The sequence below is a fragment of the Styela clava genome, chromosome 3 (assembly GCF_964204865.1).
Source record: "Styela clava chromosome 3, kaStyClav1.hap1.2, whole genome shotgun sequence".
NCBI lineage: Eukaryota > Metazoa > Chordata > Ascidiacea > Stolidobranchia > Styelidae > Styela > Styela clava.
In genome coordinates this window covers 24,366,793-24,474,822 of record NC_135252.1, presented here as the reverse complement: position 1 = coordinate 24,474,822, position 108,030 = coordinate 24,366,793, and the positions used below count along the sequence as shown (strand labels likewise).

Here is a 108,030-nt window from a genome sequence, read left to right as displayed (position 1 = left end):
GTACCCAATTTTTGGACCTCCTGAAGTATGCGCACCAAGATGGCGCACAACCTGAACTCATTATTTTATAAGAATTTTCTAAATAATTACGATCCGTTGTACTGACAACAAAAACGTGACGTCAATGAGTTTCACAAGCAATCAAAACCGGCTTGACCTTGATTGTGAGGTTAGGCAAAGTTTGAAGATAATTCGAAAATTTACAAAAACATTTTTTTTTAAATGTCCTCGTTTTGACTAGAAATTGTTTATGAGTAAGAGAGCTGACTGTTTGTTGTGTAGTTCAAGTTAAGATAGGATGGGATTTACATATTTATCCCGGTGGAGAAGAAAAGTCGATAGGCGGCTTAACTATATTGCGTACCACGCCTCTCGTCCGGTTACCATTCCATGTCGGGTATCGGATTAGTTAGTTATTTGGGTACTCCTGAAGTATGCGCACCAAGATGTCACACAACCTGAACCCTAACCTGGAACACAGCCTGAGGTAAGGTTGTGCGCCATCTTGGTGCGCATACTTCAGGAGGTCCGTAATTTGTTTTAGAAAACATGGACTTGATAAAAAATTTGATTAAAATTTTTTATCGGAGATTTTGTCAATTGGGAGTTAGAAGTCGTAAGTTTGTCAATTTGGCGCTCCCGAAGTAAGTGCACCAAGATGGCGCACCAGGTAAACATAATATGTTCAGTTTGTGCGACATCTTGGTGCATATACTTCTGGAGCTACGTCTATTTTTATAAAGAATCAACGGCGGATGATTCGTGGCAAACTTTTCGTTTTGCAGACTTTTTATTGCAAAACTTTACACAAATATTTGAACATTTATCATTTGCAGACACAAAGACAATAAATGAACAAGTGCTTACGCGGACAGTTGATTGGCAATACAGATCGTGTACAGTTGTTGTCAAATGGCTTCCCAATATGCTCTCTGCGGGAGAGGTTGATCAAATGCCGATATGGCAAATATGAATTTGACTTTGTACTTTTTGGCTATGAATCATAATTAAAGTGTTACAATTTTACCGCTACTTAGCTTTACAATGGATCATTAGGTTCTCAAGTAGAGTGCAGTTCTCTGTAATCGCAAGATGACGCTCACACGTCACTCAATCTCTGTACTCGACACACACACTAATATTCAAATCAATTGTTCACGTAACAATTCTTCTTTTTTGCTAGATCATCTTAAAAAGATCTTAAATTTCTTCACCACGAGCTGGCGCTAGAACACCATTGGACTGTGCTGCATTTCCCCTCGCGTTTGATGTATTGTTAGCTGGAGTAATTCTACACCACAAACTATGACGTAATTTCCGTTCCTGTGGTTGATCGACATGCTGGTGCAAGGGAAGCTGTTCTACGTCCTGTTATTTAGCGCGCTGTTTGGTGAAGGCGGTAGAAGCTGAACGGTTAGTTGCCTTGGCGAGTTTGGAATCATTTAGGAAGGATTTATATTTCGGTACTCCGGTAGTATGCGAACCAAGATGGCGGACACCGGAACGCAGTATGTGTACCAGATTAGGGTCAGCCATAATTTTCATTCCAATTTTCCTTATTTTAGTTCTATTTTGAGTTTAGGGACTAGCCAATTGACGCCCGTAGTATTTGTACCTGAAAATATGGCCTAACCCTAACCTGGTACACATACTACGTTCAGGTGTCCGCCATCTTTGTTCACATACTTCGGAAGTACCGATTCATATTCCTATATACCAGGGGTGGGGAATTACTTTGCACTGGATGGGCCAGTTACAAATAATAGACTTAGTTACCAGGCTTAAGACTCAGTAAGAAATTAGGAATAAATACTAAGTACTGAAATTGATGTACCGGACAGATGGAAAGAACATGTGTTGCCACATTCGCGGCCGCACGAAAGAATTCTTGGAGGGTAGCTTTCTGAAAATCGTGATTTGCATGCCTAAACGCTGATATCATGCGATAGTCTTGGCAAAGAGCCAGAGACGCTTGAGTTTTAGAATTTACACAAATGAAAGGACCTCCTGAAGTATGTGCAACAAGATGGCGCACAACCTGAACTCGGGCTGTGTACAAGGTCAGGGTTCAGGTTGTGCGCATCTTGATGCGCATAATTCAGGAGTACCCAAAATAATACTGATGAGAAAGTTTGAGGTATATGTGGCTCGTTCTGCACATTATTATAGTCGAATGCGGATAATAAATGGGGAATTGCGTTTTATTAGCTAACAATTCGTTGCTATATATACTTACGTAGTTGTTACTATGTGATTGCTTCATCACTATATTGCGTTGGATTGCTACCGGCTATTCTCTAAGATAACTCGGATTATTAAACTAGGGTCTATATGTTTTTATTACATCCATGTCCATCCATGTTGATCGTTAAGCTTAGGGGGGGGGGGGCATATAACCAACTTCAAACATCTAGATTAGAGTCGGATTAGAGTTTTATGGTTGATGGAGAAAAATCCCGAGTGTTGACAAGGGCGCACTAAATGGCTTGGTGGCTCGGGTTGTGTCTAACCTAAATCAAGGATGTTGCTATTTCAATACTGTACGTACGTTTAATGGGTAGCATCTGGCTGTTATTTTCGATAAATTATTATTTTTGGTCGGCGTATGGTTTACTTCGCATTGGAGAAGCCGAACATAGTCAGGTCTGACATAGTTACTATAACTGAGTGGTCGGCAAACACGGAGTAAGTCAACGATTAGGAGAGTTAATTTCAGCCCTACATATGCTGTGTGCGTTTTTGGTCCACTTCCGCAGCTCGGCCCAAATTTTTGTAATGTAAAAAAATGTGAGAAGCTTGAAACGCATTTTAGAGCCGTAAGACTTCGAAATGCCACGAACCCGTTAGTTGTTACTGTCCAACTTGGCAATTAGAAATTTCAGAAACCCATTTTTCAAAAATTTATGGCTGCGCCTCTGACGAGGTTGTGAAATTTATATAATAGAAGTTCTCAGCCAGTCACTTTATATCGTTAACCCATGCATGTTCTTATATAACCTGATTCAAATATAGCTTCGACGAAAACAACAGCCGATGACACTAATCGGCGCCGACTCGGAAACTGGTATAATTAGAATTATTATTAGTTTGCAAATTATGTTTTATACTTCCGCACTTTCAGTCTCAAATAGCGTGGATTCATGAACATATTAAGAGCAGTAGTTCTCAAACTTTTTAAACCGCAGCTCCCTTCTTATAACTCGCTTCCCATCTCAAAAATAACTAGCTAACAAAGAGCTACAAATAACGGATAGTAAGGCGAAAGGGTACTCCTGAAGTATGCGCACCAAGATGTCGCATAACCTGAACCCTAACCTGGTACACAACCTGAGTTCAGGTTGTGCGCCATCTTGTTGCGCATACTTCAGGAGGTCCGCGAAAGTATATTTTATTCAAAAAAACTTGTTAAAAATACGTTTACATAATAAAAAATAAATGTATCTAATATAGAAATGTAAATATTCAAATATTTAGGGGGGGGGGGGGGGGGGTCCGAATCTAACAAATATTTTTATTTTTCATTAGCTTTATGCCCCCTCAAAATTTGTCAACGCCCCCAATCCCGGTTAAATCCGGTTTCAAAGAGTTGACTCCAAATCCGGTTCGCGATTCTGAGACCCCGCGATTTTTTTTTTTTGGTCTCTGCTGAAAATTTGAAATACGCCCCCTGAGTTTTTGAAGGCTGGAATTCACAATTCAGCATTTTTAGCTAAGAAGGTCGCATTGGCGTATTTAAGGTATAGATAAGACGTGTAGGGAGCATATGCGTAGCAGAGGAAATGTTCTAAGAAGCCATTGCTAGGAAAATTTTTAACCATTTTTCGGCATTTGCGGTAAGACCTAAACTCATACACCTCATCCAACACTATTTTGCTCTATTCCTAAACGATTTACTGAAAATCGAACGTTTCCTGCAAATGAACCAACCAAGATAGATAAAAATGAGCGCAGATATGCCTTGGATAACTTTGACAGCAAAGTAAATCTGTAGAGCGATTCTTTAGGATATTCGGAGCAAAAGGCACGAGTAAGCGTCGTAATAATCCATTATCCAAATAAAAATTAGGCTGGCTACGCTATTGGTGAGCGGACCGACATTTAATAAAGATTTCGACGATTTTTCGGTTAAAATAAATCGACTTCAAATCTGGTTCACGGGTATGAGACCAGATGACGTTTTTTGTTATTGTTGAAAACTCCTGGTCTTCGTGGTCGTGGTCGTCGTTAATACTTACAATACATGTTTATGGTTGCGGCGTTATCGGCGTATTTGGCTCATTGAGGGAGAGTGTAAAGCTTTTCATATATTTATTAATACACTGTAATCAGAAAGAATTTTCATTTTCACGAACTAAGCATGTGTACTGTATCTAGTGTTGATACACATACTATTCTATACTTACTGTACTTATCTAGAATTGTAATGTTCAGTGTGACTCAATATCAGCGTATCATTTTTTTTATTCTTAAGGATTTAGCTTCGACTCCGGAATCCAAAAATATTGCGAGAAAGAAAATTATTTCCATTCAGGTTAAAAATTTGACTTTAGTATGCAAGTTAGAAGCGTTAAAAATATGGACTGCGTTTTGGTCGCATATTTTTATTCATTTATTTCGATTGAAAATATCATATTAGCAGATTGCTCCTATCTACAGTCTCAACATAAAAAGTAATTAGCTTCGAATTTGATTGGTTGCGTAAAAGCGGGAACCGGAAGCGGAGGGTCATGAAGGTACGTCTTGAGATTATGGGACTTCCCGCTTTGCTTTGATATGCCTTTCAGATATTCGTTTTCGCTCAGAGCAGGACTCCGGACAAACAGTTAGAAAAAGACCTAATATGAGCGCCCAAAGTGTCCCAAAGCTCCTAAAATAGTATTTCCCTACGTTTCAGTGTCTGCTAGTCTAGAGCAGGACTTCCTAAACTTTCAAAGGGAAAAATATAAAATTGGCGATCCAAAAGTGTGTGTATCAATATGGAGGTAACTAATGATGTTCGCCTACTTTACATCAAGTTGTGTGAAAGAACTGAAACCTATGGGCAGGTGGTATATTCACTTGGCTAACACAGACAGTCCCGAACTCGAAATAGAACTAAAATAAGGAAAACCGAAATAAAATTATGACCTACCGCTAACCTGGTACACACACAACGGGAGTACCTTGAAATTTTCCACGACCTGTTCAGTTTCCCTGTTAAGTCGGCATTGTTATGCACGCGCGTCGCTTCTCTGATCCTATGCACTCTTTCTAAATCGTGAGATTTATGTTTTGCACTAGATTTAATAATTGTGTTTCAAACCAAAAGTCTAATAAAGTTCAATAGATAAAATACTTTGTGTGAAATTGATGTACTCTCTGCAACCCCTAACATTTGTTGCGCGGCCCCTTGTGGGGTCACGACCCCCAGTTCAGGAATCCCTGGTATAGAACATTGTTTGGTATAAAGATGTGATAAGGCTTCATAAAGATAGTAGTTTAGAACAGTGGTTCCCAAAGTAGATTGACGGAGGGTTAAAACAAGAAACGGAAGGATATTCGTGGACCGGAAGAGTGGGCGCGCGCAAGGGGTGTCGATACCGGTACCCGTACGTATAGTTAAGATACCGGTGTGACTGAATATACACGTGCTTAAACTGTAATAATGACCTAACAATTGGCAGTATCTAAAACGCAAAAAAAGTAAAAACATTAAACTAGTTCACTTAAGTTCGGCGGGCCATATTAAATCGTTACGTGGGACCTAATTGGCCCGCGGGACTTGGTTTGAAAACCACTGGTTAGAACCGCCCAAATAAGACTGACAATTGTAACTTCGATTCACAGGAAATGCATTTTCCGTGTAGGCGATGTTGCAAAGATGCGTATTGTGATTGCTGTGCAGTGAAGTTTGAACTTTGCAGTATAGGTATTTACTGGTTGCCTAGCCACTTACTGTAGATGTCCTAGAACTAGGACTAGGCACATATAGATTAATATTTTGAGTCGAATTAGTTCATATTTAGGTTTTCAAATTGCTGCAGATAGACAGTCGCGTTTTGTCTGAAGAGGTCAGGGCAAGGGTGGGCAGTTACTTTTCGAGTGGGCCAGTTACATATGATAGACTTGGCTACTGGGATGAAGATTCAAATCTCAATATGGAGAACCATGAATAAAAATAGTTCATTTACATCAGCAACACTTGGGGCCGACGTGTATATAATATATATGGTTCCATTACATTTGAACCCACGTACATTTGAACCCATGACAATTGCACCTGTATGCTATTGCACCTATGGAATTTTTTTTGTTTCACGGATAGTTAAACCCATACTAACCCTAACCCATGGGTTTTAGCACCCGCATATAGATTGAACCCGTGGATATACACATGGGTTCAAATGTACGTGGGTTCAAATGTACGGTCATCAATATATATTATAAAGTATATTCGTAATTTCAGCAGACAGAAGTGGGCCGGATAAAACACTTTTGTGGGCTGGATCCGGCCCACGGGCCGTAATTTATTCCCCACCCCTGGGTTAGGAAAACGTTGCCAACTGAAGAGGAACTTCACCACGGAGGAATTTTAGGGCAGTGAAGGTTGATTTGTATTTGCGCGTAGTTTTTACTCATTCAGTATTATTGTAATGCATATATATGCATACGTTATAAAATAGCCCCCAAAAAAAAAAAAAACCAGAATACAAGTTGCACTAATCGCAAACAAATGTTTTGGTAAAGCTGAAATTTTCATTGTCTATTGCCTTCATTGTTCCGCATTGCCTATTCCGGCCAATTACATCCAAGGGGGAGATACTTAAAATACAGATTGAACCATATGGATATTTAACTTGCGACACCATGATTTCTTACGCTATATCCACTAGTTCAGTGGTTCTTAAATATTTTATGATTCATGGCCTCTCCAAAGTCTCTCAAAATCGCTCTTCTTTAAAAAATAATACCAAATTTAGCATTCAACGCGATTCCATCAGGTATTTTTAGTTTAATAATAAAAAACCTGAAAACAAAGGCAAAAGAAGGAATGCTTTAAGGCTGACATTGGCAAACTACTACCCGCGGACCAAATCCAGCCCGTTTGGAAATTCAAGCTGACCCGCCTGATGCTGCCACAACCAAACTAAAACCAAATTTTTGATTTTTTAGCTAAAAAAAAACTCAAGGAATTTGTTAAAATTGCTATTAAATTTAGTTTCGCGCGAGACTTAAAGGTTCCACCTTTGCTTTTCAGTCTTTTGCTTTTGTAACACTGTAAATATTGGGTGCTCCCGAAGTATGCAAACCAAGATGGCGGACATCGGAACGTAACATGGGTAACAGGTTAGGGTTAGGCGATAATTTTTTTCCAATTTTCCTTATTTTAGTCCTATTATCAGTTCGAAGACTAGCCAAGATCCTCCCGTAGTATTTATACCTAAAATTATGGCCTAACCCTAACTCATTACACATATTACATTCCGATGTCCGCCATCTTGGTTCGCATACTTCGGGAGCCCCAAATATTGTTCATAAAATGTAACTTTTACGTCACACTTACTTGCCCACCCCTGCTTCAAGGTGAAGCAATAAAACAAATGACAGTCTAATTACCTAATGAATATAGTCATTTAAAATGATACCTAGTAAGAGCATAATTGCTCCATATGAACCGAATATCCAATTACAGAAACTGTGCAATAGGCTCATTAACAATCCATTCTAATGATACAAAAATTGTTTTTATACTTACTCTATATTTTTTACAGTATATTTCAAAAGCGTGCTCGAGTTACAGGATGTAGCATGCCTATAGAAATCCCATCAAACCATATGGCACATCATATTGTGTCGATGTCGGTTATTCTTAGGCGGTATTTCATATTAAGACATTGCTGTTTATTGAGTCTTGCTGTTGCGTTTTTTTATTAGCGGCGTGTTTAGTTTACTGAGTGACTCAGGACCGCTGGGTAGGACTGGGCATTTCGAATCGAATCGGATAGTAAATTATTCGAATCGGTTCAGTGCAAAATTTCGAATTGCCGCCATCTTGTTTTTCTTCCTTCCGCCAATAGTCGAGGTGAATTCCTTAATTTTGTTTCATAAAAGCCGTATCTTTTCAACGCAATTCTGACATATGATTATTTTCTGTAGTGAGTTATTGATAAAACGTGTTTGTTATTGTGTGTGAACGCTCAGCAATCTGTCTGAGTGATGTATTCTATGATTTACTAATTCATTTCTTGACAGGACAAATTACAATAAAAAAGTCGCATAATTATATATCCCCCAAGTATTCGAGATTCGATTCGAAAAAAATATTCGATTCGATTCTGAAATCATCAGGTATTCGAAAATGCTCAGCCCTACTTCTGGGTCACTGGGTCGCTACGAGAAACAAATGTCCGACCGACCCGCGATTTTTTTTTAAAGTTCAAAGTTAGCGAGACTCTGAGTTCTTACTTGAAGTAGAAAGAGTAGAGATAGGCCAAACTTCTTAGGCGCTGTGAAGCGTTTATCGAGGGTTATTAAGCGTTTTTTGCGTTAGCACTGTGATTGCCATTTTCAATATGGCGACAAATATTGTGTTGATAGCTGTTATTGATATTTTACTGAACAGTGAATCTGTCTGTATATGCTTAAAAAGCCCTATTACAAGACTTAATTGGAGTTACCATATTTTTGTGGCCTCAAAGCGAGACGCCTCCGAAGGCCATATCTGTGCTTTTATCGACTTTAAATTTACCGATTTCACATTAGGGGCCTACATTTAAACCATCCCGGCTGTCTTCATTGTCTATATTGTCATTGAGAGTCCATGCGTATAATTCATGCCAAAATATCGGTTTCAGTTTCGAAAAATGTAAATGAATGTACAATAACGTTAAGCACCCTTTTGGCATGCGGGGCTTATATGTAACAAATTGTAGCAATTATTCGAACGAACTTAGACGATATTCCTCATTAGGGCATTGTATAGGCCAGGCGGTGCATTGAGTCTTGTTGTAAAGTTTTCTATTATCAGCACGAGAGAATTTTCAAAATATAGTTTACTAAGTGTCCCAAGATTTCTGTCTGTGTGACTGACTGGGTCACTGGGTCAGTATAGTGATTTTTTCATAAGGTGGGGGGAGGGGGGGGTGACATTTTTAATTGTCAAATTAGAACGTACCAGCTCGCGAGTCTGGCGAGGTCGGAAAACGTGGTTTTTCGAGTGTCTTGGGGGTCTATAAAGCATTTCAAGCTACGAGAAACGAATGTCCGACCGACCCTCGATTTTTTTTGTACGTTCGAAGAAAGGGAGCCCTCGAAAAGCATTTTCATGTATAATACATAGAAATATTTCGTAGCTGAAAACGCTTTTATACCATCAAGACTCCTGATAACCCACGTTTTTCGGCCACATAGCCGACCTTATTGGCAGCTGTCGATTTGTTGTATGCGTATATGCAGTTATTACTTATCGATTTTAATCGGTAAGTATGTTGATAGGTATTTGTCTGTCTGTTTGTCTGTATGTCTGTCTGTTAGATGCACGCGATAGCTCACGAAAGCGAGGTTGAATCTGCTCCAGATTTTGCATGTGCATTCGTCATATGTCGGACCAGAAGCCTATTGATTTTGGATGAATTATGTCGTATAATTAGCGAGGTATTAAATAATTAGTGGTAGGACACAAGGTGTCACTATAGAGTAAGAACGCTGTTTTGGGGGATCCCCTAACTTTCGATCGATAAGTCTTCGGTCTCTGACCAATATTCTCGTCTGCATACTCATTCGTTTTTGTGTATGAACTTATTACCGATCAGTCGATCGCGGTGAAAATCGCCACCCCTGTACTAAATCATCTATATTACTGGTTCTCAACTAATGGACCATGGCCCACGGCTGGACGCAAAAATATTTTCAGATGGGCCACAAACATATTAAAAATTAAACGAGTTATTGATAAATTAGTTGAACTTTGATTGTAGTAGCAATGAATGAATGATAATACTGTACTAAACTACTAAATGGTAATTTTTATATTAATTATGGAAATGGAAGGGCCTTATTTTGTACGACGAATTTTATTAATGGGCCACAGAATTTTTTGTGCAACAGAAGTGGGCCACAAAAAAAAGATTGAAAACCACTCATATATATAAAGTGAATATCGGTCAGAGACCGAAGACTTATCGATCGAAAGTTAGGGGATCTCCCAAAACAGCGCTCTTACTCCATAGTGACACCTTGTGATCCATCACTAATTAATTAATAACTCGCTAATTATACGACATAATTCATCCAAAATCAATAGGCTTCTGGTCCGAGATATGATGAATGGACATGCAAAACATGGAGCAGATTCAATCTCGCTTTCGTGAGATATCGCGTTCATCTAACAGACAAATACCTGTCAACATACTTACCGATCTTAAGATCGATAAGTAATGACTTGACAGATAGGGCGTAGCCAGTATCTTCTCTATGATCCTAATGAAACAAGTTTTTGAAATTGCCAAACTGTCTTGAATTTTATTCTGTAAATTCCTGCAAACCCCGAATTCGAGAATCCCACGTAATCTCTAATAATAGCGGAAACTAGAAATTTTGACTTAAAATTCAATGAAATTTGAAGCGTACATTGCTTTACTAACGAATTACGCCAACAAAGTTTGACGTTCGGGCTGAGTAGGGGAGTAGCCAGCGGGATTGAGGGTATGGCTAGGCATTTTCGAATACCTGATGATTTCAGAATCGAATCGAATATTTCTTTCGAATCGAGTCTCGAATAATTGTGAGTCAATGGAAGATAGATATGTAATTATATGCTACTTTTTTACTGTAATAGTCCTGTCAATAAAAGTAATACTGAAAACATGAATAAACCACTAAGACAGATTGCGGAGCGTTCTCACACAATGAAAAACACTTATTTATCAATAACTCACTACAGAAAATAGCCATATGTCAGAATTGTATTGAAAATGGCTTGTATGGCTTCAAAAAAATTGGGTAATTCACCTCAACCATTGGCGGAAAGAAAAACACAAGATGGCGGCAATTCGAAATTTTGCTCTGAACCGATTCGAATAATTTACCATTCGAATCGATTCGAATATTCGATTCGGAGTGCCCAGCCCTAATTGAGGGTCGAAACTCCGAGCTCCCTTTTAAAAAGGTAAAATAAGAATTTTTCTGTATCATACAAAGACATTTTCTTAGCTTGGAACGCTTTTTGGTTCTCAAAATTCTTGAAACCCCACGTTTTTCGGACTCGTAACTTAGCTCTTAACTTTCGGACTTAGCAATTAAAAATTTCAGATCCTCCCTTTGAAAATTTCTGGCTCCCCCCTGGCGGGAAGAGTGCTGATAGGAGAGGTGCAACAGATTATGAATATACTATTAGTAAGGAGGATTTACAGATGAAAAATAGCCTCGTTGAAGTATCTTTGTAATATTATATTGATCCACTCGTATATTGACAGCTAATCCTAATACTATATAGATAAGGAAAACGACTGTTTATATCCCTTTACCGGAGGACAACGGTTAACGCTAATAAAAAATCCAACATTTAACCGGTATTTATAAGTAATTTGTTCAATAGTGAGCAAGTATGATCGGATGATAAATCACGCCTTAACGGTCTACCATGCTTGGCACGTACTCGATTTTATTCCATTTCAAATTGCAAAAATTACATATAAAGTATAGGTAAATTGCTGATTTTTCTAATGTTTTATTTCCTTATGTAGATTGATTTGATGATTAACGAGTAGGTACGTTCTGAATGTGGCAGTTGTACATGCAAGTTTGCTCAAAGTAACGTCAGTAGCCCTAACCTAAAACAAGGACTTATATGAGGAGAAGGACCATTGATACACTAAAACAGTGGTTCTGTCCAGGGATGTGTAGACATTTTTGATGGGGTGTGAAGCTAATGCAAATAAAAATATTCGTTAGATTTGATCTTGCCCGCCTTATTTTGGATATTTACGTTCCATTCACGTATTTTCAATGTGTTTTTTGAATAAAACATACCCTCGCTTTAGTTTCTGTTATTTGTAGCTTATTGCTAGCTAGATATTCAAGAGTCTTGCTGCACACTTGCACAAATATATTTCTGTAACGTTTCGTCTAACCGAGGTCAGACTTCCGCAGATAAAACGTCAGACGTCAGACAAAACGTTACAGAAATATATTTGTGTTAGTGTGCAGCAAGACTCTTGAATCAAATAGAATAGTCATTTTCACTCTTGTTACAGCATCTTTGTGTTATACGCATACGGATCCGCCTGCGCAAAGGCATAGAGCAAGGAAAGGTAGGTAGTTTCACGTAACCCCAACTGTTAAAAATCTAAAAAATACTAATTTCATTTTCTAGTAATTTTTACTGTTTATTTGGTATTGAAGTGTTGCTCAATAGTAATTGTATGTGGGAGAAGTATTACAGCGTTAAAACTTGGCAGAACTCATTTTGCTTTAGTAAAGTCACGCGACGATTTCAACATCTCGCTGATGGCATACACGCGCAGTTTTCTTACCTTAAAGTAATTTATTGGGAAACAAATGTAATGTAAAATTCATGATTTTATAATATTCATTTAATTTTAGTCCTAAAAGTACTACACACCTAGTATTTGAGCATATCCTCAAGTTGCAAGATTTTACAAAATCAATTTTTTTATAAATTTGAGGCGCAGGAAAAAAAAGGTTGAGAACCACTTATCCACGCAACTCTAACTTCTTTACAACGTTTTTGAAGCATGGTGATGTCATACTATGTGTATTACGAATTTCTCCCAAAACGTTTATTTTCATTGTTTTACTTTTTTCACGTTAAAAAAACATGACAAAAAATGATCAAATATTGACGTCATCTCTTACGTCATTCACGTCTCAGAACGTAAAGTTATTTATCTAAATTAGCATGTTGTTTATAGGTAGATTGATTTGAACAAAACGATACGTATGAAGTAGTGCAGAGAAAGTCACAAAGTTTTAGCAAACCTGACTCAGCCTAGCCTTGTGGTTAGGGCAGGGGTGAGCCTTGTAAGTGTGACGTAAAAAGTTACATATTATAAACAATATTTACAGTGTTACAAACGCAAAATTGGGAAACAATAAGCCTCGTGTCAAAACTAAATTTAATTGCATTCTCATCAAATTTAGCTATGGATTATACAGCAAAGTGCCCTTTTTACATTAAAAAAAAAGGGGGAGGGGGTTCCGAAATGCCCATCCCTAAATCTTATACCCCATCTCGACACGTTGCGACAACGAAGAGCATTTAAAGTTTAATTTATCTATCTAATGTTACTTCCGGTTTCATTTCCGGCATTATGTCAATTTGGGGTCAACGCGGTTCCTTCCGCGATCGAACTTCATTCATAAGACATCTAAGCCACCTCACACCTGGACCGGTGCAGGCCGAAAGTCGTGGGCATAAAGTCGGTTACTAGTCACAAATTACACCTCACAGCAGGTATAAGTCGAGAGCTGTGAAAGTAGACTGCATTAAGGTGATTCAAATATGTCAAAACAAACTTTTCTTTTCATTTTTCAAGTTGTTTTCATTTTGTCGTAAACTGATTTATTGCATTAGTCGTAATTTATTTGGATTTTTTTTAATAAGAACCAAATTATTGCATCATAAGTGGTTTTCCGAAGAATTTTAATAGCCACTAACATTAGAGTAGATGTTGCGGCTCTAATTAGGTTTGAGTTTGATTGAAAGTATGCTAAATGGCTCTCTCAATGGTAAAGATTGCCGACCAGTGTGATAAGAGGATATTCAGGCAACTGCTGGCGCGCAATATACAGGCTATCTCAAAGCAAAGTTTCTGTGCCTTGACTTAATGTGGAAAGTGAACTAATGGAAGAAATATAAATGTCAGTTGGGACTGGATATTTTGAATCAAATAGTAAATTATTCGAATTGGCTCAGATGGGAATTTCGAATCGCAGTCATCTTGTTTTTTATTTAGCCATTGGAGGTCGGGTGGTTTCCCCTTTTTTCCCATTGCAACCATATTTTAAATGCGATTCTGACATATGACTATTTTTTCTATTGAGTTATCGATAGAACATGTTTCTTACCGTGTGTGAACGCCTAGCACACTGAGTGAGTGATGGATTTCGTTTTATTTGACGAGCGACATGACACAAGACAATTCAAGGCAAGATTAGTGCACGCGTTTATGTAAATCATGATGAAAAAATGTGATCATGAAAAGGAAATGTCGCGCCGTTAGGGAACCGGATTATTATTTTGAAATATGTGCAGAGTGCAGACGTGTAAGGATTGCGTATGTGTAATATGTGAAGATGCTTCTAGATACAATTACGGCCCGCGCAACGATTTAATACGGCCCGCCGAATTTAAGTGAAGTAGTTTAATACTTCTGTATATCTATTTATGAGGCTATAAAACGTTATGCCTCAATTAAAAAGCAATGCAATTCTATTATTAAGAACGAAATGTGCATATGGATCGGTTTGTTATTGTCGTGATTCGTGAGGTTTTCAGAAAGTAATCGCTTTTTATCGGAAACCAATAGACGAAACGAAATTCCAAAAATTTTAACAGCTGAATTCCCGCTTCAGAATTAGCAATTTTTAATCAGTTACTCAAAAATAAGCTCATGATCAACCCGGCAAGAGAAACGACCAATACGATATGCATCAATCTATCAATTAATGTCAGAGTGATGAATTAGTCAAATTGCAATGAGAGTTATGCATTAATCAAACAGAGCTCCAGAAGTGTATGTACCAATATGGAAGTGACTAATTTTGTTCGCCTATTTTACATCAAGTTGTGTAAAGGCACTGAAACCTATGGGAAGGGGGCATATTCACTTGGTTAACACAGACAGTTCCCGAACTACTACGGCAGTCACTTGACTAGTCCCCGAACTTGTAATAGAACTAAAATAAGGAAAATCGGAATAAAATTATGGCCTAACCCTAACCTGGTACCCATACTACGGGTGTACCCAATCAAACAGCAATTGAGTTACTAACGCTTTATTAGTATAAGACACTAAGTGGATCTATGGATAGAAGTTTCAAGCTGAATAAATTATTCGAATGGGCTCAGACTATAATTTCAAAACGCCGCCATCTTGTTTTTTCGAAGGTCGGTATGAATTCCTCAGTTTTATTTGAAGCCATATTTTTATAGTGGAATTCTAACATATGAGTCTTTTTCCCCCAGTGAGTTATTGATGGAACATGTTTATTATTAGGTGTGACCACTCAGCGAACTGTCTGAGTGATGGATGTTTTCTTTACTTTAAGTTTCTGGAATACCCATTATAATCAAAAATCACATATGATTACGTCGTTGCGTCGATTTAAATACCTCCATCGAATATAGAAAAAAATATTCGATTCGATTCTGAAATCATCAGGTATTCGAATATGCTATGTCATATTTTTACCATTATTACGTTATGTTATGACTTCATCATTTGTGCATTGTGACGTAATATATTTATGACGTCACTATTTGTAGTTAATTATGTAATTGAAGCCTATAGATCACTCGTATGTAAGCTGTCAGTATTTTGCAAAAATCGAAATCTTATGGTTCCGCACCGCCTACCAAATTTATTGCATGCTTAGTGAGGTGGGAGTTAGACCGAATAACTTTTCTTCTATAGGGCGTTTTCACACCTCACTCCAGCGGTTCTCAACCGGAAGCCCGTGGCCACCCAAAGGAGCCACAGGACAATCCGATAAGGGCCACAGTGCTCGGCGCAGAACTGATTTTACTTTTCCCTTTTCAAGAATAGTCCCCGCTCCCCCTGGTATCATTGCTTGATAAGGTTATTTCACTAGGTGTTTTCACTTTGTTGAGCATGGATTGTCTGAACATAATGGGATTTGGAATCAACCAATCAAAATATATAACACTATAAATACCGAAAACAGTGATTTAACCTTATAAAATTGATTCCAGATGATTATTAACAAATAAGGATAAATAACTAAGATAATGCGTTAATAGGCAATAAATAAATATTTGGCGTGGAGTCAAAGGTCGCTAAACCGCTACAAGAATGGCTTTAGGACCAGGAATCATTGCTGGGATTGTCATAGCAGCCATTATTGCGACACTATTGGTTGCTGTGATTCTTTATTACCTCATGAAGAAATCGAAAGAGGATGAGGATGACAGTTGTACGAAGCTTATGCAGAAATATGGAACGACAAAGCATAACACTGGACAGAGGTTGGTGAATATTGGCTGATTTTTCACTGTTTTTCTAGCTATTTTTTACTTGGTTTTTCGAGATCATGATCTAACTGAAAAAATTACTTTACTATCAATGATATGACATTATCTATTAGGAGATATATATAGATAATGTCATATTTTAATTGCCGCTTTAATATCACTGTTTGCTGCGTCCGAATATATGCCTGTCCATAAATAAATGACAAATAACCGTTATTAGACTTATAATTCAGAGTTAAAGGAAATGAATACGCGCGTATCTAATGCTTGCTTTTGTTCGCGGCCTTATAGTTTTGCAGAACTGTCGTTTCTACTGAATATCACATTTTGACGTTACCGTTGCCTATAGTTCAGAATTAAATAATTCAATGGTAATTTTGTCCTCCCGGGAGCGTTATTTTGAAAGCCTACCTGGCGCGATTATATCCTTCTCTCTATATATGTAGGTTTACCCAAATTTATTCAAGAGCCTTGATGCACACTAGAAAACCAGGAAATTCGTCAAACAGTTATTTATTTTTACAGAGAATAACTTTTTGTTTTTTTAAGGCATATGTTATACTGCACTCATAGATATCGCTCCAATACAACCTATACGCATTTATTCGTGATCCGGTCTTCAAATTTTTAGCTTTTCTAGCGTCCAGCCCGTATAATTCTATATTTCTGTAACGTTTCGTCTGACCAAAGTCGGACTTTCTCAAACAATATTTGTATTAGTGTGCAGCAAGACTCTTTGAATCAAAAATGATAGTTGTTTTCACTCTTGCTACAGCATCTTTGCATTATATGCATACGAATCCATAGCGCAAAAGCGAAGAAGAAGGATAAGTAGTTAGTCTCGAAACCAAATTTCAGTAATTTCTCTCTTTCACAGATTTCCTCTTCTTTTTTTGCCTGTTCGTGGCGTCTTTACAAAAATTGAATTCAACTCACAACTGACTAACGTTAATCTAAGTTGGAGCTGTTACAGAAGCAGCTGGGCGAATATAAATTCCACAGAGCGAAGGTTCTTGGAAAAAGTGGGCCAGATGAAACACTCCGGCGGGTCGGATCAGGCCCGCGGGCCGTAATTTCCCCACCCCTGTATTAGAGATACTGGGAAGAAATTCAATTTTTCCGATTATGACTGGTGTTACCAGGATTCGAACCCAAGTCTTTTACAAACTTGAGACATTGTTTCTCATTCATCTTTAGGTCCGAGATGGTCGCCAACTACCCAGAAGTGACGACAACATTCACGAAATCACATGTCGCCGGTCAACAATTTACCGCGAGAGAACTGCAAGGAACGGACGACACGGGATTTGTTATCCCCATGAAAGAAGGTAATTGGTTTTCAAACTTCATTATGTTTTAATTTGAAGGATTTTAAAATTGGAAGGATAATAAACGTCAAATTTTAGATATACCAAGGGTTTTTAACAGTCTTCGCCTATATTGAAGTTTTTTTTTGTATCAAAATATAATTTAATTTCTCGGAAAATTTTGATTTGAGGTCGATGAGGTCTTGGAACAGTATTTATTGAAGCGGTAGCTCTTCTTCATAAAACTTCGAAATTGCCGCGGCACGGTCAGTTTAAAAAAATATTATTATTTATAACCGCGCGAACAAAACTTCATATGCAAAATAAATAAAAGTTATTTGTTAATCATCAGTAGAATTTATTACACATTTGGTATCTGAAGCCCTGAACGCCGACTCAAGAGCCAAGCCGAATCACGGGTTAAGTCAAGCACCCAGTTTAGTCTCTTTGGCGGTTAGTTGTTACGCGTCCGAGTCATACCAATTAGGTGACTTGAACCAATGACTGTTTGGCAAATGGTAGCTTGAGACCAACCAGTGTCGAGTAATCACGCTACGCAATATGTAAAGACCGAAATGAAATAGGAATTAGTAGAAGCCCGACCCGACCCGAATTTCGGGTCGGGCCTGAAATGTCAATCATTACGTTTATAAAAATCATTATGTTTATAAAAATATATATTAAAACTATGTGTAGAATTCAAAGAAATCCTAAATAAAATATGAAATTTCGGGTTTGCTTCGGGCCTGCAAATCCAGTTAATTTAGTCGGGTTCGGGTCGGGTCGGGTTTAATCCCACGGGCCCGGGCCGGGCTGGAATTTTTGGGCCCGATTTTTCCTCTAGCCCAGTGACCCCGTACCGGTTTAGATTATGTTCGTCTTATGCTCGTCTTATGCTTCATCTCGCAAGTTGCCATTTCCTCAATGAAGCAAAGCTCTGTAGAACCCACTCGACGCAAACTCAAATCATGTCTGGATTTTTCTTCGGAAACTCAATAACAATTATCACGATCTGCGGCTTCCTATGTTTGAATTTAGGAAATCCGAACTCTCGTATTACATTACACATTAGGACTGAGATGCAGACGAGCAATTGATTGAATGAACTCGGTTTCAGAGGCGTAACCTCTGTGATTTTGGGAGTTCAATATCCTAGAACAGGGGATATGCAACATTTTTGTCGGTGGGCCATACAACCGACTTCAGACATCTTGTCGAGCAACACAAAAAATTCAGGTACTCCCGCATTGTGTGTACCAGGTTAACCCTGGGGCATAATTTTATTCCGATTTTCTTTATTTTAGTTATATTACGAGTTCGGGGGCTGTCCGTGTTAGCCAATTGAATATATCCCCTGCCCATAGACTTCAGTCCCTTTACGCAACTTGATGTAAAATAGGCGAACAAAATTAGTTACCGCCACATTGGTCACACACTGATGGAGCGCCCCATTTCAAAGACGTAACCCTTGTGATTTTCGATTTAATATCCTAGAGCAGTGTTCCCCAACCTATGGAAATTTGTTGAGATCGCCTTTTTCAACAAAAACCTAAAAGTTACTGCTTCTTTATTGTTCATTTTATTTTAAATAGTATTGGAGTGTTGCTCAATAGTAATCGTATGTGTTGGAAGTATCACAGCGCAGAAACTTAGCATCGGCTGTTATTAGTCAGTCACCCTTAAAGCATCAAATACCGCCTAATATTTGAGCATATCCTTGGATCGCAAGATTTTATAAAATTTAATTTGTTAAAATTTAGGTCGCTTGAAAAAAAGGTTGGCCGAATCCGGCCCGCGGAGTAACATAATCCGGCCAGCAACACGTCAATGAATTATAGTATCAAAACAGCTGTTGTAACGATTATATTTTTCACGTTGCAAAATTCATTGTGAGACGCGTGCAACCTAAATTCATTTATAATCTAGCAAGTATAAAATGCACAATTACTCGTTTAATGATCCTATAATTAGATGATAATTTGACAAATGGCAACAAAACGCGGAAAAGTTGATGCTAAGTGCAAAGGGTTCAATGGCGCCGAAAATGCAATGCAATGAGGAAATAAATATATATATTCTATTCGAGAGATATATCCCTTCTTCATTTTTATTATAAAAAGTATCATCCGTTTGGTTTTCAACTTTCTAAAAATATGTGCGGCCCGCCAATGACTTGCAACCCTTATTTTGGCCCGCGAGCGACAAAAGGTTGCCGACCCCTGATTTAGTGGGAAAGGCAAGAGGAGAGAATGCGCCTGACATTAAGCCTTACAGTAATAATGAATGCACCGGGCAAAACGGCGTAAGAATTAACACAGAGCCAAGATTGGGGAACATTGCGTTCCCGTTTGATACAAGAAGTGCTCAATGAACACCAAGACCATTTGACTGATATAGCCACTGCAACATTCGCGAAATTAAGGCGAATGTTAAAGGAATTGTAAAGAATGTAATAATAGAATTACTTTTGAATATATTTCGAACGATTAACTTCTTAGCAAGGTGCGCTTGCATAAAGAATTCTTCGCAGTTGAAATACCGTGTGGTTATCACGGTAACACTTCTTAGTTAAAACATCGCTTGCATAAGCAATTTTCCGCAGTCAGAATTAAAGTCACAATGCGAATATCACGTTAGCACTCATTCCTTTCTGCATCCGTCCGTAATTGTCTTTACTAACATGCTTCCATATAGCCTTTGTCGACGTGAATGCGGAAGATTCATAATACATATAGTTGATTTATGTCGCATATTCATGCTTCCACCTTGAACGAAACACCGAACAAGTAGATACTGATACATAGGAAGAATATTTTTGTATAATCGGGAATTTTTACTTTGTATTTGGTATTACTCACTCATGTGCTTTGATTGTATATTGATACTATAAAACAGATGTTTCCAATCGGGGGGTCGTGAACCCCAATAAACCGGTGTATTTCTTCTGGCCCACTCCTTTTTTTTCAAATGACGACTGTAGTTTTGTGGATATAAATTCACTTGAAAAAATATCGCTGAAAATAACGCCAAAATAACCCCGATTGTGCCTTTGTGCTTCTTATTATTACATAAACGTTAGCCCAGCTGTTGGACTACCCTTTTTCATATTGAGTTTTGAGGCTCCGGCCCAGTAACCAAGTCTAATATCTGTAACCGACCCACTCAAAACAGTAATTGCCCTTTTCTGAACTAGAGAATATATGGAAGATTATGAATTTACTGAATTTCATTTTCTTTTCTCACAGGCGACCCTACTTTGCAGCATTCAATGTACAGGCCGATTGATCCGGGAAACATTGATCCAAGGTTGTACGCAGTGAGTGGATCGGAAATAGAGGTAAAGTGAAATAACGCGGGAAAGTGAAGACTCTTTTTTGCTTAAGTCTAGCTTTTAGACTTACCGAGTTATGCATTTAAATACCATCAAAGTATGCTATTTTTAAGGTACTCCTGTAGTATGCGAACCAAGATGGCGGACACCGGAACGTAGTATGTGTACCAGGTTCGGGTTAGGCCATAATTTTATTCCAATTTTTCTTCTTTTAGTTCTATTACAAGTTCGGGGACTAGCCAAGTGACTCCCGTAGTATTTGTACCTGAAAATATAGCCTAACCCTAACCTGATACGCATACTACGTTCCGGTGTCCGCCATCTTGGTTCGCATACATCGGGAGTACCATTTTTAATGGGGGGGAGAACATCAGAATATGATCTATTCATACTTTTTATGAAGTCGCTGAATTTTATAATGAAGATTTAATATATATTATAATAACTGGAGATATGACGTCAACATAATGATGTCATAATTTAAAACACGACGTCAAGTAAGTGAGGTGGTGTAACACTCTGGGATTTTTCGTGGAAAGCCCGCGCCACCACAAAAATATAAAAAATTGACAATTATTCAGTTATGGTTAGAGTAAGAAGTACACGGGGAACTGCAGACTTTTTCTTGCTTAAGCCATGTGATCAGTAGTTTATTTTTCACCATATTTAAAAATACATGTTGTACATATAAAACAACAATTTACATGATGTAGCAATCTTGAAACCCTCCATTTGTCACGCGACTATTACCATCTTCAGATCGCCCGACAGTGGTACCACGTTGGCCACATTAGGTAGCGCTAATTCAATTTCACCACAAGGGTATATTGCTATAATCCGTTTTACCGTGTTTCCCCAAAAATAAGACTTAGTCTGAATGTTAAAAATGATTATAATATAACCCCCTCAAAATAAAACCTAGTCGATAGCAAGAAATCTTTCCTACACGTTTTAAATGATTAATAATCTATGCTTTGCAGTTGTTTTAAATAAAAACGTGTTATTCGTGAGTAAATAGATCTCGGAAATCACGTAATTCTCTACTTTTTAATTTTGTTTTTGATAAATGAATATATACGAAATTCCTTCAAGATAAGCCCTAGGGTTTATTTTCGAAAAAAAAAATGTAGTAAGACCCAGTTTTCAGGAAAACACGGTACTAATACTTATTTAACAATTTCATCTGTTACAGGGCTCCCAAACAAAAATGGGGAAGAGACCAGCGCAAGTAATTTTCACTGTCGAATACGATTCGAAATTCTCTATTCTAAAGATCTGTATACTTGAAGCAAGGCATCTAAGGCCTAGCTCAAGCTCGGGTGAGTCAAGTATTTTGTTGGGCTTAGTCGGTAACAGTGGTTCCCAAACTGAGGGTAATTGCCCTCAAAGGGAAATTTGGCAGTTTTCAGTGGGTAATTCCTACGTTCACTGGTTTAACAATTTTCGTAGTTTCGACTAGCTGGACATGCAATGCTCGCATCTACACGCGCTTCGTAGGAACGTAATAACAATACTTCGCCGTACAGATTGTTTGATTAAATGCTGAGCTTGCGTAAGTTCAGCATCTTAAAGTCTGATCGGCAATAGGTGTTGGTACTATCGCCCTTTTTAGTCAAAGAAAAAATGATAACGATACGACTACTTTATTTTTGAATGAAGTAATTGAGCTTTTGATATTTCGATTTATTCGATATTAAATCGTTGGAAAACCAATGGCTTGGTTGTTCGATCGTTTGGTCTTTAGCTATGTCCTTTCATATCATTAGATATCAACGGCTTTTTGTACAGGAACTTGTTCTGAGCAAAAGACGTGATTGAACGTCGCATGCAATAAAAGTAGTGTGTATTGCACAATGTGCATGTCCCTTCTAAATACTCGAGGAATTATGTGCATTGTGCTTTCTAACACGAGTACATGGCAAACATTGAAGTGACAAATCGAAAAATGACGTAGGACTTAGAAATATTGACCAAAAATAGTCATGGCGCATCGCTGCGCGGGAATAAATTTAAACTAGAATATGTTGTTTCATCGTGACGTATCGTAATCATCACAAACGGCAAACACGAATTTTTGTTTGGTAATATTAATTTACTAATTATTCGAGATTTGAAGACAAGTTGCATGAAAGCAATACTTGGTGATGCTAGAGCGCGTGCAAAAGAAACGAGATTCGCAGTTTTACGTATTTCGGAGTTTGAATAAAGTCCATGCAGGTTCGTGGGTTCGAAACCCGTAGGGATAATTCTGGGTGAGATCTGAGTAGTCAATCTTTTGGGTATCGGATGGTTATTCGGTGTCATATTCGACACATTTATTGCACCCATGGGCGGGTGGTAGTATTGATTAGGTTTTAGCAGGTGTCGCTAAATAATAATGACACTCTGTCGAGAAAATTATTTCAAAGATTTAAAATTCAGAAATCCGTGTCCTTCGATTTAGATTTTACCCGACATCACTGGCTATAACTGCTCCAAGTCCGAAAGAAGTCTCTGGATTAGTGAACACATGTAAACTCTGGCCGCGGTAAGGTTTATATGAGCACCGAGTTTGCTGTAAAGATCGGCGGCCGGGCGTTTCAGAGGCGGTCAAGTGTGGCGGAATATTAAGTGTGAAGTGTGTTCTGAGTGAGTTCCCGCAACTTTGCTCAGAGATGAGTCTCCGTTACTTCTGAGTGAGTGCCTGTAACTTTGCTCAGAAATGAGTCTCATTTACTTCTGGCTGAGTGGCCATTACTTTGCTCAGAGATGAGTCTTCTGTACTTCTGAGTGAGTGATCATCACTTTGCTCAGAGATAAGTTTTTTTTTATTTATTTCTGACTAAGCGCGCGTGACATTGCTTTGAGTAACGCCAAGTTCCAAATGGCGTCTTTGTTCGACATGCCGCCATCGGTTGCGACTTATTGTTCAGCACAGTATTCAAATTTCGATTTCCTTCTTCAATGAAAGAATGGAATTTTACAATCGGCTTGCGATGACACCATAGCTGTAAAAGTGATTCGTTTGAGCAAGGCTGTGAAGACGGTAAATAAAACCGACTCTTAAAAAACTTAGTGAACTCATTGCATTTTAGTTTCTGTAAAAATATGGGCGCTCCGGAAAGATTCGTGCCAAGATGACGCACAACCTGAACAACTCTAACCTGGTACATATACTATGTTCAGCCTGTGCGCCATCCTGGTACGAATACTCCGGGAACACCAAAATATGGATTTCAGTTATCACACTGGAAAGTCTGAAAGTACGTCTCCGAAATATTCCAAACTATGACTATTGTCTATTGACTATTGTCCTAACTTACTTAAGATAAACAGAAGCAGAAGCAAAACGGACATAATCTAAACCAGGGGTGTGCAACCTTCAATACAGGAGGGCCAGGGCCATAAATAACTGGGTGAAACCGCGGGCCGCACCTTAATTTAACACAGGGTTTCTAGTAGTTAAAAAAAATTGCGAATTTTGATCCCATGATATGCGTTGTCCGCTGTTAGGAAGTTGTAACGTCATAGGCATAGATGATAAATTGGACACAGGTATGGGGTTTTACAACGCAAAGGAAGCAATCGCGCGCACCCATTCAAAATAAATTTGAAACTGTTTCGCGGGCAACCCACAATTCGTAATTGACACTTCTCCGCGGGCCACACAATTTTCATTGTGGCCCGCGGGCCGCAGGTTGACACCTAAATACAATAGCATCAAAACCGTAATATTCTCCTCTCTTATACTTCCAGGGACAAGTGACCCATATTGCACGGTAGCTGTAAAGCCAGGCCACGCCGCTAAGAAAAGTCAAGTGTTTAAGAACACATCCGATCCGATCTTCAATGAAAATTTCAGTTTTGAAGTTCAGAAGAACGAACTAAATGATAAAACTATAGAGGTGAGATAGTATGACGTCATTAGTAGTGACGTCATGAAAGATGTGGAATATGATAAAACATATATTGCACTATCAATAGAATTAAACTACAGGGGTGCGAGACTATGACGTCATGATAGGTACTTATAATTTAATAAAACAATAGTGGTGTCAGACCATGACGTCGTTGGTAGTGAAGTTATGACAGGTTCGTATGTACAAAGTTATGAATGAACTTGTGACGTCATCAATGGTGTCTGATATATTCGTTAGCACATGGCGAAAGGCATAAATCTCACTAAGAATAAAAATAAGCTTAGATTGGAGAGACGATGACGCCATTTGTAGTGACGTCACCAAATGCAACCACTACAATAAGGGAAGTGAATTTTAACAAAAGTGAATCTTAATTTTTCATTTCAGTTGAATTTCTTCGATTTCGATCAGTATTCACGGGATGAATTAACCGGGTCTGTGAATCAGAAATTGAGTGAAATTGAATTAAAAGACGAGAAAATCGATCTCTGGAGAAGAATTACGCTCGCTAGACCGGATACCTCGGAGGTAAGTTGGTATTGTCTTTGCACTCTAGTCATCGTTTATCGAAAACTTTGTTGGCTATACCAGCGTTACTCATACCTTTTTTTTGTCCCGAAACACCTACCCTTCTTATCTCGCCTCGCAGGAGGCCACAAAATTAGAAGGTAAAATTATTGAATGGTTTCCAAAATATTTAGCCTATGGTAAAATTAAAAATTTGGCTTTAAACTTGACAATTAAAAAATTAGGCCGACCGTAAATGATATTGAACGGTGGCAAGAGTCGTTCAGATAGCATGGCCTATCCGCCTATTTCAGAGGATGCTCATCTTGATTCGGATGAACATTTATAACAAATAGAAAGCCTTTTCTTTCAGACACCCGAAGAATACGGGGACATCCTCCTACGACTCGGTTACTTACCAAGCGCAGAAAAACTAACCGTTGTTCTGCTGAAAGCGAGGAATTTGAAATGTTTTAGCGAAACGGGAGATGTCAAGCAACCTGGTAGGTTCTCTTTTATATTTTTACAAGGTAAGTTTTAAACCAGTGGTTCCCAAACAGGTAGGTCCCTCCCCACAAGGGGGTGCGGACAATTTTTTGAGGAGGCGTGGAGCCATATAACAATAAAAATATTTGTCAGAATTGAACTTGTCCGTATTTTTTGAATATTTACATGTCTTTATTGTTTAATGATTGCGATTTCATCTACGTATTTTTTGAATAAAACATACGTTTGCCTTACTATCTGTTATTTGTAGCTCTTTGTTACTTGACAAATTTTGAAAAGAAGGCGCAGCTTAAAAAGTTATGTTACCACTGTTATGAACTGTCAAAGAACTTCGATTACGAGGAACTGGCTACCGCATGACTGTCTCTTTAAAGTTATACAGCCTTGGTACTTTAGTTGTCACCCAGAGATCTCTTTTATTTGGAACTCTTTATTCTTCCCTCATTGTGCATAAAAAAGTAATTTATTAGTTGTTGAATCTTCAGTGGATCCTTAGCGCTAGTGTTTTGCGCAAGTTGCCATTTTAGTTTATTTTAACATACTGTATGAACAGAATGTATTACCAGCAAAATATGAAATACTGATCCTTGGTACACAAGTAATGGAACCTAAAGTAGTTGCCAATTTTAATAGTCCTCGGGACGGATAATTCGTCTTCACGACGGACAATTCGTCTTTATAGCTGGTGATTTTTTGACGGGACGGATGATTCGTCTCAACGAGACGAATGTTTCGGCTTGATGAGGTAAAAGATTCGTCTTGACGAGACGGGTGATTAGTTTTTATTGCGGATAATTCGACTTCATAGCTAGGTGATTCTGCTTGAGGGGCCGGATGATTCATCTTGGCCGACCCAACACCCATGCCCTAGTGGCGCAAGCATACTGATTTATTGACGGGACGGATGATTCGGCTTGATGAGGTAAAAGATTCGTCTTGACGAGACGGGTGATTAGTTTTTATTGCGGATAATTCGACTTCATAGCTAGGTGATTCTGCTTGAGGGGCCGGATGATTCATCTTGGCCGACCTAACACCCATGCCCTAGTGGCGCAAGCCAGTACTACTCAAACGCCTAAAAACCTTTTCCTTTTTTACAGATCCGTACATAAGAGTTGCCATCCTACATGACGGGCATTTGCTTAAGAAGAAAAAGACTTCGACCAAACGAAAGACGGCAAATCCGACTTATAATCAAGCAATCAATTTTGCGGTTCCGCTAGATGTCCTACCACGCGTGGAAATCCAATTTCATATTGTTAATGATACTGGGTGAGTATTAAGCTTTTATTCCTAATTCGCGGGCAGAGGAAAGACGGTAAAGTTGTTTTACCGTACGGCGAACCAACTACTCTTGTCCGGTTACCAGCCCATGTCGGTTATGGGATTAGTTGACCAGTCATTTGTTTCAGATGCGCGGTTGCGCATAACCACCAGACTATGTTGACGAGGAGTCAAGCAATCCTTTCGCACCTAATTATTTACAACATGAGATTCGAACCTGCAAACTCGCACAGTCGAACACTGGTGTTTCGAAATCGAAACGAAATTTTGCCTTCGAAACGAAACACACGTTTGTCACAGACAGTAAAACACGTAACCAATATTACCCAACGAATTTAATGGACAATGGCACATATTTTCCAGAATTAAAACCACAAAAAGGAAGCACTGGTGGCTAATTCGTGAGCATGAACCGATATTGATAATTCCACGAAGGTTTCTACTTAATGACAAAGCAGTGACCAAATGGCACCATAATAATACGAATTACGTCATTGTTAGAGATGGGGCTCACGAGCAGCATAGCATATGGGGCTCTCAACGTATCAATGCTCGTTTTCTACTTTATCCGACGCCGCAGATTTTCGTGACCCAGTGCATTGTAAAAAATATTTTCTAATCTGAATTCCGAATACATTTTAAACTCCATGAACATAGGAAATGGGCTTTCATGATATATCATTGAGTGAAATCAGTTATTTTTGCTCTAGGGAAATGGACTTAATAAACATTACAGTAGTTATGAATTGTGGCCTATCTTGACAAGCACAGAAAAAAGAACAACTAGGCGCCCGGAGAAATGTTTTAAATTATACAGTAAAATTAACTCATTGACTGTTTATCGTCAGCGTGACATCGACATCGTTCAACTAAATTCCGCCACAATTATCCCTTCCCGCAAATATTGACTGTTGTGCTACTGCGGGGGAATTGATTTTTATTTTGCTTATACCGCGATCATCGATGTAATCAAATGAGTGGACCCGATAAATTTCCATCGGCCAATGACGGAGAATTAAGACTGAAAATCGTGTTTTATTTTTCTTCAAGCCATCTCTGATTTAAATATTTCATGTCGACTGTTGTGGTTTTATTATTGTTTTTAAATTAATACCACAAACTTGAACTGAACGATATTATTATTAACGACGGCAGTCTAACAATAAAACCTGCGATAGATACTAAATAATATTTAAGAGCTATTTCATAAGAGGCAAATGCAAGAAATGCTCGCTCACTATCGAAACTAAGGATGAAAAAGGTTAATTACGACAAAATTTGATTTTATATTTATTGCCGCGATAACACAGATTATCTCCACAATGTTGAAATATACGATAATAATTGTAAAATATTTTCAATCAAAAACTTCCCCGATGCATTATACTGCAAGTCGGCGCTGACTTGAATCATTTCATGTCGGCAGTAATTTATTGCGCGTCGCAAAGAGTGTCTCCGATTACGATAAAACATAAAAAATGAAATAATTGTGATATGTTTTCAATCAAACCGCGGACGGCGGCGCTAGGACTTGTGCGCGATATTCAATATTGTTATAAACACTAAAAACGATATTTGAGAGTCGCAATATTCGAATGAATTCGGATATTAATTTCGAATTGGACATCGCTGAATAATACCTTGACTGATTTCTGGTTGCATTGGCTATGACGTCATAATATCCGCTTCGGAAGTCGAAACAGCGCCGTTTCGACATATCAGTGTTTCGAAACGCCCAGCCCTATTTGCATGATGAGCCAATTATCATTTATTAGTTTACTAATCATTCCCACTCTTTTACAGCGTAAAGCTTCAGCGGGGTTCCCGCAAAGAGACGATCGGTTACTTGGAAATCGGGCCCCATTCAACAGGAGACGAATACGACCACTGGGTCGATCTAATGAGTAAGAAACCACAGGCAAGGTGGCATAGGCTACGCGAGGCAACACATGATGTTGACGAACAGCCATCAACTGCGAGTGAGACAGCTACGACTTCAAAATGAACTTTTTAGAGACTTTCAAATTCGAGGGAGTCCGCCCTCCAGAACTTCGCGGGTCGTATTTTGAAGTCAATGGTAATTTAAATTCGAAGATATCCTCTCTTTAGAATTCTGTGGGTTACACTATACATTCAATCTAATTTATATTCGAAGGAGTCCGCCTTCACAAACATTTGCGCATTGACTACATAAGAATCAAATCAAATACAAATTCGTAGGAGTCCACCCCACAAAATTTTGCAGGTTGGCCTTAACAGTCAACTCGAATCTAAATTCGAGGGAGTCCGCCCTCTGAGATATTGCAGATTGAACTTTACGGTTAATATAAAGCAAATTCGAGGGAGTCCGCCCTCTAGGATATTGCAAATTAAATTTTACAGTCAACCAAATTCAAATTTGACGGAGTTCATCCTTCAAAATATTGCAGGTTGAACTATACAGTTCATCAAATCTCAATTCGATGGAGTCCGCCCTACTAGATTTTGTGTATTAAACTGTACAGTCAATCATAATTTCAATTCGCAGGAGTCCGCGATTAGGAACTTTACAGTAAATCGCAACTTAAATTCGATCGTGTCCGCCTTCAGAATGTTTGTACGTTGGACTATATACGTGCATCGGTCATACATAACGTTCAAATTTTGGACGATAGTCAAAATTTGATTTAAATACAAATTCGAAGGAGTCCGCTCTCCGTCATTATGGGGGTTGAACTTTACAGTCAATCGTAACTTAAATTCGAGGGAGTCCGCGCTAAATATTCGTGCATTCAACTATATATGCATCGAAAACACATAGCTTATACATTTCAGACGATAGTCGAAACTTGATTCAAATACAAATTTGAAGAAGTCCGCTCTCCGTTATTTTGCGGATTGAACTTCACAGTCAATCGTTATTTGAATTCGAGGGAGTCCGCCCTAAATATTTGAGCCTTCAACTATATATGCATCAAAAACAAATAACGTATAAATTTCTGACGATAGTCGAAACTTGGTTCAAATACAAATTCGAAGAGGTCCACTCTCCGTGATTTCGCGCGTTAAACTTTACAGTCAGTCGTAACTTAAATCGAAGGAGTCCGCTCTCCGGGATTTTGCTGTTTGAACTTCATAGTCAGTCAAGTTTGAATTCGATGGCGTCCGCCTTCCGAATATTTGTGCGTTGAACTATATATATATGCATCGGTCATATACGGAATTTACAATTTCCAGAATTAGAATCAAGTACGAAGTCCGGCTATATAAACATCACTAATCTGGAAATCTTCAATTTTATGCCAAGAATCTAAAATTGGAAGAAAACGCAAATTTGAAGGAACCCGCCCCTGTAATCTTGAATTATGTGCTTCTGTTAGTGCAATGTATATAATGTGCAATTCATACAGACTTATTTATTTCCTATTCTCCTAGCTTTATGGAAAGACAGAGAAGTTCGCTATATACTTTTAAAATGATTTAATCAGATTCGAAGGAGTCCACCCCTAGTAAATATTTTTGCGCTGAACTGTATGGAGCAGTCAGATACGAAGTGAACTGTTTGTCGAGAATTTTAATTTACGTCAAATACAATTTCGACGGAGTCCGCCCTTCCTTATTTAACTTTTCAATAGAAGTAGGGTCATGCAGTGGAACTTTCAAAGGGGGAGGGGGTTGAGTCTGAAAATACTAATTGCAAAGTTATACCGTATAAACTAGTAGGTACGGCCGAATGCCGGAAACGTCGATTTGTTTTGAGGGTCTAAAACCGTTTCAAGCTACGAAAAATTAAAATTGATCAGGTACAAATTCGAAGGAGTCCGCCCTGCAAACATTTGAAATATATAAGTACATTCAACTTCGGTTCGTGCTTACACAATGCAACAGGAAAAGTACAATTTATGCCAACTTGTTTATGAGATCGCCATAAGCTTTTAAAATTGAATCATCTACAAATTCGAGGGAGTCCGCCCTTGCAAACATTCGGAATATGTATGTTAAACTTCTGTTAATGCATACACGATGCAATATTAAAAGTGCAATTTTATTTTTATTATTCTTTTACCATTAAAGAGAATCTCGCTACGGGGCTTACAATTGCCTTGTCCTTTTATATCTGAAGTGAAGCCGTTTGCCCGAAGTCAAACCGAAAAAAATTTCGCTCTAAAAAAACTTTCTACTGTTCAATGGCTGTTTATCTAGAGCGGAGGTGTGCAACATTTTTGTAGGTGGGCAATATATATATATATATAACCAACTTCAGACATCTAGCTGGGCCACACAAAATATTTAGCGGAAAGGGAAAAAAGAGAATGCGGCTATTGCTTAGCCTTACAGTAATAGTTGCAACGGCGCAACGGCAGAAGATTTATCGCAGCGACAAGAACAAAAAAACATGTACTTTTAAAGACGTGAACAACTTTTTGTACATGAACTGTCGAATTTTATGTTTGATGGGAAAGAATCTCGAGTGTTGGAAAGGGCCACAATAAATGACTTGGTGAGCCGGGTTGTGGCCCGCGGGCCGCCCGTTGCACACCTCTGATTTAGAGCCCTGTTTAGATAGAATGCTCGGAAGCCCTTATAAAAAGTCGCAGAACTATTTATATTTACGGAAATTTTTGTTTTTTGTCATTATTTCTCGTTTGTTCTATTTTCATAACTTTTAATTTGTCATTATTAGGACATCATTTCTGTCTCTGAGTTCCATCGAACCCTCAATTTCAAGACACGAGGCCCTCGAAACTTTTGAAACCTCACGTTCTCCGGCCTGAACCGCTAGCTGTTACAGCCTAACTTGGAAATTAGAAATTTCAGCCCCTGACTAAATGATTCTGTCGAAAAATGAGTCTTTGGTCATCACCATTGAAAATTCAAAATTCCACTCTGGATAGTATAAAAAGAGGACAGGGGGGCTGGGGATTCCCCCTCCTCCAGGAGAACTTACTAGATGTTACGGTCTAACTTGGCGACTAGAAATTTCAGAACACCCACATCCCCCCCTTTGAAATTCATTGCTACGCCCTAGCCGACGGCTCCGACTTCAAACATCACCAAACCCTGACCTCATTGCCCTGATACAACGCGTCCATTTCACTTTGTATGATTTGAGCGAATCGCTTAAAATATTTTCTACTTTCAAATCACAATTCTTATTCATTTTCAGGAAATAATAAAATGCTATAAAACCATTTGTTGAGTGTTTTTGAAGAAATCTTCGAAAGTTTTAATTTCTCGCGGGGGCCCATTTTACCAATCCAGGACGACTTGGTTACGTTTGGCTTTTGAGTTAACATTGAGTTTCACCGTCGCTTCGCAACTTTGATTTTACCGCCGTTTGCACTGGATATTATTATACACATACTGGTTGTTAAAAAAAGTAAAGCAAAATTACCAGAAGTCGAGATGAAATGCCACTTAAAATATTTAATGACCGACACCTTTATACAGTATTGAATTATGGCGAAATGCCATTTGAACATTTCATGACTGATGCTTTTTAACAGTTACTTTTTTAAGGTTGTTATGACGAAAAATTTTTACTTAATTTTGCGCAACTTTTTTAACTCGCTGTATTGAACGAGGATTTTACTATTTTTGATCAAAGACCTCACATCGGATTTTCGAGGAAGTTTAATCTAGGCAGGTACCGGAGTCCTAGCGAAGCAATCTCGCATCCAATTCAATCAACGCAACAATTTAGAACCAATTTTTCTTATTTGTACTATTTTGCATAAAAAAAACTGCTAACAAAATATACAACAATACATAGAAAAAGGTTACAAAGGAGAATCACTTAGCATACTTTTAGAAACTTGCTAAAAGCAATGTTTTGAGACTTCGTTTCCAAGGAACAACGGGGGCAACATTACCTAGTTTACTGGTTTTCAAACAGTGGGCCATGGCCCTTTTGATCCACAAGAACAATTTCAGGTGGGACACAGACTTACTAAAAATTGCTCTAGAGTTGTTGATAAATTTAGTTAAATTTGATGGTAGTAGCAATCAATGATGCTGTTTTTTGTGGTGACCGTACATTTGAACCACGTTGACGCTGGTATTAGCAATTGCTAATATCATTTTCAAGGTGACCGTACATTTGAATCCACGTACACTTCAACCCATGCGAATATCCGCGGGTTCAATCTAATTTGTCGTGGGTTCCAATGTAATGGAACCGTTTTTGTTACAGGGTTGCCATTTTATCCTAATGATTATTAAAATGAAATTGTCGCATGACAATTTTCGCATAAGATACTGAAAAAGCCACTTTTTCCGGACTTCGACTGGGCCCACTGGTTGTTAGTCTTAACTTGGCAATTATAAATTTTAGAACACCCATTTCAAAATTTCTGGATACGCCTCTGGGAATCTTAATATCCGACCGATACACAAACTAATAGGCCATTACATGCAATCAAATTTGACTTGACATATATAAAACTAGATTGTCAGGAAATGAATATAGTAAAAATAAACAACATTAATACAGTATATAAAGTGCAGCTACGTTGGTGGCTACATACAGTGCATAAAATATATGTATGAACATAGATAACCAATGTATATGAATCTGGGCATCGGAGATAAGTGTGAAAAAGGGGGAAAATTTTATTTTTTTTACCCCCATGGATCAAAATTTGAAACTGAAACTTGAGTTCAAAATCAGGATTTTAAAATTATAAATGAAATAAATAACCTTGTCAAAAATGTATAAGTTTGAAACCTGTATCTTCTAATCAGGCTACAGTGTTTTCGCAACGTTTTACTGGTATAAAATATTGGAGTAAATGTTTAAGGTTTGTATCATAACATCAAACCCTTACCATATCATGCAATCTTGTAAGAGACTCTGATATTGGCAATAAATATCATGACAAGATAAAGATAAAGAGATAAAGACGGGCTACAAGCGATAAGGGCTGCGAAAATTGTCAAAGTTTCTGTAGCAAATTTTGACTCTTATCATCACCAATTTTATTCCTTTCATCACTCCCAGAAATTCAGAATTTCAATTTCGGGGCTAGAAACCATTATGAACGAACTTCGAGTCCAAGTACCTTATAACACTTCATAAAATTTCGAGTGGAATGGATAATGCAATAAATATAGGTAACGTGTTGCTAGTGCAGGTAAATAATATTTTCTAAATGTGAATGTTTGATGAAAAGTGTTGATCTCAGTCTGATGGTTCATATCTGTGGAAAAAATATTGGAAAAATTAACCAGGTTACAAATATGGGATTTTCATATTTATCCTAAGGGGGTGTCAATGACGAAGTTAAATGCTGAATGACGGCATCAGTTCGCTTACCAGATCGTGTCCAAGAATATTTCCAATAAAAATTTCGTCATTTATATCGCAATTTACATAATGAGTGCGGACGCTTTCCTAACTATATAAACATAGCAGATTAAAGATATTGAATTCAAACCCTGTTTTTGGAATGTCGCAATAATCTTGTAAAGAGGGGGGGGGTATGAAATTTCTAATTGCCAAGTTAAACTGTAACAGCTAGGGCAGGGGTCTCCAACTCAAAACATGTCGCGGGCCACTTATTGAAATTTATTGTCCACGCGGGCCGCAAACCAAGAAATTAGGTACAAAAATTGGTATCTGAATGTATTGTGTTAAAATTACACTTGAATCTTACAGCAAACGAGACATGAAACATATTCATTCACTCGTGCTGGATATTTGGTATCGGTGTTTGGCCTTATTTTGCGTTGGTGTGCTAGTCTCAAGACAACATGCAAATGCTCGTCCGTTAGTCGTGTGCGGAGGGCTGACTTGCTAACTTTCATAGTCGAAAAAAACTGCTCGCAAATATAAGAACTGCCAAAAATCACAGGTATGCAAAGTGAATGTGCAATTAGCTTCGCAAACCTTTTTCGGGCACAATGGACTGACCGAAACTCGTTAATTTCGTCACAATGAACATGCGAAATGAAATTATCGAATTTATAATTGCATTATAACAATATAATAAAACATGAACGTGGACAATAGGGGGGAATTTTGCTTCACTTTTTATAGTTTGTCGGACCGGACTCTTGATGATAAATGACACGATAAAACCTACTAAAAGTTGACATTGTATTATTTTAGTTTCTTGTGGGAAAATCCCAACCATGACGCAGGCTGCAAAAAATTGGCTGGCGGGCCGCGTGTTGGAGACCCCTGAGTTAGGGGAATCAGACAGGGGCCGGTAAACGTAGGTTTTCAAGAGTCTTGAGGGTCTAAAATGTGTTTAAGGCTACAAAAAATTGGGTGCTCCCGAAGTATGCGAACCAAGATGGCGGACATCGCAATGTAATATATGTACTAGGTTAGGGTTAGGCGATAATTTTTTTGCAATTTTCCTTATTTTAGTCCTATTATCAGTTCGAAGACTAGCCAAGAGCCTCCCGTAGTATTTATAGCTAAAATTATGGCCTAACCCTAACCTAGTACACATATTACATTCCGATGTCCGCCATCTTGGTTCGCATACTTCCGTAGCTCCAAAAATTGTTATGTATGATACCGAAAGGTGCTTTTTCTCACATTTCAAAAGAGGGGGAGGGTCGGACCCTCAAACGTCAGGCTACGCCCCTGGTCATGGAGGAACATATGAAGAAGGTTTCTTACTTTGCAACTGTCTTTCTCAAATCTTTAATCTGGTTATTTTTCTTCGTTAACATATCTTTCATATTCCGATATGCTGCAGTCTCGCGGAATTTTTTGTCCAACTCTTTTTCCGCTAATTCTAATTGCTCCTGAAACATAAAAAACAAATTTACTACCAAATAAGCAACAATATTGGGTAGAGAAAAGCAGACAAAATTGCTTAATTGCATTACAGACTTGATGGTGGAGGAAGCCGTAACCAACCAGCGGTTAAGTGAAACACCCTACAGCGGCGAGGAGTCAAGCAATCCTCTCGCACATGATCATCCCCGCATGGGATTCGTACTTGCGACCTCATGCAGGATAATCAGAGTCGCAGTGGCGAGCATATTCATAACACTTAGCCCGATGTGCTACACCGAAGAGCTCTCATATCTTTAGATAACAATAGCATTATATATAGGGCGTTATCCGAATCTATAGGAGTAAGCAACACATAGAAAAATACAACTTTATATTCACATCAAGACTGACCTTAACTCGCAGTAACTGGTGTTTAGATGTCGTCAGGTTAATTTCCAAAACTCTATTTTCCGATATTTTTTCGTTCAAATTTTCGTTGAATTCTGAACGTAATTTCTTCATGTCTGATTCAAGTTGAGAGACTGTCGCTGAGTCCTGTGAAAAAAAATGAATGGTGAGTGATTTAAGAGCCTTGCTGCACGCTAACACAAATAGATTTCTGTTAGTGTTCTGTATCTGGTGGATCTGTATGCATATAATGCAAGGATTCTAGCATAAATAAAGATAGCCATTCTGAGTGATTTAAGAGTCCTGCTGCACACTAACACATATATATTTCTGTAACGTGTTGTCTGACCTAAGTCAGACTTTTGCAGACTCATATAATGCAAGAATGGTCAGCTAGCTAAGATCGTCACACTTGCTGCTGGTGATCGAGTACATGTGTGCTATGTTTAACATCGTTTCTGAGCACATATACCCCTGATTATCACATATACACACTTGCACATGGCAACCATGTGAATGGCAAATATGCATTCTATTCCCTCTTATCTAGAAGGCTGTGAACTGTCAAGTACTAAGCAAGCAAAGAACCCAAGATAGCTTACCATTGTTGCAACAGGCTTTTCTCCCAACTGTTTGACTTGTTCTTGAAGTGCATTTTTCTCTCTCAAAACAGCGTTGACCTGTTCTTCCATTTTCTTACTCCTCTGTTGGAATCTTTCAAGCTCTCCATTCAGTCGCTCTATTTCCTGGTGAAGTTTTTTTTAATTTTTACGATAAAATTTTTAACGAAGAAAATATGCTTAAAGCAAGATCCTGCACACTCATAAATAAATGAGGCTGAATTCGAGGCAAAGTTGCATCCCCTGCAATCACTGAAAAACCGAGAGAGATTATGGCATCATGTAGATGGCAGTTCAGAGATGGCCAATTCGAATAAAGTATTGAATGTATTCGAATATCGGAAATGGCGTTCATAAGAATATCGGATATTTGTTTGAGGTCACACATTTGCGACGCTGCTTTCAAGAAGTTTCCGTTGAATGGAAACATTCTCGATAGAAACCTGCGCATCGTACACACCCTCAGCACATGCGCACCCTCGTCGGAAAAAACTAGGTCATATTCTCTATATCACATCACATATCACATTCTCTCGTTTTGCAAACATTTAGATCTCTTCTTTTTCTGTATCGATTTTGTTATCGTTCCTCGCATGCTTTTTCGTTCGCTCGCCACAACAATCTAGACCAGGGGTCACCAAACTTTTTTGATCGTGGGCCGGGTATGACTCAAACTGTGTTGAAACGGGCCGGCCAATATTTTTGTCAATGCAATACAATAAATTCACAAAAAGTCACATGAAATTTTGACAGGCCTATTATCACGTCACTTTTTTGCATATTGCTGATTGGCCAATTTTACGAAATAAACAAGGAAGACGATGCCTGGGAAAATTTCCTTTGGAAAAATATTTTGCCATTTTTGCGCGTTAACGCGGGACGGATAAAATGACGCCGCGGGCCGTAGTTTGGTGACCCCTGATCTAGGCCAAACTATATCATTTGTTTCTCCATTTCATTGCCGCCACCTGCGTACTTTTTACTCTGCAAAAACACAGCGGCGAAATTTCATGTTTTCATTGGATTAGCTCTTAGTTGTCAGCGGCCAATAAGAACATATTATTTGCGCATCGGTGAATTTAAGTTATTCCATGTACGAATGTTTTTTTGGTGATGGTCATCTATCGGCTAACTTATTGCTAATTTAAGGAATAACGATATGCTGATACATGATAAACTTAAATTAATATCTGGGCCTAAATATTGGAATATGTAAAGGCACAATGGATGTTGGATTGTTGTTGTTTACTTCAGTTGCCTGTTTGCTCATGAATTTTATTACTCTCAGAAAATATACAAAATTATCTGAATACAAATAGCCCTTTTGTCAATAGACTATTGTCATAATATCATGGTACAAACAACAGACACTGCGCCTCTATCTTGTTATTCCAACTACATAAGCTGCTATTATTTCTATTGATAGCTATAAACTATCAATTCCTTTGTGTACATATACTGTTGGTTTGTGGTTTTATTCTGATATTTATATTGAAGCTTATTTTTTTTTACTGGGTTTTAAAAACTAAATGTGTTATGTCTGATTTTAGAATGTATTCAGAATTCCAGATTCCAAAATATTATTTTAGAATGAATTTGGAATAGTTCAGTATTAAGTATGTGTACCAATATGGAGGTAACTAATTTTGTTCGCCTACTTTACATCAAGTTGTGTAAAGGGACTGAAACCAACACAGACAGCCCCGAACTCGTAATAGAACTGAAAAAAAAATCGGAATAAGATAATGGCTTAACCATAACCTGGTACTGTACATATACTACAGGAGTACCCTTATTACATAGAACTCTATTGTCAGAATTACAGAGGTCTATTATCTAAGTACAAATTTTTCAAAAAATACCCAAAAAGCATCGAAGTAATTAACCAAGCATTTTAAATAGCCAATCAGAGGAGAAGACTACAAGTTTTTGTTAGTAAGATTTAGTTGGAAAAGTGTTCAGATGTGGAATTAAAATTTTCTTCCAGACTGGAGTCGGGAGATAGAATTCGAAATATCTGTCGACCTGTTTTTCAAATATGCCACACAAAACCAAGAAAATCTATTTAAACATTGTCACATTGATTCGGATATCGATTCATTCCCGGTATTATTAAACTCACCATTTGTAAAAGTGCAGTCCCTCCAGTTTCATTTAACGGGGCGAGTTTAGGTTTTGGAGCTGATGAGGAGCCACCTAGTGTCAGTTCTCTTTCTTCAAATTCTGCAATCTGTTCAAGAAGTTCTCTGAAACGGAAAAATGAGATAAAATTTATAGCTGCTCTCATCATTAGCCTTGATCAAAAAGAAAATATAGTCTGACAAAAAAAAAGGGACCTCCTGAAGTATGCGCACCAAGATGGCGCACAACCTGAACTCAGGTTGCGTACTAGGTTAGGGTTCAGGTTATGCGACATCTCGGTGCGCATACTTCAATACCAAAAAAGCAATATTTAATTCAAATTAAGTTTGTTATGTTAAAGTGCTTATGCTTGGGGTCAACTTTCTATTATTGAAAAACCGACTGGTTGATATATAGCAGGTTGCCTTGATGTATCTATTGTTTTTTGAATAACATATTTTGTTCGTTATCACATTCTGTTAGACTTCCCCGAGGGTGCCTCCGCTCGATGACCAGTATTGGTTTTTGACGTTTATTTTGACCCTGAATGCGAATTTTTTTTATTTCTTTTACCATAATTTGTAAATGTATAGTTCGTATTTTCAGAATGGCGAAAGAATAAATTACTGATGACAGTTCGAATTGTGGGCGCTGGATTTATAGGAGTTAAAGAACTTTCGGTATTCCTGAAGTATGCGCACCAAGATGAGTTCAGGTTGTGCGCCATTTTGGGTGAGCATACTTCAGGAGGTCCAAACTTTCCCCATCAGATATCAGAATTGGACATTTTCAATTTTCGAAATTAGTACTCAGCCATTTTGGCAAAAAAATCATGAAAATGTAACTTTATTTGTGGGCACTGGAATAAAATGGAAGGTCTTTGCCGATCAGACAAATATCTTTAACAATATTCAGCATTTTCAATTTTCCCAACGCTGAGTACAAAGTCGTTTATTCTACATTTGTTCATGAAAATTTAATGAGAATGAATATTCGAGGGCGCTCCAGAAGTGTGTGTACGAATATGGAGGTAGCTAATTTTGTTCGCCTACTTTACATCAAGTTGTATAAAGGGACTGAAACACGTGGGATACACAGAGAGTCCCCGAAGTTGTAATAGAACTAAAATAAGAAAAATTGGAATAAAATTATAGCCTAACCCTAACCTGGTACACATACTGTTGGAGCACCTACGTTATTTGAGAACCAAGACATATAAGATAATGATAAAGCTAAGTACAAAGCATGTTATGTTATTCAAATCCTAAGACTTAACAAGGGCTGGGGACTCGAAGCCTGGAGCTGTGACATTTTGGTGAAACCAAAGCTACCAGAAATATCAGTGGCTCCAGCTCCCAACCATCTGATTATTTCTTCACATTTATAATTTTCTGATACCTGATACAAAAAAATCTATAATTTTAAACTTCAGTTCCTAATATTAATTAAAAAGTTCCAAGTTGAATTCATATAATTATAAGTTTAATTTCAAAATTAGCTTATATCACAGTTTATTCCCACTTCTGCAAAGCCGCAATTTTTTATGTTCGTGGCCAAGGTCAAAAAACCTAATGGCTATGGAGCCAAAGCCGAGACTGAAGCCCAGCTCTGACATAAGATGTCGCTCCAGAGCTCATGTCACGGTGTGGAGATCCGGAACTGTGTAGTTGGAGTCCTCGTGATTTCACTTAACCAATCCGAATACACTCTGAAGGTTTATTTTCGAATATGAACTAGGCCTATCCGATATTTTGAAAATTGGATCATGTTCATCAAAGAACACACACAGAATTCAATGCATATTTAATGAAAGGTAAAACGAGAATATCGGTCAGAGACCGAAGACTTATGGATCGAAAGTTAGGGGATCCTCCAAAACAGCGCTCTTACTCCATAGTGACACCTTGTGTCCCATCACTAAATAATTAATAACTCGCTAATTATACGACATAATTCGCCCAAAATCAATAGGCTTTTGGTCCGAGATAAGATGAATGCACATGCAAAATCTGGAGCAGATTCAATCACGCTTTCGTGAGATATCGCGTGCATCTAACAGACAAACAGACATATAAATACCTATCAACATACTTACCGATTAAAATCGATAAGTAATAAACACATAATAGGTGTGACATAATATCCACACCTAGTTACGAGGTGACACTTTCTGGCCCCACTCCAGTACGCTAGTGGTTACCAGTATGCAAAACTATTCGATCTTGGTCACCCATGTTATGTAAATCCAAAACCCAACCTGTTTTCAAGTTCTGAGATATCAGCCTCGATCTTCAGGTGCCATTTTTCTGCTTGAGTTAACATCTGTCGCATCAACAGCACACTCGTGTGGCTAGAATTGAGTAATTCCGATTCCATCTCGCTTCGACAAACTGTCAGAAGTCCATCAAGCATCTCTGTGACTTCGTCCACTGTGTAAGTATCCTCATATAGTCTGGAGAAAAAATAAATTTATTTCGACCTCTTCATGAAACACCAAGACATAAAAATGCAAGCAGTTAAGAAAATGGGAAGGTATATGTGATCCCTCAGTGGAACTGACTCTGAATATATGTGTGGGTTCGAATCCCAAGTAGGGATAATTATGTGCAATAGGATTGCTAAACTACTCGCTGCCGCAGGGTGGTTCACATAACCACATAATTCGTTTTCCTGATTTGTAATCAGTTTTATTTATTTGTTTTCATTTATTTTATCGTCTGTTATGCAGATTATGAAGTTGAAATAAATTTTTACTTGAATTTATATCATAACTTACATATCAGTGGACTATTGTTCGATATGATCTTATTATTATAACTTTGGAAATATTGGTAAAATATTAGCACTGGTACTTTTATACTAGGATGAGAAGATTCTGGCTAGTCACGCTCCAATGATTACCTGCTGTCTTTTAAATCTTGGAAACAATGATCAAGACCTTTTAACCGTTGAGAACGCTTGTAACGATTGAATCGAATGAAATTCAATGCTTGCTGTTGGTGATGCTCGTTTAATCCGAGGGCAGACTGAAAAAGACAATGTGGTGTAATACTTAGTAATGTTAGGGGTTAGGTTGGAATGTTTTAATTGCTTATGATTGGTGGGGTAAGTGGCAGAGTTGTATTTTCATTCGTTATATACTTTTTATCAGGGTGGTCCAAACCCTGGCATATTCCGTGGGCTCCACAGAATAATTTTGATGCATAGTAATATTAGTAAACCATTGGCAGATATTTGTATGTATTGGCAAAACAATTTTTACCTATTCTAGCTGAGGTTGGGATCCCAAGATTCCTACAAAAGTTATTTTCTCCACTTGACCTATAATCAGGGCTGCAATAACATCCTTATTTCTAAGATTTGTCCTGATTTTGAAGGCCTTTGTCTTAGAAAATATTTTTGTCCTTATTTTTAACAAACGTCCTTATTTTGACATGTGTCCTTATGAATGAATACACCCTCATCCTAATACATATGTAGAGAATGATATTTGTTAAGATATTTAAAGTGAGTAAACTCGCAGTATTCTGATCGCCTTTAGGTTTTCCCGACTGAGACATGCAAGGCATTCTCAGAATATTTTGCAGCCCTTCAGTTTCGCAATCCTGAACCACCCTGATTTACATAATATTAATTTCACCAAAAATAACCTCAATGTTGCCCTAATGCAGGGGTCTCCAACACAAAATATGTCGCGGGCCACTTTTTGAAATTTATTGACCACACGGGCCGCAAACCAAGAAATTAGGTACAAAAATAGGCATCTGAATATATTGCGTTGAAATTACACTTGAATCTCACAACAAACGAGACATGAAACATATTCATTTACTCGTGCTGGATATTTGGTCTCGATGTTTGGCCTTATTTTGCGTTGGTTTGCTAGTCTTAAGACAACATGCAAATGCTCGTCCGTTAGTCGTGTGCGAAGGGCTGACTGAAAAAAAAAAACTGCTCGCAAATATAAGAACTGCCAAACATTGCAGATATGCGAAGTGAATGTGCAATTAGCTTTGCAAACCTTTCTTCGGGCACAATGGATTGACCGAAACTCGTTTATTGCATTTATAATTGAATTATAACAATAGAGTAAAACATTAACGTGGATAACAGGGGGAATTTTTTGCTTCACTTTTTACAGTTTGTCGGACGGACTCTTGATGATAAATGACACAATAAAACTTACTAATAGTTGACATCGTACTATTTTAGTTCCTTGTGGAAAAATCCCAACCATGACACGGGCCACAAAAAAATGCCTGGCCGGCCGCATGCGTCAGGAAAACGAGAGAAATAGCTGTCCGATTTTGGGTGCTCATCTTGAATGACAGTTAGTATAGTTTGAAGAGCTCTATTACGTCACTGTGACGTCGTAATGACATAATTTTTGGATGGCGTAGTCAGGTGGGGGTTAGGATTGACACATAAAAATTTGTTATGCTACGCCAACTAGAAGTACCGGTATGTTAGGTACGAAACTACATGAGACCCCAGTTCAAATGAAAAAACAAAATAAACAATAGAATCCCCTAGAAATAAAAATCAATAATTATCATGTTTTTTTAAAAACAAGCAGACCTAACATCAGAACATTGTTTACAGATTTATGGAAATAAATCTCTCCTTCATGAAAAAAATTCTAATTGCTAATACAAAAAAAAATTGAAAAAGCATATTTTAAATTAGTGACTCACCATGACTAATTGTCAAAATCCAGAAGAATAATCCGACGCTGAAAACAAAGCCAATAGCCAATTCGGCAATTCTACAGACTGGCAGACGCAAGCAACAACACCACGGCTCCTATACAAAGCCAGAATATCCACGATATGCCAAGACCTGGCAGAATTTTATAAAGAGTTCGCACTAGAAAGTAAATAATGTGCCATTTTATAATTATTGTTGGTACTGTCAATGCAATTACCATTTTAAGGGAACACGAATATTTGCGCGTGGGAAACGGAAAGAGTAGAAAATATTTGTCAAGTCAGTGGGCAAGAGCGTTCCCGGTTACAGACATGCCTGATTGCACTTTTATATTCCCCGTTTCACAGAGAGAGATCTATTATTTTTTCAACAAAAAAATGCAGTCATTAATCCAATAAAAAAGTAACAGCAATAGAGCTGGGAGGTTGAAATATAAATTAAAAGTTTTTTTTTCATCAAGGCAAACAATCATTAGACGAGTGAAGCAATCAGAAAATTTAATCTGTATCCGAGACAAGTTTATTTTTTTTCAACCAGTAAAAAATCAACCATAAACAATATCAGAGAAAAATCGAATCACGCAGTTATACTAGGGAGGGGGAGCCGTGATGAACTAAAGCTGATTATCGAGCAGCGACAAACAAGGCTCTAGTGCAGTGGTTCTCGGCCTTTGTTTCTTTCGTGGCCCATTTTTGTCGCCAAAAATTCTTGTGGCTCATTAACTTTTTATTGTAAGGGAAAAACTACAGGAAAGTCAAGAACTTTCCGCGAAAGTGAATATTTAAACGTTTATAATTAGAATGGGAATTACATAGCAGTAAACAGCATCGTCATTGATTGCTGCTACAATCAAAATGAACTATTGTGACATAAATAAAACTATCAATTTCCAATAGTTCTTTGCCCCCCCCCCCCCCCAAAAAAAATCTTTCAGCGGACCATGGTCCACTGGTTGAGAATCAGTTCTCTAATATCTAAGGTTTTGCAAATCATCTAACTAGAAAAGCCACCAGACCACAAATGAAAGGGCTATTGCCGGCTACAACTGGGTTACCTGAAGCTTCTCCCGCGAAAAAAAGTTTCTAAGGATTTTGAAGGTCAACTAGCCACCCACTTAACTTGTAAATCTTGAATAAATTTTTGATATTGTGTGGAAAATCCTTTTTTCTTTTTGGACTTATGGATCTTATTTTTTCCACAACTAATGGACTGCACATTTCCAGTATTTGAAGTCGCGAGAACAGGAGGAGCCAACCCGCGGCTTGCGAGCCGCACGCTGCTCTTGCGCCGGTCTCATGCGGCTCTTTTCGCCTCTCAAACTTCTTGGTATTGTGACGCCCTTCAAAAAATAGGTTCAAGTTGCGACTCTCCTTGAAAAACGCCTTGATACCTTTCAATAAAAGACCTCTTTTACGATGAGTTTGATTTGAATTATGTCTGGAGGAAACTGACGTGATGTCAATATTGAATATCCGTTTGAGTCCAAGCGCAGAACGTTGCTCAACAACGCTCGATATGTCCTTGTTGGACACGTAATTGGACCTATGGATTGTTTTCATATTTTTGGTAATCTTGTTCTTGTTGGTCTTCTTCTTCTTCGTATCGTTTTAAAAAAATAACTTTTCCCCTTGATTACTGGACCAATTGCTTTGAAATTTTCAGTGAGTAAAGATTATATTTTTCGCTAGAAGGCTATTACTTTTATTTATCGTTTTTTGTGTGCTATGACGCCATCAGAATTTGTCACTATGAGCATAGCCCTCTTGTTCATAAATAGATTAGAAATGAATGACATGCATGACGCAAGCCTATCCAGTGTGTGTGATGTCATAATTGGAACAGTATTGGATGACCCGTGACATTAGTGAGGTCACATATAAATAAGGTTGGTCGTTACAATTTTCAAATTTATTTTCTTCTCCAGTTCTCAAGTTTGGTTCCAACGAGAATTAGACGCCCCAGATAAATTGAAAAGACGCGGCGACGCACACTTTGAAAACCACGGTTCTAAGGTAAAAACTACATATTGTGATTCATCGGGCATTCTTCTTTTACGTCAAAGATGCACGAACGCTTTATGCACGTCACGAATTTTTTGGTATCAGAAGCATCAACTAGGATAGGATTTACATATTTATCCAGGGGGAAGGGGTCGATATAACCGCTTAACCATATGGCACACCACGGCCTCTCGTCCGGTTACCATTACGTGTCGGGTATGGGATTAGTTAGATATTTTTGTTTTCGAGAGCATGGACTTGATAGAGGAAGCCGTAAGCGACCAGCGGTTACGTGAACCACCCTACAGCGGCGAGGAGTCAGCAATCCTCTCGCACGTAACCATCCCTGCATGGGATTCGAATCAGAGTAATCAGAGGTGCGGTAGCGAGCGTATTCCTAACGCTTAGCACGATGAGCCACACCAACTACAACGGTTGTCATGGTCATATCGAAAACGACGTTCGATGGCAAACACGCAGTTAATTGCATGATAAAAATAAAATATCCGAATCTGAATCTACCATTTGCGTGAAGTAAATGAAGTTCTGAAATCTAATCCTGAAACGGATTGTTTGAAATTCCGGTACTCCTGAAGTATGCGCACCAAGATGTCGTACAACCTGAACTCAAACTTGAGTTTAGGTTGTGCGCCATCTTGGGCGCATACTTCAGGAGGTCCGAAATTCTTTCTAGTCTCAGACAAGTAGGCAGATGAGTTGAAGAGGATTTACATACTTACCGGTTACCATTCCATGTCGGGTATGGGATTAGGGACTTCAAGATGTATATGCACCAAGATGGCGCACAATCTGAACATAGTATGTGTACCAGGTTAGGGTTCAGGTTGTGCACCATCTTGGTGCACATACTTCGAGAATGCCGGATTAGTTGGTTATTTGTTTTCAGAAGCATGGACTTGATGTTGGACGAAGCCGTAATCGACCAGCGGTTATGTTAACCACCCTATGGCGGCGAGGAGTCCAGCAATCACATAACCACCCCGCATGAAATACGAACCCACACAGGGTAATCAGAGATGCGATGGCGAGCGTATTCCTAACACTTAGCATGATGGCAACATAGGTGGTAATACTTATGCACCATGAATATCAAGCGCTTGGACATTGCTTACCATTCTTTCTTGCACACATGAATAGACCCAATCCGGGGTGCTGCTACTCCATAACTAAAATTGTTTTATCTGGTCTCATTTCACCCTGAAATGCTATTTTTATTTCATTCTACGCTGAATAAGTGCGTTACGTATTTTCAGCATTGAAGAAAAAAATAAATTACTGATATATTTATTTCTCACAAAAGAATTGCACGTATCCCAGCGAAAATTGCATAATTAATACAGAAAAAGGTAATTCATAAAATCAAATTGCGATTAAAAAATAGGAGAATTAATGCACTTAAGAGTTGAACACAAATCGCCACCAAACATGTACCATTCGGCATAAGCAGAAAGTGAAGAATCCATATATATATAGGCGTAACGCCACCAGCACCAGCAAAATTTGGGGCGCTCCTCCAGAGGTGTGTGTACCAATATGGAGGTAACTAATTTTGTTTGCCCACTTTACATCAAGTTGTGTAGAGGAAAATAAAACCTATGAGAGTCACTTGGACAGACCATGAGCTCGTAATAGAACTAAATAAGGAAAATAAGAATAAAATTATGACCTAACCCTAACCTGGTACACACACTACGGGAGTACCAAATTTGGAGCCTACAAAACCAAATCACAGAATATTTGAAAAGCTAATCCTAGAAGGCAATGCTATATTTTACCAAATAGCGATCATAGGCATAACTCAGCGAGCCAAGGTTAGAGTTAATCACTGCGCTAAGAGTCTTACTGGTGATAAGTCTCGTTCGACTCATTTTATTTCTAAAGGAATCGATCAATCTTGCATGTATCTCTCACAGAAAGCATAGGATTCGTATAAATCAAAAAAGGTACTCCTGAAGTATGCGCACCAAGATGTCGCATGAACCCTAAACTTGTGCGCCATCTTGGTGCGCGCGCATACTTCAGGAGGTCCAAAAAACTCACTAGTGGCATTTAGTGAATACAAATTGCATAATTGGTATAGAAAAAGCAATTAATAAAATTAAATTGAACTAATAAAAATATTAAAGCGATAGACAAATATTTGGTGGTAAACCAATGACAAACTACGATAAACATTTTTAAAAAGAAATCCAGCATTCCACCTAATAAGCCTTCCATAAATATCTATGACTTGCTCGTCTACTTGCGGCCACCTTTTGTTGCTTTTTTCTTTGAACAGAACTCCACTTTTGCATGAACTGCAAATGGCGCAGTCTGGTTGTTCCCTGAAAATAGATACAAAGAAAGTGTTCTCGTTGAAAGGGAGATAAGTAAAAGAGAAAATAAAATAAGTGTTTTGTGGGCGTGATAGATTGGCATTTCAAACGGGGTGATCGTTGCCATATCTTGGCAAGCTCTATTTCATGATTATGATGTAATTTTTGGATGCTGTAGTGCAGTGGTTCTTAAAGTATGGGTCGCGACCCAAACATGGGTCGCGGAAGGTATAAAATTGGGTCGCGACAAGGTCGTCGGCAATCTAAGAGGAGAAGGACGAATTTTCAGTTTTCCTAATGTTTCAATTTAGCTTCTAAACTCTGGTATTTAAAAATAATGTAATATAAAATTTCAATCACGGTAAGAACTGTCTTGAGCTCGTTGTTACATCACAATTCTGATATGCCAGTCACGTGTATTATTTTTATGGTATCGGTAACCATGCACGTCGCTTGTCGTTGTATTGACCGAGTGGAATGTCGTCTTAGTGGATTAAAATAACCAAAAATGGGTGTCTTTTTTGTAATGTAAATTGTAATAGACGACGCAATGAAAAAGCTCGCTTCTCGACATTAGATTATTCAATATCTAGAGAAAATGTGACTTCATCTCGAGGCACCATTTACCGTGAACGAAGCAGTGTGTGCACATTTGATGAGTGAAAAGTTGTATATTGCGAGAGATACCGAAGGTCAGCTAGGATGTCGTGTTTGCGACGGATAGCGGACGCCTTTTCTGCTACAATTCGCGACTTGTGCGAGCGAGGATATTTGGCTCTGACGGTTATCAAAACTAAGCTCGCAATCGCCTCGATACCCGTGACAACTTGCGTATTGCGTTAAGTAAAATAGAGCTGTGTATTGAAGATATAATGAAAAGGAAATTTTAGTTTCATCAATCTCACTGAGTCAATGGACTGTTTCTAATAAATAGTTGTCTGTATTTGAGTCAAACTGTATTAACATTAAAAACACATTTTGCGTTATTTAGGATTGGGTCGCGAGTATTCATAAAACTCAGATTTGGGTCGCGCTCGAAAAAGTTTAAGAACCACTGCAGTGTGTAGTCAGACAAGGATCGGGAACGACATATTCACAAGATGTTGAGTTAACATGTCAGTATTTATTTGATAGGTTTCTACAATAAAAGCAAAACGAAAAAATAGTAATTTAACAATGTGATAGACCTACAGGGATTCTAACCTCTGATCTATTACATGCAAGGACAAAAAGGGTCCGTTGATTTAACCATTTTGTAGCTAAAACCCACAAAAAAGGAAAACCTGATTGTTATTGCCTTGTTTAATTAAACACACCAGGTGGTATAGCCATTTCTTTATGGTTAATTAACATTACACTGCTTTTTTTATGATTCAAGCACAAATATGTAGAACAATGAATGCATTCACAAGTTAGCATAGGTCAAGGCTGGTAGAGATAAGATCTGGCCCATAAATCCCGACCAGACCTCGTGGGTATTAAACCCGACCCGAACTAATTAGCTGGATTTGCAGGCCCGAGCTTGAAGCAAACCCGAAATTTCATATATTATTTAGGAGTATAAGAAGAATATTTTCGGGGGTCAGAGGCAGGGTTGTCCAAAACGAATCGAATATTCGAAATTATTCGAATATCAAGGTATTCGAATACCTTTTCGGCTCATTTCCGAATAATTACGAATAGTAGTCACTTTTCGCCGTAAACACGGTGTTTCGTTTTACCGGAATCTTCAAACGACTTTTTACGCTTTCTCACGTATTGTAATGACGATGAAATAGAGTCGGCATTTTGATTGTTTATATTCAGCGCGAATGTACGTCGCATAGTGTTGCGACACATTTGCACGTTTGCGTTGGTGGACATTGCCGACATTCGTCTTTTAATTCACAAAATCATTTCCATTAGTCGAAAAATCGACAATCACCGTATTTCCCGGCTAATAAGTCGCTTTTCTTGACCCAATTTTGGCTTCATTTTTTGGGGGGAGGGGCGCCTTATTGAGAAAGCATGTTTATTTTATTTCTATGTGGCATGCTTATTTTTCGCATTAGTCTTCTCAAGCATAATTTGTGTTAAACCTTATATTTGGTTCTTATGGGTCTGCCAATCATGATATTTAATCGTAGGCCGGTTATCGTTACTTAAAAGAGAAAACACGGCCACCGCCACCGAGATAAAGTAAGTGATTTATGACCCTTTGGTTTTGCCGATTCAGCAGAACACGACAGGGACAGGAAAACACAGCTGTGAAATAACCCGTGGACGTACAGTGTGTTACTTATCACATTCCAAAATTATTTCAACATTCGGGTTAATAGGTTGTCCAAAATGATTGCCGTTTTACAACTTGAATTTACCGCTCAATTGTTAAAAATAGTTAATTCTGCAAGTATGATTCTACCAAACTAACATGATCTGGTTCTAAACATAATAAAATTATTAGCGCATATCAGCATAACTGAACAACAGGGACACAATTTTTCTACCCGTCTTATTGGAGGCCTGTATGGAAAAAAACCTTTTTTGAGTGCTAAAAATAGACATCCTCCTATTTGCCATGTGGACATATTAGCCCGGAAATACGGTATTTATAGCCGTCATTGTTACGATATCCAATAAATTGTCACAAGTTGGAAAAACAAGTCATTTATTAGAAAATAATTTCTGGCAAATATTTCTGATAACGATAGTTAAAAGTATCGATCCTTTAGCAGGATGATTTTTTGTTGCGCAAAATAATCCAATCCATGACTGGTACCAGCATTTAAAATGTCATGCGGTATTAATTTAATTCTGTTCAATGTAACTCATGGTTGTATCGACAATATGTGGACATAAAATGTGTGGTAAACTGACCGGTAATATTAAATATTGATTTCCATTTTTATATTGACAAAATATTGAAAGTATTAATACCAAATACCACGGGTATTTGTGGACATGAAATACGTGGTAAACTGCCCAATTATAATTAATTTCGGATTCGTATTTACAAAATTATAAAACTATTATAATTCTAAAATGCAACGGCGATCTGTGGCCTTAAAATGTGTGGTAAACTGCCCGATTTACCAACATTTGAGTTATGATAATAGAATTAAATTAACACGGTCAGGCATTTTTAAAATATAATTAGTTTTTGATTCTTATTTTACGAAAAATTGTCACAAGACGGAAAAAGAATTTATACTTTATCCCACTCTTGGGAACTAATTTGGATGATGTTTGCCATTGGTTTGTATTTAAGAGTATGGACTTTTTACTAGGATGATTTTGTGTTACGCAAATATTCAAATCCATCATCGATACCACTATTGCCGTATTAATTTAATTCTGTTAACATGACTCTGGTATATAAAATATATACTGCAATAATCTGCAAATATGAAATGCCTGGTAATATAGCTAGGTTGTAACTTGTAGATAGCAGTTATTCCATTGCTTATTATATGGAAATTCTTACATACATTTAGATAAGCTTCAATTAGTGAATTTTATTTTCGAAGTATTCGAAATTTCATATTCGAAAAAAATAATTTCGAATGTATTCGAAATAGTGAACTATTCGATATTGGCCATCCCTGGTCAGAGGTCAGGGAAAGGTCACCAGCTTCTTTGTTTTATTCAAACTATTTCTTTTATAACAAGTTTTCCATAGTTTAGTATCCACACATAGTTTTAGTATTTCTTTTAAGACATATATTTATTTAAAAAAAAGTCAGCGATAGAGAATTGTCGAGTTGGGCTTCAGATCTTAGCTCCAATTGCTGGTCATTGACTCGAGCCCCACGGAACCCACCTTGATTAACAACGGAACAGAGGCCGCCACATGGACAATATTACTGAGATATAGGTATCCAAACACAACACATAATATACTTGTTCCTTCTCCTGATTAATTATTTTATTGTCTGTTATGCTGAATATCGGTTCGAAACAAACATACTCATACATTAAACCGCCATTTCAATTTTGTTTTGAAGTTTTTAATATCTTAACCAGGTTCGTTTATTTTGATCAGCGTTTGTTGAAGCTCTTCATTTCATTTGACATACTTTCATATACCCAAAATCAGATACGCAAATTGCATCAAAGTTCTTTTACCCATTTTAATATAAAACTTCATAAATACCCGATACCTTTATTAGTAATTCCCACCTTTTTTAGTCTTTGCTGGCTGACATTTGACAGACAACTTAGCGGAAGTGGTGGCCGAAGTTGCCTGTCCTCTTTTAGCATTGCTTTGTTTGGTCTTGGTAGAACTGGATGCAGAAGTAGGAGTCTTTCGGCCCCAGTTCGCTTTCTTTTGTTTGTTTGTATTCGTCACAGACTTGTTCTGGTTCTTTTTGGCAGCAGATGCCGAGCTATTTTGACTACGAGATTTTGTAATACTTGAATTTACAGTGGCAATACCTAGAAAACAAGTTGTGCTTGTTTTTAGATGTGCCGCATCGTGCTGAGTGTTAGGAATATGCTCACCACCACACCAAGTACTCTGCGTGGGTTCGCAGGCTTGAATCCTGTAGACATCTAGGATTTACCTATTCATCCCGGGGGAGAGGGAAGCCAATAAGATGGCTTAACCACATGGCAAACCACGACCTCTTTTCAGGTAGTGGTAACCATTTCATGTCAGGTATGGGATTGGCTAGTTTCCAGAAGCATGGGCTTGATGATGGAGGGAGCTGCATCTGACCAGCGGTTACGTGAACCACCCTACGGCAACGAGGAGTCCAGCAAGCCTCTTGCACATAATCATCCCCGCATGGTATTCGTCTTGCGAACTCATGCAGTGTAATCAGAGGCGAGTGTATTCCTAACGTTTGACACGATTAGTCACATCGCCGAGCCAGGTTAGAATCTACAAGATGATATTGCCCACCACAATATTTTTGAACTGTTTCATAAATCAGTAAATAAATAAGTTCTTTTATTTTATTCTGAAATTGTTATCCAGTCTTGCTCTGCTTATCCTCAAAGCAAATGAGAATACTTCACATACCTCCATGTATATGGATGTTTATCAATGAAGCTCCACCAGCCTTACTCATATCCGAAGTGTAGTTATCAGTACCGGTATCGGTACTGCAGTATCAGTCAATTTTCAGATTTTTGTGCTAAATAGATCTGAAAATATTTGTATAACCTTTATAAATGAGTGGCTAGGAATCCTAGGATATGAAATTCATATATATCCTAAGGCCTTGTTGCGAGTGGTGCACAGGACTTACTGTTAGGCTTAGAAGTACCCTCGCCATCAAAGTTAGGATTGCTGGCATCCAGTTAGGGATCATTACAAGTATCAAATCTATAGTTGTTTTTCCATGATTTGTGTATTTTTGAAGATAATTTTTTTATCCTATATTGCCTTCTATTGATTCTTGCATGACGAAATAAAATATCTGAATCTGTGCAGAAAAATTGATGTACCGGTATTCGTCGTCGACACAAGGTGGTTGCAGCTACCAGTACGGTATCAGCACCGCTGGTTGGTTTTCGGTGTGACTTCCTCTACCATCAAGTGCATGCATTGCAATGCATTTCAAACAAATAACTATGTAATTCACCCCATACCCATAATGCAGTAATACGATACCGGTAGCCGGACGTCAGCCATATGTCGGGTCTAGTACCGGTTAACGTACCGTATAGTTTAGTACGGTACCACCGGTACCGGTACTTCCAGTGGGCGTAGCATAACGATTTTTGCATATGTTATTCCCAACCCTCACCTGACTATTCCATCCAAAAATTACGTCACTACAACGTCACCATCACGTCATAGGGATTGCCGAAGTATAATTACGATCGCCCGAAATGGCATCTGCGCCGCCGATAAGAACTTGCTAAAGCCCGCGATCTCTCTCCTATCGTGATCGTTGCGACGAGAAAACGAGAGAAATAGCTTGCTCGATTTCGGGTTATCGAGCCGTCTGCGCGTTTTGGACGACCATCCGCATACTTCGGTGGGCCTTATTACGCCACTGTGACGTAATTTTTCGGTGAGGTAGTCAGGTGGGGGTTAGGATTGACATATGCAAAAATTGGGTCCGGTATAGTTTAGTACCACATTCACTTCTAGTTGGCCTGGCTCAACAATTTTTGCATATGTCAATCCTGGGATGGTTATGTGCGAGAGGATTGCTGGACTCCTCGCCGTCGTTGGGTGGTTCACGTAACCGCTGGTCGGTTACGGCTTCCTCCACCACCAAGTCCATGCTTCCGTAAACAAACAATATAACTAATCCCATACCCGACTTGGAATGGTAACCGGACGAGAGGCCGTGGTTCGCCATACGGATAAGCCGTCTTATCGGCTTTCCTCTCCCCCGGGATAAATATGTAAATCCATCCAATCCTAACCCCCAACTGACTACGTCACCGAAAAATTACGTCATTCCGACGGTTTTGTTTGCTTTCCTGTTTCCACAACCAGTTTTTGTTTATATCAATCATTTTATTACTTGCTACGCTGATTATGAAGTCGAAATAAACTTATAAATGAAAAACAAAAATTACAACAAGCTAAAAGTGCATAGTTATTTTCATCGATTGCATACATTGAAAAAAATAATGGAAAGCAAATTGCATAATCGGTCTGTAAAAACTGAAATAGGGTAAATAATTGAAATCAAAGTTAATAGGAAGGAAGAAGAGATGATAGGAACCATTATAATGCACAAATCAGCCCAAGATCAGAAATTTGTAAAAAGGGGACGCTTAAGCTACTGAACAGCCATCTGGAACTGTCTGTTTCTTGCTTCTCTTTTTGCGGCCACCTTTCGTTGCCTTCTTCTTTGCATGATCTTAAAGAGCAAATGTTATTATTAAAGGAGATGCATTTTGTGGTCACATTGACCTATGACCTAACAGGTGGAGCGCGTTAGACCAGCAGTACCACTTCTTTTTGGCGATACCTTCCATCTTATATTATGTGCGTTTTAAACCTTATCTGAGGTTTTGTTTGCTCTCCTGATTTCATAATCAGTTTTTATTTATTTGTTTTTATCAATCATTTTATATTTATGCTGATTATGGAGCCGAAATAAACTTATACAGTCACAAATTTTATGCACTACCGAGTCAAATTAATTCCTATGAAGCATTGCCACATTAAACTTAATTTACAACACTTCTGTTTCTGTGATAACTACACTTAACGCCAGGCAGGCACGCTCGTAAGGTAAACGACAAACACCTGACATGTACTTCCTCATATGCTAATAACTACAAAATGAATGCTGTATAACAGGATAGGACAAGATTTACATATTTATCCCAGGGAGAGGAAAGTCGATAAGACGACTTAATCATATGGTGAACCACGGCCGCTCGTCCGGTTACCAGTAGGGCTGGGCATTTTCAAATCGGTTCGAAGCTAAATTTCGAATCGCCGCCGAATCTTGTTTTTTTGTTTCCGCCAATGGTCGAGGTGAATTCCTCAATTATTTTTTCATTGAAGTCATATTTTTTCAACGCAATTCTAACATATGACTATTTTCTGTAGTGAGTTATTGTTAAAGCGTGTTTGTTATTGTGTGTGAACGCTCACAATCTATCTGAGTGATATATTCTATGTCTTCAGTAATTTTATTTGTTAAGAAGACCAATTACTATAATAAAGTCGCTTACAATTATATATTTAAGTATTCGAGATTCGATTCTGAAATCAGAAGATATTCGAAAATGCCCAGCCCTAGTTACCAGTCCATGTCTGGTATTGGATTAGTTAGCGAGTTATTTTGTTTTTGGAAGGCATACATCCGCGAACACTGCATTAGACTGGCAGTGCAGGTTACACAGCTCTGGTTTAAATCCCACGCCCACCTTCTCTGAGTAGGCAATGCTGAAACGAGAGTCCAGTCTCTCAAAAATAGTAACTCTGTAGTATACATATTGATAGATATAAGTCAGCAGCTTCTTATACATCGCCTTGTTCAGCGCAAAAAGCCTGAATGAGTGTCGTACAAAATATTAAGAATGCCCAAATGACAAATTATTCATAGATTAAAATTAACTATCTCAGATTGATGATTTTAGAAATAATTTTGACATCTTTATTTAAAAAACCATCATTTTCAGTAATTAAATACTCAAATACTCCACACGGCAACCTGATGGTGTTAATTGTTAGGAATATGACTGTTATCGCCTGGTGAGTAGGGCTGGGCAATTTTTCAAATACCTGATGATTTCAGAATAGAATTAAATATTTTTTTCCGAATTGAATCTCGAATACTTGAGAGATAATTGTATGCTACTCTTTTATTAAATTGGTCCTGTCAATAAATGAATTACTGAAAACATAATAAAATTACATCTTTCATATAGATTGTTGAGCGTTTACACACACAAAAAAAACACATTGTATCAATAACTCACTACAGAAAATAGTCATAGGCCATGTCAGAATTGGGTTGAAAAAATATGGCTTCAATAAAAAAATTCACCCAGACCATTGGCAGAAAAAAAAAATATGATGAGGGCGATTCGAAAATTTGCTCTGAACCGATTCGAATAATATAGTACATGGCGGTCCAAGGTTGTCGGCTCCTCGGGCCACAAATTTATTTTTTCATTGTTTGCGGGCCACAATAGTGCCAAGAATAGGTAAACAGTGCAATACAAAAAAAACCTTGTATTGTGCAAACACATAGTTATCAGACATAGCCATCCCGGGCTAATAGAATCCGCATTCGATTTTTCTTTTTCTATGATGCCTATATTGTTAGCATATACTCCCGACCAAAAAGATAGAAAGCCAGATAAAAATTTAGACTGCCAAGCACATCATTCAACTTTGATATTTGCTTCAGCTAGCCATAACACTAGTCAAGTCAGTGACATTAGTGTCAAATATATATATATCAATAATATGTAACAATATGTTTTTTCAATTAATTGCGATTTATTGATTACTCTCAGAATGTGACGCGGGCCACAGATAATGAAGCAGCGGGCCACATGTGGCCTACCCTGATATACTATTTGATTAGAAATGCCCAACTCTAGCAGCCACCACAGCTTTACTACTGAGATATGGGAATTCTATCCTAAACACAACACATAATATACTCTCTTCAATAAACCTTATTTACGGTTTTTTTTTTCCTGGTTTTATATTCGGTATTTATTTATTTGTTTCTATCAATATCTTATCTATAGAGTCAAAATAAGCCTCTAATCATACAGTGTGTTCATAAAGCCCGGTATAATTTCAATTTTGTTATGAAGTTAGTTCTCAATATATTTCAACCCAGTTTAATTTTTATCAGTGTTTATTTATTGAAGTTATTTACTTTATATAAATAATAAACCTTTATGAGTTACAAACAATTGCAACCAACCATAAGTTACACAAATCGATATTCTTTTACCTAATTCAATACACGACTTCATGAACACACTGTATATTCGTTTAGTCATTCCTACCTTTTTTAGCCTTTGCCGGCTTACGTTTGGCAGACTCCTTAGTGGAAGTGCTAGTCTGTCCTCTTTTAGCACTGTTTTGTTTGGTCTTAGCTAGCCTAGATTTGGCTGTTTTTACTTTGCTCTGTTTAGCAGATGTAGTAGAGGCCGCTCGGTTTGCTTTTCTTTTTTTGGCTGTATTTGTCGTGGCCCTTTTTTGGTTCGTTTTGGTTGCAGATGTAGAACCATACCGACGGCGAGGATTTGTAATTTTTGAACTCCCAGTGGCAATACCTAGAAAACAAGATGTTCATACTTTGAGCTAAATAATTTTTTAACGTCTTCAACTCCGAACAAATACTCTGTTAAGAAACGAGCTATAAAATAATTCCTACCAAATTTGTTTTAACAAGAGATTAATTAATATAATTAAGTATAAACTACGTAAATTGATTAGGAATAATAACATGAAATAAATAACTGGTTGAAGAATCAGAAGGGCAAATAAACCTAGGGTTGGGTTTTGTTTAAAACCCATAAAATCCAAATAAAAAGGTATTTTCAATAAGCATGTTTACATTGTATGTTTATTCATCTAGGAAATTGCCAATTCCTTAGCCTACTCTTTCTTTCGCACATTCAAGTCACATTCAGAAATTTCAAAATTATCTCCGGTCCGGTTACCATTACATGGGTATGGGATTGGTTAGGTATTACCGTATTTCTTCTCAGAAGCATGGACTTGATGGTGGAGGAAGCCGTAACTGACAGGCGGTTACGGTGGTGAGGAGTCCAGTAATCCTCCTGTCCTCTCTATCCCCGCATGGAATTCAAACCCGCCAACCCACGTCTGCACATGGAGTAATCAGAAGCGCAGTGACGAGCGTATTCCTGGCATTTAGCACGATGAGCCACGCCTTCTCCCCTTGAATCCCACCACTGCTCGTATATGAGACACAGTAACACACAGTGCTATGCGTTAAGTCTGTAAGTTGTCTAGACCCAATGTTATTGCCCACAAACAATGAATTTTTTTTCATCTTCCTTTTTGTACTGTACCGGTAATCTGTTTTTCTTACCGGTTCACTATTATCCAGTCTTCGGACAGTAGGATGGGATTTACATATTTATCCGGGAGAAAGCAGTCGTTATTCGCATGGAACCACAGCCTCTCATCCGGTTACCAGTCCAGCAGTCATATCGGGTACCGGTATGGGATTAGTTAGCCGGTTATTGTTTTAAAATGTATGGACTTGAAAGTTTGTTTGTCTTTGAAGCAACAACAAGCCTGATAAGTAGGACTGGATACCGGTAGTGATACCAGGTACTGGTACCCCTAAAACTTTGTAAATGGAAATACTTCACATACCTCCCTGTACATTGATGTTTATCAATGAAGCTCCACCTGCCTGACTCATATTCAAAGTGTATTTCTTCGTCTTTTTTACAATATCGGTAAATTTTAATTTTATGTAATAACTCTAAAAAGTAATAAAATCAGTTTAAGTTCATTTCAGCTCCATAATCAGCATATCTGAGAATAAAATGATTGATGAAAACAAATAGATAAAACTGAAAATATAATCATATGATCCAGGATGAAGTCACTGGACAACCTGACAACAGGCCGTGGTGCACCACATACGATTATAATTAAGGTCATCTCTAAGCATTTTACGTATATCCTTTAAATTTGCATAAATAATTAATCAATATATTTGAATACTCTCACGCAGCATATACAGATGGGTTAATGTACCGGTACAGTGCTTGGTCCCTTTCTTTAGAATGCTGTTCCTATGGACCTTTCCCCGACCTTTGACCCCAGAAAAATTCTTCATACACTTTACCATTGCAAAATTTTCAGGGCTATTTTGAGAGTGCTTTTGCGAGTTGGCGCCATTCCTCAATGGTTGGCGCCCGTAAAATGGGGTATCCGTTTCAAACCATCATTATGATTCATCGCATACAACAATCTATTTTTTATGATGTGGTGTGGCTCAACGGGCTAAGCGTTAGGAATACGCTCGCCACCGCACCTCTAATTACTCTGCGTGGGTTCGCAGGTTCGAATCCCATGCAGGGATGGGTATGTGCGAGAGGATTGCTGGACTCCTCGCCGTCGTTGGGTGGTTCACGTAACCGCTGGTCGGTTACGGCTTCCTCCACCACCAAGTCCATGCTTCCGAAAACAAACAATACAGTAAAACTAATCCCATACCCGACTTGGAATGGTAACCGGACGAGAGGCCGTGGTTCGCCATATGGATAAGCCGTCTTATCGGCTTTCCTCTCCCCCGGGATAAATATGTAAATCCTATCCTATCCTAAAAGTACCGGTAAAGAGTTTTAGCCTAGTCTATCACTGCTATTTTTACGCTAATTTTTTATTACTGCAATCAAAATAAAAGATCAAATTAAATAAAGATCAAAATTACGCTCCTCTATTCTCAAAACATCGCCGTATAAAATGCGAAAAGACGGACAACTCACCAGAGACCAGACCTCTCTGTGGTCGAGTTGTTCGTCAGTCGCCAGGGGCGTATTTTAATATGTAGTGTTTTTTTTTCTTGTTGCTGTAAGCTTTTTTAAATTAAAGTTGAAATGAGACACTGTCTTATTTTCGGGAAACACGTTAATGAGAAAGTAGAATTAGGAAGGAAGCAATTACCAACATTTCAAGAAAATCACATCATTTGATCTAAATTACGAAACTCTATGGAGAAATGGTATGGGATGTTTTGGCGTGCCAAATTGGCACAAATATTGTATTTATTACTTGGACATAACTAAAGATTAAAATATGTTAAGGACATTGCAGCATAAAGGCATCATAATAGGACATATGGGTGGTGTGTGTGCCAGGTTGGTGTAAGGCCATAATGCCAGGTACAAATACTACGAGAGTCAACTAACTAATCCCATGCAGAACGGGACGTGAGGCCGTGGTTCGCCATGGTTGAGTCTTGAGTCGTCTTATTGGCTTTCATCTCCCTGGATAAATATGTAAATCCTATCCTATGATCAGGTTTATTATATACTGTATAGGGTTACCATATTTTTGTGATCTCAAAGCGGGACGCCTCCAAAGACCATACCTGGGAATTTTGCACCTTCAAATTTTACATGGAGGGACTACAATTAAAACCCGTTATCGTTAGCACTCTTTCGGAGTACGGGGCTAACACGTGACAAAATGTAGCAATTATCCGCTAACAAAACTACGAAACAAACAAAACCACGCACCCACTCTCAGCGAAAAGGCTAACGGTACGTTATACGGCAACAACAGTATCAAGAACATTCTAATTGGTATCGTTCTTGTATTATGCTGACTGATTGAACGCCAAAGCGGGACATTTGGCTGACCTGTCGGGAAACCGGGACAAGACGTTGAAAAGTGGGACTGTCCCGCCTAAATCGGGACGTACGGTAAGCCTAAGTATATAGAATGGTATTATGGAACGCATATATTGATTCATCACTATGTTAGCGTTATCCGTGCCGGATTTTTGAAAGTTAGGATTGTACAAAGCAACCGTTTTTCATCCGTTAGATTTTCTTTCCATCTGCATTTTATAGGTGAAGTACTATCCGAATCAGGTAAGTTTAACATTGGAAATATAATTAGTTTTTTTTATTTATCCCAGGCGAGAGGAAACACGATAATACGGATTAATTAAATGGCAAACCACGGTCTCTCACGGTTATCAGTCTATGTGGTGAGTGGTAATAGTTAGTCAGTCATTTGTTTAGAAAGAATGGACTTGATGGTGGTGGTAACCGACCAGTTGTTACGTGAGCCATTCTACGACGGCGCGGAGTTGAAGCAATTGGACATTGACAATTTGCCTGCATACAATCCCGTTTGAGTAACTAAATTATATTGTTTTTGCATGACAAAAATAAATGTCTGAATTTATAGACTTGAATTAATGCTAAAAATCTGCTCCGGAAAGAGGTGCACCAAGATGACGCACAACCTGAACCCTAACCGGGTACACACACTATGTTCAGGTTGTGCGCCATCTTGATACACATACTTCAGGAGCGCCAGAATTTTAAATAAGAATTAAACTGGGTCATAGTAACTTTAATGCGGTAAAAGAACGATGGAGATGTTTCAGACAATAAAAGTCCGGTTACCGGTCCATGTTGTTAGCCAGGTATTTGTTCACTTGGTGGTGGAGTAAGTCATAGTGTAGCAATCCTCTCTCGTACGGGATTCAAACCCGCGCTGGCGAATCAGAGGTGCGAGAATATTCCTGAGCATGATGCGCCATGTTTCTTTGTGAATAGTCTTCTCATACTGTTTTAAAGCTCTAAATCTGATTTCAAATATTCATGCGTGTCAAACTGTGTCAACTGGCTGATAAAACAATAATAAAGAAAATCCACAAATAATAACTATGAAATTGATTTAATGAGCAAGAGTTTTGATAGACAAGGCGACCACTTCAAAACATAGGTTATACGGTTAATAATAGTAAATGAATAATATAAGTAATTAATAAAAAGTGAGAACTCTTTGTCGTTATATCATTCAGTCCGTCAACGTAGTTCTGTCAGGTTTTATATCTCACAGATGACACCGTTGCGTTTCCAGGATGGTGGTGTATTGGACATTCTCTGATATTTAGTCTTTGGATCGTTATCGACACGAACAGCAACATTTGTGTTCAATGCATCGGATTTCGGATAGGTAGGAAACCAATCTTCGGTTGCTATAGTGATTGGTTCTCCACTTGACAGAAAAAGCTTATTGTTCTGTAACAATTGAATAAACGATTTCAAAATTTGTTCGCAACTGACATATTAGATGAATGATGAAAATAGTTGCTTTCAGTAATGAGTTTTATAGTAAAGGTAGTCATAGACGAAGTATGCCAAGTGATGTGTTAAGAACTACGTGAAAATGAGTGAAATTACTGAAAATATCACAAATTCTGAAATATTCTATATTGGGTTTTTCTAATTATCCAATCTATTAATAAATCATAAGGCATCGTTATTAACCTGCCCATTATTTGGTAATTTTATTAGGCCTACGCCAGCTCCTTCACTCATATGAGATTGGTATTTACGCTAGCGCGCTGCTAAAGACAAGCTTTGAGCCAACCTTGAACCCGGTGTAGTTTACAAAAATGAGTCAAACTCTGCTAGACTGTGATCTATTAACTGACCTTATACTCCATCCCAGTCCAGATGCTCAACGTTGTCTTACCAGCAGGAATTAGTGAGCGCAGATAAGTGAGCAACAACTTGAGATGCTTCTGATCGTATATGTTCGCGGGTTTTCCGTATTTCATTGATTTACAAATGACTTTGCCATCGTTGACGGTGACGTTCAGTACCGTATACACAACTACTCGGAAGCACTTTGACTTGTATGTGACGTCACATTTAACTGAAAACAACATTATTGCTGTCATTAAATAATTTATAATAAAAAGACAAATCAAATTAAAATCGAATATAAAATTGTGTCGGTTTTATGAGACCTCAGAAATATTGTATTCATATAATAGCAGATATAGAAAGAGTAGCCACTAAAACTAACTAACTATACTAAAGCGGCAAATTAAATTTGTTTCAGATGTGAGAATATATAGCAAGTTTAGGTGCAAGGTTGGTGGACGAAGACGTAATCGCAAGTGCAGTTTCAAGTATTTTGTGGCGTCTAGAGCTGCCGCAAAACCATTTCCAAACCATGGCCGCTATGACCAAACCCACGGCGACTGACTTTTTAGCTGCCACAAACCAATAGCGATCTGCCGTGGTTACGGCAGCAAATCGAATACCACCAATTTTGCTGCCGTAACCACGGCATGTCGGCTGTAATAGCAGGGCTGCCCCTGATGGTGATAAATATTGGGTAAGTTGGAACGCTTTTCTTATGAATACAGTTTTGATGTATTTGGGGTTAGGTTTAGGTTTAAGTAGATATAATTCCGCACGATAAACTAAAATATTGTACATGACTTTGTATAAATACCCGTAATAGCGCCATAAAATCAAGGCAAGAGACGCCGCGGTACGTTCGTGGCAGTAGCTGCCATGAAGTGGTAAGAATTGCTCCCCCGTAATCGGCTAGTAGTTTAATCACCCAGTGTCCAATGCTTGAAATATTTTGTAAATAAAATGCTAGTGTTCTGACGGGCGAGAAAGATTTTGTAGTCAAATTATCAAATCAGAGAAATGAAAATACTTTGAGCTTTTTTCTTTTCGTCCCGACTCCTCTTGATCAATCTGGCGATTTCTGTAAAAAAAATTGACATATTTTATTTTTGTGTAAGGTAAGGTGCTTTTAAATCATTTTTCGGCGCTCCGGACGTATTCGTTCAGGATGTGCACTATCTTAGTACTTGGGGAGCACCCAGTTTTCATCATATTATATTGTCCATAGTTTTTTATTCGCTGACGACCGTAACTAACTTTGCTTATCGTAATATGGCAACACTATATAAACATCGCAGAAAAATACATTTTGCAAAGTGTGAACCAAATCATTTAAGTAACAGGGATTGTCGTGAATAAATTTTACTAAACTTCGTTTCCAAGCGAAAAAGGAAAGGACTTGTTGGTAAGAGCGTTGGAACTTAGCGCTATGTTGGCGTCGTTGGTTAAGAATATTAGACTCGATGCCCGGCACTGAGTGTGATAAATTGAATTTGCAATGCCAGAGCAAAAATGTTCCGGGATTTGAGGAATGGTAGCTCAAAACTACCAGTTGCTTCTCGAGCTATATTCGAAAGAGAGATGATTCAACAAAAAAGTACTTTGATAAGCTTACACGATAAAAAATAATTTTAAAACTATTGCGTTTTGTTATGGCTCAAAAGTCTGTCAAACTTTTTCAATCACGAAAGTATTTTTCAAACATAACATATATCACGAAGTAACGCGAACTCACCGGAGCCATCGTCTTTCTGTGAAATAAATATAAAATGAAGATGATTAGTAAAGTGATTATAATACGTTGTTTTAGAATTAGATTATATAAGTTGCGTGTCAAGCAAAATTCGAATCAGCCTCAACGATTTGGGATTTAAATATTGAGACAAGAGAGCTACGCCCAAATATATGGACACGTCTGTTCGCAGTACGGTTTACCGTACCGTCAGATCACAGTCTACAAATATATTCACACCAAGCGAAGCAGTACAGTAGGACTCAAAATGGCGTCCGATGTCCGCAGAACGTTCGGTGACGTCATAGCAAACAAAACAAATCTTACAGAGCTAACAGAAATATTTGAAATAGATAAAAGTAATAGCCTTCTGGAGAAAAATTTCATCTTTAACCACTAAAAATTTCAAAGCAATTGGTCCAGTGATCAAAGAGAAAAGCGGTTTTTCAATATTTCCACCAGGTGTCCAAAAAGTGTCAATGAACAACATAAAAACAAAACGATCGTTATGTCCACTAAACGTGTTCAATAAAAATATAAATTGTTTGAACTGATGACCCGGTACTTTGAGCGTCGAGCCCAACAGCTTGTCCTAAGCCTTGTTTAGACAGTTTAGGAAATGCAAGATGAAAATTCCAGATCCAACTGTCTTTGCCCAGTAGGCTACATGGTATAAAATTGGGAAGGCAGTTCTGGAAACAAAGCTTTGATAAATCCGAAAAATAGTAGTTTTATACATAACAGTGATTTCTATCCAAAGCCTTGCTCAGATTCAAATAGTAAATAATAAAAAAAAAAGATAAAAACTTAAATCTTACCTTGCAATCTCCAACCTGGACAAGTTTTCCATTCACGATTTTGGAAACGCAGGCTCCAGCTGACGAAAAAAATAGGAAATGGAATATAACGAAATCTTGGGCGAAAAGTTATGGGTACCACGTTCCGGTGTCCGCCATCTTGGTTCAAATATTTTGGGAGTACCGAATTATAGGCGTTGAGAGTGATATCTCTCTATAAAAATTAAGGAATCTTTAATATTTCACAATCGTGGTACCAGAAGCCAGCGGTGGAAAAAAGTGTATCAAGTAATTGTGTCCGAAACAAATCTTACCCGGTACTTTTAGTTCCGCAAATAAGCCACAGATGAGAGAGATGAACAAAATAATTTTAAGAAAGTCCATGTTTGCTTTTAGAAAGGTTTGATGACACAGCTAAATGCTTAGATATAAAGTAAATAACTGTAAAAATATTTAAGGTTATTGCAGGATTAGTACCGTCATAATTAGCTGTTTTAATTGGCATTTTCGAGTAAGTTTTGTGGAAAAAATGCAGTAATATAAAATAATATTTGAGTAGAGGCTATGAGGCAGACTATTAGTTGAGGCACAACTCAAACAATTTAGAGTCAAATATAGCTTTAAGGTTTATCATTTTGATTTACACGGCTCGTGAATTTGAATGACCCTGCTTGACATGCGCATGATCCAACAAACTAGCCTGAACGAACAAAAAATATAAAACATACATTGCCATTCTGACGACTATAAGCTACCTTGGCAATATTTACCCAAAACTTAGACAATCCTGTCACTACAGTATTTAATTTATAATTTCTAGTCGTCATACCTCAAGTCGTTCATGTGATACAGGACATCGAGAGATCTATGTTTACGCATCTTATCGTTGTTGTCTTCTACATAAAACGCCCTTCTCATGCAGCAACCATATAGGTCATTTCCTATTCCCATATCGAAATTTTTCGCGGACGAAAATTTATCCTGAGTCATCCATTGTGATTGTACAGGAAAAATCCAGTTAGCGTTATCGCCGTGCATTTTATGGGACATCGGAATTTTCTCGTTTTGCGTGATTTTCCAGTGCTTCATTTGTTGCGTAATTCGTGAGGATATCAGCATAAGATGTGCCCTTGCAAAAGATCAAGACAAAATAACCACCCAGTTTAGCCTCCACACAATTGAAGGAAGGTACCTTTATGACGTCCGCCAATGAAATACCTAGATGTGTAGATGTTTCATAAATTTATTTTAATTTTTAGGTTAATCTGCAAAAAAGCTGTGTTCTGAGCAAAGATGTGTTGCCTCTCACGAAAACAATTTCTAAATTAATCAATTTTAAATAACCTTTTACCCAAGAAAAATCCGAAATGCGAGTGGTGGCGATTTAAAATATAAAGTAACTATTTGTCGTTCACAAGCCTTGAAGCCCAGGTTCCCATTTCTGTAAAGATAAATAGTCCTTGTGAAGATGCTGCTTTCTACTTATTCGATATCTGTTGCAGCATGTCAATCCTGGTACGAGATCTATTGGCAGGGTGGCCAACCCGCGGCTCGCGAGTCCCATGTGGCTCTTTTCGCCTTGGTTATTCTAAGAAGAAACTTGCTGACTACGATTCATCACGTTTCGATGGTCATATTTATGAATCATAGTTCATTCTTCTTTTAAGTCGCTTAAAAGCGAGCGCTTTCTTCATTCAGTTCACCATGCAATCGACCATTATCACGCCATAATAGTATTAGTTGGTGTGAGAATCGTTTATTGAACTGCAACGGCTGTCGTACTCGTATAGGAAACGAAGACCGGCGGCAACCGCGTAGCTTACCATTTGACGGAAGTAATCGAAATGCAGAAAAAACGTTTCGTCCTTGCTAGGGTAGCAAAGTTGGGGGTAAAATATTTATCTCATATCACTACTGGTAACTCTGAAGAGGTATCATCTGAATTCAAATGTAAGTAGTTGAATATAACAGTATTTTATTTCTGTAGTTTTAGGGTCAGTTTATCAAATAGGACATGCGGACCGAGCATAAAAATGGGAAGGCTCGAACTTCGTGAACTAGTTGTCTTTGTATTAGTATATTTAAACAATTTGTGTTCGCTCTGAAAATGGTAGGAAAGAAAATATGAAGATGAACGCCGGACCTTTTTAACAGAGTGGGAGAGCATATATCTTTCGTTGTACGTAATGGCAAACCATTCTGCCTTATATGTCAGCCATCGCTAGCGCATTTCAAATCCTCAATCCTCAGCGCCACCTCACTCCATGATAACATGACCATGAATTTCCGAAGGGTAATCAATTTGATAAGTCAAGCTGAAAAGCAGAAACTGTTTTCCATAATTTCATAAAGCACTCAGACACTGTGGCGCTTGCATCGTGTCGCATTAGAGCTGTGACATAGAAGACAAGCCTGAATTGGGAATATTCGGAAGATCTGTTTCAAAAGATTGTTCAATCAAGAAAGAACTTATTGATATCGTGACATTAAAAGACAGGACCCGTGGCATAGATGTGAAAAGCAATATTGGCTACATTTGAAAAAGCAAATCTGCCCATATCAAAAATAGCAGCAATAAACACGGATGGTGCGCCAGTAAGAATCGGATGTGTGAACAGACTCGTGGGGCTGTATCATTATTACTGTATCATTCACAGGGAGCAACTCGTGTCTAACTCGTTGAATTTGGACAACGTCACGAAGACTATAATAACAAGAGAGCTGTGCTCAAATATATGGACACGTCACAACGTGTCGCTATTTTTTATTCCGACACATAAAAAAACGAATCTCTTGAAGTCCACAGAAATTTTTAAGTAATTTAGAAAATACCCTTCTGGCAAAAAAATCAATCTTTAATCACTGAAAATTGGTCCAGTATTCGAAGAGAAAAGCGATTTCATCATGACGAAAGAGAATAATAATACTAACAAAAACAACAACATAATATTGAAACGATCGTTATGTACACTGACGTGTCCAAAAATCGTTAAATGCAGATAAGAACATCTGCACGCATGCGCTCAACCACCGGCAATTCAGCAATCCGATTACTGAGCTGGATCAAGGGCTTTCGGGTGACCTGTGAAGCTGTTCATGGAAGAGAACTATCCCGAGCGCTCGGACCTCGAGTGGATTATGGATCTGGACTTTCACTTGAACAGACTGAACCTGAATTTGCAGGGCAAGTTAAAAAATCTGCCCGACATAGTGCAATGTGTGTTCTCGTTTGTTAATAAACTGAAGCTGTTCAAGGCGCATATTCCAGGAAGAAAGTTAACCAATTTTCCCACTCTGCTAAATGCCAGCGGGCAAAACACTATCGACTCATTTAATCCTGGAACGGGTTGTTTAAAATTCTCTCCAGTCTCAGATGAGCCTGCGACTGAGTTGGAAATGATCGATCTTCATGAGGAGGGCCAACTGAAATGGACTTTATCGAGTTATAAAAATGCATGCAAATATAAAAATACCCCAATGTCAAACGAGCTGGGCAAAGGCTATTGTCAATGTTTGGGCCTACATACGTCTACGAATCTGTCTTTTCTACCTTAAAACACGTGAAAATACAAATACAAGCCGCGATACGTTCTGACTGGCATCCTTGTGAAAGAACTGCTTCTATTGACAACAACAAAATACAAGCCAGATTTAATGAAGATTGTTCAATCCAAGGAATGCCAGAAGTCCCACTAAGTATCATGCATAACAATGAATGGCTTGTAAATTACAGTCATAATCATTGTTATCGCCAATATCTTGAAATATTAATATTTCTCCCGCAAGTTGGCGCCATGGACCAGCTCATCGAATGCTTGGCTATTGCACCACAATGACTTTGTGGAAGTGACGTCAGGGGACTGCGCACGCTGCAGGGTTCTGGAAGCTGCAGACGTCTGTCTGAGAGTGGTATTTTAGGGTTTATAATTGAATAATTAGTGAACGACTTAGGCTTGTAGTGATAGATATATGTAGGGTATTTATTTGTACTGCTAATAATGGTGTATTATTGATATTCCTCACAGTTGTCATTGTAATATTGCTAAGTAATTCAGTCAAGATATTGTGATTTAATGTTCAAGTTACTGCTTGACAACCCTTGAGGACACAACGTCAAGTGAGTTTATACGTACAGTTTTATATTCTAAGTTGTACATGGTCTGTATTTGTTTTCCTGTCAGGCCTTGAAAATGCCGGCTGAGGTAATTTGTTTGTTTATTTATTATAACCGTTAGTGATGCCATAATTGGTCATTAGGTGATTGTGTGACATAATAAAGATAATTAAGGTTTGTTTACAATAATATAGGCCTACTGATACGATACTGCCCCGATCTTGTTTTTTAATATTTGTGTATTTATTATTTTCATAGTATTTCAGAAAACCGTACTACTGTATTGTTGTTCGCACTTTATTGTTCGTACTACGTTGTCTGTTCGTATTGGTTTACACTGTTTGCAACACATCACAAGAAAATAAAACATCTTATGCTGATACAGTGATAGTACGTGTCTTTTTGGGAGTGCAACCTGGTCGTCAAGAGTATTGGTATTGGCCATCCGTACACCCTATGTGGGCAGAGTCCGCGCTCCACAATTAAGATTTAATCAAGGCTCTGCGCCAACAATCATGTTGGTTTGTGACATTTACAATAAACTAGCATTCTAGCAGAGCTGAATATGGGTATATTTAATGTTCATTATTGTCAGGGTAAGGTACTGCCGTCCAAAGAAGTATATAAGAGGAGGGAAGATAGGAATTTATAAGTTGAAGTCAAACATGGAAGAATAGTACAAATATGTCCACGGAAAGAGACGAAGAATTAAAAAGATAAAAGAAGTTATAAAAGATAACATACAAATATAAGGTCGTAAAAAAGCTACTAGACAAAATTGATGCCAGAGGGCGGCAAATAAGTTTGGTAATACAAGAAATAATTAGTACAGTACCGAAATGAACTGGACCGACTACGACAATACATTAAAATAGACATCATCTGGGATGGCTTTGGCTATTATCGTCATATCTCTGATCGCGATTGTGGCCCTGTTGGGTGGATGTGCCGGATAATGATAGAAATCGAGGACGGAGTGACTGAACCATATAGAGTTAGATTAAACAATATTGTTCCTCGTTATGAAGATATTTAATGTTATAAAAATATATTTCAGGCACAATGAGTTGGTATAATTGGATGAAACAAAGGTGGGCGTATGCAGAGAGTGCGACTGGAGCTAGTTATGAATTTATGCCGGATGCGATGGGTTATCATATAGAAATACAACAATTACGCATGAGAATAGATGAATCAGAGGGAGATATTGGGGATAAATAAGCGGGTGGAGTAAAAAGAGAGAGACAGATAGAGATACTTATAAGAAGAGTTAAAAATATTACGAATGCTAAAAAGGAAGAAGTGGCAGAGTTTCAAAAATTAAGAAACACAGTGCTGAGGAATGCGACGAAAAATGGGGAGAGTAGTGGAGGGATATTAAGTGATATAGCGGGGGGAATTCGAGGAAGATTCGTAGGAGCAAAAGGAGGTACACTTGCAGGAGAGGTAGGTGGAGGACTATCAGGGTTAGGAGGAGAATTGCCCAGCATAGGAGCAGATATTGCAACAACAGCGTTTGAAATATATCAAAAGCAGCAGCAGGTTCAGTGAAATAACATCAGACACGGTGAGAAGAAAGTTAACGCACGGAAACAATGACAAAATAGAAGATTATAGGAAAATGATATATAAAAAAAAATGGACTGGTAAAAAGACCGGCAATGGCAGTAGTCAGTAGATAACTTAGCCGGAGGAGGGAGAGGCTGAGACATTATATATAGATGTTCCCCCGAGCATCGAAGAACGTCGAGTTTATATTCGTAGCAATGACCAATGAGTATTTTCTTCTTTTGATCAGTGTCTCACATCCTAATCGCCCGTTTTTATATCGTGTCTTTATTTGACTGTTTTTAGTGTACGAGCACGTACTTGTACGTTTTGAACTTCTTCATTAAGTTATGCCTGTCCTCCAGGTCCTCTTGTTTGACCGTTTTTTGCCTTTTTTTTTTTTTTGAGTGACGAAAATAAAAGTGATTAATCGATTGATACTACCAGCTCGGTGATTAAACATTTGAGAACCTTTCATTAATGTATTAATGCTTAGTATTAATGCCGTGATTGGGAAAAGGAGTGTCGATGTTCTGGATGTGAATACTCAGCAAACTATTACGCAAATATTCGCTGAAAAACAGAAAATGAATCATCGCATCCCGCCTATGAAAGGATCACAAAGAAAATTGACGAAATGATTGGAGCGTATTTTGTTCCATATTTGATAGTCGAAAACGAACGATTTATACGACTAATTGCGGATTCGGAACCTAGTTACCAGGTGCCGCCACGCAGACATTTGACGAAATGGATAATTCCAGAGACTTACCAGAAAGTGAAAAACAAAACAAAAATTGTCGATGAACGAGGCGGTCGGGCCAATAACCGATATATGGTAGATATTTTGTTATTAGTGATAAACTATTTTCTAGGGGGTTGTTCACCGGGTGTAGGGAAATTGCTGATTGTGCACCAGGTAGATATGAACCCTGTTATGTCGCCGCGAGAGTGCGTAGATGTTTCGGTTCTGACGCTGGCATCTAATGGCTGTAGATTCGACATAAGGAGTGAACGAATGTTACGAGAAATGTTTATCGCATGAAGAGCTGTATGATGATCTCTACAAGAATCTTGGGCACCACAGAATCCTGGAAGAAAATGTGAAAGCCTGCGACATTAATGATGATGCCTCCAGCTTTATGATAATATCAAATCGAAGCTAAATTCAACGCAACTGGCACCTTGTGTCGCAGAACAGAGAATTTAAAAGATGCATGGAAAAAAATAAAAAATAAAGCCAAGCAAGACAACGCTCAGCGCAAACGACATTTAAAGCAGACTAGAAGTGGGCCTGGTGTGGCTTGCGATGAGCTAAAAGAGAAAGTTGAGGGTATGTTATCTGCATTTTTCACATAATTTACAGGATTCAAATTTTCTATGCCTTGAATGTTTGCAAAAACTCCCAAACAACTGCTGTCACAGCGGAAGCGTACAAGATTGGCAATTTAAGGAGATTAAAGAAAAATGACTTTGGAACTCCGCTGAAGACATTCTGAAAAATCAACAACAAAAAAAAAAACATTGAGAAAGTCGGGAGAATCAATTAGCGGTAGTCTTTGCCCATTTATCTTCCTGGGAAGTTCAATTCGACAAAAGTACTGGTATTACTTATGAAGTGAAACTATTATAAAGCAAGGCATTCGAATATGCTGTTTGAATTACAACAGTTCGGCGAACTGTTAGTACAGCATGAAATAGTGGGAATTATATTAATTGTTGAGATGAATATTATGAGATTTCCTTTACAGAATTACAATCGCCCGAAACAACCCTTGAACCACTCGTTGTTGTTTTTATTTGCAGAAAATCGGATACTCTGTAGGATGTGTACCAGGTTAGGGTTAGGCCATAATTTTATTCCGATTTTCCCTATTTTAGTTCTACCCCCAGTTCGGGGACTGTTTGTATTAGCCAAGTGAATATACTCCCTTCACATAAGCTTCCGTTCATTTACACAACTTGATGTAAAGTAGGCGAACGACATTTGTTACCTTCATATTGGCACACATACTTCTGGAGCGCCGAAAATCGTGTACAGAAAGCTTAGACTTGGTGGGTTTTGTAGAAAAACTAGCGAGCTTAGTTTCGGATACAAGTACGGTTGCTACTCGAGTATTGGCATTCTATCTGGCTTGGAATAAAGCAACAACATCAAGTAGACTTAACGAATCCGTCAGAACCATCAAAAGATTTAACAATGGAAGTGGACACAAACAACTACCGTGGTACAAAACAGCCGAAAGAACAAAATGGAGAAGCTGTGAATGGAAATCAAACATATGTATTAGCAAGTTTACATTCCCGGGATTTGATGAAGAAGGATTTACACTTAACTTGGACAGAGAGCGCAAATATGTCGTGGACTTTAAAGGACTACTCAATACTAACGCTCATGATGTATAATGGTGTGGCGACATCTATTTTGCCAATTAGGATTGTACCAACCATATTTTCGTTTACGTCCGCCTTGTGGATATATATATATATATATATATATATATATATATCTAATACGGTAGTTATGTAGACACACCATGCTAAAATAGCGACAGTTATGTAGACGGAAAAATTGAGTCGACATTTTCCTGTCCACTTAATTATTACACCTTCCGTAACTAAATTTTTTGAGTTTTTTTTGCTGAAAGCTCTCTTTCTTTAAAAAAATAGTATTAAAAATATTGTGTTCCTCCAATATTTTCAATGTATCTGCATATTTCGCGAATTTTGAGCGGACGGTAGATCTGCTAGTTTATATTCGACGGGTATAATTTTCATACATTAAGTGGACATTTTGTTTATGCAAAAATCTTTTGATTTTCAGGCATATGTTTTTACGATTTTTTGAGTGTGGGTTTGATAATTTTGAGACGATAAACAAGCAAAATATGAAGGTCGTGCAGGCTGTATTTTGCATTTAAAGGGTGATAAACTGAAAAGGACCCTCATTTACAACTCCTTTTCAAAGCGGGCTTAGTGACGTAATAGGAAAACTATCGGAGACTAAACACGCTTGCAGGTTTTCTTTCGCACGTGGGGTGGATGCAAAGAGGGAATTAGTAACTTTATACGTGAATGAATGCAACCATTTAGCTTACAATAATCTGTTGTGTTGTTATAGAAGTGATTCGAGTCTTTTCTGCTACATGTTATCAATTAGCCAGTGAGTTGACAGAAGGTCGAGTCATATCAAGCTTGCAATAATATTTTGGAAGTATCTTACACCGCAGAGATTCTGAACCTCATTATGAGGAAGGTTGCTGGTTATTGTCAGATTAGGTCACTACATTTATGCTGTTGAGATTTTTCATTCAATCCAGATTAGCAAAATATAGACTGTTGATCCTGTTATGTTTTTACTGGTCACAATTCTGACCATCAAAATAATGCTTCGACTGCAAAGCAAGCGAGGGAGAAAACCCATCGATGTTGCAAAGGAAAGTTGTTTGAAAAACTTGTCCACATCCGATTTTTCTGTAAAACTGGTGGATTCTGAAATTGGTATGTAAATAGGAAAAATTGAGTTAACTGAAAAATATCAATTATGAGTCGTTGATGTCATTAATGCTGTGACGTTTCCCTCAAATAATAACATCTGCAAACCTATGTGGCATATGTAATAAATGTTTATGATATATTTAGGAACAACTTTATATCGTGGTCACGATGATCTAGGGATTTCGTTTGTAATAATCATCATGTTTTCACCAGGGCTGTTAAATTCGAAAATTATCAAAAAGTTATAAAATATTAATGAGCAACAACATCTCAATGTAAAATCTTCTTTTATCGTATTATAGGCAAAGGTCTTTTCGCTGAAAAATCATTCTGTCAGGGCGACTTTTTGTTAGAGTATAAAGGCAAAAGACTAGATGAAGATGACGGTCTAGCGACAGAGAGCATTTTCACTTATTTTTTTCAACACTCATCCAAAATATTCTGGTATGAGCTCCCGTTTAATACAATCTGCTATCAAATTTTTAATAAATTGCCAATCATTTTTATGAGATTTGGGTAAACTTTGTTCTATTAGATTATTTTATTATTATATCGTCTATGTATATCTTTCAACATTTAAACGGTTGTATTTGGAGGGCAATGGAAAAGTTATTAGTGCCTCATGAATATATATATACCTGTTTAGACTCCGTCTATGAAAATCCAAGTATAATTCACTAAATACGCTCTTTGTTAGTTATTCAAAACATGCATTCTGAGTTCTTACTGAATCACCCAAACTGAAATTCAGCATTATATTCACAAGATGGTGACTTGCTTAACCCGTGATTAATTTAGCATTGATGCCCAAGAAACTGATTGTATATGCAAATGATGATTGGAACAATCCGAACGCAACAATGAAGAAAATAGTAGTGGAAGATGTCCCTCACCTTTGCTTATTTGCTCGTCGAGACATCAACGTAGGAGACGAAATCCGATACGACTACAATTACCCAAACGCACCTTGGCGTAAAATAAAGTGGTCTATCGGCCAGAGTAAGTGAACTTTTTACGTTACGTAAAACCTGATTCAACGTTTAATGGGTTTGTTTTAAACAAAGATGCTGATCTATATAAAAAACTAGATTACAGTAGCCTAGTACAAACTACAGTGCAATCGTAAACAGAGAAGAGTGAAAACAACATATAATATATATACAGAAGGTTTTTATATTTATGCCCTTCTGAGCATTATTTGTAGAGTTTTTATTGCGCTTATAGATATTAGCAGCATTAGCTTTTAAAGAGAATTATGATTTCGCAGATTTGAGATACAAATTATTTGGCATGTCTAATCAGGTTTTAGTTACGAAGCAAATCATTGTCATTTACAAGGTTCTGCAGAAAGTACAGAAGATATTAACAATGTCGGTGTCGGGGAAATAGATTTATTTTTGACTGAAGAAATTGGAGATTTGTTGGCACCGCCTAATACAGGTTTCTGTGCTAGTATATTAAAATGAAATTATAAGTATACAAGCATATAATTGTGAATTTTGTAAACAGAGAATAAGTGTCACTGAGGAAAAAAATCCTAGGTTCAACTGGTTCGAGTTTTAGTATTAATTTTCCAAAATGTACATAGTCATAGAACTGACAGTGAAAATATTTCATAAATTTGGCTTAGCAAATGAATATGTAATGTACAGAAAGATTTTCAAACAGTGCAAACAACAGTAACGCAGAATAAAGCTATAATATTCTTGAATGTAATATTTATATCTGGTGTTTTAGTAACTTGGTTAATCTTGTAACATTCACAGAAAACAGCGACACCGGAATAAACAATATTTTATATCAAAATCAATCAGGTTGGTAATAAAACTATTTCAAGATTTCGGATTTCATTTGCAAAAGTTTGTAATTTACCAGAATTCCTAAATGCAGATAACAATACAAACGAAGAATTTGAAAATGCAATCGATTTATTTTTTCCTCGAGAAGTAGGAGATATCACATCCGATGGGTTGATGCCACATAGTATAGGTTTGTAAAGTTCAGTAAAAATATATTTTTTCTTTGAAGTATATAATAGAACGGCTCTTATTACGATATTTTTTTATTCGGATTATTTGTGATCTGGCGCGTATCACCGTTTTATTTTATCATAATTATCCGGCTATTCTCTAGGCCTGGGGTGAACAACATGGGGCACGCATGCCAACGTTGGCACGCCATACGCTCAAACGTGGCACGCGAACGGTTTTGTAAAAAAAATCATTTATGATATACAATAAAATATCACGTTTATATCTAAATTAGTAGCTTTTTAGGATATTAAATTGTTTCAATAGATAGATATTCGTTATTATGTTATAATATTGAAATTTGTTTGATGTGTGTTCTACGGGAGGTAATTCACAGTAATAACGATTGTGCGTGGCACGTATTTTGAAAAATGTGGCACGTGTCCTCATTTGAGTTGTGTACCCCTGCTCTAGGCTGTATATGTGTTCTCATTTAGGTGATTCTCCCGCGAGATGGCCGACCCTTCAAAACTTAGCAGACGGGAATGCTGAAAGTGACTACGCGGTTGCTGTGACAGGAGGTAACTAAATGTGTTTTTATGCTTGTTTATTGTTATTAATTCAGTAGCAAATAAATATCGATACATGGTACTAAACCAAATTATGACAATATATGTCCCCAATATAGAATAGCGCTGGTATCTGCGCATACTTGTCTAGAATTTCTAAAACTGTGCTTCACTGTCATGGTAGCATTGAAACTTTTAGGCATAAAATTAAAAAAATGATTATACAGAACTTTGATGTAGGTTTTAGTGATAATGGACCACCCCATTTACTTTATCCTGTTATTTTATTGGTGGGAATTAATTGAATCACATCAAATTTATTTGACTAGACCAAAACACAATGATGATATTTTGTGACTAATGCATGTATTTTTAATAAAATTCTAGATGAGTCTACAGACTATGTCCCAGCATCTTCAGAGTCACTTTCAATAAGCGATTTGAGTGATTCTAAAGAAAACCATACAAATAACAAAGACGATAACGGTTGTAAATCGAAGCCAAAAAAGCTTTTGAATAATGAAATGCAATCCAAAAAGGAAACAAACAGAAAAAAGAGAATTCCACGGCCTTGCTTATTCTGCGGGAAATTTATTGTCAAACTTAAAAGACATTTGTCCACTATACATAAAGAGGAGCCGACAATATGCAAAATATTTTCGCTCCCCTTTGCAAAAAGGCAGCAAGAATTTGATATAATAAGAAAAAAGGGAATCTTCCAATATAACATGCAAATGTTAAAGGACCGTAAACCGTTAATAGCGGAAAGACACCAAGGCGGCGGGGCAGTATGAAAATCTGCACCAACTGTTCCGGCTTCTTCCAAAGAAAAACATTTCACAGACATCATCAGTTGTGTCGAAGCAAATTTGGTAGTCCTGCTTCTGCGACGGGTTTGTGCGTCGAATCCATGGTTTGTCATGGTGATGAAGCATTTGCTGACTTGCTCACACGATTTCAAAATGACGAAAAGGGAAATTTATGTAGACAGGATGAGTTAATAAAGACTGTCGGCCGAAGCCAATTTCAGAAACACCGAGAGAAAACTGAAAAGAAATCAGAATCGAGGAAGGCCGTAATGGCGAATATGAGATTGTTGGCATTCAAATCGTGTGCAACAAAACAAAATGTAAATGTATCGTCGGAGAATATGCTTCGACGCGAGTATTTTATGATTTTAGAAGAAGCCATACAAAATATTGCAACACACGAGGATGGTGCATTAAAATCGGGGTTAATGGTCAATATTGGAAATTTACTCAAAATGGCTGCCAAAGTAATGAAAGGAACCCACCTCATGAATTTGGATGACAAAAAAGCGGAACAAATAGAAAAGTTCGAAGCTGTTTTACAATTAAGATGGATACGAAATTTTGGCGATGCCGAATACCAGGTTGTAAAAAATAGACAGTCTAAACTAGGATTGCCAAGTGAGCTACCTATTGAAAACGACGTGACACAGATTCGAAAGTACACCCTTGAAACGATGCAGCGAGAAGTCAGTGATGATTTGTCATTGTGGGGCCCCGAAAAATTCATAGTTGTCCGTAATTTGGTTATCTCCCGTTTAACGCTTTTTAATGCTAGGCGAGCCAAGTAGGTTGTTGGTGAGGCACTGGGAAGAGGCAAAAAGAGAACAATGGATCGATAAGCAACGTCGTTCAAAAGCAATTTCGCCGATGGACAAGTTTACTATGGATAATTTTAAAGTAATATATCACGGTGGGAAAGGCATTTCTCATCTAGTCCCAGCACTTGTGCCGCCTGACTGTGTCGAAGCATTAGACGCGCTTTCAGATCCAGAGATACGGCAGCTATGCGATATAAACAATAAAAATGAATTCCTGTTTCCCAGTACACGCCATTCTATGGATCATGCCAGCGGCTGGCACTGTACAAAGGATGTCGCTACTGCTGCGGGAATAAAAACCAATATTACAGCTACACAAATGCGGCACAGAGCAGCAACTTTGTATGCCGAACTCGATGTACCCGAAAATTTCAGGGATGCTTTTTTTCGTCACATGGGACACTCCAAAGAAATAAACAAAAACGTTTATCAATGTCCACTGGCAGTACAAGAAATAACACAAGTCGGATCATACTTGGCTAATATAGATGGATTTTCACTTCCCCAAGGTCAGGCTAGCAATCATTTCGTTAGGCAAAATCTTATCCTAGCAATTTGTGTTTGATTCACTATAATTGCTATATGCGGATTTCATACTTAATCGAATTAGCTTCCCTTATTCACATTCTGTTGTTTCGATATACTATTGGATATGTTTTTCAGGTAATCTTCATAATATTGCACCAACACCTTCTGAAAAAAATAGTATCTCTTCGTTCGAAGAAGGTGAAGAAGAATTCAGGGAAAGAGGTTTGTATTTCTGTATTTTACCATAACCATAATGTTATGATTTTGAGCTAGTATAGGCAGGAATATTGCGTTTTGTTCCACAAACAATTAGAGTGTTAAATTTTCTCCTCAATTAATTTAACATTAATCTTGTTTTTTAGAAACTTCAATTTCTACGCAGTTGCAAAATACTACTCAATCATCATCCGGTACGTCCCTATGTGATGAAGAAATTATAGGAAAAAAACGAGGTTAGTGCTTTCGTTACACTTTTCAACACCTAAATAAATATTGAACTGCCATTATCTATTTTAGTAAGAAGATATACAAGATGGTCGCCTTCTGCCACGTCCAGTCTTTTGACCTTTTTCAAATCCTATATCGAGGACACCTCATCTACAGGGTGCAAGGGCACTTTACCAGGTATCTTCATTTGATTTCAAACCTTTTTTGGATAAAGCTTCTAATTAAGTGGTTAATTTTAAATTTGCTAGCTATTTTTTAAGTTGAAGGGTGTTAAAATAGCTGGTTATTTAAAAAATTGTGCGTTAAAGCATGGTTTTAGGAGTAAGCATTTGAATTTTTCAAGCTGGCTAGTAAATCTAAATGTCCTCTCTGAAAAGTGAATGCGAAACGTTAAACTATACTTCCTTTTTCTGTAGGCCGGAAGATAATAAAAGGATTTCTAGAAAAGCATCATGATATTCTCGAAGGTCTATGCGAAAAAGAAAAAGTTTGTGCAACACACACAAAAGTCTTTAACGAACGAAATAAATTTAGACGAAAGTATGATGCCAGCTTAAAAGCTTTGATCGAATGAGCCTATTAAGTTGACTTGCAGTTTCTTTTTAATTAATGGTCGCGGTACCGAACCTGATTCTTTTATTTAATACTTTTATCAGCGAATGTGTCAGCGTTACATATTCATTGTGTCCATGTTTTTTTTTACTGTGGGGTATAGTTGACTGTATACTGTTTAGAGTTTTGTTTTACAATTATAGATTACACTAAACATAGTCGAATAATTGGACATTTTAAATATCAATATGCTCCCAGAATTAACTCAATGTCACAATTATAGAGGTCAGATGGGTGATTTATGATATATTTTGGTGTCGTTTCTCAATCTAATTTTAAAATTTCGTTTTTAATTATGTCGCACTCATGTTGTCAAATAGGTGGACATTTTGAAAATATTTTGTGCAATGTTTTTCAATGGGAGCGGTGTTCCAAATTTCATTTTTCAATTGCGTGTAACACTTAAAAGGCCGTATACGTATTTATTCTGATTCTCAAAATGCTTGGCATTCCATATTTTTGTTTATTATTTGGGTAGTGAATTAAGTGGTCAGATATGTGAACATTTAAAAAATATTTCTCAATATTATTAGAGAATTTCAGAATTCCGTTTTTTTATCATTTGCACACTTAAGTGGCAAGATAGGTTAACATTTGAGAAATTTATGTGTACTAATTCTCAATATGGCTCTGATATTTCGTATTTTTCAATCACCATATCATATTTCGTTTTTTATTATATGTCGATTCAAGTTGTCGGATAGGTGGACATTTGAGATATAGTATGACATACTATGTGTGTTCGGATTTTCAAAATGATTGGCATTTTGGATTTTCGTTTTTCAATTATATGTCGAATAGGTGGACATTTGAGATATATTTTGATTAGTGACTCCCAAAAATAATTCGCATTTTGGATTTTCGTTTTTCAATTATATGTCCATTTAAGTGAACGGATAGGTGGACATTTAAGATATACTTTGATTAGTGATTCTCAAAATTATTGGCATTCTGGATTTTCGTTTTTCAAATATATGTCGATTTAAGTGGACGGATAGGTGGACATTTAAGAGATATTTTCAACACTGATTCTCAAAATTATTGGCATTTTGGATTTTCGTTTTTCAATTATATGTCCATTTAAGTGAACGGATAGGTGGACATTTAAGATATACTTTGATTAGTGATTCTCAAAATTATTGGCATTTTGGATTTTCGTTTTTCAATCATTTGTCGATTTAAGTGGACGGAGAGGTGGACATTTAAGATATATTTTTAATACTGATTCTCAAAATTATTGGCATTTTGGATTTTCGTTTTTCAATTATATGTCGATTTGAGTGGACGGATAGGTGGACATTTAAGATATATTTTGATTAGTGATTCTCAAAATTATTGGCATTTTGGATTTTCGTTTTTCAATCATTTGTCGATTTAAGTGGATGGATAGGTGGACATTTAAGATATACTTTGATTAGTGATTCTCAAAATTATTGGCATTTTGGATTTTCGTTTTTCAATTATATGTCGATTTAAGTGAACGGAGGATAGATGGACATTTAAGATATTTTTGATTAGTGATTCTCAAAATTATTGGCATTTTGGATTTTCGTTTTTCAATTATATGTCGATTTAAGTGGACGGATAGGTGGACATTTAAGATATATTTTGATTTGTGATTCTCAAAATTATTGGCATTTTGGATTTTCGTTATTCAATCATTTGTCGATTTAAGTGGACGGATAGGTGGACATTTAAGATATACTTTGATTAGTGATTCTCAAAATTGTTGGCATTTTGGATTTTCGTTTTTCAATTATATGTCGATTTAAATGGACGGATAGGTAGGTGGACATTGAAGATATATTTTGATTAGTGATTCTCAAAATTATTGGCATTTTGGATTTTCATTTTTCAATTATATGTCGATTTAAGTGAACGGATAGATGGACATTTAAGATATATTTTGATTAGTGATTCTCAAAATTATTGGCATTTTGGATTTTCGTTTTTCAATTATATGTCGATTTAAGTGAACGGATAGGTGGACATTTAAGATATATTTTCAATACTGATTCTCAAAATTATTGGCATTTTGGATTTTTGTTTTTCAATCATTTGTCGATTTAAGTGGACGGAGAGGTGGACATTTAAGATATATTTTCAGTACTGATTCCCAAAATTATTGGCATTTTGGATTTTCGTTTTTCAATTATATGTCGATTTAAGTGAACGGATAGATGGACATTTAAGATATATTTTGAGTAGTGATTCTCAAAATTATTGGCATTTTGGATTTTCGTTCTTCAATTATATGTCGATTTAAGTGAACGGATAGGTGGACATTTAAGATATATTTTGATTAGTGATTCTCAAAATTATTGGCATTCTTGATTTTCGTTTTTCAATTATATGTCGATTTAAGTGAACGGATAGGTGGACATTTAAGATATATTTTCAATACTGATTCTCAAAATCATTAGCATTTTAGATTTTCGTTTTTCAATTATATGTCGATTTAAGTGCACACATAGGTGGACATTTGAAATATATTTTGAGTAGTGATTCTCAAAATTATTGGCATTTTGGATTTTCGTTTTTCAATTATATGTCGATTTAAGTGCACACATAGGTGGACATTTAAGATATATTTTGATTAGTGATTCTCAAAATTATTGGCATTCTTGATTTTCGTTTTTCAATTATATGTCGATTTAAGTGAACGGATAGGTGGACATTTAAGATATATTTTCAATACTGATTCTCAAAATCATTAACATTTTAGATTTTCGTTTTTCAATCATATGTCGATTTAAGTGAACGGATAGGTGGACATTTGATATATATTGAGATTACTGATTCTCAAAATGATTGGCATCCCGGATTTTTGTTTTTTAATTATGTGCCGATTTTAGTGATATGTGGGCATTTGAGATATGTTTTGAATACTGATTCTCAAAATTATTGGCAATTTGAATTTTTGTTTTACTGTTATATGTCGATTTTAGGTGATATTTGAGATCTGCTTCGTGTAATGTTTTCCGATATGATTTCAGAATTTTTAAATAAAAATTAAAAAAAAAACGTTATTCTATGAGATAAATATTGGTTAAGTGTTCGAATTCATTGGAAATTGAAGCGAGGTCATACTTTTTAAAATGTGTAGTACTAACATAAATACCCGTTTACAATTATAAATTTCAAATAAACAATTTGCAATTATTTACATTCACCGCGAATGAATATGTGTTTGTTATGCACTGAAGAGCCATTTTTAAAAGTAATATCATTTACGCAGACATTCAGGGCGACATATAAATGGGGTCCGTCTTAGTGGCGAAATAGGCTAAAACATTTAGTGGTCTGAATTAGGTGGACGAATTAAGCGGACAAAAATTTTATGTTTGTCATCGAGAGGATTGTTTTGACTCCTTCTCTGCGTAGTCGTCAATGGCTCTCACACGCTCCGTGCCTGTATTCAAAACAGCATACCACTGCACCGAAAGGGCAAAACTATCAAGCCAGAATAAGAGAGCTATACAAAAAGTTCTCATCAAAGCCAAAGAAATCGGTATGGTCAGCACTGCTACAAGACACGTTCGGGTTACAAATATCAGATGTACTGATCAACCGTACCTACAAAAGATGGCCGACAATTACAGACAGCTGGTTGGCTAAGAAGATTGAGCGAATGAACAAGAGCAAAAGTCAGCGAATGCCGCCTATGACTGCATACAGAACAGTGCAAGACATCCTAAATAACATCGGAAAGTCAACATGGAAAGGAAGAAACGTGAATTGAAAAGAATTGGAAACAATTCTACTCTACTCGGCAGTAGAAGCAAGAAGCGAGAACATTGAAATCGCACCTCACATCCTGATGGAAACATTGCCGGAGCTGGAAAGACCACTCTAACAAAACTGTTATTCCTGGCTGAAATCGCATCCATTCTGCCCAATGATGCAAAGGGCGTTGGGCAAATGAAGATGGACGCTGGGCATACAGTATTGAGAGTGGATGAAGCAAGTGACAACTTCTGGCAATCGGCAGACCTTCTAGCAGCAGTATACAGCATGTACCACAATGAGTGGGACGCGAAAGTGCATGGGACAAAGCAACACTGGCGGTGATAACATCAAACGAAGTAGAAAACATCAACCGGTTTGGAGAAGTAGCAGACTACGGAGGAGCAGAAAGGAGATTCGTAACTCTGCAATTCGACAGAACACGGAAGTTAGCAGGAAACTGGGTGATAGATAACATCAGCAGTCAAAACCTGTTAACAGAATGGTTAAGAAGATGGAAAAGTGGAGAAGCAAAGACAAACTTAATGAACATTGAAGAAGATTACAGAAAAATGGGCGAAAGCTGGAAATGATACTGGAAGAAGACTCAGAAGAGGAAGACATAGACGACGAAGAAACTCAAACAGTAACAACATCACTACTAGACATAACGGGAGACTCAATGAATATCAGAAAAGACAAAGTAGAAGAGACAAAGAAACAATTAAACGTGATCAAAGAAGAAATGGAAAAGAATCAAGAAGAAATGATTCAACAAGATGCGCAAGACATACAACTGATTGATCAACAACAAGAAATGGGAATGCAAGCAGAAACATTAGAAGACCTATTGGCGATGGCAATGACAGAGATAGAAAATGAAGAAGCTGATTGGTGGATATGTGATGGTGGATGGTGACATCTTCGATGGACAATAGAGATTGTACCAACCAATATATTATTTTGTGTAAAAAAATTCCATCATGGCTGGATTGAACAAAGTTATAACTAGAAAAGTGTACAGACAATGGCCGACAACTTCAAAGCCAGATCTCCAAAGAAATACTCACCAAGAAACAAAAAGAACACCAGTCGTAAAAAATGTAACACGTTAAAAATAGCCAAGTTCTAGAGAAGGAGAGTCGCACAGATCCGTCTAGAAAAAATCCTAAATAAACGCAAGCAAATAGGACTATGGCCACGTGGCCTTTTAGTCTAAATAAAATCCGAGGGCATATGACGACAATACCGATTCTTTCACAGGTGGGGAGTAATTTATTTTCAGTGGTTCAACTTTTTAAGTCATAGCTGGATTTAAATTTTTGTACGATGCCTGGTGCACAACATTATAATTTAGGGCTGTAGCTTTCGCGGAAGCAAACTGGGTGTACGAATCTGATTTTAAGAGGCACATACAAAGACGTAGAAAGTGAGTGAACATTTATATATTTTTGCAAAACACGTTGTTCTTTAAATCAAACTCGATTAATTTACGGCTATTTTTTCTCCTATTATTTATTTTTTTAGGATACGGAGGGCATTGCAAACCGCAAGAATACACATAAGCAGTTTAGACGTTTTTATTTTTGATCTTCTGGCGGTATGCGTATGTAGATTGTGATTGTATAATAATCTACTCGAGATAGATTGTTCTTGGAAATATTTAAGGGTGTAATAAACTGCTTTTGACATCACTGCTTCAAGGTTGGAAGGTTTCGGCCATACTTGTATACTGTTGCGATGTCTTCGCCGAAACCAAAGTCAGTTGTGTGGCAATACTTTAAAATTTGTCAAGATGACGGTTTAAAGGCTGAATGCGGTATTTGTGCAAATAAAATTAGTCGTGGGAAATGTAAATCCGCAAGTTCAAAGCACCTGTCACCAGGTAGGAATGCTACAAAACTCGCTTTTTCGCGCCAAAAATGTACGCATCACGTCTGGTAGGTACCGTCAGGCCGTGTCGGAGTACCACTTGTAAAAACAACTGCAGATTGATCGCAATAGCTTGAACATTTGATATAACTTGGATAAAATACACGGATATGACCTCGTACTTGAATTTTTTCATTAGCTGATAATTTTTCCATCATTCGGAGTGTCTAAAAATTACTCTCACTTTGATATAGTCTCATGACAATAATAAAATTTATAATGACATATGTATTTATTTTTCAACTCTATACTCACCAATTTTAATGAAGTTTGTATATTCAGAACATAGGCATTTCTCACACGGACCGAACCCCTGTCGAACTAAGAATCCGCTTTTGGGGTGAATCTGCGCCGATTCGCCGGCAGTGATTTTTACAATGACTGTTGGACAGATGCAACATATAACATTATTGAATGCTTTATTTCCTTGAATAACGAGGATTTTGAATAAAAAAATAATAATTCACAAACAATTCTCGCTACGGACGCTACAAAAAATTTAAACATGTTGTCTATATCGATGCACATTTTTACTGTATTCTACGGTTTCAGCGGTGTAAACCTCTGTTGAAAGCAGATGAGTTTATTCTCGATTGGTATACTGTGCCTTAGCTTATCATACAGAAGCCTCGTAAATTTAATAAGAGAAAATCGAGAAACAAGGCCCTACCGGAGTGACGGAAAATATACTTCTGGAAAGGTATTCGACACCACCGTTATTCAGGTACGGGCACCGCGCAGAAACTGAAAGAAAACTGAGGGAGAACTATCCTGATATTACTGATTACTAAAAATCGGATGCCGGCATCAAAAAGATAGTTTTAATGATTTTGTTCAAATTTACCAACAAAAAAAAAACTAACTGATTGCAAAGAAGCAGAATTATTCCGCAATATCTGTGCTGAACTTTCCCCGATCACCAATGGGTCTTTGCATGTGTTTAATACCAAAAATGAGGATAATAGTCCTGATCTAAGTGCTCAAACTTCAATATCGTATATTTGGACTCAATGCTACACTCCACTGAAAACGTCACACTAGAACCAAAATCATCAGAAATAACTAGTACACGATCCAAATAAAAAAAAAAATAAAAAAATAAAAATAATCGATCAACTAAAATATCTTGCTTTTTCCAATGTCCGACTGAGACGGAGGTGCAATAGAGACATCAAAATTCTCAAAAAAAAAAATCAGGCCATCGAAAAAAAACATTGAAAATCGAAATAAAACTATCCTAAATCTGAAGCGTAAATTAAATCGCAACGTTTTACACAAAGTACTAAAGTGTCTGACATTACAATTGCAGCGCATAAAAAGTACGTAAGAAGGGAAAAATGTGATATTTTATCGAAAATTCATACCAGGTTAATGGATAAAACGATAGTATCGCAAGAACATCAGATTTTACTTTTGAATGATACAGTGGAGAATATATTCTTCAGTAATTCGCCAAAAAGTAATTCTCTACTTTGAAATTTTTTTTGATAAATGAAAACATTGAACATCCCCCGAAAATAAGCCCTAGTGGTATTTTTGGGGAAACACGGTAAATGCAAAATTCCTTTAGACCCCGGAATAGACGTCCCATGTCCCGGGCTGGGTTACGATTGTCCCGGAATTTACCGACAACCAAGGCGTTTTAAAATAGAAGGCCATGTAGGCGTGTCAGCTTCGTTCAAAACTGGAAACGTCACGCGAATATTTTTTTTAAATAAAAACGATTACATCTGTATGGGTCATTCAAATAGAAGCGAGTTGAAACTTTTGGATGAGACATGTTGGCTTCCTGATCGCATGATGACATAACAATCAAATAAGTTAAATAATTGCAAAAAGAATGATAACATTATATACAGCAGTCACCTTAACTTGAGGAGATTTATTCAACTTATCTTTAAGGCATAAATAATCACTAAAACGGGGGAAATTGCGATTTGTGCTAAGCAGATTTGATTTACCCTGTTTCAGTGTATTTTTTATATTTATCCCTAAAAGATTCAACATTTCACAAGTTTCTTTGAATATGACGAAATTATTTAGAGGCTTGGAGTTTGTGAAAATACCGCTGCACGATCATCACTCTTCGCGCACTGTTGCTTTTGGTGTCATTCGTGTTTCACAAGCTGTTGCATCTATTTTCATATTCTAGATCTAGTTTGTCCAAAGTGTTGTAAAAGATGCTCTACACCAAGTTAGTTGCCCAATGGTCTACCAATAATTTATCCACCTTGTGTACTTCCTGCACACATAAAACATTTGGCTTCTTTGTTTCAAGGAAGCTTTTAAGACTGGCTAAATGGTGTTCTCGTTCCTCATAGTTCCTTTGCGAGTGTCCAGATTGTCCAGATTTGAATTACTCGTCGCCCCTGAGCAATGAATATAAAATTTTGACGTTAGACGTTAATTGAATTTTCGAAACGAAAATTGTAACTACGAATGGGTAGCTATCCACCGCTTTTTAGGCTTTATGTACCTTGACAGTGAAATATAAGGAATTCAAAATATTACCAAACATACAGGGCAGCATTGCAACATTGATTGGATTTGAAAAGAATATGGAGCGTAAATGAATTCGTGTTATGCGCGATCGTTATATACACTATACAATAAATAAGCTGTTATGTCAAACGGGAAATTCCATACACTGAAATCACAAAACTTGCTTAGATTGTCCCTCTGTGATTGTTCAAATTTCTGCCAATTTACTCAGATTTATCATATCATGTTTGTGCTCTGTATATTATTAAAAGGAATATGCCTGGTGGCAATCATGTGCTTTTATATTGTGTTTTGATGAGAAACTTTATATATTTATTTTTACAAACTTTTTGTTATAAACCTGAATTCATCCCAGCAGAGTGGAAAGCTCAAAAGATGGCTCAATCATATGGCGTACCATAGGCTCTCGCCAGGTTATCGGTCCATGTCGGGTATGGGATTAGGTAGAATCTTACATATTTATCCCGAGGAAAAGGAAAGCTATAAAACGGCCTAATCATATGACATGCCACAGCCTCCTTTCTGGTTAACCAGTCAATGTTGAATATGGATCATTTAGCCAGTTACCCTAACATGTTTTTATTCATATTGTTTTTCTTATTTGTTTAAATTTCTGCTAGTTTACTTGGATCTTGTAATCATAAGCTTTTATATTGTGTCCTGGTGGGTAATATACTGATTTTTATGTACATTTTGATACAAACCTGAATATATGCAGGGGAACTATAAGACTGCATAATCATAAGGTGAGCAACAGCATCTTGTGCAGTTAAAATGATCAGTCCATGTCTGGTATGGGATTAGTCAAGAATCTACATATTTATACCAGGAGAGAGAAACCCGATCAGACGGCCTAATCATATGCCGAACCTCCTCCTCTCGTCTCGTTACACTCTCTGTCGGGTATGGGTAATTTGCACAAAGATATTTTTGTATGTGAAAAACTTCCAATTTTTGTCACCACAGTATTCACACGCATGTTCCTGCTCATATTTCACACCACTCTATATACTCTCTTTCAAAATTTAATTGACTTTGAGGCACCCGTAATGAATGAATGGCAGAAGATGTTTTTTGAAGAACAAAATCGATATTCTTATGCTAATCCCAAGGGCCGCCGCGCCGGTATCATCCTGTTGTGACCTCTGGGTGATCGAAATGTTCTCTAAATCGCCTGTTGCGTATGACTGATCAAAAACTTCTGGAGTTTTGACTCTGCCATAAGCAACGACTCTGAGACAATACCGGTAAAATAATAATATCGAGTAACTTTAGGCAAAATAGGTAATATTTATGATAACATCATTACATTTTATCTGTATTTTTGAATCGGTAAGTTTTATGCAAATAGAAGTATTGCCTATGGAGAGCATTACTTCTCTTGCTGGCTCTTCTCTTACTGGCATTACTTCTCTTGCATTACTGACCCTCGATAAATTGACATCTCCTGTGGAAGCATATATTATGGTGGATGAAATGAAAGAATGCAATGTATGCAGTTAGTCGAACATTCAATCAGATATAAAATTTGGTATTTCGCGATGGGAAATTGGTAGGATTTGTAAATTACGAGGAAAGAGGAACGTCAGTCAAACTTCAAGTTAACCGTCAGCAAGTCATATCTGTAGTAAGTCAAGTAAGTATTTTTGTTCCCATTACAACATGAAATTGGTTGTGGCTTGCTGCATTTGCCTTATTTTTGCCATCTTTCTAAATGATGTTTTTCTTCATTTGGCAGTGTTTTACCTAAGGTATTTCAAAAAGGAGATCTCATTGCCTCTAGGTTGGTAGCCAACAGCTACCACCCCTGCCCATATACTGGCGTCTGTGTTCTGGGAAACTTTTGGTGTATGTGAGTACCGCAATGTACACATTAATGCTGTAGTGGGAGACAGTGACTCGAGTGACCGGAGATTCTTCAAAATTATCCATGGTAGCATATTAAAGCATGATTTCACCAACTTCATACCTCAAAATCCATACAAACCGGATCAGCCAATATTTCTTTGTTCTGATACTAATCATCTGTGGATGGTAAACTTAAACCGCTCTACCTCTTTTTGTACTTGTGTCAGGAATTTTATACCTTTATCATGTTGTTATACCAATTTATGCTATTTAACTTTACTGTGATGAGCAATTTTACAAACGTAGGAGGACATGTTTTTAGACTGCCAGAAATTCATTGTATTCGTCGAAACCTGGGACTTCAAAGTACATGTGAAAACGGGGTCATGATATACTTTGTACTCACATCAAAGAATTATACACCTCAGACCAGACTCCACTGCATAATACCAAGACTCTGTAGGGTGCATATGGAACTTAACTCCTATTCAAAGCTATGTGAGTAGAGTATGTTTTTATGCAAGTATTCCTGAAAAATTTCTTTTTTTGTTACTTCACATTAATTTCACATTCACTCGTAAAGTGAAAAATTATTGAGGTTACAGAGTTACATATGTATGCAGTAAATTTGATATTTCACTATTTCATTTCTTCATATTTTAGATGAGGGTGCAAGTGATGTGTTAAGCTGATATGATGGGCAGTCACTGAAGGAGGATGTCAACGGTTACCTTGGTACAGCAGAATATGTTTTTTTCGACAGGTAGTTGTTTATATAGTCTTCCGCTTGTTTTTTTAAATTTAAAAGTGGTTTGAAATCGTGACCTGTTGCGTGAAATGTCCAATTAGATCGCCACATGATGAGCGAAAATGGCTCGAAGAGAACTCCATTCGTTAACTTTTGGAATGGCGAGTGAATAGTAATATTTCTTTGCTTTTGAAGCAGTTGTAATATATGTTCCAGTTAGATTTGTATTTTAGAACGAAGTGGAAGTTCTGTACAAGGAAGAGGAGAAAAGAATATTAGCTAGCCCAACTCTGGAAGGGTTGCTTTTCACAACTAGAAACACGATTAAACTTGCTAAACGTTTCCTACAAAATGGTCTGGAATATGTATGCATAAGAATTCCGACTCAAGATGTTCTCGCGGCTGTATTTGGTGATCTCGTAAGTCACTTTTGCATGAGCATGGAACACCTATTTTTGTTTGACATTATTTTTTCTCCGTGCACACTATCAATTCCCTTGCAGTTTCGCAGTGTATCCAAAAAATTGATTTTCTCATCAAATATGTATGAAAGTTGATGTATACCTTGAGGTTCCTTTCTAAATCAATGGTTGCATTAACATAACCTTGTTTGGAATGAAATTGCTAAAAACATCAAACATCGAATTTTTTTAGATTCACTGCATGTTTTGTATGAACGCACTTGCATGCGCATGTTACACCGTTTTCTTTTATTCAGCGCTCAAGGATGGCTCACTGCAGGGATCCTGATATATCGCAAATTGGGATTTCTGCTGTTATACAGCGCAACATTATCAGAAGAGTAAAGGGAGGAAATACCACATTTGGTGCACAAAATCCCTGGCAATCTGTGTGCAGCGATCCACTTCTGAAGCGGCAGAAGGTCCCAAAATAAATAAGCTTTCAAATCAGTCTCTAAAATGCTAACATATCAGTGATGAAATTTGAATAAAACCGGCCGGTTTCAATTTGTATAGTTGATAGTTCTGTAAAAGTTAGTTCATTTAAAAAGTTACTACTATTACTATAAATACTACTAAACTGGATAATGGCAAGAGGAAGAGAACTTGTTGAAGAGGTATGTCATCATGTATATGTAAATAAATATTTTGAAGCCAAATTTGAAAACAATATACTATCTTGATTAAGCCATTCGTTTTCATTGATTACTTTTCGATCTTGATAGGTATCGTCGGCTTATTTGCACGCAAAATAAGAGGCTACGATTCGGTATGTACGAAGAAACAGTACAACCATACAATAGAATAAGCACCAGTCTTGCCGTCAAGGATCGGTAAATGTCCTTGCGCGCATCCTGCTATGATGTGGTGCAATTCTGGTTTAAGATGTTTTCTTAAAGGAGACGCTTCACATATCACAGCCACACAATACACAGGCGCGCGCTCGTATCAAAAACGCTGTATTCATTATTTAATGAAACTCTCAAAGTCGCTGACGAAACTATTAACTTTGTGCAATGTCGCGCTGTCAATCATTACGCAGTTATGCAAAGAAATGGATTCTTATTTTCAAAGTTAAGTTCTCGTTCACCACACTGAGGTACGTTGGCTATCTCGAGGGAAAGTGACGAGTCACGTTTTTCTCTTCCTGCAGAACTATCCAAGTTTCTGAAAGATAACAATCATCGTCCAAAAACGTTTGAGCAGTGTAGTGTTGCTCTCACTTTGGCCTACTCGCAGACAACTTGCTACTCTTAACTATTGTTTGAGCCAAGGAGGCGGAGTAGATGTAATAGAGCCGATGTAATAATAGAAGCACAAAGCCACACTGCAACTAATAGAAAAGGATGCAAAGCGAATTGCAGAGACTCATGCCAGAATCTGCAAAGACCGTTTAAAAAGACAAAAGAGTAAACAGATAGGTGCGTCGCATTACACTTTAGGGCTGGAGCTTTCGTGGAAGTAAACCTGGTGTACGAATCCGATTTTGAGTGGCACATACAAAGACGTAAATGTCAGCTGACTCGTACCAACAAGTTTCGTCATATGAAAAAAAACTTGAAGCCTTTTCACTGGCGATAGACGAGAGCACGGATATTGCCATATATGTGCCGTATTTGTTCGAGGCGTAGATAAGAAGTTGAACATCACGGAAGAATTATTGGATTCAATTTCACTGAAAAGAACAACGTCTGGAATGGATATATTTTGTGATTTAGAAAATTGTGTCGAACGCGCAGATTTCGACCGGCATAAGTTGGTATCAGTGCCATGCGGTCAGGAAGAGTGTTTGGTAGGGCGTCTCCGAAACAGATTTTTGGCTTGGGTGTAGCTATTCAAGCAATCCACTGCATTTTTCACCAAGTGGCCCTCTGTGGCAAGAGTTTAGAAATGAACAATTTTATGAGCATTGTTGTAAAAAGCATTTTTCCACACAGCGGCCCATTTCATATACTGTTTATATTCTCGCTGTTTATATCACAAACAGTTTTCAGATGTTCAGTTTATGGGTTAAATTTGTTAAACTAACTCGATCTGATTTCTCCTGTAGAACCGCAAAATACCATTAATCTGCAGCGGACAGAAAGTTATGTTAAAGTAGAAAGACTGGAATCTTATTATAAGAAAGGCAAAAAAATAGTTTTAACCGCAGTGCCGTAGTTTAAGTTGCAGTGCCTTCCATAAAAAGAGGCAGTGAACCTCATTCAAAAAAGCAGGATATGTGGTGCAGAAGTTGGAGAGAGTGAGGGTTCGTATAAAAAGATTATGCATTCAAATATATTTACCAGTATATGTTCAATCGAATCGCCAGTGACTTTTTCCATGATGAAGCTTCGTCGTCACAGGTGCAGTGATATTTTTCTGCTGTTTAGGGCTTTAGGCAATTGACTAAAGGTGAGAAAAATACTTCTGTAAACTTTGAGAACTGACAATCGTTGTTTACATTATTGCGTAGACGTAATATATAATCGATTTTATGGCAATCACTCACTTTGTTTTTTAAATTTCCAAGCACGAAATGCCGGCATAGGTTTGCACATTTGCATCTAGACGGCGCTCGCGTGAGGACGTCTGACGGAGTCGGGAATTACTTCATAACGATACTACCCATATACTACAAGGAAAATTGTGAGTTGTATTTATTCCTATTTCTTATTGGGAAACTTAATATTTTCACCAATTTTATCGGCTGCGGCCGGTAAAGTGGGATATGTATGGAATCGAAGAACAAACAAATAAACGTCGGGGTGAGGATGAAATTGGGCCTTCAATCAAATTGAGAAATGTTGCATTAACTAAAACGACAGATGCGGAAAGTAACCAATTCCGCGTTGTGGTGTCAGGTGTTGACCGTCCAATAAGGACATACAATCCTAATGCAGTTAATAAATGGTTACGTGAACAAATCGGTGAATACAAAATCGTGAAAGTTTTGGCTAGTGGAGAACTATTGGTAGATCGTTGTGGCAAATCCCAAATGACGAAACTGTTAAATCATAAACAATTGGGTGACGCGAAAATTAATATTAAAGCGGAAGAATAAAAACAAACAAAAGTTCAGTCGAAGGTGTAATTAGTGCCGATTGACATATCTGACTCCGAGCTATTAAGCTTTCTAAGCGATCAACACGTCATAACGTCGCAGAGATTTAAGGTACGAAAGACAAACAATACTTCATTAAATAATACTGAAGCAACTCCAAGTTTATCCGTTCTGTTATTTTTCGATACTACCCGCTTGCCTTCAGTCGTACATGTGGGGTACTCAAGATTTGCAGTACGAGTATACAATCCGCCACCACTAAGATGTGTTAACTGCCAGTCTTTTGGACATATTTCCAAAAATTGTCGGGATTGACGCGAGGTGCGGAGGACGTCACCTTACCAATGAATGTGAAAAAGCAGAGAGAGTATGTTTACATTGTAAAGGAAATCATAGTGCGGCATATGGCGGGTGTCCTAGATCAGTGGTGGGCAATCCCTGTCTAAAATGAGCTTGGCCTGATTTCATAACGAACTGTCTGCGGATTCAGATATTGCAGACACGACTAAAATATGGAATTAGTGTCACCAACTGTTTAATTTTACAGAAAACTTCATAAGAATATGTGACCTATCAAGCGAGAGACTTCATTTGAAAACTCATAAAAAAATTAATAAAATTGGAAGGCTAGGCCAAATGTCCAAGGTAATCGAACTCTGGCTCTAAATGTTATTCTCTGTATTTTTTGACACCTCATCTGTAATGCAAACTAAGATATAATACTGTGGGCTAGACGCGCCAAGAAAAATATGAAGCTTTGTGGTAGATTCGGAGGTCACGTTAAACCGCAGAGCGTTGGAGTGATAGGGATGGTAAGTAACCTGTCGCCACCTTCTTGTTTTTGAAAACCCAAGTTCAAAGAGAATTCGCAAGAACTCATATTCCAAATTATCTGTTTCATTAATATTACCTAACGAATCTATATCAAATTTTTTATCTATTAATTTCGAATTTACACAGGCATCAAGTGATTTTTGCAGAGTAATCCGTTGCACACGTATGAACAACTTCAGAATATTGAAGGCATTGCAAACCCCAAGGATACACATGAGCAATTTGGCTACGACTGTGGGAAAATTCGGTTTTGAAAATGTAACATGTGCAAGAAACCAAGAGAAGGACATCAGCAATAGAAAGTCTGAGAGAAAAATGGGCGAGATCAGTTTACCACTACATTAGGCCGCGAGCCGAGGCCATTTATCTTTCAGTTTCGTAGCGCACATCAGGTAACTAACTGAAAATGATTTTAAAATGTTCCTTAGAAATTTAGTAAGAAATATTGCCTTGTTCCCACTTCCAAAAGTTGCACGTTTTACAGAAAATACGCTTTTACTACAATAAATATGTGTTACCATCTGTCCTATTTTCTCTGCTTTTCCGGTATCATGGGCCAATGAACGCAGACTTCTGCACGACGTAACAGTCAAGTTAGTCAGCTGTAGGTGGATCCCCAGTGGTCGGATGAATATCAGATGTACTCAACTGCTCGCTTTTGCGTTGAGTAGCCTTTCCATAGTTTTTTTCAGTTACCGGTAATATTAGTCCAGTTATTCTAAGGAGGTGTTGAAAAGTATAGGTAAGATATTAAACACTTGTATATCCTTGCCATAAATAGCAATTTTAGTTGAGCACTAGCTCATAAGACGTTGTTAAATAGGTACGGTGCGGTAACTCCAAGGAAGGCTAGACCTAGAATAATACTGTAATATGTCACAAACAACGATATTTTCTGGCTTGCATGAAATGTTTATGATTAATTTAATGACTCTTCTTGACTATTCAGCAGACTTATACTACTATATAGGCCACAGCATATTTGGAAATAGAAATGAATGGCTGTTTCTGTTATGCACGGTTGTGTGAAAGAGAAGAAATTAATCAATTTTACTAATGTCGGTTGGTCTAAATCTAAATTCATAGAGTCGACAAGAACCTGGGAAGTAATGATAAGTTATGCCGGAGTGGAAAGAAATGTAGCATTGGAAATGATTGAGAGGTGAGAAATGAAGTTGTAGACAAACAGTTGATGTTTCAAAATATAGTCTATAGTCCATACTCATACTGTCATAGGACATTTCAGACTGTGATATATCAAAATTTAGTGTAGATATAGTCTAGTAATGGTATGCAAACACTGCTGGAGTGGACTGTAGAACATGCAATGAGCATATATACGCTCATTTAGTACATCAGATAAAATGCATTATGTATTCAAGGTATTAGTTAGTATTTAGGGGTATTTTTAAAATCATGCTGCTCCAAATATTATTTTCTTCCTTATTTTAGATACTGTACTACAAAAGAAAACGGCAATGTTCCACCAATCCGACCTAACGCAGGCTCTGATCCCTGCTGCTATCAGTGCTATAAAATGGATTAAACAAGAAGTCTTGAAGCTTAAAGGTATATGAGGTATACTTTTCTGCAATTGGAACTGCCCATCAAATTCATGTTGGAGACTTCATTGAGATTTTCAATTCATTTTTTTCCCTCGACTATGAAGATCTTTTGAGGTTAACGAGGTATTAATAAATAAAGCTGAGGAATTTGAAGAGGATATGAAGAATGTAAATGATACCGGTACCAGGGCACGTCTATTTAACACTGTCAAACATAAGGATTATACTCTCCACCCAACAATGATTCACTGAAAAAGCATGTGGCCCTCAAATCAGTTCTTGAGTTGGCAAACTGCAAAGAAAAATAGTCAAAATAATTTATGAAAGTGTGCCAAAATCAACTTAAATTGCACAGATTTTTGTTTTTGTATTGACTGCAGAAATCACAGTACACCTATAGAGGAAAATTCGATTTTTGAGATAGTGGATTTCGAAAACAATTCAGAAGAAAGTGAATTAGATATTACAGTTGATTTAATAAGTATCATACATTTGTTGTTTTTTTTCGGACATTTGTTAGTGTCGTAGTCCTGTTTCTAGAAATATTATTGCCTTTGTTCAAATACATAACCACATAAACTAAAAAAAGATTAATTGTAAATTGTAATATTTCTGTTCACTATGTTATGTACATATTGTACATTCATTTAATTTTCTTGACTTTTGCGGTAAATTTCTAAGTGAGAAATAACTGATTTATTTGTGTTTTCGTGCTCACGATGTTAATTTGTGACTTCATTGCTTAAAAATAAATACGTTTGATACTTGATAGCTTCTATAAAATGGATGTAGCTTTTTATGCTGTTCTTGTTGTAAACTGCTTGTGGTTATTACATAAAATTTATTCTCAAATGTGAATCAGCGTTGTTGGTGTCGCTGCTTTCGAGGTCACTCCCGACTCCTGTCACACAATTAAAGTATTTTTTGTTGTTGGTTACATGTATGCCATATTTTTCGTAATCTACCTAATAAATTATGATTGACTGAGGAAGTCCGATTTTGGTCAGGCAAAACATTACAGGAATACATTTGTGTTAGTGTGCTGTAGGGCTCTCGAATTGTATAGTTCTTATGTATGCGTTGTAAACTTATGGTTATTGAATTTCCGGGAACCTCTTATATTCAATTTCGCACCAGGATTGTGGAACAAGCTGTAATGCGTTCATTATGTTCGTTTTCACACAAAACTGAAGAATTTATTTAGTTACCAGATGTGCGCTACGAAACTCATTTTCTGGGCGTTTTCATGGTTTCGTCTCACGGCCCATATCCGTGGTAAGGATCTACAAGTGTTTAATAATTTACTTATACATTTTTCAACAACGTCTTAGCATAACTTAACTAATAATAACTAAACAGGGCTATGGAAAGCCTGCCCAACTCAGCGCAAGGTCGAGCAGAAATAACTAATATTCATCCGCTCGCTAACAGCTGGTTTAATTCAATTGTTACGTCATGCAGAAGTCATTGTTCAGTGCCGAAAATGTAGAGAATATAGGACAGATCGTAGCACATATTTCTTGTAGTAAAAGCGTCTTTTCCGTAAAACGTGCAACTTTTGGAAGTGGGAACAAGGCAATATTTGTTACTAAATTTTTAAGGAACATTTTAAAATCATTTTCAGGTAGTTACCTGATGTGCGCTACGAAACTCACTTTCTAGGCGTTTTTCAGGGCCTCGGCTCGCGGCCTACATCATTTAATGACACATCAGACACGTTTCTAAAAACCTACTAATATATTGTATTTCATATTTTTAAAGGTCTCGGTAAAAGTATTGAATAAACGCTGAGTTTGCTGCTTGCGGCATATTGCAAAGGTATAGGCGGAGTATTGTCAATCACTGGTCTGCGCGCAGAGAAAAGCGATTTCATCATGACGAGGGAGAAGAATAATTTAACAACAACAACATAATATTGAAACAATCGTTATGTACACTGATGTGTCCAACAAGTTATAACAGGATAATGTTTTTTCTAGATTGTAGAATGTTGTTAGCGGTTCTACACGATAATGCCAATATTGGAAGGCCCGAGGATGAATGCCTCCAATATGAGATCCTCTATCCAAGGGGGAAATGGGGCAGTACATAGTTCGAAGAGTACGCTTTAAGGCAGTGGTTTCCAAACTGGGGCACTTTTGGGGGTAGTTTGGATGTTCACTTTCTCAACAATTTCTTTTATTTTATCCACGCTTTTTGCCGGACTCGGAAAAACTGAACGTGCATCATCCGCCTATAGTCACGGAGCATTGTTACATCACAATTTAGTCAGTCGCGAAGTTATTAGGGAGAGAACAATACCGTACAGATTATATGCCAAATATGAGGCGATCGCAAGGTTCAACAGGCGACAGCATTATATCGTTGAAAACCGGTAAGTCGACAAGTTTTCTATAATCTGGAAGTTGGAAGCGAGGGTGTGAACGGTCTTCGCTGTTATTGCAGCTGCACTGCAGTTTAATCCTGTGCAATTTGAGAACTGTTGAGATGTCTTCAACGAAAAGAACTGTTTTAAAATTCGTAAGTGTCATTGAAAATTCTATTGAAAAGTTGCAATGTGTCATTTGCTGTAAAGTACTTACCCAGGAAAGCATGAAATCGAGCAAACTGGAGAAACACTTTAGGTCTTGTCATGGCGACTTGGCAAGAAAAACGGTCGATTATTTCCAACGAAAATCTCATATTTAAAAAAATCGACGTTTCAATTCCAGGGAATGTGGGCACGTCAAAGCAATCCGGCATCGGAGGTATCGTCGCGTTGCCTTCCGGATATCCAGGGCGAAAAATCTTCACATCATCGGCGAGGAACTGATTAAGCCCTGCTTATTTGATGCAACAAATTCAATATTGGGGAAGCTGCAATCTACGAAAATGAAGATAAATTCGCTTTCAAACAACACCATCAAAAATCTTATTCTGAAGTGACGACATCTTACAGCAAATAGTAAAAAATTTAAGGACCAGTCACTCCACTGTTCGCTTTACAAGTGGACGAATCTACAGATGTTTCCTCCTTTGCCTAATTACTAATTTACTCTCGATTCATTTCCGAAAACGACATCAAAGAGCAATATTCATTTTTGGAACCTCTTCCAACTACATGTAAAGGGTAAGACGTCATCAAAATTGTGAAATTGTTTTTCGAGAAACATGTGCTCGATTGGGAACAACTTGTTGGCATCTGTACAGATGGTGCCCCTTCTATGATTGGGTACAACTCGGGCTTCAAAGTGCTTCTCAACAATGAAGCTCTTCGTGTTTTGTTCACTCATTGCATGATCTACCGCTTTCCTTTGAAAATTGTTAATTACATTTGTGAAAATGAAACAACGTCAAGAATATTTGCAGCGCTCTGTGAAGTAGTTTGTATCAATTTTAAGGTGCCTTTGTTACACACGGAATCACGCTGGAAGGTTTCGAATCGTTTGCTCCAGCTGCGAGATGAAGTAACTATGATACTTGAAAGGGGAGGAAGAACAAAAGTAACATATATGTGCAATCAAACGAAAAACAATGATTTTTTTGTTAAATGTGGCTTACTTGAGTGATGTTCCTGCCGAAGTAAATTATTTAAGAGTTAGAGATTCCATTTCTGTGGAAGGAGTTATTGAGCGATTGGTAATTGGATTTAAAGATGGCGATACTAAAAAGTTTGCAAACAATTGGTACGGACGATAGGCATGATTTTTCTATGTTCAGATGCTATCAGATTCGTTACGTTTCCTCAGCAAGGTTTGGGAAAGAAACTTAATATCTTACTGAAAAAAAAGTCGTAGATCATAATAAACCGTAAATATGTAGTATTTGGTTAGTTTTTCAAACGTTTATAAAAGCAAGCATTCCCAGGTATCTGAAAAGCAAGATAAACAACTTCCAGATAAACGTACCAGCTATTCCTGGTAGACGCAAAAAAAGAAAATACAGGATGCTGCAGGGGTTCAGGAAGGAGGAGGAAACTTTGAATTACCGTTTACAGCCAAATAATTGTGACGGCATTAGGCAAATTTCCAGTTTGGAATGAGGTAAATTCCGTGGAAATCGAATTTGTATGCAATAAAATAAAATTATTTCAAACTTTCCGATACCGTGGGTAAAACGTCTGAATTTGCCATTGAATAGAAGATTAAAATAAAAACTGATTACAGCAAAATAATTGTGTTGACATAATATACGGAGATTTTTCGAACTTCGAAGGTGGTCAATATCTTGCCACCGACTGGTGAGTATGTGACCAGATAAAAGCAATCACTTAATCTTTGTCGTCTGCGGCCTGGTTAGCTCAATCCAATTGTCATTGCTTTTACAAACGTAGAATTATATTGGGTGAATTTCGATCTCGACTTGAAAAAAGAAATCGCGATCCCGGTATGTTCCTACTAAAATGTGTATTCCTGCTCTGTCCCTACTTTTACGTAGGGACGTTACAATGTCAGTGTTCAAAAAATTTTCTCTTTTAATCAGGTGAACACTCATTATTTTTGGTTAGATATTTTACATCATAAATCCGACACATCCACATTTACAAATTTTTTACCTTTATACAATCTAAAGTTGGTAAAAAGTGGCTGATGCCATTTTGGCCTTTGGGGGATCGGACGTATATTTGGCAAGCTCTGTGGCGTGATTGTGATGTCACGCATTTTTGAACGGCGCAGAAAGATTAGATTGACAACAATGAACCAGCACTTAAGGAATATCAACAAGTAAAGGCCGAAATATGAAATTACATGGCAGCATAAAGGCAACATACGGACATCATAACAGAATCGAAAGATGAATACATCAGGGATTGATTCAGATATTTTATTTTGTGACAGAGTATGATATATTGCTATTTCTCGAAATTCCGCTTGAATACTGAGTATTCAACTATATATGTGTAAATAGTTTGCAGTGTAACTTACAGTGTAACATTATTAAACATTCATTTAGTGGCATATTTTTGATTTGTTCTCTCTGTGTGTATACCGGTACTGTTTTAACAATGTTGGCCGCGTCAATGTATCAATTAGGCTACAGACCTGCTCACGTGTGATTAGTGTTTTTCCTAATAATTGCTTTTATGAGTGTCCGCACACCGAATTTGCCGCCATGGTTTTGCGTTTGTTTGTATATTAAACCACTTATCACCTTTTCCGCAATGCCCAATCTAGCAATCAGTGTAGTTTTTCATGGCTTGTTTTTTCTTAAAGCTTTCATGGCTTCATGAGTATGACTATCGTCGCAAATTTATTACATTCCACTCCCCACATTATCTTTGCATGAGGTTGTGGGTATTGGTCATTATCAACGTAATTGTTGAAAGAGAGTACAACAGCCCGAAAGTTTATTACTATCGTGTATTTTGTTTGTTAAGTTTGGCCCAAGCCTCATTTAATTGGGCTTGTGTTTTTGTGTGCGTGCTGGTGGGCAGGCACATGAGATACTTCATGTTTTAAACTTTTTTGTAGGTTTTGCTTGCCCTCCAGAATTCTCCATTTTTAATTTAGGTTCGTTATGGAGTTTTCGAAATAAACTATCTATCTATCTATCTAGTTCCGCTTGTTAGTACCAATGACGAATCGGCCCTACACAGTGCTTCCACATGCTCTCTCCAGGATTCAAGGCATGTGTTTCGTGTCACAGTTTGGTCCAGGGGTGTGCAACCTTTATTACAGAAGGGCCACATACAAGTAACTGGGTGAAGCAGCGGGCCACGCCTTTATTTAAGATAGCGTTTCTAGTAGTTGCAGAAACCAATTTTTTTTTTCATTTTTTATTGAGCGCACAACATTGTTAGGGGTCCTTGCCGAAATGATGAGTTAAAAATGGATAGATTACTGCTTTTCAGACTTAAACAAATTCCGTGTGAAACATCATTCGAAAATTGCACTTCTCCGCATGCCGCACAATTTTTCCTTGCGGGCCGCAGTTTGCATATCCCTGGTTCAGACTTTACTGTGTTGTATAAATCAGAAACCAAAAGATTCCGGATTGGTTAACTATCGATACGGCAACTGTAAAAAACTTGAAGTATCAAACACAACTGAAAATCGACCAGTGCCGACATCCAGGCCAGTGCCGAATGAAGAGGTAGAAATAATCTCGAATCGACTACAACAAGCTCAACTTGAAAAATCAAAAACTGAATGAGTGAGTGTTGATATTCAAGACATGGCATGTTAATAATATCAAAGATATAAAGGGTAAGTTAAAGAATTTGATAAAGTAGATGAAACTAGCTTTGCCAATATTCAATGTCAACATCTTGCAGACGCACCATTGGGGAATGAATAAATAGTAAATATGAATTATCTTGCTTCGCTTTGCCTAATCATAATTCCATTATCATCGGAAATCACACAGAACGTATTTGAAAAAGAATGAACTATTGCAGACTATATAGATCGGTATGCAGGCTGCCCACGTAGGCCTTGATGCAATAGGAAACGAGCCTTGGTCGTGAAATGTAGAAATAATATACCAAGATTTTTTAAGTAAACATAATTAATTCATATATTTTAAGGCCCTAAAACGTAACTTGTTTAAAGAGAATTATGCGGTGCCCGTTGCGTATCGTTAGATTTATACTGTTACCGCCCTATGTAGATCTGGCGATCGTAGCGACTACGTGAACCACTTGCACGTCTGCCAAATATTAAACAATCGAAGACGCAGTAAATGATATAGATGTCGCTGCATTGGTTAGAGAAATGGAATATTTGGGGTCGCTGAGAGGAATGAATACAGGTTTGCGAATGTGTATGTACTTTAGAGTAGAGTCATACATCTAAAGCAGGGGTGGGCAAGGCTTTTCGACAAGGTGCCAAAAATGATGCCCACCTAGTCTGACGGGTCATGTAAGTGTGACGTAGAACAGGGGTTCTCAAACTTTTGGTGTTGCGGAGCCCTTGAAAAGGTTGACTATTGTTCACGGAGCCCCAAAAGAAATGTTGAAATTGTTAGTTTCAGATTAATATTCCTGAGTAAGTTAAAAGTACTTTACTTAATTTAAATGCTAAACCTTTTTTAATAGGGTTAATACAAGTCATAAATAAATCTAAATTTCAAAGATAAATTATATATACTAAAGCTGTAAACTTGACAAGCATAATAATAAATTAGGGGTCGAATCTTTTCCCTTTTGACATTTTCGGAAGACTTAAAAGGTCGCTAATAACGTGCGCGATTGCATTTTGTTACAATCGCCGATTGTTTTCGTCAGCATGGCGTGTTTTTAAACATCTTTACGCCGGTGTTTATTCTCGACGAAATGCTAAAAATAATAATAAAGAGGTAAATCCGCAACTTAAATTTCTTGATTGAAAAACGGCATTCTAAAATATTAAAACTTAAAATGGAAGATCACACTATAAGTTTGGTTTTTAGCAGACTCACGTCAGATTAAAAACGCTTTTATAGGCATTGTAAATCACAAAATTTGGTATTATGTTAGGTTAGGGTTGCGAAATCGTAACACAGTCAATTGTTCGCGCGATGTACCTTTTTTTATTCTGAAACATAACGACGGAGCCGCATGCAATAAAATGAATTTCAATCATTCGTATTTTGCCCAGACCTTGTGATTTTTTGAACGGCGATATCTTGCATAAAAATAATCTCGAGTGCGAAAGAACAGATCAAGTTTGACAAATCCCAAGATCGCAAAAATACGACTCCAATTTATTTATAGTTGACAGTTTGTTTTATGTTATTTTAGATTAGTATATTCTTTCATTTTAGTAATCCTAATAGTACTCTCGAATCAAACGTGAGTAACGATGAGCACAATTAAATTATTACGACAAGACAATTTTAATGCTTGCATCGTTCATGAATTGAATATTTTACGCAACAAAAATCTCGTTATCCGATTTTTCTAATCGCGAAGAACGTTTCACGGAAATTTCGAACCCCTCTCTTAAGAATCCTGGCTGCGCTCCAGCTTATAAATAATGTCAATTTTTAATTCCGCCTTTTTGCCTTATTTCGAGGCTATATTGTTGTCAAATTTTATCAAAGCTTCTTTGAACAACTACAAAATTAGCCAAGTCAGTATTTTGAAATATAATCGAATAGCTCGCGAAGCCCCTGGGTTTCTTTCGCGGAGCACTGGGGCTCCGTACGGAGCACTTTGAAAACCTACGACGTAGAATGTTGAATTTTATGAACAATATTTACAAAGCAAAAGTGGAAACAACAAACCTCGTGCCAAAACTAAATTTAATCGCAATCTCAACAAATTCCTTGAGCTGTTTTTTAGTTAAAACATCAAAATTCAGTTTAGATTTTAGTTTGGTTGTGGCAGCATCAGGCGGGCCAGAATGAATTACACAACGGGCCGGATTGTTACTTATCGATCTTAAGATTGGTAAGTATGTTGATAGGTGTTAGATGAACGCGATATCTCACGAAGGCAAAGTTGAATCTGCTCCAAATTTTGCATGTGCATTCATCATATCTCGGCAAGAAGCCTATTGATTTTGATGAATTATGTCGTATAATTAGCGAGTAATTAATTAATTAGTGATGAGACACGCGGTGTCACTATAGAGTCATGAATCGAAACCGCAGTTTCGATCGATAAGTCGTCGGTCTCTGACCGATATTCTCGTTTTCTCAATTTTTGTTGCATTTTTTGCGCTTTGTAATAAAGAAGAGAACGAGAATATCGGTCGGAGACCGAAGACTTATCGATCGAAAGTTAGGGAAACCCCATAACGGAAACTGCGGTTTCGATTCATCCGCTCTTACTCCATAGTGACACCGTGTGCCCCATCACTAATTAATTAATAACTTGCTAATTATACGACATAATTCATTCATAATCAATAGGCTTCTGGTCCGAGATATGATAAATGCACATGCAAAATTTGGAGCAGATGCAACCTCGCTTTCGTGAGATATCGCCTGCATCAAACAAACAGTCAGACATACCTATCAACATACTTATCGTGATCGATAAGTAATAATAAAAATTCAGGTTTCGCTATAGAGATAGACGAAGAATTAAACTTCTACTACGTTCAAAAGTATCACAAAATATCTATGAAGTAATAAATGACGCAGCAGCGCCCTTGTGGGTTTAACTGTGCGTTCATGAACCGTAACAAAAATTGCTTAATAATATGAATAAGCAAAAAAAGAATGCGACTCGTTGTCCATAGCAAATTTATATTGATCGTGTAGCACAAAAAATAAACTGTAATTCATGTTGTATAACATATTTTTAATGTGCTTTCCGTGGAAAAAACGAGATGCAATTTGCGGCCTCAGAATGCATTTTGGAAGGGCATGGCTGAACTAGATGAAGCAGAGGCAAATGAATGGAAAGCAAAGTTATTAGGAAAATCTCTCACAGCCATACGGACCAGACTTAGCAGAGGCAAATTGAGGAAATGAAATGCAAAGCGAATATGAAAATCTCTTACAGCCGCACGTACTAGATAAAGCAGATGAAAATAAAATGCAAAGTTATTATGAAAATCTCTCACATAACAGCGTACTAGATGTAACAGAGGCAAATGAAGGAAATAAAATGCTAAGTGATTATGAAAATCTCTCCAGCCATACGGACCAGATGAAGGATATGCAAATGAAGGAAATGCAAAGCGATTATGAAAGTATCTTACAACCATACATACTAGATGAAGCCGAAGCAAATGAAAAAAATGCAAAGCGATTATGAAAATCTCTCACAGCCATACGGACCAGATTAAGCAGAGGCAAATGAAGGATATGAAAAATGAATATGAAAATCTCTCATATACGTCATACATACTAGATGAAGCCGAAGCAAATGAGAGAAATGCAAAGCGGTTATGAAAATTTCTTACAGCCGCACGGACTAGATGAAACAGCGGCAAATGAAGGAAATAAAATGCAAAGCGATTATGAAAATCTTTTACAGTCATACGGAACGTATTAAGCAGAGGCAAATGAAATACAAAGCGAATATGAAAATCTATCACATACGCACGTACTAGCTAGATGAAGCCGAGGCAAATGAAGTAAATGCAAAACTATTTTGAAAATCGCTTACGGCCTCAACAATTTTTATTAGTCTGTCAGATGAAACAGGTTTGGTTAGCTCATAAAACTGTGTTTCTTTCACCATTCTAACAGGTAAATATAGCAAAATTAACAAAACGGGATGGGATCGGTTACGGCTTCCTCCAACGTCAATTCCATACATCTGAAACAAATAACTGGTCCAACATGGAATGGTAACCTAGAGGCCGTGATAAGCTTTATGATTAAGCCGTATTGTCGGCTTTCCCTCGCGAACTGCTTTTTTCCTTGGCCTTCCGAGTCAAGTTTCGTAACTAAATTATCATATGACGCTCTAATCGCTCAATATTTCAAGATTAATCGTATAATTTTACCTCCATATTGGTTAACACGGCGGGTAAATACGGTACAAATCTGATAAGTCCGGTGATGAATGCGATGAAAAAAAAGTAACGAGGTCAAAGTGTATTAGAAATTGATAAAAGGGTCTCATGTAGTTTCGTACCTAACATACTTCTAGTGGGCGTAGCATAACAATTTATATATTGCAATTATTTGCGTCAATTTTTCTCACATATTCTTCTGATCATGACTCGTTTCTCATTATATAGTAAACGCCAATATATCCCAGACCAACATACGGTGCTAATTTTGGCAGTTTTATAAATTTGCTCAAGTTGTGGTTAATAATATAGCCAACGTATCAGTCTAAAGCGAACAAAAACGACCACAGAACATTAGCCGAGATGACTTATCGGAATCGTTTCCCCGTTCACCTGAATTTGACCATATTTTACCGCCTCAAGTATTTTGCGTGGCGATCTCAATATCATTGCGTGTAGTTCCGTAGTACCCGAGCTATGAATAAATATAAATAAAACTGGAGGGCGATCTAGAAGTGTGTGTATCAATATGGAGGTAACTAATATAGTTCGCCTACTTTACATCAAGGTGTGTAAAAGGGACCAAAGGACATATTCACTTGGCTAACACACACACACAGTACCCGATATCGTAAAATGAACTAAAATAAGAAAAATTAGAATAATAGTATGGCCTAACCCCAACCTGGTACACAGACTACGGGAGCTGCGCTTTGCACTTTACCCAAGACTTGGGTGAAAGTTTCCCCGGGGAGGATATTGCAATTTTATGATATCAGGCAAAAATAATTGTTTCCACTTACATCTATTGTGTAATCGCCCGAACAATCAAATTTTTTCAAGAACGAGATCCACATCGGGCTATAAATTCCCAACTCGAATATAATTATATTTGAATACCCACACAGTGTCGCATTTACATCCATATGCGGCGCACTGGGTACTAAAATAGACGAAATACTGACCAAAACCATATGCAACACAAAGAAATTTTCAAAGCATAAATGCCAAGAT

The 108,030-nt window shown here is 37.5% G+C and overlaps 7 protein-coding genes and 1 long non-coding RNA gene across 9 annotated transcripts; 4 read left to right on the top strand and 4 right to left on the bottom strand.

Moving 5' to 3' along the window:
• The first annotated feature begins 15,938 nt into the window (after positions 1 to 15,938).
• On the top strand, positions 15,939 to 32,219 carry LOC120342365 (synaptotagmin-5-like). The gene is made up of 9 exons (XM_039411155.2): positions 15,939 to 16,207; positions 17,411 to 17,541; positions 20,766 to 20,857; positions 22,044 to 22,170; positions 24,587 to 24,735; positions 25,138 to 25,278; positions 25,631 to 25,760; positions 26,865 to 27,036; positions 28,852 to 32,219. The coding sequence occupies exons 1-9, from the start codon at positions 16,035 to 16,037 to the stop codon at positions 29,051 to 29,053; spliced, it is 1,317 nt and encodes a 438-aa protein (XP_039267089.2). The 5' UTR covers positions 15,939 to 16,034; the 3' UTR covers positions 29,054 to 32,219.
• A 507-nt stretch (positions 32,220 to 32,726) lies between these two features.
• On the bottom strand, positions 32,727 to 68,113 carry LOC120342765 (leucine zipper transcription factor-like protein 1). The gene is made up of 9 exons (XM_039411728.2): positions 68,103 to 68,113; positions 43,605 to 43,663; positions 41,812 to 41,936; positions 41,168 to 41,362; positions 38,912 to 39,035; positions 36,772 to 36,915; positions 36,173 to 36,316; positions 35,660 to 35,787; positions 32,727 to 34,226 (listed from the first exon to the last, which is right to left on the bottom strand). Exons 2-9 carry the CDS (start codon positions 43,605 to 43,607, stop codon positions 34,208 to 34,210), a joined length of 882 nt encoding a protein of 293 aa, XP_039267662.2. The 5' UTR covers positions 43,608 to 43,663; positions 68,103 to 68,113; the 3' UTR covers positions 32,727 to 34,207.
• Positions 46,804 to 53,312, bottom strand: LOC120342408 (uncharacterized). 2 transcript variants are annotated; one of them, XM_078110972.1, is made up of 4 exons: positions 52,956 to 53,312; positions 52,112 to 52,366; positions 47,930 to 47,962; positions 46,804 to 47,896 (listed from the first exon to the last, which is right to left on the bottom strand). In XM_078110972.1, the coding sequence occupies exons 1-4, from the start codon at positions 53,002 to 53,004 to the stop codon at positions 47,877 to 47,879; spliced, it is 357 nt and encodes a 118-aa protein (XP_077967098.1). In that variant the 5' UTR covers positions 53,005 to 53,312; the 3' UTR covers positions 46,804 to 47,876. The 2 variants fall into 2 exon arrangements, with proteins under 2 accessions (XP_077967098.1, XP_077967097.1); XM_078110971.1 differs by having other exon boundaries at positions 46,810 to 47,962; positions 52,956 to 53,080; positions 53,185 to 53,312.
• LOC120342665 (uncharacterized) lies at positions 54,429 to 58,897 on the bottom strand. The gene is made up of 3 exons (XM_039411593.2): positions 58,731 to 58,897; positions 57,386 to 57,655; positions 54,429 to 54,759 (listed from the first exon to the last, which is right to left on the bottom strand). The coding sequence occupies exons 1-3, from the start codon at positions 58,777 to 58,779 to the stop codon at positions 54,674 to 54,676; spliced, it is 405 nt and encodes a 134-aa protein (XP_039267527.2). The 5' UTR covers positions 58,780 to 58,897; the 3' UTR covers positions 54,429 to 54,673.
• Positions 61,809 to 65,492, bottom strand: LOC120343336 (uncharacterized). Its single transcript, XM_039412473.2, has 6 exons — positions 65,383 to 65,492; positions 65,090 to 65,148; positions 64,275 to 64,290; positions 63,570 to 63,620; positions 62,545 to 62,768; positions 61,809 to 62,128 (listed from the first exon to the last, which is right to left on the bottom strand). The coding sequence occupies exons 1-6, from the start codon at positions 65,450 to 65,452 to the stop codon at positions 61,934 to 61,936; spliced, it is 615 nt and encodes a 204-aa protein (XP_039268407.2). The 5' UTR covers positions 65,453 to 65,492; the 3' UTR covers positions 61,809 to 61,933.
• A 6,925-nt stretch (positions 68,114 to 75,038) lies between the features above and the next one.
• On the top strand, positions 75,039 to 77,891 carry LOC144421107 (uncharacterized). Its single transcript, XM_078111338.1, has 4 exons — positions 75,039 to 75,227; positions 76,119 to 76,217; positions 76,696 to 76,779; positions 77,155 to 77,891. Exons 1-4 carry the CDS (start codon positions 75,089 to 75,091, stop codon positions 77,559 to 77,561), a joined length of 729 nt encoding a protein of 242 aa, XP_077967464.1. The 5' UTR covers positions 75,039 to 75,088; the 3' UTR covers positions 77,562 to 77,891.
• Positions 77,892 to 78,074: 183 nt separating this feature from the next.
• Positions 78,075 to 83,072, top strand: LOC144421106 (uncharacterized). The gene is made up of 5 exons (XM_078111337.1): positions 78,075 to 78,906; positions 79,061 to 79,147; positions 79,288 to 79,377; positions 79,442 to 79,549; positions 79,789 to 83,072. Exons 1-5 carry the CDS (start codon positions 78,348 to 78,350, stop codon positions 79,944 to 79,946), a joined length of 1,002 nt encoding a protein of 333 aa, XP_077967463.1. The 5' UTR covers positions 78,075 to 78,347; the 3' UTR covers positions 79,947 to 83,072.
• Positions 83,073 to 95,551: 12,479 nt separating this feature from the next.
• On the top strand, positions 95,552 to 97,634 carry LOC144420954 (uncharacterized). Its single transcript, XR_013474801.1, has 2 exons — positions 95,552 to 96,240; positions 96,531 to 97,634. It is a non-coding gene; the product is annotated as an uncharacterized LOC144420954 (long non-coding RNA).
• Positions 97,635 to 108,030: the final 10,396 nt, after the last annotated feature.

Coding starts and splice junctions, on each gene's coding strand:
- LOC120342665 (XM_039411593.2), bottom strand. CDS start 58,779: ATGAGTCAGGCAGGTGGAGCTTCATTGATAAACATCAATGTACAGGGA. Junction 57,656..58,730: donor AAACATCAATGTACAGGGAG/GTATGTGAAGTA, acceptor CTTGTTTTCTAG/GTATTGCCACTGGGAGTTCA. Junction 54,760..57,385: donor GCCGGCAAAGGCTAAAAAAG/GTAGGAATGACT, acceptor TTGCTCTTTAAG/ATCATGCAAAGAAGAAGGCA.
- LOC120342765 (XM_039411728.2), bottom strand. Junction 36,317..36,771: donor AAAAGCCTGTTGCAACAATG/GTAAGCTATCTT, acceptor TTTTTTTCACAG/GACTCAGCGACAGTCTCTCA. Junction 35,788..36,172: donor ACCAGTTACTGCGAGTTAAG/GTCAGTCTTGAT, acceptor TTTATGTTTCAG/GAGCAATTAGAATTAGCGGA.
- LOC120342408 (XM_078110971.1), bottom strand. CDS start 53,004: ATGAGTAAGGCTGGTGGAGCTTCATTGATAAACATCCATATACATGGA. Junction 52,367..52,955: donor AAACATCCATATACATGGAG/GTATGTGAAGTA, acceptor CTTGTTTTCTAG/GTATTGCCACTGTAAATTCA. Junction 47,963..52,111: donor GCCAGCAAAGACTAAAAAAG/GTGGGAATTACT, acceptor ATCTATTTTCAG/GGAACAACCAGACTGCGCCA.
- LOC120343336 (XM_039412473.2), bottom strand. CDS start 65,452: ATGGACTTTCTTAAAATTATTTTGTTCATCTCTCTCATCTGTGGCTTA. Junction 62,769..63,569: donor CGAAAAGAAAAAAGCTCAAA/GTATTTTCATTT, acceptor TGTTGTTTTCAG/TTAAATGTGACGTCACATAC. Junction 62,129..62,544: donor GGACTGGGATGGAGTATAAG/GTCAGTTAATAG, acceptor CAATTGTTACAG/AACAATAAGCTTTTTCTGTC.
- LOC120342365 (XM_039411155.2), top strand. CDS start 16,035: ATGGCTTTAGGACCAGGAATCATTGCTGGGATTGTCATAGCAGCCATT. Junction 22,171..24,586: donor AAGGCCTAGCTCAAGCTCGG/GTGAGTCAAGTA, acceptor TTATACTTCCAG/GGACAAGTGACCCATATTGC. Junction 25,279..25,630: donor CTAGACCGGATACCTCGGAG/GTAAGTTGGTAT, acceptor CTTTTCTTTCAG/ACACCCGAAGAATACGGGGA.
- LOC144421106 (XM_078111337.1), top strand. CDS start 78,348: ATGCTAGGCGAGCCAAGTAGGTTGTTGGTGAGGCACTGGGAAGAGGCA. Junction 79,148..79,287: donor AGAAGAATTCAGGGAAAGAG/GTTTGTATTTCT, acceptor CTTGTTTTTTAG/AAACTTCAATTTCTACGCAG. Junction 79,550..79,788: donor GTGCAAGGGCACTTTACCAG/GTATCTTCATTT, acceptor CTTTTTCTGTAG/GCCGGAAGATAATAAAAGGA.
- LOC144421107 (XM_078111338.1), top strand. CDS start 75,089: ATGAAGAAAATAGTAGTGGAAGATGTCCCTCACCTTTGCTTATTTGCT. Junction 75,228..76,118: donor AAAGTGGTCTATCGGCCAGA/GTAAGTGAACTT, acceptor TCCTAAATGCAG/ATAACAATACAAACGAAGAA. Junction 76,218..76,695: donor GTTGATGCCACATAGTATAG/GTTTGTAAAGTT, acceptor GTTCTCATTTAG/GTGATTCTCCCGCGAGATGG.